Source organism: Thermobia domestica, chromosome 1, assembly GCF_964235325.1.
Source record: "Thermobia domestica chromosome 1, izTheDome1.hap1.1, whole genome shotgun sequence".
Classification (NCBI taxonomy): domain Eukaryota; kingdom Metazoa; phylum Arthropoda; class Insecta; order Zygentoma; family Lepismatidae; genus Thermobia; species Thermobia domestica.
The window spans coordinates 16,494,149-16,605,025 of NC_137454.1; the positions used below are offsets into that span (position 1 = coordinate 16,494,149).

At 34.9% G+C, this 110,877-nt stretch overlaps 1 protein-coding gene across 2 annotated transcripts; it reads left to right on the plus strand.

The window, feature by feature from the left end:
- Positions 1-44,256: 44,256 nt before the first annotated feature.
- On the plus strand, positions 44,257-103,402 carry LOC145683576 (uncharacterized). Of its 2 annotated transcripts, XM_081754929.1 has the most exons (3): positions 83,788-89,303; positions 90,039-90,821; positions 100,040-103,402. In XM_081754929.1, exons 2-3 carry the CDS (start codon positions 90,787-90,789, stop codon positions 101,421-101,423), a joined length of 1,419 nt encoding a protein of 472 aa, XP_081611055.1. In that variant the 5' UTR covers positions 83,788-89,303; positions 90,039-90,786; the 3' UTR covers positions 101,424-103,402. The 2 variants fall into 2 exon arrangements, with proteins under 2 accessions (XP_081611052.1, XP_081611055.1); XM_081754926.1 differs by lacking the exons at positions 83,788-89,303; positions 90,039-90,821 and adding an exon at positions 44,257-44,731 and having other exon boundaries at positions 100,040-103,395.
- The last annotated feature ends 7,475 nt before the right edge of the window (positions 103,403-110,877 follow it).

Sequence of the window (110,877 nt, forward strand, 5' to 3'; positions counted from 1 at the left end):
TATAGAATTATACGTGTACATCCGAAAAACGTATGCGAAGTGATGCATGTGAATGGGAAATGTCAGCCAAAGAAAGTTAATGTTGAACGAATGAAATTGTATTATCCAAGCTCTCTGGTTCCGAACCGGATCGATTTTAATCGATCATCTTCTATCGCAAAGTCCAATTAAAGTATATTATTTAATAAGTTATCGCGATAGGCGTAGAAACTTCTAACGTGAAATTCCATAATGAAGCAGGCTTTCTGAAAGAAATGATAGATTAATACAAAAAAAGAACAAAGGAAACATGAGTAATAAATAAATAATTGAGTCCATAAGAATACAAATGATTTATAGACAACGTTGTTCTACTAAGTAAAGTGTAAAGTCTAACTTAGGTTAAAAAAATCCATTAATGGTCGGAAACCCTGCAATTGAAGTAAAGAAATATATTAAACAACATGAATACATTAAATACAACTAAGGAAGTTAACCGCTTACGTTCGCAAGGTATTATTCCTGGTGTTGACAATAAGACAGATGGCCAGACAGACTGACAGACAAACTCATAACACCAAGTGAAAAAAGAGAGAGAAATTTTGAAAAAAAAGTTTAAAAAAGTTAAATTCAACTCTCTCCGTTAGAGAGAATAAATCGAAAAACAAATCAACGTTAAAAAATGTCATGAAAGAATACACTTAACACAAACTTGCAATAGCATACGCCTTTCGTATTTTGTAGGTCCATTTAAGGTCAATATTAACATCCGGCTACTCCAATACGGATGTCCAAGGATTCTTCATTTATTCGAAGTCCAGTCAGGACAAGAAGTAAGTGTTTTAACAAGTGTATAGAAACTCAATTTCCTTCTAATCCTCCCGTGAAGGAAAAAGTATTAAAAACAAAAGTGGAAACACAATCAGAAATGGTTGGTATAACTGTAAATAACAAACTGCCCTGCATCACAATTCCGCCCTTTTCTGGAAAATTAAATGAGGACATATCGCAATTTCTTGACGCGTATAAAACAATTTCAAATCTATATTCCTGGAGTGATACCGAGCAAAGAAAGTTTCTTCTCGCGTATTTGCAAGGAAGTGTCGCTGACTGGTATCATATGAAAAAAGATTCATTAGTAGCGTTGACAAAATTTGAAAATCTGGAGGTTCAGCTAAGAAAGGATTTCGCAGCCTCAGCTGAGCTTGGTGAACCTTTTGCATTATTGGCGAGACGAAATAAAACTCCCCATGAAAGTTTTTCTGAATATGTTTATGCAGTTTTAAGGCTGTGTAACAAAGTAGATCCTAGTATGAGTGAGACTGAACGCAAATGACATATATTAAAAGAATTGGATCCACGTGCATTAGAATTTGTCATTACTCGTGAGCCAGAGAGTGTGGATGAAGTTGATAGATTGCTTAAATTGTATGAATCGGCTAAAGTTCAAGCAGGTCTTACGTGCCTTTTCTGATGTACCCTTGGAACTCCCTAAGGTAGAAGTAACTCAACCGGAGTTCGAAATAAATCAACTGAGAGTACAAAATCGTGTAGGACAAAGGTTTTATAACAATAGAAGTCGTGGTACACAAGGCCCTCTTCCTAATCTGATTCGGAGATTTCAGAATATAAATATTAATAATATACAATGTTACACACGTGGTAAATATGGTCACTTTGCTCGCGAGTGCCGAATTCGACAAAATTAAAATCAGTATTAGGACCAATCTAATAGACCCCACCGCGGAAATCAATTTTCAAACAGAGGTCAGCCGATTAAAAGAGGACAATCTTTTGGAAGACGCCCAAAAAGAGGAAGACAAATTAACAATGATAGAACTGAAAATGTAGACAATTCAAATAACACTCAAAAATAAGTATGTATTGAAGTTTACTTTAAGTATATTATTTTTTCTGACACGTAAATTGTATAATACCAAGTAATGGAAGGAGATAACTAAAGAGATAAAGTACACTGACTACAGATTGGCACAATAATTTATATACCCTTATATTGTAGGATAACCAACTATGAACTACTATACGATTCACTCTCGAATAGGAGAATTAGGAACATTTCCGAATTCCATAAGATTATTAGTAGAGCATTGGTTGAAGGATATCTTACGGCTATGTTTCGAAGGTATCCCAGAAAGGTATGTCAAGTTCATAATACCCCTTGAATTTTCGTCAATCTTAGCCACTGAAGCTTCCTTAAGGTATCCACATTTTCGTTCTAGATGTCTATTTAGATTTTGGTTATATAAATAAAAAAAACGATTAGTTTCTATAATTCGTAAACTTCGGAAAAAGTATGGCATTGCCTTCAAATTAATATTCAGGATAGATAGGAGACTTCAGCAAGTAATATTGTTAGCAGTGTCTAGAAAAATAACAAGGCATGAATTTTAATTGGTAATTAACTCTGTTCTTTATAGATGGGATTTCTTGTAATAGGGTCTATTCTGATCAACTTAGGGTTATTAATAGATGTATCATCACCGACTTCAGGTAACCAATTCACTGTTTCAATCACAACAGGTGCATTCTGGAATAAGAGTCCAAAGGTAATTTCTTATGAGGCTACAACCATTAGTTTACCATCAACAGGTAACCACTATACCCCCTGATGAAGATCAATTGGCTTTAATTCATAAGATAACTCAGGAAGTATGTTCTCAGCCAGAAAACGTAACCTTTTCATTTTGTTCAGTAGTCCAGCACATTAATGAGCTTGCTACGCTAATTAATGAACATGATATAACACATCTTGATTATACAATATTAGATCAAAGAGTGAAACACGGTATAGATTTTCCCGGCTCTGCTCTTTCGTGGTGTTGTTCAGTAGCAACAGTGTCGTTGTTGGATAAAGTGGCTGTTCGAACCACGGAAATGGAGCGAGTCATTGAAGGAATTAAGACTGAGATATATCAAGACCATAGAAACATAGTACAGTTTGTGAAGGCTGGTCAAAATTTCAATTCGCAGTTAAAAGCTACCATATCTAAACTAGAAATCCAAATTAAGTTGACTCAGAAAGCATTAAACCGCGAATTAGAGGAAGGCATTCCAGAAAAACAATTGTTGTTAACCCTACAAGTCGCTGGGTTACACCGATTACTGATTCGAATGATCAAAAGAAACGAAGACCAGGCAATATTAGCTCATTGTATGTCACAGAGAATACCTCCTACTATGATCACCCCAGATCAGTTAAAAGCAAATTTGACAAAATTACAAGCTAAATTAGGACCATATTCATACATATTAGCTGTACCATTAACGGATCTGATGAAATACTATACATTACCTATTGAGTCCTGCCACTATGAGAATAATGATTTAAATATAATAATTAAGGTACCTATTATTCGAAATACAGGCAATGTCGAAGTATACGAATTGATAACAGTACCATATAAGTTCGGGAATGCTACTTGCTTAACTCATTTTCAGCCAACGTTGCGTAAACGCAACATTATTTCAAGATATTTTTTTACTGTAATAAAATTATTTAATTAGTAGCAAATAATTCTCATTCTTTTAAAATGGACCTAATCTGATCGAAAAAAGATTATTTCGTTTGAAACTGTTGTTGTTCCTTTGTCAGTGTTGCACCAAAAATTGGATTTTTAAGGTAAGAGAGAGATGTAATTTTGAATAATTGTTAAAAATATTTACAAATAATTTAAAGCACACAAAATACGTTATTTAGTAATTCTCTTTTATGCTTTGTAAAGTGCTATAAAGAGAAATTGTTGGACATTATATGTTAAATCAGTGTTTGTTTTTAATTTAATGTTGCGTTTACGCAACGTTGGCTCTTCGCGTTGTCTTTACAGTTTGGTCTGACCTGGTACAAATGCGCAAAGCACTTAGATTTATCATGCTCCGGGACGACTAACATGTACGTTGTAGTTGCAGTAAACTTATAGCAAAGAATATGTGCCTTTGTAACTACAGAAGAAGAAGAAGACGAAGCAAAAGAAGAAGAAGAAAAAGAAGATAATGATATTTCAGTGAATGGTTGTATGAATTGTTTACAGAACATAAGAATTATAGGTTGAGATGCAGGGTTGCCAACCGTACGATAATTTATCGTGATATACGATAATTTAAACCTTAATACGATATACCATAATGCCCTTGCGATAGTAGGTGAATATACGATAATTTTAGAACGTACACTTTTTAGCACTTTTTGAATGTGCAAATAAATTGTAGGTGTGCATTAAAGAATTATAAAACACACATTTTTAACAGTCATTCTCGCCAAAATAAATCAGTAACGATTTGAGAATTGGTAACCCTGCATACCTGCATCCATCACATTTACGTGGAGGTACTTTCTCTCAAATGGATAAAAAATCAAGCCGAGCTAGATTAAAACTCACATGGATAGCACGAAAAGCCAGTGCTTTGTCTACTTTTTTTTAACTGACTCACCGAACGTGTTTCAGTAACTTACTTATTGCTAATTTTACTTGCTTCACTCGTTTAACTTGATTTTTCTAATAACTTATAACGACAGGGACCCGAACAGGGACAGAAACATCGAGGACAGTTAAAAATCATAGATGCTCTCCCGCCGGGAATCGAACCCGGGACACCATACACCAAAGGCGCACGTGCTAATCACTAGACCAGGGGTAAGGGCACCACTCACTCTCTGTGTCGTTAGGAATTACGACCACTGTATTGCCAGCTATCCCTTCTGTGGGTTGACTATGATCACATGTTTATTCTTTGATGGAAGAGTTAAACCTACATTCTATATAATACATGAGGTATTTAGACCTACATGCTCTTCATATAATGTAATAAAAGGGTCATGCTGGGAATAAGAAAAAGAACATTCCTTGGACAAAACAGAAATTATTGGCATCAGAAATATTTATTTACGAGGCATGAGCAGTAGTATATTTCAGAATAGTTACTGTTTAGTTCAGCAAACGAAGAAAGGGGTATAAAAAAGCAAATATGTCGCGCCAACGAGATCGACCAGAGTTGACAGAGGCGGAAGCAGATGTGTAGTAATACAACAACTTGGTTAAATTGATAATTGGTTCTTTATTCTGTAGTAGAGCGTATCCCAACTTTACGGGAGAACAGAGAAAGACTTACTAACGCTATCATAATAAGCTTTAGTAACACGATCATACAGACACAAATGGATGTAACTGTGAGTACTACAACTTGGATTTAACGAAAGCCGATTAGATATTCAGTGGTTTGCAGGATTGTATAAGACACAATACAATTCTTCATACCTCAGCTTCCAGTTACTAGATACATGCAATTTCTGGATAGATACTGAAACTGCTGTCGGATTTTAATACATGACGTATTGCAGGATACAAAATGCTTCGCATTACTTGTTTGTTTTTAGACAGCTACTAGCTTAGTGTTCTGAAAGGTTGTGTATAAACTAGGGATAGTCAATTCCGGAATTATTACTTTTCGGACTCCCGAAAGTAAAACCGGACAAATTCCGGTATTCGGGAAATTCCAATAATAATAATAATAATAATAATATGAAATTATACTAGCTAACTCGTGTGTGTATTTCGAAAATACATTTTTATATTATTATGTGGAAATAAGTAAGGCTGGCGCCCACCCCCTAATTTTTTCGATGCGCATTATAGGTCCACGGTGTCCAATGTTGGTCCCATCTCACTATCATCTCCTGTTCTCTCGATATAAGTTATCGACATTTTGCCTAAAGAGGGCTCTGCCGTGGCCCCATGACTCCCTATGACAATGACTCTTCGTTCATTTTGCATTGAAATCGCTTATTTTTCTGAGTACTATGAGTGCATACTTTCCAATGTTGCTCCAGTCACTCTACAATTTCCCGTTCTCTCGATATAAATTGCTAATATTTTGTTTTTAAGGGAGATATGGCGTTACAATAATTATGTTTGAAGAAGAATTGAGGAAGATATTGCCTTGCCACAAAAAATACCTGTTATTATTATTATTATTATTATTATTATTATTATTATTATTATTATTATTATTATTATTATTATTATTATTATTGTTGTTGTTGTTGTTGTATTACTTACCACTAATGTTGCCTACCTTTATTTGCAATGCAATGTGTTACTAAAAAGCAAATGAAATAACACTCCTCGCCATTCACGCTCCCGAACTCGAAATACATGATTTACAATTTTCTGAAAGCACATTTATTATATTATTCTTTCAAATAACACGTTTCACAAGTTACTTCACTTTCAATGTTTGATTTTATATCAACACTAATAATCATCTTGTTCCGATAGGAAAATAACCCCCCTCCTGCAAAAAAAAAGCCTGACCGTAGCGAAAGGGCGTGAACCTTCTTTAGGCGATTAATCGGGTCCAATATTTCAATAAAAGAGGATAAGTCCCTGCAGACAAATATTTCAGCAAAAGAGGAAAAATTATTCAAACTTTCTGAATACCTATTTATGGGCGAAATATGGTTCCCTTGGAACTTTTTAAGAGTTTGAAGGGCCGCCATTTTGAACATTTTCATCTGATTATTCTGGTTAATGAACTCATCAAGATATTTCAAATATTAATGTTTGTGCTAAGTTTCGTCTCAATCCGCTGAAAATTAGGGTGGTTATGGCATTCACAAATAGCGTTATATATATATACAGATAGATAGATAAATAGACACACAGAGGGAGAGAGAAAGTGTTTTGCTCCCTTCTCGCACCTGTGGTGCGTCAGAGTGAAACCGGGCTCCTTTGCAAAACGTATTGACCAGCCTAACCTAAACACAAGCCTCTTACTTGCTAACGTAGAAACGTGGTCGGGAGGTGTAAGGCATGTAGAAATTGTATTTTTAATAACCATGAGTATTGATTCGAACCCCTCCACTTCCATGTTTTTCTTTTTACTTTTTGCAGCTACGTCGGAACGTTAAATTTTTATTTTTTACTAATTGCAAATGGCGTTTACATTCAAAATAAGAGGAATTTTGGTGGCATTTGTTCGGATTTTCTTCTCTTTCGGAATGAAGAAAAGAATAAAAGCAATACGCAAAGAAAAAAAGTATTATCAGTACTGAACATTACCAATAATAATTACTACGAAAGACTAAATACGACCTCTCTTTCCATCTCCCATGAGCTGTATGTATTATTAACAAAAAAATTAAAAATGTCCTTGCCGGGGATTCGAACTGTCGACCTTTGCATTTGTGAGCCAGCACGTTAACCACTACACCAAGATCATAGCATAGTGAACGTTTATTTGTCGGGGTATTTGTTGTATTTGTATTTTATGTTGCTACTTCGACAAGTTTTACTCTTTTCTCTTCGTTTAACAGCTGTTTCTGACTTTCTCTTTCGGTGTCGTCCTTTATTTACACTATGCACTATTCGTATTTACAGGTTGTACCTCTCTGCAATGCCTTATTCAGATTAAACTTTTCTTTTTGCCCCTCAGTAAACATTTGTTTGATTTAATTCTCATACTCTCCACGGATAGAGCGCAGGAATGCCAGACTCGAAAAATAAGTGTACATTTACTTTCCTGACAGATAATACTCATTTGTAGGTATACAACTACATGCAGTAGTTATTAAGTTGTTTGATTTTCAATATTCCTTAGTTTTTCAGTTTATTTTTAATTTTCAATATTCCAGTTATTTAAATTGTTTTAAGTTCAGTATTCAGTAAATAGATTATTTACTATTCAGTATTCAGTATTTTAGATTATTATATTCTTGTTTTTAGTTTTCAGTATTTCATATTTATTTAGATGTTTTAATTTTCAGCATTCAATAATTACTCAGTTTGTTTGAACTTTCAGTATCTCGTAGTTAATAGTTGTTTAAGTTTCAGTATTTAGTAGATATTTTAGTAGTTTACTAGATTATTATATTCTTGGAATTATAATTATATTTAGCACAATTTTATTATTTTTAGATTACTACTATGTATATATATTTGCACATTGGCATGATGTATCCTTGTAACATTTCATATAATCACATGATAAATCCTTATTAAAGTTAGTACATTATCCCGTATAGTCTACAGAATTATATAAAAATACCATGCTATCATTCAATAGAGAACTGTTAATTAGTGTCATTATATATATATATATATATATATATATATATATATATATATATATATATATAATCTTTAAATCTTTAAATACATCATTCAATATGTCTAGGTATCAACTAATTATAACTAACTATTATGTGTAATTTGTATATGCACTTTATTCTAGGTTACTAAATCTCTAACATAAGACAAAAACTCGATACGTACATGCATCATGCAAACACCCTTGTATAACATATTGTGAAAATAATTACACAAAGCGAGAAAAAGTGACAATGCCTTAAAGTAACAGTTGTGTTATTATGTTATGTTATATACCAATACTATATGCTACATTCCAATGTTCATGCTACATTCCATTTAGTTACCAGAACACGTATACCTCATCCCGCCTTAGTGCAATTAAGTCATGCTCCTATTATGTGTAGATCCACTGGTGAAAGTCTTCAATCCCTTCTTCATCCACTTGATCAAAAACATGCGAAGCAAATCAATGACACTCCACTAGGAGCCAACTTGCCATACGGTATGAATGAAAAACGTTAGGTCAGGTTGGTTCCTTACGGAGGTCATTGGTAGTCATGCAAATAGGTCAGGTTCCACAACCGAAGAAATCCTTCTAACTCATGCAGCATCAATGAGGATGAATCTCCCTACCCTCCATTACAGGTACCTGTGTACAATTGATATAGCTATCTACATTTGTTCCACGGGTATCTGGGATGGCCAGTAGTTTAGAATTAAATCTCCTTTTGTAAGATCAATAAGTGTTAGTGAGTGCCTTCTTTCTCCTTATGTGCTGTTGTGTCGACCTAGTTTTCTAAGACCTCATTAGTGATTTAATCTTAATGATTAACCCATCTTAATAACTAGGGTGGACCAACACCGTGTGTTTTCTCGAGGTTCTCCTGTTTCCTTATTTTATCATTTCATTTGTTATTTAATACACTGTCTTCGTTAGCCTAACTGGTATAATCATGGGACATACAAATCAAGAATTTAAATTTATTTTTCTTATCTAATAAAATTCATCACTAATTTCTAAATTCTGGTACAAAATAGCATTTAACAAAAAGAAATAAAGTGACTCTGAAATAATGCAGTTTTCTTTTTACAGACCAAAATGTTTGATTGCCCAAGCAGTGAGTATAATTAAATTATCTAAGATGCATTCTCATTTTCAGCTTACGATTGACCCCTATTACCTTTAACTTGTATGCTAAAAAGTTCAGGTATATTCTTGTTAAATAAATATCTAAAATAACATCGTAGATAATTAATCCTATGAATAAAGGCTTAAGTTCATTTAGGTTCATTATATTCATTCATGTTCAATTAATTCCTTTTTTTTTTTTGTTCATTTACACCGTGCGCAAAGGCATAGACAAGGTAATGTTTTAGGGATTTTTGCATCGCTATCAGGTTGAATGAAGACCTTTTATCGCAGGTAGACTAATCGAAGATCCTAATGCTTCTGCTAACCCTGCGACTGGGGTAGGTTTCTCATTCCAGGAAAGGTATGAAAAGGGAAAAGCATGAAGCCAATATAGGCAAGACACATACACCACACACTCTTCAAAACCAAAAACAGGGAAAGTCTATTCTTTTGCTTAGTAAAATAAAATAATATAAACTAAAAAAGACGTATAACTCTACCACTATGCTGCTAATTTAGCTAACAAGTAACATTTATTTTCTCCAGCTTAAACCACTATATAAACTTATGTCATAATGAATTATTTAAAGCTAAAACAAAACAAAAAAAGAACCGGACGAAGTTATCATCACAAGTTCAGCCAAAGCTGATATCGGAAGAACAAGGACATACAGACGAATGAACTTTATAGTTTTCAGATACATCACACCACTATTTTATGTTCATATAAAAAAATGAAATAATAATAAAAGAAAACAATATCTAGTTATTTATATAGATTATTGAATTTAGTTAATGATGATTAATACTTATTAAAATATATTAATAATTAGGATTTGTTAATTAGGGTTAATTAAGTGTATTATTTTTACTATATTTAATTACTAATATCGTTATTTATATTTGTTTCATGAGTAACTTTTGACTACGGCATGTAAGTCGTACATGAGACTGCGCTGGGAGAAGATGCTTCTAAACAATTGATAAAACCTTCAATTACTTAAGACAAGTGGATGACTGAACTTTCAAGGATACGTTCACCCCTCAAAAATAGTATTCTTGGAGCACCTGCAGTATCACTAATGTATTATGGTAGTATATATGATGTTGGTAGTATTAAAGAAAAGACATTAGATAAGTTGCCATTTACTTACTTGGTTAATGGAAACTATCCTTCTCTTGAGCTTGTTTTAATACTTTCGTTTATAACTCTACAATAATTATTTTTTTTCCTTTTTGCATTTAATTGTACACTTCCCTGAATAAAGGCGCTAAATGGTGCCGAATGGATACCTTGTTCCTTGTAACGCCGCCCAAACTTTACACTGTACACCATCTGCGTGGCACACCTTATGAATTTCTCGGATCGAATATTTGAAGAACAATAGTACACTTCGATACGAATCCAACGCCCTTCCTGTTGACGCCCAAACGAAAATCTACTAAAAAATTATACAACCAATAAAATACCAGATTTCCTATTTTCACAACATATTTGGTGATTGGATTCATTTCCTCCAATTCGTCAACCTTTCAATTATCCCAACTTTGCACCTATTCTCTAGAATATCGGTAACACTATAAAGGATTAACTGAATATCAGAAGTAGAATTTCTTAACTATCTTCCTTAGCTCAATATTAACAATCAAAATGGAAACAATGTTTTTGTTTTCGCAGTATTCATACAAGCTTCCTGTAATATTCTTTTAATATCATATCGGCGTCAAAAGGAAGTCCGTATCAGCGTCTTGCGGTTTTGTCCACTGCGTAGCTCCTCATAATAGTCAACAAAAATTTTCCTCTGCAAGCCGTCTATGCATGAAATGCACAATTAACTTTGCATTTTTTTAATGTATTTAATTCTATGTACCTTTTCTGTCGTTGTGATTTTGTGGAATCCCCTGGATTTTGTGAAAGCCCCCTACCCCGGAAACGTTGATTCCAGATTAACTCCATGCTAAATTAACAATTGTATTGTGGATACGGTCTAGTCCTTGAATAAGAGTACGCTGAGGTTCGATCCCACTTCGAAAGGAGAAACGATTGCTCCTCAATCGAAAAGTTACAAAACCGACTATTGCCCCCTGCCCCTAAGGTTGTGAATAATCGCCTGTGGCAATATTCTTTGATGCCGGCAAGAAATACATAATATGTAAATGATTCAACTTCTTTAATTGGCTAAATTCGGTATACTTGATACCTCGCCCATGACCAGGCGGAAGTAAGAACCACTAGGTGTGGAGTTTCCAAATCTAAACAAGTATTGGTTCAATTCTCCGAAGTCCCCAAATAATAAACAACAAGGGATCTTTTTCCTTCCTCGCTCCTTTTTGAATACACCTGTAAACCTTTAAAACGTACAAAGGAGGAGAAAGGAAAGGGAGAAACTCACCCTTTATATTGGGTATAAAAAGAGAGCATTCATAACGGAACAGGGTCTCATGCCATGTAGACTAAAGGCGTACCTAAGGGCCAGCACAATTTTACGTCTCTTTTTGTCTTGTCTATTTTGTTACTTTTTCAAAATTGTAGTGTAAATATCTTCCAAAATCTACTGCCCATAGTCCCCCTTGATTCTACATGTTAAGTCAATAATAATAACTCTCTCACGTCCCTCTTGGATAACTCAAGTCTGTAAATTTCTTATTGCAATCTACTTATGGAAACTGACTTCTAAATTATTATATTCCTGGTTATTCGCCTTCAATTGGGGTGACTATATTGTAAATATTCACTCATCCTTGTAAGCAACTAAATAAGGTTGATTGTCATGTAAGGCAAACAAAAATGTTATTTTTGTTTTATAAATTGTTAATGTCATTTAAATTGCTTATGTAATCGATCTATTAGCCATCAATCTCTAATCAATTGTTAATTCTTGGTCAACCACTTCATAAGCATGATGTTGATACTAACATATATGAAAACAATGGAATAATATTAGAATAACATTAACTAATTGTGTTCCTGAGTAGACAATAGTCGATAGTAATTATAACAATATTAATTCTTCTTTATTTGTGTATCGTTCAATCCTTATGGGACCCTATTTCGTTTAATTTGAACTAACACACATCTTATTAAGTTATACGCATTTAACGTACATAAAACCGTAGAACAATACTTATTTTAATTTTTTTGCTAAGTTTCAGACTCAACAGTCCTAACAGAACTGAGTTCGAATCTAAGCTAGCGTTATAACTTCATCGTTAGGACGATAGCCCTAACAGTCTACAATTAGTTCGTTATTTTTGCTCTATGCCCTCTCCCTGCACAGAACAATTCAAATAAGATAAAATGTTGATGTTTGTTGATTCACTGTTTTATGCTTGAATCAGTTGTAATGAATTTTGAAGGACATGAAACCTGTTAAATATACAGAACATCCAGGGCATTAATAGATTGTTATAATGTTAAATTTTGCTAATAATGCATGATTCAAAATATTAGTGATTTTCAATATATGTAATATTTCAGTTACGAAATTGTGTTTGCAAGGTTGCATATTCGACCTATAATTAACCTTTCAACTTAAATGTGGTAATTCATTCAGTAACTTATGCGAATGTAGCAAGCAAGTTAAAACTATTTTTTGTTTGTTAATGTAACCTTAATGTAGTAATTCAGTCACATTCAGTCACAGTAGCATGTTGAAATTATTATCAATTCTTCGTTATTTATGCAGCATTTTGTTCAGGAAATTAATTGCAGTTGTAGCAATTCAAAATGTTTTCAACACAATGTTCCAAAAGTTGTTGACATTTATCTTAATCTCATACTTCCATAACTTACTTCCTTAACCGCAATATATTATATTAATATGTTAATACAATATGCTGTATGTTATACTAATTTCTATGCTTAATCACTTGATGTTTCTCATACTTAAGTGTCTATTTAATTATTTTAATGAAGAGACGGAAAATATCATTTATATTACAAATGTTCTTTATCTTATTGTATAGGCAAGGTGAATTACGACTATGCCGACAAACTCATTATGTGCATGGCATATAATTTACTTCTCTATTTTTGCGAAAATCTTTATTCAATGCGAAGGCCATTCGAAAAGTAAGGTTACCCATGTTCTGGTTTCAGCGCTCGCTTCATGATGATTTTCGAGGTCGAAAATTATGAAGCAGTGGGAATGTGACGCCGATCTCTGGATTCAAAAATATGGTTACATTGCTCTTTATTGAAGGAATTGAAAAGGGCTATTTTGGATTAATGTGCATTTACAGGACAGTTTTCTCTTTTAGCTTGTCACAGGCTAGTAACAGAGAAAGGAAATACGCAAAACCTCGAAGGCAACTGTGGTTGCTTTACTACCCAAAAATGCGTAGGATGTTTACTTGTTGAAGGTTATGCTTGGTTACTAACAGGATAAACTATCACGATTTTGTCAACGTGACCCCGCAATTGCGGAAATTTTGGTTAATAGTTAAGAATCTCTGGACAAGTCATAGATAGATGTGGATAATTCTAGAAATCCTGTTATTGAAATCTTCCGGCGGTAACAGTCACGCCATCCACGTGTGTGCTGAATCACGCCACACAATTTCGGTGCGGTTCCTTGCTAATAGCCAATCAGACTGCAAAGAGCAACAAGTTTCCATATTTGTGAATCTGACGAATAGGATATGATAACTGATGTGAGGCCTGGGTGTGGCCCTCGTAAAATAATAAAAAGGGATCTCAAGGTCTAAATAAGTAATTCGGACGACCAACGAAGTAGTGATTAGGAGTATCGTAACTCAGACATTCGGGACGCCAAGTTGCAAGGTGTTAGAAGACTTCTATACAAGGTATGTACATACACAAATGCAATATTAACTTCAAGTAATGATATGTCATACAGCACTATAAAATGATTCATCAGCCTATAGTAAAACTTTCAAGGCTGAGAACTAAAAGTCGCATACTCGTAATTCATCTTCTATCTTACTAACTTAAATATTTGAATGTCCAATCAGTTAATCAATATATATTAATGTACCCAACTATCAATGAAGAAGCAGATATCATATTACTTTTGTGGAATAATTCAACTATATGATGTTGTATATTCAAAATTAATTGTGTAATAAACTAAATATCTTCAATTTTATGTTCTCATTTTCCCTAGGTTAATCACTTTTCCCCATGCAGATCTTGGTGTAATTTAATTATATTACTAACGTGACACCCGCTAACTTATAGCGCGAGCAAATCTCATCCTTATGGTAAAATAAAACGAGCTAAATAATTAAAAAGAGTCTGCAAATCGTCACAAGATTTTAGGAAGAAGTCTGATTCTAAAGTTATGCCCGAAATACAAATGAAATAAATTTGAAACTTCAACAATGGTAGGGTGATTGGGAAGGGTGTGGGTGGAACTTGAAGTGCAGCCACATCCTCGTGGTGAGTTCTGGGTTATTTCTAAGATCATAAATGAGCGAAGAGATGCACACTCAGATTGTAAACATAGAAAATGATTCCTTTCGTAAAAATTGTCTATTCCAATACATTAACTGAAGATACTATCAAATTTCTATTTTCTTTTTCTGAATAATCCCGCATGGTTGGGAAAAATATAACAGCCCTAATAGAGCTATAACAACACAAACTATTTTTTACAGGGTGTTCGAAAAAGTACCATTTTTTACAATTTCACGAGATTTTGACCTTAGAATAAGAACTGAAGATATTATTCGATGTTGATTTTCTTTTCTTCTATGTATTGTTACATGCCTACTTGAGAATTAACGCTCTCTTATAACTATCAGAAAAAAAATAAATCTTAAAGTTTTACGTACCACGTTTATGCCGGTTAGGCTACAGGAGATTGTAAATTGTGATTACTTATCCTTCTGTCATATATTTACTTAATCAAACGAAATTAGGAAGATAATGGCAAAGCAAGAACTCGTATACATTAGTTTATTACAATTTTATTCAGAAACTTATTTGGATATAATCCCAAGATATATGTTCATGTAGATTATTCCTAAAATGGAAACATTATAATTTGTATACATTTAATGGTTATTGAGTAACTTGGTCGAAGTATTTTACTTTCACTTTTGTTACTTGGAAGCTGATCTCTACTACGTATTTAGATAAAGTTACTTTTCCTCATTGATGACAGTTATGGTGTAGATAATTGTGTACGAAAATGATCATAAACGGTTACATTCTTGACGTTTGATGGAGAAATACTTGTTCAGATCACAAGGGATTCAAGTCCAAATACAAAGTTGAGAGAAAATAGGTCATAAAGTTTCTTTGCTGATTTTAAATATATGTAAAAGTGAGCATTGCTCTTATTGCAGTATAAGAGTTACAACATCTAGATATGAATCGTTTTAGCATTTAAAGAAGCCTCAGATAGAATCCTAAATATGAAAATTCACCAAAATTGTACTTGAATATCTTGTGAACCGAACTTCCTCATATTAGTATTAACCGCACTAACACTCATTTCCCATGCGAGATAGGGTGCAAGAATTGAGCACTACCATAAGATCCATGATGATCTCTGCATCAATCAATATTAGTGGTGTTGCTTGGACTATGTTGGGCAGCGATCTATCATGAATTGTCATACGTAGGTGAAATCATCGATGCAGATCGTTAAAATGATTATATATGATGATCAGCGACCAATCATTTATTTCTCAGACGAGGTGAAACCATCCATGCAGATCGTTACAATGATCTATGATGGTGAGTGACCAATCATGTCTTTCTCAAGCGAGATGAAACGATCAATGCAGATAGTTACAATGATGATTTATTGTGGTGATTGACCAATCATTTATTTCGCAGATGAGGTGAAACCATCCATACAGATCGTTACAATGATGGTCTATGATGGTGAGTGACCAATGATGTCTTTCTCAAGCGAGATGAAACTATCAATGCAGATAGTTACAACGCTCAACTTCATAAAATGTACTGCAAATCTGTACACAAGTATCATACAATGGACAACAGGCAATGTGTTTTCATATTGGATGATAACGCTTGCCCATATATTGTGCAAAGAACAGTGCTGACTCTCCATATGAAACCCTTAATCACATACCGTATTTCTTCCACTGACAGCAACCTCTTCTGAGAACTCGATCACTTGTTGCGAGGGAAGACCTTCTCTGATGATCTGGCAGTACAATGTATGGTTCTTGCTTCCCAGACTCCAGAATATATTTAGCCACAAAATTCAATTGTTGGCTGAGTAATAGCAAAAGTATTTGGTTCAAGCAGATTATATTGCTTAACCAGGAATTACAGTTGTATTACCATTTCTCTCCTTTTGGATTGACGTATTAAGCATTCATGTATTCGTATTGAAGAGACGACGCTAGAAACAAGAAAGCATTGTATTTCAACCTTGCAAGGATTCATGACTTTTGAGACTAAAAAAAGAGAAGAAATGTTGATCTTGCATTTTGCGAGGGAGCGGAAATACTAATGTATCGAAGTTGAACAATAGAATGAGATAAAATTTATAGTTGAAATAAAAAAGTGCGGATTTATGTCAGTGCATCTTTTTTTTTCTTCTGTTGTTGGTTCCTCTTCTGTTCTCGGTAAGTACTTGGAATTTTGTTAAATTCTTCTTCTTGGATTTGTGCCTCTTTCTCTACAATTTTGTATTCTCTCTGTTTGGTCCTTGTAAAATGGTTTTAAATGGTCCACCGCAATTTCTTGAATTATGTCCTTGTATATAAATTTGACTCGATATAAATTTGAATAAAGTTTCTCCAAGATTCGTGCCGGGCCTTCATACTGAACGGTAAAATGTTCAGGTAAACCAATTTTTCTTCTGGGATAATATACCAAAACAAGGTCACCTGGGTTATAAGTTGTTTGTCTATGACGCTTATCATAAAACTACTTTTGTCTGTTATACGTCTGTTCCAGGCTGTTTCGTACTTTCTTCCTGAAGGCCACTAGTTTATGTCTTTCAATTTGTATATGTTGTCTTGATTCGAGCGTACATTCTGTCGGGATCCTAGGTTCGTAACCAAACAATAAGAAACTTGTTGAATATTTGGTCCCTCCTTGTACGTAGGTCTCAATGGCAAAAATAGCATGTGGTAACCATCTTTCCCAATCCGTATGGTGTTCTTGTACGAAGAACTTGAGATAGTTCTGTATGATTTTATTCGTCTGTTCTACTAGTCCTATGGAAGCATGATTATATGCGGGTGAGTACTTATATACGAAATCGTACTTCTGTGCTAAATTTTGTAAATGAGTCGCACCATGTACTGGATGTCGGTCCCAATACAGCGTTGAAAAAGCTCCAAATTTGAGGTTAATATCATGTTCCAAGAATTTCTGTATATTTTCCGCGTTTATGGCGTTTATCGTCTTTGCAATCACATATCGTGTAGCTAGTTCCGTGGCTACTAGTATGTACTTATTTCTTCCTTCTCTGCTTGGGAAAGGTTCTAGCTCGTATTACATCCATGTTGCTGCTATCTCTCCTACCGGGTGTAGTAGTTCGGCTTGCTTCTTTCGTGGTAGTTTCTTTGGCAATCCTCGAATTTTTTGAGTAAGATAATTTTCGAGGTACGGCATACAAAATTTCTTGATGGCGGTTTTGTACGATTTTGAGAACCCAAAATCTGGATTGGTCGCCTGGCGGTGGAAGGTTGTCAACCAAAAATTGGCTGACAACTTCGGTATACATCGAAGGTATAGTAAGCCATAATCATGGTGGTCTTGTTATCTATATAATGTGCCGCTTTTAAGACAAAAGTATCTTGCTGATCTGAACATGGAGATCTGGTCCGGTTCCCTTCCCTCTTAAACAGAAATGATGTCTTTGCAATTGTCATCTTTACGCCGTTCTTTTGCGATGCTTGGTAAAAGCTTGTTATCCCCTGCTTCTACAGTATTAACTTAAATACTATTTGATTTAAAATCATGGTAGTCTTCACCCTTTTCTTCGTCATTTAGATTTAGTTGTTACTAATTGCTGCAAAGGTTCAATTTTTATCGTTAAGTCTTTGATGTGCGCCTTCAGATATGAGCATAGGCGAATAAAGCTTTTGAGAATCCGCTTAGTAGTCGGTCTCTGAAAATTTCGGATCTTCTTAGCCATTTTTGGAGATATTTTAATGTATTCCCCACTAACAACGTGTCCTAATATGTTAAGTTCCCGGTGGCCAATATGTGTCTTCCTGGGTGATGCCGGAAAATCGTGTTTCCTAAGCTTCTGAAATAATAATTCTAAATCCTGTAGCTGCTGTAGAAAATTATATGAACTGTGTGACAATGTCGTCGGCAAAATTTATAATTCTGTCTGGTAGTCCTTCCAAAACCATCCTAGTAGCAAGGAACAAACTTTGACTTGAGGTGGAATGGCACACCTCAAAAATTCGTATGATTTTCTACTACGATTGAATACGAAAGTCTTATATTTACGGCTATTAGGATGGAACAAAATTTGGATAGGAATTCGAAAGATCAACAGTTAGGTATGAAGATTTTCCCCTTTATAGAGTTTAGAACGTTCTCTGTTGATTGAAATGGTACTGATAAATACTTGGTATAACTGTTACATTTCTGCAGATGGAGAACTATTCGAAATTCCTTCGTATTAGGCTTCTTGAGCACAAGAAGTGAAGAAGAGAATTCATTATTGTCAGTAGGCATGATTATTTTTGCCTTGATAAGGTTTTGAATCTGTTTATCTATTTGACTCCTAATATTTAATGCGATAGGTGGGGAACGGTCGTGAAATACGGCAGATTTAGAAATCCTAATTTTATGAACATATCCCCTGAAATGTGCGATATCATCAGGGGAATATGTAAAAGCATCTCTATATTTAAATAAGAAGTCATACAGTGCGTGTTTTTGCTTTCTTTCCAGGTCGGGGTTAACGTCAAAGAAATCTTTATTGAAAAGTGTTTTTGTGTACTTTAGACGTTTCTCCGTTTCCTCTTTTGTCTTAAACTGATATGATTTTTTTAATAAAATCTGGTTCTTCTAGGGCGTTAAAAGAGATTTCGTGTCCTTCCTCAAGAGCCGCCACTGGTGTATTCCTTTTTTAGTGACGCTATTGCCGTTGGGATTTGAAATAAAAATTATCAGTTTGTTTGCTTCTATCTTCTAATCGAGGGCATTTAACTTATGCTTATCGCGTAGTCCAGGAAACAGTGATACATACAAATATTATTTATCAGCTATTGTTTTCTTTCCTGCTACTTCTATATATATATATATATATATATATATATATATATATATATATATATATATATATATGAGAACGAGAAGGAAAAGATATTTGCTGAAGCACGTATAAACAATTCTGGTCTCTCTGCGATACTATCTGAGTTATGAAAGCTGACAATGTATTTTCTCTGCTTTGAGCTGGTATGAGTGGCTTCCTCGGGCGTCTAAAGAAAGAGATTGCACTCTTGTTTAAGTCAATGGTGAAATGCGAACGTTGGAGAAAGTCAATTCCTATAATTATTGACATTGTCTTGTCAATTACTCTAAAGTATTGAGTAAGTGTTGTTTAACCTATCTTCAATTTTATCAATGCTATTTGTTTCAAACAAATATTTTTTCCTGAAATTCCTTTTATTATTGTCTGGAATGAAATGAGACTTGTCCCAAGGGGTACGGCGTCGGCTGGCCAGAAGGACACCGTACTTCCTGTATCAATTATCGCATTCTAAGGGCCTGATTTAGTTTTAATTGTTAAATGCAACCTGTTATTTTCGTCCTCTAATGTAATGTTTTCCCGTCTTTCTGCCAATTATGCTGATTGTTCTTTTATTACAAGAATTTCGTAATTTTTGACAGTTTCTCTTTGGTTCCCCGTTCCATGTGATTATGACTGTCAGCCCCCTTGTCAAGGGGCTGCTTTACACGTTTTTTTGACCCTTGTAGCAAACAGATGCACCATGCCTTGCTTCCTACATATTACGCACACCAAAATTTGATCTTCCGTGGGTGTAGCCCGCTGATTGTTCTGTGTTGATTCCCGCTTTTTCTTCCCGTTATTATTGTTATTTCTACTTCTGTTTCTCTGATTTTTATGCTTCGGTTGGTTTCTGTAACTCGTTGAGTTGATTTTAGTTTAGCGTCCCGTTCAGCAGCGAGGCTATATGAGACGTGGACCTACTGATTAACGTGGAATCCGAACCACATGAGCTCCCGCCGGGAATCGAACCCGGGTCTCCCACGCCAAAGGCGCGTACGCTAACCGCTTAGCCACGAAGGAGCTCTTTTCTGTAACTCGTCTGGGCTATCACCAGCAACAATTCTGCCATCTTATTGGCCAATGTAGAGAGGTCACTTTGTGAAGGATTATACTCTTGATGGGGAACAGTCGTAGGTTCTTCACTTCGGGTTTGAAATTCTTGAGGGTTTAGTTAAGAAATCGACATGGAAGTATTGATTTGTTGTTATGTAGGTATATAGTTGTTCATCGGTTGTTTAACAGGTTGCACTTGCAGAGGATAGGTATGGTGATATAGGTGTTCTCCGGGATACATTGTCTTTGTTTCGGTTGGTAAGCCATAGGATATATTCTGCGGGTTAGGGACCTAAGTCTGACCGTATAACATGTGTAATTTTTGTGATAGCTCTGCATGTTCTCCTTTCCTTGGGAGGTCATTCACAGCTTCCAAATGTTTAATTTAGTCTGTCGCGCTTCAGACTACTATTCTAGACTACTGCGCTTCTAGGCTTCTATTAAATTGTCATAGGTCATCGTATCAAATTGATTCTGGTTTTTAAGTTGTAACATGAGATCTAGTGCCGTGTCTTGTAAAAATATTGGTAGAATTTCCTTCTTCTTGGCCGGTGATGATGACTGCATGGTTGCCATATGGTCGAATAGCATAGAAAATCTGTCCGGATCTTCATGTACGTATCCCGCATACTTCGTTAAATGTGGCATGTTAAAGGATATATTAGATGCACCCTCTGTCATATTCATGTTATTCTCTTCTGGTCTGTATGTTTGTTTACCTGATGTAGTTTCTGGCATAAATCGCACTTAAAGAAGGTAAGAGAAGAAAGGGGGAGGGAAAGAATTTATATACATATATATTAGCTGAATTTTGATAGTAAAACTTGGTTAAACTGATTCTGATACTGACCTTTTGCCTGTTCAAAAGTTAATAAAAAGAGTGCCCGGTACAAACCCCGGGCCTATCACCATGTAATGATTTTATAGGTAGAGTCAAATGATGTATCGAGTGACTTATCCCCTTCACCAATTTATTATAAAATTTGTTAAATACAAAATGTCTTTGATTACAAAGAGTAAAGTAGTGTCTATCTTAATATATCGAGATAAGAAGAAATAGGTGTTTGCACGGTGCCCAAAAAGGCAGTCTCCAAAGCACTTGCCTGTTCTGGTGAATATTGAAGTATAGCCCCCTCAGCTCAAGGCAGCTTCGCGATGCTTGGTTGTAGAAAGGATCCCTAGTCCAGTACGACCTCGGGTAAGGATAGGTGTACCCTTAATCCAGTGTTACCTCAGGGTGGTGTAGGTGATTTGATCAGTTGGATAACTGATGCTGGGTCCCTCGGTGATCCCCTTTTATCTGTCCTCTTCGGGTGCTTCCATGAGGTCCGTCTTCTTTCGGCGATCCTCGGTGCCTTTCGTGTCGGTTTTTGTTCTGTTCTTATGTTTGTAATCAATAGCACGAGTTGTGTTGCCGTGTACTCTTGTCCTGATGTGAGGATCCTTACAATATATATCTCATGTTCATTTTCTTGCTGAATCACGTGTCTCACTCATACATTATATGTAAATGTTATGCGTATAATGATGTTCGGAAACTAGTAAGTATTCATAAGTTTTACAGCGTCAAATTTTCTTTTTCATTTTGATGAGTCGTTCTCTAGATTATCATATATTTTCCATATATATCTACGTTTCGTGAACTTTAACTTCCGAAGGATATTGCACTGCTTTATACAAAATTAGCATAAAGGAAATTGTCGACCAAATGAAGTTCACATTGGTAGCTGCAAAAAGCAAAAACTTAAATTATCCCCAAAAAAGTCTCAAAGTATAAAGGATGGCCAAATCACATGATACTGGAAGTGGACAAACAAAGTACTTTGTAATATACTAAAGGGAAGTGCAGAAACCACAACGAAGCTATTGAATTATCAAGATTAACTAAGGAAGCTACTATATTGCACAAACTAATTTGAAACTTAAATGAATATGCCTCTAACTCTTCTTAGCCAGTCGTTCGAACTGACATAGTCAGCATATAACGAATATTCCTTTAATGTTGAATCAAAACCTCTCCAGAACTTGTTTCACAGTAGCTTTGACTAGACTTTTTCCCACTTGTTTTTAAAAAATGAAATCTGGCGTTATTAGGTAAGTACTCTGAAACTTCAACCACTCTGTTTTCCGTTATTCTCAAAATGGCCTCTTTCTTTTGACGTGTTTAAGCGATAAGTTCAACAGCTTATTTTGTAAACTGACCATTTACATCCGCATATATTGTTTGCTTTTGCGAAATTAACCTTTAACGATTTTTCAATATTTGGAACGAAATCCAGTTTTATGATAGAAGTAAATAAATAAGATATATGTGTTTCTTTTCTATAGACCTGCTTGATTTTCTATTGTAATTTATATAAAAGAAATATTTCCGCTCTCATAAGCTCTATTATGTAATTCGATAGAATTCATCACATATATTGAGAAATTGTTAAATGTCAATTTTTAAGAAGAGAGAAAGCTTGAAAATTGGAGAAGGAACTGATACCTTTTAAAAGCAAACTCCTCAGTTGAATCTAAACAGCGATATAATATAAGATAGTGATAATAGTTTTTAATAATTATTTTTTAAAAGCTGGATGACTTTAAATATGATATGTTCTACAATATTATTTTTCTTTTTCAGAGAATAGATTCGATACAACAATGAATATATTGAAAACCAACACAACTCTACTTTTATCCGTCTGTTAAATAATGTCTTCTGTAGTCTACAAAACGATATCTCAACAATAATGTTGAAGCTAAAATCACTCCATAATACTTATCTCTCTCAAACAATATCAATAATATGTTCAATGTACTGCAAGAGAAACAGTCAACTAAGTTCTCTCCCTTCATCTGAGCAAGTTTACGAATCAACTATTGACATAAAAAATATCAGTCAATTGCCAAGTTCCTGTAAATATTGAGTATGCCAACTCAAATAATTCAAATTACTAAAGAGCTCGTGTATTACAAGTTGGTATAAGTCACTATTTTGTATTTTGGATAAACAATGGTCAATCAATCAACAGAGTACTCACAAGTGAACATCTTATATTGATAGTAGGGGAAGGTGGTCGAATTCTGCGCGGTGGATAATTCTGCGCACACGTGTTTCTTCAACTTGGAGATTCTTTACGACATATTGGTTGCTGCTGCCATGAAGCGACCGTTACTAGTAACTAACATTAAAGGAGGGAAGCCAATATGTCAAATGTTTAGGCTGTAAGTGGCAGTTGAATTATTTCTTCGCTGTTGATGTTAAATTGTCTTCAAGAGAATTAAGAAGTACGTTCTATGTTTTATATATATCTAGATCGTTACTTTTATATTCCATTTATATTGTAAATGGACATTATAATTACGGCAATCCGTAGTTCTAATCAAATTTTAATAGTTCGTAGTTTTGTGTTTTTTGTTAAATGGCGGAGTGGGGTTATTCTGCGCAAAATCGATGGGATATTCTGCGCAGTGCGCAGAATTGCACCTCAAGAAGTTTTATGTTAATAACAAGCATACGTAATAGATCTGCAAAATATCGTCACTCTCTGATTAAAGATGCCGGGAAGAATAGAAAGAGCAACAACGAGAGGTAGTTATGCAGAGGAACAACTAAGAGAAGCTATCAGTGCTGTTAAAAGTGAGTGTGCGATTCGAGAAGTTGGTAGACTGTACGGAGTAGCAGAATCTACTATTAGTCTACGGATGAAAACTGGAAATATGAAACATGCTACTCTCGGAAGTGTTCTCGCGAGAACAAAATACGAATTGGTGGACTATGTGATAAGCGTTGCAAATTTATTTTTTGGTATCACACCTATAGACCATCGGCGTTTGGCATACGAATTTGCTGAAGCAAGTCGAATTGCCCATAATTTTGATGGAACTACCAAACTTGCTGGAAAGGACTGGTTGAGGCTATTTCTTTAAAGTAATCCAAGAATAAGTCTAAGTAAACCTGAAGAAGTAAGTTTGAATAGAATAAATTGATTCAATGAAGAAGCGGTAACACTATTCTTCAATAACTTGGAAACAGTGATGAAAGAGCACCATTTTCCCCTAAGTAGAATTTTCAACGTGGACGAAAGGGGTATTTCGAACGCACAAAAACTTGTGAGAATTTTAGCACCTAAAGGTCAGAAACAGGTAGGAAGTGCTATGGTGTGCGAGCGTGGAAAGACAGTCACTGTTGTGTATGCTTGTAGTGCATTTGGAATCTTCGTCCCTCCCATGTTTGTATTCTCACGGCGTTGCATGTACGATCTCGCCAGTATTTTCGATGAAGCATACGTCAAAGTTCCAACTATGGACAAAGCCATAGCTGGATTTAGGGCTGTGGGAATAATACCATTAAACCCTGACAAATTTTCAAAATCATACTTTCACGATGTCACTATGGAGGAACCTAACATAGTCATTACTGCTGGAGATGATGAGGACAGGTTGATATAAAACGTCGAGGAAACTAGTCGTGATTGTGGAATTCATACTTCAACAGAACATAGTTTTAGTGTTGCATCTCAGAATGACATTGTTCTTTCTTATCATAGCACGCTAATGATTTCAATACACTAAAAAATATGTAATATTTTGTTCAGTTATAAAACAAGTAGAGAATAAAGTATATAGTAAAACCTGTAGCCAACCTTGTCGTTCTTTTTCTGAACCCATGCCATCCACATATCTAAGTATGTTATATGTTATGAAAATGTTTCCTTGCTTTAAACATATATATTTGCTTTGCGCAGAATTACCCCATATTACGCGCAGAATTACCCACCTAGTTGGGTAATTCTGCGCAAATGTATAGTTCAGGTTTTTTGTCTATTGTCGAGTACTGGTATGAGCTTTTACTCAAACTACGTCTTTAGCTTGTCTACTACACAGCAAACAATGGCTGTGCAAAGTTATGTCGTGATACTTACAAAAACAGCGGAGAAATAACGATTTTTCCTTAAGTGCGCAGAATTCGACCACTTTCCCCTAACATTGTGTTATCAAACAATGCGCATTCGATAGAGAAGTTTAAAAAGTGAGAAATCGAAAGTTTTACGGGCCGACACCCAGAAACACAGGAGATAGACAGAAAAGAAGAATCTAGAATCATATGAAGATATCAATGCAAAAGATACACTGACACAGAAAGAACTTAAAAATGATTAAAGTAATGAAAATTACATGTACACAGCAGTATAGTAAGCAAACATTGTACGCACAGACATGCTCAATAATATCATATGTAATGCAGTGTTACCAACTCAGCTCAAAATAAAGTTTTGTTAAATGGCACGGAACACAAATTATAACATCTTGAAAATCTAATCATGAATAGAACCATACCTATAAAGTCGTGCTGTACGGTGTTGCCAACGTTTAAATATAAACCTATGTGAATTCCTATATGAAGTTTTGTTTTGTGTTTCATACTATTCTGATTTTCCACTTGGGCACAACTGCTTCGACACTGTGCTTCGTCCCTTATTTTCGTACTTCAGTAATTATATTCTTGTTTGTGGCCTCACATTTTTGTTTTTACTAGTTCCAACCGTGTACTGTATGTTCTCTTCTACATCCAAGATTCATATGGGAATTCATATAGGTATATCCTCAAACTTTCGCAACACTGTACATCAAGACGTCACAGGTATGGTTCTACTCATAATTAGATTTTCTAGATGTTATAATTTGCGCCATTTAACAAAACTTTATTTTGTGCTCAGCTGGCAACACTGTATTACATATGATATTATTGAGTATGTCTGTGGGTACAATGTTTGCTTACTATACTGTTGTGTAAATGTCATTTTGATTACTTTAATGATTTTTAAGTTCTTTCTGTGTCAGTGTATCTTTTGCATTGATATCTTCACACGATTCTAGATCCTTCTTTTCTATCTATCTCCTGTGTTTCAAGGTGTCGGCCCGTAAAACTTTAGATATCTCACTTTTTAAACTTCTCTATCGATTGCGCATTGTTTGATTGGGAAATGCTACTATTAATATAAGACGTTCCCTTGTCAGTCACGTGAAAAATTTATCCTACTGGAACTAAAGAGAAAAACTTTTGATAGTATTGAATGAGTCAAGAAGGAAGAGTTCATATTTAAGTAACTTGTTCCAAAAACTGTGGAAGTTGAAAATCCTAAATGTTGAAATAGTTTTCGTAGTAACATGTAAAAGTCAACCAGACTCTAATAAGTGTGATTATCAAACGTTCTTCATGTATTCTCCATTCACAGAAAAATCTAGTAATTTAAAAAGCACATTTGATCAAGTTAAAACATCATCATCTAATGTGGAATTATTGTATCAAGATAAGACTGTAAGTGTGAAGAGGTACCCTGTTCTTGTTGTAAAGATTGGAAAAGGTAATAACTATCATGTTATCGAAAAAAGAGACGAAGGTGACATACGGAATGATTTATTTTTCAGAACTATAATAGCACAGATGAATTTGACACCTTCATTTATTGAGCAAAATCAAGCTGAAGAAATATTTGAAGCAGTCTTTTCAGAGGCTTATATGACTTCTTTTCTACTACCTCTCCTACCGGAATGGTACAAAAATGTATAATACATTAGCACAGGGATGCAAATAAACACTCGCCCAAAGCGAGTGGTTTATCGGTGCCGGCAAGTATTTAATATCTTACCGAAGGTAAGTAAATGATTTCTATTGTGGGATGTGGACTAGTAGCGTTTTTATTGGGCTAGAAAAATTTCGTTTCTTATTTGCATCCTTGCATTAGCAGCTTCTACCACCATCCAATAACATTTTTCACACCAAATTCCACTGTTTCACTTCAGTTTCACTTCTTCCTTCCATTCGATAAATATATTTGGTTACTTATTCTGATCTTCTTAATAATTGTAATATACATTGAGAAGTTCGTTCAGGAAAAGTTCCCGAAAACAAAGTACTAGAAAAGATATTGTGGTAACAGTGATGTATATTTTGCAACTAGCCCTGCAGATAGACAAACGAGGAATAAATTTGAGAAGACATTTTTTTATTTGTACTGTTGCATTACTTCTAATTTTACGTTCTCTGTATCAAAGTTCAATTTTAAGTTGTTTTTTTTTAATAAAGCCAAAATATTATCCAGCTCCGAATACAAGAGAAGAAATTGCGAATTCAAACCTTCTGGTTGAAGTGTATAAGTTGTATTATAATTTGTTAACAGATTCATCATATCCAATAATGAAACAAATTTGCTCACGGACAAAACGAATTGAAGACGGAATAAAATCTTTGAAATTACTGACATTCGGGCATGACAGAGTACTGATAGATGTCCGCAGTCTTACGGTAGTTGTATTCAATAAGTATACAAAAGATGATTGTCAACTCTTTCATGTTTCTAGTGACTCCATTACAATAGTGAACTATAGTCAAATTGTGCCAAAAAACTCTCCACATCTCCCGAGAATTAATAAATTAATAAGAAGGTTAATGGAAGCAGGGTTCACAAACAATTGGGTGACTTTATTAATGCAGGAAGGTAAGGGCGTTGAAACTTTACGTGACTTTGAAAAAAATGAAGTTCTATTATGTATTCACCACCTTGAAGTGTCATTTATACTGCTATTATCAGGTTTGTTTGTTAGTCAGATAAGCTTCATTAAAGAACTTAACATCGACCTTCATGGTATCTTGTTTAGAAAGAACGAATGACACTAAAAGGAACTTAATATGTTAATTTAATGTTATTATTGAGTATTTTAATATATTATTTTAAATATTTTAAGTATTTTAATATTTTATTATTGAGATTATTTACTTCTTTATACTAAAATAATTAATATTTTAACAAAATGTTGCCTTTACGAATCTTATATACTGACGGAACAATTATTATTGCAGATAAAGGCACTTATAGGATCAGATATCAAATAAGTGAACCAGAAATTATTCAGGGATATGTGCCCAGGCCCGTATCCACGGGGGGGGGGGCAAGAGGGGGCCGGACCTCCCATAATGTTTCTTGTCCCCCCCATAAATTTTCTTGGAAGGCCTGCAAGAAAATCTCGGTTAATTCTATGTGTAAACACTAAGAATAAAATGGAATATAAGAGAGATTATTCCAAGAATTTTTCCACTTTAACTATTTGATGAATACTTCTAAACATATTTTAAAGGAGATAAAGTAAAGTTTATCAGTCTTCTCGAATCTCGATATGAAATGACACAATACATAGGTCTTTTGAAGCAAGTTTTTACGAAAAGAAGGAATATGTTCATAATACTTCATGCCACAGTTGTAATAGCGATCTGGGAGGTAGGAGACGAAGTGTGAAGTGCTTGCTGCAGGCCAAATCATAAAAACAGGAGCAGGAATAAAGCGTTTATCTTTTGTCGATTGCAGTAACGGTGGTAGGTTATTGTTATTCTATTGTGTAGTTGTAGTACATACACGCATTACAAAATCCTCGTCAACAGCAAACCTTAGATTAACTGTGGAACAATTAGTTGGAACAATTGATTATGAATTGAATTAAGAGCTCCGAGTTCCGTTAAAGGCAATTGATTCTGGTAGGATCCAAATTATTATGGTGTGATATGTAAAACAAGAACTGTGGTGGAACATTCACCGAAAAAGTAATGGTTGCAAAAACTTTCGTATGTTTGTTCTCGTAGAAGAATAAAGTTAAGCTAAATTACCTTAATTAGATGAGTAACTGAGCAAGTGAACATATTTAACGTTTAAGGATTAAATTCCGGGTTTTGGAGCCAGGACTAGTAAAAATTTGCAAGATGTAGAGGAGAAATTAAGTAGCAAAATGTTTTGTATTGTACTTGAGGTGGAGGATCCCGTGGAAGTAGCTAGTTTTCATATAAGATCGTTATAACTTGGAACTATTTCTTAGTCGCGTACGCGTAATAATGTTGTAATTCAACATGAAAGAAGCAGTCATGCTTTTACTCGATACTAGATGGGTGTAGCGTTGTACTTACATTGAGAAGAATCCGTTCTCCGGACACTGGTATATTGTACAAATATACGGAATCCTCTTCCTAGAAATATCAGAACGGAGCATACGTTTTCTGTATGCTACATAGACACGGCCCTCCATGCCGTTGCAGGATGTCTGATGTCTAACAGTCTTCCTTATATTACATACATATATGTATGTTACCTTCGTCAGCTATATGTTATATACGTCCATTTGTATGTGAGATTCTGAACGCCTATATTGATTCATACGGAAAGTATGTATAGATGGAACATACAGAAGTATAAATACAGAAAGTACTATAAAACACGCGTTTTCTGTTATACGCTTACTGTACGTTAAGTCCAGAAACTACAGTATTTACAAATGTACCCTATGATATTACGTATGCCGCATACATTTTTTTCTCATTGTAGCTTTGAATAACATTATAGTATTTTTTTTTTAGCTGTTTTGGTATGTGTCTTCTTGGTATAGTGTGCAGGTGGTTCATTTATATAAAACGAGTTTAATTTAAGATTTTAATCAAGAACTTAGTATAAATATTTAAAAAAAAATACAACTGTAATTATAAACAAGGGAATTACTTCAAAGTCATCTGTCCACCTAATTTTCAATAAAAAACATAATAAAATCTACAATCATCAATTTTTACTTAAACTTTACTCATTTTATGTTCTGTTACGTTACCTCGAGGGTGTGAGTACCGGAGAGGAACCACAAATACATATGGAAATCCATTATTAACCTAAAGGGGAGACTGGCGGGCCGCGCGGAGCACGGTTGTGGGTAGTTAATGGGGAATGCGGAGTTGAGACGAAAGAACGAGCGAAGCGAGAAGCCGAAGTAAGGAGGGATAACGCACTACTAGGTTACTTAGGTTAGGTTATGTCTACTTCGCACTTACCTTAGTACGTACTTAGGTTTGTAGAGCTCTCCTATCTCAAGCAGAAACTCGTGAACGAATGTTGGTGGTCTTTGTTCTTTCATTCATTAAGGCATGAATATTCAAAAAATTAACCTCATTATCAACGTCATGTTTTACAAATGTTCGTGCTGTCAATTCACATTCAGCGCAAAGACCCCGCACACTTGCAGGCATGTTTACTGGAAAATTATCCACAATCCAACAGTCCTGAACCCAGAGACAAGTAGTTCCCTCTACTTGCGAATTAGTCTCGTCTTTATAACCGCTTATCAGAAGGTATTACACATAAATTACGCTTCACTTACATGTTAGCAATCCCGCAAGCAATCAAATTATCAATTTCTCCTAGGTAAATTTTCAAAATTTTGATGAAAACGAAAGGGAAACTTCGCAAGTTAACCCTAAACAAGAGCCTAAGTAAAGTTGAATTTCCTTATTTCACAATAGATCATCTCTCATTCTTGATCTTAATGTTAGTATTACATGTGGGACTATTAAAACATTTATATTTTAATTCTAATTTATGCAGTTAGTAATACGCATTTAATAAAATTCAAGTTTTTTTTATGTAGATTTCAGAATGTTAACTTAATGTGTGTGTGTGTAAGGGGGGATAATAGAATTAAGTAGAAGCAAAATACTTAAACTTTAAGAGCAGATACGATGAATTGCTGATTTGATTAACTATAATATGATTGACTTGGGCCCCCTAACTTCTACTGGCCCCCTCTACATTTTTGGGCTGGCTACGGACCTGTATATGCCTTTGCATAAAAATCGATTTTCTACATACGTACGTTTACAAGTAAATGCTGCAGACAAAATATAAACAACAGAAACTATGTCATCTACGTGGTCAATACTAATACTTTGAAAACAATATTTGAATAATCTTAAGTTGTAACCATTTAATGTTTAAGCATCCAAACATAATTTAAAATAAAGAAACTTAGATGGAAAGTTAAGTGGGTTATGACTTTTTCATATCTCATACCTCACGACAGAAAAATATAATATCAAGTAAGCTGTATGAAAATATTGTGTCTTCAAAGTGAAGAAATTTGCATTGGTTTAAGATAAAATTGATATTTTCACTATTAAGAATCGTGTTCTAAAGTTGTTTTAATTTCTCAATATCAATCTTTAGCAAAAAGTTATTTAATTGTTTATTGTTCACACTCGCAGAACGTATTATTGTTAATATGAATAATACTATTTTGAGGAAGCACATGCACCATTGTATGTAGAAATCAACTAGCTTGATCCGTAGCCCGCGCAAAACTCGGGAACACCTTTTGAATGTAACTGAAAGAAGCCAAAGTCTAGCTCGTTGTGGTAAGTATTGCATCTTAGAAATTTTCTGTGGACGATTGTCGGTTGTGTGGAAAACTTATTTGGACTCACATCTAATTGAAAATATTATTTGCTAGTTCCAACTATGAAATTATGGACAACTTTCAAGCTGCAAGCTATTTTAATATATTATTTATTTATTTATTTTTGTTTATGCTGCACTTCGCTGAACAACATTCATGTACTGAAATAAATTATGAAAAATAAACAATGAATGTTTCTTTTGATGATAACGTTGAAAATCCTTACATGTAATTTTTAAAATTCTGGGAATCATCAACTTGGCATTCTGAAAAGACAATCAGAAGAGTTAATTAAAAGAGAAAACATATAAAACACTATCCGGGATATATTCAATACAAGTTCGAGCAACCTACATATTTGTTTAAACACTTACTGTCGTGTTGCTCTGTGCGTACAGGACTACGGACTAACCATTTTCAAACCTTTTCCACATTTGTGTCTTTGTACATAGTACACGAAGTAAAAGCCAAGTTATACAAAATAATAGGTAGCCTCAGTCCGCGTTTATTGGCTCTCTGTCCGTGACGTCATATGGAAGGACTTTTGTCCATCTTGAAACAGTATACCTAATTGCTTATGCAGTATTTCACTTATTCTCTTTAACGAAACTCACAATACCTAAGGATATTATAAAATAGAAGTTCAGCTCATTAGTATCCTCATCGATTGGCTACTCTTGTTCCCGCCTAGTATGTTGGCTCAAAACACTCCAATCTTCATATGTAGACATGTAGTGTGTCTGTCATGTATTTTTATTTAAGTTGTTGCTTCAAATTTATATTATACAATGGTTACATGCTGCAAGCATGGGTGTACAAATAGGAGTGAGAAGAAATTACCCGGAATAATCTTTCACAGGTAAGAAAATCACAAATCATAGGATACGTATGGCTGTGACGTTGGCTTCACGATCTTGTGGTATGGGTAAATCCTCTATTTTATAACATCCTTGGCGATACTTTCACGTGAAGTCATCTACCGCAAAGTATCCTGGGAAAATGAGAACAGAAAGGCTGAATCGAGAGTCCCCGGTAAAAAGCATCTATTTTATGTAATTTTGTAGCAAATGTATCAAATTATAGCAATAGAAAAGTATTTTGTCATTCTATTTTATATCTCTTTCTATTGTAAAAATGATCATGATGTGGGGAAAATATAATTTAATTTATGCAATATTGTAGCACTTATACCCAACTATATCAATAACTGTCGAATTTATCTTAAAATAAAGTATTTAAAAAAGTATTTCGTATATCTAATTTTTTCACTACCTGTACATGTCTCTTAATCAGTATAGGTACTCTGCCATTGTTGGTAGGTCACTTACTGCAGCTTACACGCTTTCATACTTCACAGTCTTCCGCTAACATCTTCGTCTTCACGTACAATTTCTCTGTTTTGATATCATCCATTAATTGTAGTCTCCTTTTCCTCCTCCCTCTTTCCTACCACCGTAATGTCCGGCTCATCCCTCATGATACAGTACCTTCTTAACCAAAGTCCCAAGCCGTTTCTCTACCTCTTGTTAATAATATTTAAAATGGTTCTTTCCTCCTCCATAATTTATAACATCTCATTCGTTTTCCACTCTATCACGCTAATTCTTTCCATTCCTCTCCACACTTACATTTCGATAGCTTTCAGTTGTTTTTCATCATTTTTGAGTAATGTCCATATACAGCACAGTACTCCATACGAAGCATTTTATGAGTCTTTTTCTCAACTCTTTATTCAAGGTTCCATAAAATATTCTTCTTTTTCCTCTAAAGCATTATTTCGCCTTTTCTATCCTTGCTTTTATTTCACATTCACACTTCTTAACATCACTAATAATTCTACTCAAGTATCGAAAACTAGTCACCTGTTTTATTTGCTCCACTCCTGCTTCTATATATGAGCCGCTTCGTTCCAATCACCGTGGCTTTTGACTTCTTTTACATGTATTTTCATCTCTTTTAAGTCTTTTAAAAATTCACTAAAATTCCAGGCAGCTAGAATTTTCAGATCTACACAAGCACAGGAGAGAGAGTGTGTTAAGTTATACCGTAACAAAGTGAGAGGTGGGGTTCACCAAACGTTCTCTTGACAAGTCAGGGCATCTTAAATAAAGAGAGAGTAAGAGAGTTATTGAAAGGGTTTAATTTTAACAGAGCTATTTACTGAGGACAGTGTGGGTACCCTTAAGAATTTCGTGCTGTGACTCATTGTAATTAAGATTTATTAATACTTTTATCTTGTAAGAAATGCCTTTCATGACTAAAAGTTTTCTCTGTACTAACACAAAAACGTGTTTCACAGTAAAAGTTTACTTCGATCACGAGTAGTTTCATCCTATCCAGTAGAATGAGAAGAAAGTAATACGAATGTCTGGAGAAAAGAGTTTTGGTAACTGAAACAGAGGGCAAAAGTGAGGAATATTCAAATTAAGCTTCTAGTTAATTAAACATAGCAGACATATAATTTTTTCCTTTTCTAGTATAAAATTTTTAATCATGGTTCAAATTTTAAACGTTTAAATTTAGTATAAATGTCATAATTTAATATAACTCAATTATCTTTGCTAATCAAGACGCATCCAGATTTCAATTTGTTTGCTATGCAATATGTTTTGGATTAACAAACAACTAAAAGGTAAGAATTAATGTAAGTAAAAGGCTAACAGTCACCGCAAGAAACAAACCACATTACTTGCAAGTACTTTCGAAAAACACCGTCTTCATCTTCAGCCTAGGCACACCGCGAAAATGATTTAAACCACAGGAAAGAAATTACGGATAGTTAAAAATGGCTAAAAAGAATTTTAAAATTTGCGAACTAAAAATCTTCTTGTCACTACAAATAGACATATAATGTTAATAGACATATAACATATAATATACATATAATAGACATGTTAATATCTAGTGACAAGAAGATTATTGCTTCGCAAATTTTAAAATTCTTTCCAGCCATTTTTACCTATCCATAATTCTTCCCTATGGTTTAAATCATTTTCGAAGTATGAAGACGATGTTCTTCGAAAGTACTTCCTAGTTATGTCATTTGTGTCTTGCGGTGCTATTAGCTTCTTACTTACATTATTTCTAATTGCAATCACCGCTCGCAATAATAACTCAAAGGTAAGCCTCGCATTAAAACATAACAAAGTACACGAACATAAATAGTTTTACAGCATAATTTTTCCAATTTAAGCATTTTGAAAACAATTATTGCCATATGTAGAGCATTCAGCACATTTAGTTACAACAATTTAATAGTAAATGTAAGTTAAGTCTTCAACAGTAGCACATGCATTGATATATTAGAATAAGCGAGAAAGGATAGAGAGCTATTTGTATTGAAAGAAAATAATGTTCATAAAACCAGTAAGATATAGAATCCCACTAAGTTAAAAGATTATAATATTACAAATGGAGTTATGTATTCATCTTCCAATTAGCAAGTTTCTGTATTCAGACTTCTGAACAACCACTTGACAATAATATTACTAAGTCAGCCTTATTAACGCGTCATTATTCAAAATCTCAAGAGTTACTATAGTTTGGTTATTCATGATTTTGATCCAAATTATCTACAAGTATGGATTCAAATCAATATTATATCGTTACATATATCCTCTTCTTTAACTTAATGAACATCAATAGTATTTTGCTCCTACAAAAAGTGAGCAAGGTGGAACTTACCTCAGGAAATTTAAATCCTGATTCTTTGTACAGCAATTACTTTTCAATAGCAATTGCATCCAATTGTTCAACATATTGCTCAACGAACAATCAACTAAGTTTATTTATTACCTCTAACATATCATTCTATTGGCCTTTTGATGTAGAAAAAAGATAACTAGAAAATGCAAAATAGCCCTTACAATATACAATTGTGAACATTCGAATTTAAATGGTACGTCCTACAATCAACGAATAGATGAAAGTCAATGTTTCGTATTATTTGTCAACAACAAACAAGCAATAAGTAAATATACACATTTCATAACGCAACTAACTTTCTGGAACTCAAGGGCAACAGTGATTGTATTACTTAGTACTTCAATGGTTATTAAATCGGAATTGCGTCAACTTTTTAATATTTTCTGGAAGAGGAAGGTGTTAAATATTGAAGTAATTGTAAGACAAAATCGTTGCAGCGATGAAATAAACACCGTAAATTATGTATACCGTTGCCTTAATTTCGACGCATACAATCCATTTATATCGCATACAGATAAATAAATCAGTACGAAGTTATAGCAAATTTCATATAATAAGAAGGCAAGTACAAGATGCATCAATTCTCTTCCAAGACAAATGTAGGAATGTGATGGGGTATCCTCTTACAATGATACAGTTGGATGTTGGAAAAGAAATATCAATTATGAAGAACAATGATGGTAGAAGAGTTTTACTAGATAAACTTTTAAAGATCGTAACGAGTCACATGAATTTTAGACCAATTCTAGTCAAGCAGCAGCAAGGAACACTGAACCACACATATAAAATTTCAGAAGTGTTTACCGTCCTTAGAATCGAAGCTGATATTAGTTCTTCTCCCTTGCCAATTATACCAGATCTCTATGAGAATCTAGCGTTTATTAGCTTACCACTGTTCTCTCATTTCACGTTCATCACTCCGCAAGAGAAACCTATTCCTCAATGGATGAATGTGATTCTTCCGTTTAAAAGCCACAGGTGGGTAATAGTCGCTGTATTATTTATTTTCCTCGTAAGTGTTGAATACTTCTTTCACAAGGATAGTTTCACACAAACAAACGTAAGAAATATTGGAAACAAAGTACTGTATATGTTATCTATTGCTCTTTAAGTATCCGTTGACAGACAGCCAAATCGAAACTTTCCCAGAATAATGTTCATACTCTCTGTGGTGCTGTTTTTGATTTATGTTCCTTATATCAGAGCTCTATTAAGAGTTTCATGATTAATCCTCAATACTACCCTGCACTGAATACACGTGAGGAAGTTGCAAACTCGGATCTTCAAGTAGAGATATATATATAAACATCATACCAGTTTCATTACAAATTCTACGGACCCATTTCTGAGGAAGATTTCATTAAGAGCGAACATAGTAGCTGATGGAATAGAATCAATAAGACTTGTTGCTATTAGACAATAGATTTGTGATTTACGTACGAACAGTTGCGGATGTTATCAGCAGAGATTATACAACGGATTCTGGGATTCGAATTTATCATGTCTCTAATGATCATCTTGGAATAATTTTTATGTTACCCTCTTCCCAACAACTCTCCTTTTCTCCCCAGAATGAAAACTATTATTAACAGATTGTTAGAGGAAGGTCTCAAGAACAACTTGATGATACCAGCCGATAATGAATACAGTGAACCCCAGAAAATTAATCACACCGTCACTTAACCATTTGCTCTCAGTGTTTTATTTACTAGGATTTGGGTTATTTTTCGCTTCCGCTGTTTTTATTGCAGAAAGATTTTGCCTGAATTGTTGTGCTAGTGCCTGTGAAAAGTATAAACAGTGAATATTGTATTTTTGCTTATGTGACTCTCAATACGTTTGTTTATCATTTCTTCAGAAGATAGGGAAGATTTCACGTAATTCTTTAATGTAGCTCTTGGTACTTGAAATGTTTTCGCTGCAAATTTATAACCCATTTTCTTCTCTCTTACAGCATTTACTGCACAATTCATTGTGTCGGGATCCCATCTTTTATGTTTGGAGATCTGAAATTAGATGGAAAACGAATATCCAGACTTCATTATTTCAAAATCTAAACAGAGAAGAGAGAGAAACAGTTGTTCCAAATTTCGTCCCGGGGATTAAAATTGGGCATAACTGAGGGTTGAAATTAGGAACTCACCAATTCTCCAATATGGCGACGAGTGCGCGTAGCACTCGTGCTTGAAACAATTACAACTTTCCAATCTTAAAATAAACACTATAAACTGTTTGTGGACAGAAACTTGTGGTGTGTTTAATTACCTTTCTTGCTAAGAATGTGTTCACAACCAGGAAAACAAAACGTTCTTGCTTCTGACAATTATTAAACAATAGAATAATCACTACAAAACAAAGCGACTTCACGCACTGACACATGCAACTCACAACTACCTCGATTGCGGAAATTTCATTTAGGCGGCACCAGGCTGCAGCACTTATCAACGTAGATAAAGCGGGGGACGAAATTAGGCGCGGGACGAAATACGGTACTTTTCCCCTATATACGAGGACTGATAATAAAGTAATGAGAATTGTTGAAAAAACAACTTTACTTACATTTTTAACCAAACACAATATGATCACCTTCAAAGTACTCCCCGTCTGCCTGCACACATTTACTCCATCGGCCTTTGCATTGTTGGTAGCATCTCTGGAAGTCATCTTTTGAAATGTCTACCAAAGCCCGTGTTAGGCGAGTTTTAGACGAAAGCATTTATCGTAGCATTTCTCGTAGCAGATGTGCTGCCAAAAATCTCGTATAATATTCTATGGCATCAAAAGTATATTGTGCTTTTACACGGTAGCATTTTGATAAGCATTTCGTCGTGACGTAGCAAACAAATCACTGCAGAAGAGCGCAATTATGGCTCCAAACCTAAAAACAGATATTTCAGTCACTATTTATTCTAAAGCCCTTTTTCGCATATGGTTATTATAATACAAAGGACTTTTAACGGTGCAGTTATACTATACAAATCCATAGATTTTAAAATTTACAGAAGAAATTTCTAATGTTTTAATAGAGTAGTGTATAAGCAGGGGTGCCCACAAGGGGGGGCTATGACGCAAACTGCGTCATTGAAATGTTTGGGGGGGTTAAAAATCTATATAAAAATGTTTGATGGGGGGGGTAAAATTAATCGAAAAGATTTTTTTCACCTACCTACGGATAGACAATTGGGGGGGTGCGTCATGGACATAAGGGGGGGTGGGCACCACTGATATAAGTAATGGAAATATGGTGTGCACTTACATCTGAGATGCGTAGGTCCCCTATTTATGTGGAAATATAGAAATTAAAGTCGAACCAGAAATTCACGTAATTTTCAATAAGCTGCCATAAAATTTTGGCAAGTCTGTAATTTCCCCATTTTGTATCGAAAACAGAACCCAATCATCCCCTTCGGGCCTTCTAACCCATTCCCACTACTGCTGCTGCTACTACTACTACTACTACTACTACTACTACTACTACTACTACTACCACTACTACTCCTATTCCAACTACTACTGCTACCCGTTCTTACTCCTACTCCTACTACTACTACTCTTACTATTACTACATCTACTGCTTCTGTTACTATTACTGAGTTCTCCTACTACTACTCTTACTACTACTTACTCCTCCTCCTCCTCCTACTACTACTACTACTTAATTCTACTACTATTACTCTTACTACTACAACTACTACTACTTACTACTACTACTATTAATACACCTACTACTACTTACTTCTACTACTACTACTACTATTACTACTACTTATACTATGGATCCGTATAGTAAAACTACACGTTACCACCAGTTAAAGTGAACCTGCACCGGAGAATGCAAGAGCACACCAATAATTGAAACGAGAAAGTTTTTAATGAATTTATGTGTGTATCCGTATAGTGAAACTGCACGCTATTAACTTTGTACAAACAAGGATGTTCCTCATATTTTTTACTCAACATAATAATAGTATCCCTACTCCAACTAATTTTCTTTACTACAATTCAATTTCCCACACATCGCTTCCTTTTAACACACAACGGCGCTGCAATCGGACCAGAAATGCTGGGGAAAATGCTACGAAATAGAGCAGGTTCTATCAACAAGAAATGCCATAGGATATGCCATGGCATGGGAAATGCTATAGCATTTGCTACTTTACACGGTAGAATATCGATGATACGATTTTTGCTACGAGAAATGCTACGATAAATGCTTCCGTCTAAAACTAGCCTTACAGCGGTTTCAATGTGTTTCTGCTACAAAATGGCGTCCTTTAAGAAGTTCTTACACCTTAGAAAGAAATCACACGGGGAAAGGTCCGGTGAATAAGGAGAGTGTTGTGACACTGTAATGGATTTTGATGCCGAATACAATGCAGTATGGGCTGATGCATTATTGTGATGAAGGATACAGGTGTCAGCAATCTCTGGACGAACACGACGGACGCGTTCTCGAAGCCTTTCGAGAATATCTATGTACTAATGTTGATTTACCGGTACTGTCTGCCCGTGAGCTACAGATTATTTATGGGCATCTCCCCTGGAGTCGTAATAGCAGAGAAGCATGTATTTCACTTTGCACTTCCACATGCGGGCATTCTTTGGTCGTGGCGAATCTTTCGAACACCATTGCGCACGTTGACGTTTCGTTTCGGGGTAATATTGAAAATACCAACTTTCATCACCAGTGATAATTCTGTTCAGTAAATCAGGGTTAGATTCCATTTGGTCCAGCAAATCAGCTGTCACCGTTCCCCCGTCATCTTTTTGTTACTGTGTGAGATATTTCGAAACCAGTTTGGCACACTTTTCCCATTCCCAAATTTTCAGTTAACATCAGACGCACTGTATCTCGATTCATGTTCAGTTTATTCGCAATCAATTTCATGGTTAATTGTCTATCCGCTCGCATAAGTTAATTCACCTTGTCTGTCTTGTCTTCCGTTCGTGCTGTTGTGGGTCGATCACTGCAGTGTATTCAACTTTTGTTCTGTCTTCTGTCAAGACAGTGGATTTTCAAAAACAGGTATTGCTCCATTTAAAGCAGATACCATTTTAGTGATGCCGATTTTCTAGCTCAACAGTCGCAGAACGTTCAGAATATCCCGCACGAACAAGAAAGATTACATGAAGAGCTTTCTCCCGTGCGTACCTTGAACGACGTGGAACCTCAATTGAAGCTCGGTGTTAGTACTGAAGAACCTATCAATGAAGCCTCCGCATCAGCTAGGCCTATCATGAGCCCAAAAGATCTTCGGAAAATTCCTCTAATCACAATCTCTATTGGCGGCAAAAGAAATCAAGCATTCCTTGTCACATGATTTCCTCACATGAGAAACGTCGAGAAGGCAGGTGAGAAGAAAAATATTTCTAGCTGTTTATCTACTGATATAAATAAACCTTTAGAAAGGGGCACAGAAAGAAGACTTCTTCTGGAAAGTTCTGCAGAAAGTAGACATTAAACATCTATACCTACTAAATCAAGCACCTCTACGTTTTACCTTGAGTATTAGCAGGGAACCTCTAGACCTAGGAAAAGAGCAAATACTGTTTCTATGAAAAGCAAAAAGGCGAGAAGACAACTAAATGTTCCGTCATCAAGTTAGGAAGAAGAAGATGATGAAGATATTCCATATCTATCAACCGACAATGGAGACAAAGAGGACGAGGATGTTGGCAGTAACATTTGTGGGAAGCCCTTCTCCGCAGAGAAGAAAGGGGAAAAGTGGATACGATGTACAAAGTGCTTTGAATGGTGTCACGAATTATGTTCCCCTCCTAGTAAATCATTTACGTATGATGTATGCTTAGGCTAAATTCTTAAAAAGAAACGTCAATGAAGTTCAATGAACCATACTATTTCATTCTCTGAGTTTCTAATGTTGTCTTAGTTTTTTTTTAAGTGACGATTGAAGCTGCAGGCTATTACAAAGTGGACATTATTTTCAAAGAACCTACTAGGTCTAATTGTCATTTTTGTACACATTATATTTCATTTTCCGACTATTTCTTTTGTAATAAAGTTTTTCGTAAGTGACGTTGCATGCAGCAAGCTATTACAAAGTGGATATGATTTAAAAAAAAAAAACTCCTAGACCTGGTATTTTTAAACGCATTATATTTCATTTTCCGAGTATTTCTTTTGTATTGGCGTTTTTCTCTAGTACCTTTATAAATAAAATAATTTGTATATTTAAAGATAGACCCATAGAACTCACATATTATTTTCTCTCAAAATACTGGGGGACGAAATTAGGAAAACTTTTTTGAAAATCAAAAAATCGTACTTTTTTATTTTTCAGCAGTTCTTTTAATTAATTATTATCTTTTCAAACTCCAATATGGCATGTCTTAGCTAAGTGTCCAAACTACAATAGTACGTTATTTCTATGTGTCTAAACCTATTGTTGTTCCAACATGAGGAAAAAAACGAATGGGGGACGAAATTTGGGTACTCTCCCTTATATATATAATAGACTAAGGAGCAGGTTGGATACAAGAAACTTTCTTCAATTTTAAGAGTGAAATTTGGGTTTCACAGTGTGCAAAAGTGTTATTTTCTAAATGAAATTTAAGCCACAGTTTTGCAACTGGTCTCAACAAAAGCAGTCTTGTACAAGCAACTGGGATTTTTTGATATTAATTTTTCAGAATAGGATAAAGGGAATTTTCGTCATTTAGACAGCATGTATGAGATTTTTCAATATATGTATAATCCATGCCAACAAAATTCTCTATGAGCGAGAAGCAGACATAATAAGCATGTCAGTTTTGTCAACTTTTAGTATAAAGTTTCTTATTTGTTAATCGGCAAACCCCATGCTAGTGAGGAGCAACTTAATTATATGAGGTGATTCTTGAAATTCAAGTACCGAGAAACGAAATTTGTACTCTGGTATTGATGAAAAAGAAAAAAACAATGAACGAATGAAAGAAAAAAGTAAAATATCAAACAAGAACCAATTATTTCCAAACGTTCCACATGAAAGTTATGGAGAACAAGACTTTTCTACTACTGTGACATGGGGATACTTTAAATCCTGGGGATACTTTGATCAAAGCTTCCGAAGTGAATAGAGGGTTACCTAGCGGCACCAATACAAAATATATCATAGTTATTTCTGCGAATAAGGAAGCCCTGAGAATTATGTCACGTACTTTCAACACGGTCAGTTAGCACGTGTCCCTACGAGAAAGTGCTTTATCTGCACTAAAAACACGTATAAATGTGTAAGCGTAACTAACGTCTGCAAAACTTCTCACCTACAAAGGTAAGTGTAAAATATATATCAATTGAACTGAGTATAACTTGTATTTGGTACCTCTGCTAGTACAGAAAAAAAACTTGAATGCAAAATGTGTGTGCTCATATATGTTGTAGAAAAGATTAAAATTGAAGGGATAACTTTGATCACACAATCGGGGTAATATTGATCAAGCGATGGGATGGATAGATGGAGCTACATTCCGTGACTGGTTCAAAACCACCTTTCTACCACACGCGAAACGTTTAGAAGGTGGAAAGATCCTAATTGGTAACAATTTGTCATCGCATTTGTATGTTGAGGTGTTGTCACTGTGCGCTGAAAATCCCATTGATTTTATTTGCTTGGTTCCTAACTCCACATATCTGCCCCAGCCGCTGAATGTTCCATTTTTCAGATCCATGAAGGAAGCCTGGCTCGTGATTGAACGTGTTGTGGTGGCCGAAGAAAGAAAGAAACGCTAGTTTGTCAATTTTAAGACTATTCAGTTATTAGTGAATTCCTGCATAAGCAACGTTTTAGGCACACTCAAATGAAACCCAGTTATGAGCAGTATAGCAGTTGGATGCATTTTCTTCTTTCGTATGTCAAATAAACTACTGTATTGGAGTTGGCACCCAGATTTTTTAGAAGAGGATAGCCCAGAAAAGGAAACTGCGGCTAACGTGTTCCCCACCCTTCTTGTGCAGTGCAGTGTTTTCGCGAAACGCGAGTGTTATATAGTTATCCCTTATCCCATTCCTTGCCGCTGGCGCCAACTGTAAGTAGAATTGAGAAATATTAATTCTTATAAATCAAAGAGGCCATCTGATTAAATTAAATGGGTTTAAGAAAACTAAAATTAAAATTAAAGATTGTTTTTTAGCGCTCAGGTTGTTAAATATATAATTTGCTTGTAGTTTATTTATTGTATATTGTTTGCTTAATCACAATATATAGTACTCGCAATTTTAATCTCACGTTTAATTCTTAGTCGTAAACACTCGAAACTTTACAGTGTGTTGTAACGGTTCATAGATTATTTGTTTTAGTTTATTTTATTCAGTAAATTTTACGGCAAGCACTCTTCTCTTCCCCGATATCTTTCCAGCCGTCGGTAGAGACAGACTTCTTGTATGGTTTATGATAACCTTTGTGGGTGCTGCAAGGCACGAAGCCAGAGTTTGTCGTCTATAGAGAAAAACACAGAAAGAGAAATGTCGTCTATAGCAATTCAAAGAGAGAATAAGTCGTTCTATTCGCGATAAACCCACAAAGGTCGGTCATAAAACCTTCACTTTTGCAGTAGTATATTAGTAGACAGTCTATTAAAGTATATGTATTCTTGGGAGGGCAATTGCCCTCTCCTGCCCCCTAAATGGCGCTCCCGATGAAATTTATTGAAATTTCGCTCTGAAATTGAACAAAACATAACAGATCTTATACATAAGTTTGATGACTATACTATTATTATTATCATTTGTATACCTTCCGGGAGAGTGATCTTCGATAAATCAAGAGGTGTCTGCAGAAGAAGAAGAAAAATATAACATATTCTGTGTTTTATTAAAACTGACAGTATTATTGATTGCAAGTGTTAAGTTACATCTGTGATCGTACTTGTAAGTCATTTTATTAACACTAGCAGTATAAAATAAACTGAAAGTATCAAGATCAATTCCAAATTGATATTAAATTTGTAGTCATCATGGCTGGTGAGGCATCTATTAAGTTGGAATTGATGTGCAAAGAAGAAATCGACAGTCTCTCTCCTCAGGAAGATCCACTCGAAGGGAAAGGGTGGACATACCAACTGATGACAGAGAACAAAGAATTAATATTTTCTACATCGGAAGGAGAGCAAACAATGAAGAAGGATGTAGCAATGTATTCTTTGGATGTGAAATTGAACATCGATACGGTGAAATCAGAATTTCCAGTAGATCATGCATTTGAAAGTAATAAAAAAATGCTAACAAAAATAGCGGTTGAGGAGACTTGCTCCTCGAACTCTAATGATTACAAACAATTAACAACAAAAAGTTTAGTTGAGCGAGAAAGGTAATGTTATATTTTCTATATATTAACTGGTTTAGATTGATAATGCAGTTACATGGGTTCGGAAATTTTATAGGTATAAAAAGCATTACCAATACTTCGCGAGAAATAGTGAAGTATGGGAGATACCTCGATCGTAAATTAATAATCTATAGTTTGGGAGTGTCGCGGCACACACGAAGAAGGTGTACACAAAAACACAAGTGATCGATAGCATACATACAAATCTTTGGATGGCATTTAGTATCTCCCCCAACTTTTTCATGGTTTCAGAACCGGGTACCTTTTTTTTTTCTAAATTGTGATAAAGGTAGAAGTACAAGTGCCTTGGGGCCTTCTAACTCCCTTCGCTCGCTGTCCCTAGCTCAGCTATATTTTGTAAAGTATGTAACATTGTTGTAAATATTATATGTGCAAGATTGGGGGAGATAGTAACACCAGCCAAAGCTTTCAGAGGCGCCTTCCATTCAGGCAAAAAAAAAAAAAAAAAAATTGTACTATCACCATCTTAGATATTCATGAAACTTTTCTATAGCAACTAGACATGTTTCTAAGAGACCCATTTTTTTGCCGAAAAAAGTCCCCCCCCCAAGTAATGGGCCATCAAAGACTGGGAGTACAATTTATGAATTGTAGAAGACATGGAAAATGGTCAGCTTCCGAGCCCCAGCATTCGCCTATGGAGACAGATAGAGTTATAATTTTTGTGGTACGTACACTGATGTCCAAAATTATTGTCGCATGTCTATAAATATGTTGTTGTGAGAATGTAATTTGATAACGAATTTGCGCGGTATTTCTTATAATGTTAGTATGTGTATAATCGGCAAAGACATGTATGTGGCAAATCCCATGTCAAAAGAACAGTAAAACAAAAATAAAACTTCCTTGTGTCTTTCTGAGTTTCGTATTTGTAAATTTTTCGTATGAAATTTACCACTAATACACATTTCCCGATTATACACATAGTGTCAGTATGAAAAGTACACTGCAAAATCATTGTCAAATTGTATTCTTACAAGAAAACAACTGTAGATATGCGACAATCATTTTGGACATGAGTGTACATTGGGATATAAATAAACTGTATTTTATTCTAGCTTGCTTTACGCATGCGTATTTTTCAGAGCGCCTTTTTCATCAAAATAAAAAACCGTCAAGAAAACCTTTTATTCTTCATTTAATGAATGAGAGCCATATAAATCATCAAATCATTGCACTTATATTGTTTCCAGTGTTGCTAGCTGACATCAAAGTTAACGAAACTTAGCTAACTTTAAAATACTGTAGTTAATTCATGAAGCATTTGTCGAAAATGGGATTTGGAGTGTTTATTATTCATGTAAAGTTGGGTCCATCTGACAAAATTTCAGAATTTTAAAAGTTTGTGTTTTCGAGAAAATGGCGCCCACAAATGGCGATTTTGAAAATTTTACAATTTTTTGAATTTTTTGCGACAAAACGGTTGCATACAGAAGCGATACCATTTTTTTTAAATCGGGTAATTAGGTCTTACCAATAGTAAAAAACAGAATTTTAAAATTCGAACCGAAAGTGCTCGAAAAAAAATTTGCAAACTTCGACTTTTCAGATAAATTTGCTTTTATTTGTTAAATTATGTACAAAAAGATACACATGCGCAAACCAAACTATAATATAATGTAGTTTATTTATATCCCTATGCACATACCACAACAAGAATTATAACTGTATCTGTCCCCATAGCCGAATGGTGAAGCTTAGAAGTTGACCATTTTCCATGTCTTCTACAGTTCATAAATTGTATTCCCCGTCTTTGATTACCCATTACTTCGGGGAAAAATTTTTTTCGACACAACGAAAATTATGGGTTTCTTAAAAACATGTCTAGTTGCTATAAAAAAATTTCAGCAATATCTGAGATGGTGATGGTACATGCTCTGCCTGAATTGAAATGGAAGGCACCCATAGCTTCTATCTCGATGGAGTAGCGATTAGTTTATTATTTATTACACATTTGTTACTAATTCTTTTACATATATACAATTTGGGTGCCCAACGATAGTGTTCCATATATAGAGTGTTCTGTAAACAACGGGTAGCTTGTCTGAAGGCGTCCAAAATTCAAACGTGAAATGTGTTGTACTGAAATATATACAGGGTGGGCCATTTTAATCAATCCACGGAAATATCTGAAAAATGATAAAACACAGAACAAATGTTTGAATGACACGTTATATATTGCTAAGGGGGAAAACCAATTCCACCAAAAGTACCCCTCTCCGCCGCCCGTAAATGGGGGTAACTCTGAAATGTCAAATAGGAGCATGGGTCGAGTAATACCTCGTTCGAAAGGTCTTGGAAAACTAAGCAACGCTGTACCAAAAGATGTTTCATATGGAGCACCAGTTTCAAAATGGCCGCCATGATATAGTTCGGAAACTCCAGTACCCGTAATATGAAAACCATGGAAGGTAAATGAATGGAACAAAATTGAAATACGTAAATATCATAGGGCATATCGAATGGTGTGATCCCTGTGATCCCAGTGGCCTCCCTGAAGGGGTCTTGTGGGCTAACTTCAAAATTTCAATGTCCGACCAGACCACGGTTCGGGCGTACGCTTGACCTACCCAATGCTGGTTGGAAGGCAGACTTCATGGATAGAGAATTGGTGCACTGAGTTAATGCGGATGGCCACATTTACATTTTGATTAACTATTAGCACTCATGTTATATTGTGAGCTTGAGGGACGAAACAGTGTGTATCTATATCCCCGAAATGCTTTCCGAATAACCAGCACGCATTGCATAAACGTTTCTGTGGCGACGGAGATTAGCAACTTCACACATTTGTAAGTTCCAGCAACTGCATTATTCGACAACTTCTTTCGTATAACGTTCCTTCTGTTTTCGCATCAAATCATACTCAGCGATAGAGATATCCGTTGCCATTCAAATAAACTTTCACCTATTTTAGTCACTACAGCGTCATCCTTAGAAACAAATGTTACAACCGCACCATACCTATTTTTAGGGTAGCCTTAATTTGCGAATTAAAGTAGAGTTCTCATTTGAACTTTCACAGTTACTTTCCACCCCACTCACATAGAGCGCAGGAAGAGATTGTTTTGCAGGACTTGGATTTCTGTCTATACATTATGGCAATTTTACTCTAAAATTTTTATCTCTGTTGTATCATTCTCGAGCCTTGAAACGCCTCCGTGGTTTTCCTATTTAATTTTCGTTATTTTCATTTATCTCTAACAGTATTCATACTATGGGCACTAGATGTTTTCTTAGACACAGTCACCATGTCTTGCTGATCATTTTGAAAACGGTGTCTCATGTCGAAAATATTCTTACAGAAGCTGTTTGACATTGATTTGTCTATGTAACATGATGTTACTCGCTTCAAGTTGCTATTTGAAATTTTCAAGCTGGCCCCGGATACCTTTCAGTTGGCCCTTGGAGTCACCCCGACAACACATTTTGATGTGCCTTACGTCAGTTACCTACACCAGTTTTTCTTCTGTTGATTTATCTCCAATCGCTTTCATACTACGGGTACTAAACCTTTTCTCTGACACGGATACTATGTTTCGGCGGCCCTGTGAGAAAACTGCCATTTGATCAATCGTTTTCTCCTGCAAGATGTTTGATTTTGCAAGATTTATCGAAGGAGGTACCACTCGACTCATGTTACTATTTGAAATTTTGAAGTTAGCCCCCAAGACCCCTTCAGGGAGGCCACAGGGATCACACCATTCGATATACCCTATGATATTTACGTATTTCAATTTTGTTCCATTCATTTACCTTCCATGGTTTTCATACTGCGGGCACTGGAGTTTCCGAACTATATCATGGCGGCCATTTTTTAGCTGGTGCTCCATATGAAACATCTTTTGGTACACCGTTACTTAGTTTTCCAAGACCTTTCGAACGAGGTATTACTCGACCCATGTTCCCATTTTACATTTCAGAGTTACCCCCATTTACGGGATGGCGGAGAGGGGTACTTTTGGCGGAATTGGTTTTCCCCCTTAGCAATATATAACGTGTCATTCAAACATTTCTTCTATGTTTTATCATTTTTCAGATATATACGTGGATTGATTAAAATGGCCAACCCTGTATATCGACATTTGTAATTCTTCCCGCGATTTATGTGAAATTCGCCCAGCATCAATTTGCAGAATGTTTCTAAAGACGAACAAAACAAAAGATAAGAGATAATTCTAACCAAAAAAGGGTGCTGGTTTATTGTAAAGGCTAGTGCATAAACTCCATGCATATCTGCTTCTTTTTCAGGAATGCGGCTTTATGTATTTTCATGGCCACGGTGGCTCAGTGGTAGAGCGTTCACCTCTGGTGCATACGGTCCTTGGTTAGATCCGAGCTCGCGCCAAGCGAATTTTACAGTGGTAGACAAACACTGCGTGCATGGCTTCTCATGGTTCTCCCACTTTCTTCATCCCCATTTCATTGATTTCTCAATATCACCGTCTACAATAACCTAGTGGGCATTAAAGGTTTTGTTTTAATTTTTCTGTATAGCATTACGTGAGCATACAGTTCTACCAAATTTTGAAACATTTTTTATATTATCAGGTTAGGTTTGAGCTTTTAATTTGTTTTAGCAAAGCATGCACTAAATGAGGAACTCCATTACTGCTTGAGGCTTTACTGCTGTACTGCCGGACCAGGGAAATATCGAAGAAAGATAAAAAAGAAATATTATTTAGTTCTTCCTCCCAGCTAGGCTGTGACCCCAGCTCACTTGATTATTATTTGAAATTGTGTGGACGTATCGCATAAAGACAAGTGCATTAGACACAGACCAACTTGTGCTACGTGGGTACTAAAAAGCATCAATGCTATCTAACCGAATCAGTAACCTTAACTATCCTTCTCACCTGATTTGACTCATTCTTCCTCACAAACCAAACTAAATTCTCCAACTCCGCTGGTAAATTTTCCAAAATTACTTCGGCGATTTAGCAGTTAAGCTCAACTTGCACACTGTCTTCAGGAGAGCTCAGCATAAAGACGGTGTAGACTAATAGCATGAACACTACACTGTCTAAAACACGAATCAATTTGTGTTAGGTAGCCACTAAAAAGCACAAATACTATCTAAGCGATTCATGGGGATCGGGCGGTACCGAGGGTTTGCAACGACGGGGGTTATACTCATAAACGGTAATAGTGGAAAAGAACACAGCCCTATATATGCAATACTTTGACCGTTACCCAGAATTCATTTCAGTGTACTGTGTACTGACAGTAATCACTTATATTCAAACTCTCATTCCTTCACGAAGGATATTTTGAATCGCAATATACCTATAAATTTCGTATTTCGTAGGACCGCCTGTTCGAGGAACCCGAAAGTAATAAACGAACGCTAAAAAAAAATAGTGATTGAGGAGACTTGCGCGTCCTACTTTAATGACTACAAACAATTAACAAAAAATAGTTTAGTTGAACGACAAAGTTTATGCTATATATTCTGTATAGTAACTCGTTCAGATTGATAATGCAGTTACATAGTTTCAGAAATTTTACAGGTAAAAAGCGATACCGGTACTTCGCGAGAAACAGTTAGGTTGGAACATACGTCGAACGTAAATTAGTAATCTACACTTTGGTAATGGCACGGCACACATTGTTTAGCTGTACACAGAAACACACGTGATCGATACCATACAGAACATAGAAATCTTATAAAGGTACCACACATACTTCCTCAGACTATCGGGATGAAGTAGTGATTACTTTATTATTGATTAGATATTTGCCACTAATTCTTATAGATATATACAATTTGGGTGCTCAACGATAGTGTTCCACATATAGGGCATTTTATAAAAGAACAATTAGCGTGACTCAAGGCATCCGAAAATTTTCGAAATTCAAACGTGAAATATGGGGGAAAAAATATGAATGTTTGTGATTTTATGCGCGATTCATATTGAATTCGCCCAGCCACACTTTTCCGGAGAGCTTGCAAAGACATTACCAAATCAGAAGATTAAAGGTAATTCTTATTAAAAAAAAAAAAAGGTTGCACATTCATGCTAAGGATTCGTGCATAAATTCTAAGAGATAATTCTAACCAAAAAACGGTGCAGGTTTATTGTAAAGGGTAGTGCATAAACTCCATGCATATCTGCTTCTTTTTCAAGAATTCGGCTTGATGTATTTTTGGGGCCACGGTGGCTCACCGGTAGAGCGTTTACATCTAATGCATATGATCTTTGGTTCAATCCCAGCTCTCGCCAAGCGAACTACCTAGTGGAAAAAATCGAGATCGTGGGTTTCTTCCTGGTTCTGTCGTTTCCTTCCACTGTTTTCGTTCCCATTTCATTCATTTCTCAGCATCACTATCTCTTTTAACCTAGCCGACATAAGCGTCGTAGGTAAAATTTAAATATTTTTTTCTTTTTCCTGTATATTCAATAATCATTTTTGGGATGCAGTCTGCATTCGTCTATATATCTTCATCCAAGAGGGCTGCAGTGTATGTACACAATAAGAGCTATTATGCAAATGACAAACCAACTTGTGCTATGTTGCCACTAAAAGCACAAATGCTATCTACGTCAGTCAGGGCAGGAGCGCAGCATATTGACCCAAGCGTAAGGAAGGGATGTGTCGGTTGGAAACAGATGCGTCACCGAAGATGAGCATACCTGTAAATGAGGGTAGCACCAAACAATGTAAATGACATGATATTAACTTTCTTTACGTGTTGAATTATGCATTTGTATACCACTAAAGAGGTATAGGTAACATCCTGACAACTTTTCACTCCTTACGTACATGTGTTTCACAATAACACACTACTAACGTAAATTTCGCAATCTTGTTGAACCCATAACTCTCGGATATTTCTATAGTTTCCCGTCAAGAGTTACCAGTTTTCCTTCAGAAACTTCATTTCACTTATAATCGCTACCAACATTTTTGTGAACGAATCCGTGTATAACAGGTTCGACACTCATTAATTTATTTCGACGTAGATAGGCATCTCGCGGACAAGAACAAAACATATTTAGGATCTTTACACACTAGTCTAATATTATTATGAATTTGCTATGTAAATTTACAATTCTCTAATTTTTACAGTAAATCTGAACTAATGAATGTATTCGTGTTGGTTGCTCTGCTATGGAAATTTGCACCTTAGGGTTCAAATACTTTTATCGAAGACTCCATAATTTAAAACAAATCATAGGCTCTACGTAATATATTTGGTTTATCTTAAGTGGGGAGAAGGAAGTGACAAAGAAGTGCTTACCGAGGAATACACATATGACCTGACACTCTGGAAAATGGTACTATGCAGGTAAGGTGATTGAAAGGGGAGAGATGTAAAAATATAGATAAGATACACTATCAGTGTAGAATTCGTGGTCTTAGGGGTCACTAATCTATTTTGTGGCAGATCCAATAACATTAAGTCAAAGGTAAGTCAGGAACACTCGTCAGCTTCCTCGTAGTAGCTCATTAATTTTTAATTTACGTAGTTGTAGTAAAAAAAGATTATTATTATTATTATTATTATTAGGCCATGGTAGTTGTACCGGATTGGACGAAAAACGCAAAAACGTTGCTCATCTTTGTTTATTGTGATCGGTTTTCACTTCAAAATGTTGTGTTTAAACCTTTAACTTTCCGCGCAACTACTGGTGTTTGAATTGGTACATCATTAAATAACAGTTTGTGCAATAGTGTAATAATTTTTAGCGAAACAAGTGCATTACAAGTTCATTATTTTGAGTCACTCTTTGAACAAGGCATACAAGAAATATAGCTGCAAAATATGTGTTCATAATTGTACTCTTTTGAGTAATCCAGGAAAATACAACATATAGTTTATTTGACTGGTATAATAAAAAGCTAAACAATCCTAGAAATACTCTCTTTCTTCAACATTTACATTGGCACCAATAATCCACACAATTTTGAAATATAATTTAAACAGAAAAAGTAGGAAATAATTCGAGAATTACATCTAGGTCCATACTTACAGTCTTTTACATTTTATAAATAATAACTCATTTTACTTGTTTTATAGGGATAACGTGATTGAATATATTACCCTCTATTCTTAGAGAATATCCGCCATTAGTAGGTCAAAATTTATTACTTTACAAATAGAACGATTGGGATTTTTTAATTCATCATACCTAGAGCATTCTTACACTTTTCTAAATTCTAGAAAATAATTTAAGTTATTTAACTCATCATGTATCGATAACATGATTTGAAATGAAACACTTCCACGGTAGCTTCTCAGAACAGCGTAAATAAGAGGCCCAATTTAAAATAAGTGAAAAATAGAAGGAATTGATAGTTTTTTGGTGCTGGTATCTACGGATCCATTAGGCCATAGAAAATAAATACAAATAATTTATTCCGGCCAGCTAATAGAAATAACAAAATTTCAAATTATATCCTTTGCGTTGAGAAGGAGAAAATATACAATTACTAATTTCAAGTTCAATAATACTTCAGATAGAACGATTGGAGTTTTTTTTTTTTCTTTTTGTAACATGTTTCTGACTTTCACCTTCTACTTCCAACTGCGAAATGTAAGGTCTTGTCTTTTTTATTGAATAAGTGTAAATGATTACTAGTTTTACCTTCCTAAAGTTTAGAAAAGGGTAAAAAGGTCCCTGTTTACGAGCCACGAAAGAAGTACTATTCGTTCTATTTGAAAAATTTTCCGAATTTGAACTTCTTGTGTGCGCCGCTCTAGATGCTATCGTAATAATGTGTATTTGACTTCATGCTATCCCTAGTAGCAAAGTGAAGTAAATCTTGTCTTATCCTTCTAGAATAAAAAGAGATGTAGGATATTCTCTACTGTCAAAGTCTCGATCGTTGTCCCTAAACTTGTTTCAAACTTTGGCATCTGAACTTCTCCTTTTCTACTTCTGGCTGGTTATGGTATAATTTGAGATTGTATCATTTCTTTTATGCGAGTGAAATTAAGATTTTATCATAATAATTTAAAGTAATGTAAGAATATCCCTAGGTACAGGTCGTCAAAACTTTTCCAATCGTGCTACTTGAAATATATTTCGAACTTGGAGCAGCTTTCGTGAATTATTTTGCTTAAAACTCCAGAGCGTTTAATCTGAGATCAGGTCTATCTTACTAGATCACTAAAATAAATTATGAGTTACTTTCTTTTTAGATTTTAGGTAGACGTGGAAATGGTGTAGATACAAACCACGCAATATACTTTTATTGATTTCGTTTCAAAATTTTGCTGAAGTTGTTCGTATTGTTTGCGACAGTGTCGCTTCTCACTGAGGGTGAAGTCTTGACCTTATCATAGTCTTATTATATGAGTGAAATAAATGTTTTTGTTATCTCTTGAGGGTATTACAATACAATAAAATCCATTAGGTTGAGTTGATTTTAAGTTTAACGTGTCGTTTAGCAGCAAGGCTATATGAGACGGGCGTACTGATTAACGTGAAATCTGAACCACATGAGCTTCCGCTGGGAATCGAACCCGGGTCTCCCACAGTAAAACTTCATTTTGTGGCTATCCCAGTATTGCATTTATATCATACGGTTTTCTGGAGTTAATTGTTACTGACTGTAACCACCGCTTGAAGATGCCATCGCGTTCCCACTCGTATCGGTATTTCTGAGAATATTATTTAAAACTTTTTTATTTGAAACATTAGCCACTATATTTTTCAAAGGAATTTCCCATGTGAAATAGAAAAAAAAACTTTTTCTCGTGAAATAATAGTTCCCGCGACGCAGCAATCCACGATTTGAGAACAAACTTAAATACTAAAGACCTAATTCGTCTGATATTTATCTTGTACCGGTTTTTATTATTATTATTTTTGGATTTGAATGTTTATGCAGAAATCGAGTTTATTCGCATCATGACACTGATTTAGGACAAGAACAGTTTGCAAAAAGGTAAGATAAAGTCCAAATTGCAAAGAAGATGCTCAAAAGCTTTTCTGCAAACGAGATGTCTGTGCTCTTTACGTGTGCAGCCACATCTAGACTGTGGTCAATAAGGAAGTATATTTCTTTCCGTCGTTGCCACTGGCGAACATCAAATGCATGAAGCATCCTTGATACCGGAAAAGAGGTCTACGTCAGTTCTTTATATTTTATTCACCTGCATGTTCCGGCTACATTTCCTCATTGCCAATCACCGGTGACTTTAGAAGATGGGTTACGACCTCCTTGGGTAAACGACAGTGTGCAATTTCAAAGAATTAAGACTTTCTAATTAAACAATTTTATTGTGTTAAAATATCATTACGGTAATACAAGCGTTTAATAATAAGAAATTCTACCATTAAAATTGCTTTGTGTTGTAATAACCCCAAAATAAGCAAAATCAGTGAAAAAAGAAAATTCAAAAAGTGTTGCGTAACAAAGGGGGAAGGGGTTGGTCCTTGTATTACGAAATGTGACAAGAGGGAATGAGGGGTTAACAATTGATTACAAGTAACGTTACGTAAAATGTGGACAGCCCCTATGTACTTATCTACAGCTATAAAAAATCAGATTACACAGGTATACAAAAAAATGAAGTTTTTGTCACAAAAAAATGTTTCTGGAAGATAATTTGACCCAGAATTCTGATCAAATTGCAGAATTTCTTCGTCGTTTTCAGTTTTCATATTAAAGTGTTTTTTGTCAGGGTTTGAAAAAACCTGGCCTTCTTTGGGAAAGCCCAACCCACCTGAACCCATATAAGTTTTCTCGGGTTTAATTCGGTTTTTCAGATTTAATCGTTTTTTTTGAAATATTTCAATGTCTTTGGGGTAAAAGTGTTAAAATGTGATTTATATTTCAAGATTGTCATTGTCACAACTTGCAACAATTTTCTATTTAGTGCTGTTTTGAAAAAAAAAATGGCCGACTATTTAGTGCTGTTTTGAAAAAAAAATGATTCCACCGTCAAAATTAAACTTAAAAACTGAAAATTGCGCTTCGTAGCGTGGATACTCGCTGTTTTATTAAAATGGCTGCAATTTTAATATTTTACGTTGGTATGCCGCCAAAATCTAAAGTAAATTTAGTGTGTCTCGTACTTGTACTCTGTAAAATTTTAAGTTAATTGGACGAAACTTGTACCCTGTAGTGTGTGTGGTAGAGGCAGACAAACGAGTTGAGTTGATTTTGTGTTTAACGTCCCTTTCAGCAGCGAGGCTATATGAGACGGGACCTACTGATTAACGTGGAATCCGAACCATATGAACACCCTCCAGGAAGCAAACCCGGGTCCCATGCCGAAAACGCGTACACTAACCACATAGCCATGAAGGAGATCGGCAGAGAAACGTAGATAAGTCATCCTAAAATCCTTAAAATAAGAAAACCACATGAGTATGAAGGTCAGACAGGCTGCTTCCTTCGTTACACTTTCTCTCACAATACCACATAACGTGCAACAACAGAACTCTCGATGGAGGAATGTTTTGGGGAAAAGTAGCGAAAGGTGTGATGGAACAACGTGCAGGACAGTGTTCACTTATATAAAGGCTTAAGCGAATCAGTTTATTTAGCACTTATCAATTGCGGTACTATACTTCTTATTAATTTGAGTGATTTATCCTTAGATCTAATATTCCTATAATATGTTCCTCGTGCCACATTTTATATCTACGAGCAATTTTATGAGTTAATATGTGTGGTGACTACTGGATCGGACTGTACTTATTTGTGCTAGGGTTCACTACACCTAACGACTACTGAATCATACTTTGTAAATAAAATGAACCAGTAGTTCTCACGGCGATAAACACTGTCAACACAATTTTCTCCCGCTTATTTAAAACTTTGGATCTTGCTCTCTAGCAAGTTACACCCAGAGTTTGAAATCCTAGGGAGGACAGAGGCAATTCTCCACTAAATGTTTTTAGAAGAAATTTCCTCGCATTAGAAATCTACTAGAAAGGAGACTAAAGTGAAGTAATGTCAGAAATTTGCAATATATTGACAGTAATTCATATGTAATTAATGGGTGAGCGGTAGTTTTTTTTCCTCTCCAGCCACTCTTGTTACACTCCGATTGTAACGATTTCACACTGTGATTACACCCCGATGTTGCGAATCTTGAGCTGGGACGTAGCCAAGAGTTTCTTCATGGGTTCTAGTCCCCCGAAAAAATACTACTTACAGAAGATTAGTTAGCAATTTTCTCATTAATTTAAAAGTGGCAAGAGTTAAAACGCTGTGAGATATTTCGATCGAACGATTGATATTTTCAAATATCAAAAGATCGATATCGAAACTTTTGAACTATATTTTTTACATTTCTGTATTTTCGATTTTCTTTATGTTTTCATTTCGATGTATTGAACAGGTTTCAATACTTTGTCGATATCGATTATTGATATCTTAATTCGCATATCGAAATGCCCTATCGATATTTTTTCTTCAATATATAGTTTGTTGGTTAAGAGAAAATCATCGTTATCCTATGTGCAGGAACATTTTAAGAGTAAATAGTGATAATTTTACGGTTGATGAAATAGGCAGAAACCATAGTGATGATGATATACGAGAGACCTTATAGATGTAGTAGAGAAATAAAATGAACAAAGGGAAAAATGAATAAGTTTTATATAAAATAATTTGTGAACTTTTTGAGATATTCCCATTAGAGCTGAATTTGTAACATATCATTCTAATAAACGTAAGGATTTTGGCAGGTAGTGTGAATATTAGCTGTATAAGAGAAGTATCATAGTACTGTAAGTATAATGTAACAAAGTGAGATCAAATCAACTGGCTAAAGAACAAAAGTAGAAAATGAAGTATAGTAAGCATACTGTAGTGGAATTAAGGAAAATATGCAAAGGAAGAAGTTTAAAAAGAAATTTCAGCCAAGAGGAATAGAACTTATTTATTTGTTTATTTATGAGCCAAAGTTGATATTAAAACATTTAAAGAAACCAAAAGATTCAGAACATATTCCCATTTAATGAAGAGAGCTTTGAAGAACCTAAATCTAAAAGATTAAATAAAAGGAAAGTTATAAAAATGTTTCCATTAAACAAAAAGGAAAGTAAAAACTGAATCAGTAACTTTTAATATAAATTCCAAGATTTAGCATTTAAATCAAGATTAGGAAAATGGAAATTTAAAACACATTATTAACCCCATGATGATCAACGTCAAAACCTTTAGTAAATACACCAAATATATGAGCTTAAAGAAACATGATTCGTTAAAGGTAATATTTTAATAAACTGCAAATATAACAAAGGAAGAGAAATGAAAAAGTTACTTTCACAAAAACTATACAAATCAACCAATTTAAAGAAATACAAAGGGCAAGAATGAATGAGTTACAAGCTAGACTTTCTGGTTGGGTGTTATGAATATTAAGTATAGAGAATTAGCACTTAATAAATATGCACCATATACAGGCTCATCATACATAGAACTACCAAGTAAAATGCTTTTTAAAAAACAAGCTATTACTTATGTAAAAACTAAAGGTGAAAAAGTTTCTTATATTCAGTTTCTACTGCATTACATCCTGTTGAAAAAGATCCACAACGACTATCAAAATATATGCATGTTCTTATATACTTGAAAGAAAAATTAAAAGATATTGTTTTTCGGTAAAAGTAAAGCATTGCAAAAGTAGAAAGAAGACTTGATGTATCCATCAATATACAACAAAAAATATATGTGTATATTTTATATCATAGTCAAAGCAAAAAATAAAATAAAGTAAAACACATTATTGTTGGATTAAAAACTTAAGAAGATTTATTAGACAAATGACTAAATGGAGAGCTTGAAAATATTTCTGATAGATGTTTTTTATACTTTTACTCACAATATGCATTAGATAAACGAGAAAAATTGATCTAGTTCCGAAGCTGTTAAAATAGAAATGCCAAAACAAGACACATGTGTTGAATTAAATAACTATCAATACACAATCAAAATATCATTTGTTATTTATGCTGATTTTGGAAATTTACCGCGTAAAGTTATGGGTTGTAAAGAGTGTTATCCAAAAAAACAGATCCTATACGACAATATATCAACAGCATAAGCCATTCGGATTCGGTTATTATGTTGTAAAAAGTGATGGGACTATAATAAATTCTATTGCATATAGTGGTAAAGATGCCACTAAGAAATTTATGATTAAGCTAACGATAGAAGCCAAACAAATATTAAACATATATTAAAATATAACAAATTACTTTTAATACGTTAACATATAAAATAATTAAATAAATCGAAACACACTTATTACTGCAAAGTAGAATATACTGATAAAATCATGTAGTTAAACGTCAAGATCAGATAACTGAAAAATTTCTAGTTGCATTTTTAATAATAGTAATTTAAAACTACCTGAGTTTGTGTCAGTAATTATATATAACAGGATATGGTTTCCGCTTACTTATAATGAGCTAGGATGTAATAAATAAAAATAATACCTGATAATGAACAGCGTTATATATCATTCAGTACAATAGTTTCAACTATCAAATTAAAATTTACAGATTCATTTAAATTTATGACATGCAGTTTAGGCAAAGTGTCATCAAACCTAACAAGAGAACAAATGATTCGTACAGAATGCTCATATCATGATGAAGGACAATTTAAACTTCAATAAGAAAATACGAGATGTTTATTTCAGAGCAACATTGCCATAAAATAGGTCTTATGTGTAGCTACTGAGCAGCATTGCCCTATTATGGTCAAATAATGTAAGAATACTTTAAGTAATTAGCAGTAGTTTTGTTCAAATATTTTCCTAGAGCAAGAAACTACAAATAAAAACAAAAAATAATTTTCGGCGAAACGTAGGAGATAGAGCTTTTACAATACTAAATTTGACTGCCCCTGTTGACGAAGAAAAATATCTAAACAAGCGACTCGTGAAGCATGTATATGAATATTGAATAAAAGATACCAATAAAATGATCACTGAAATTATAATTCGTGCGGATAACGCAATAGAATGGAATGCTGCTTGAGAGCAATAGTGCCAAATGAAGGGTTAAAATTGGAATAAGTTTTGAAATGGAAAATTTCCACCAAAAGAAGCATTCTTCAAAATGTTTACGAACTCAGATATTAGCGATGAATAACATGAGCACCCAAAGAAAGTATGGGAAACATTTAAAATTGTTAATCTACGAAAATATCATGATTTATGTGTAAAATCTGATGTGTTGTTACAAGATGTGTTTGTGAATTTTAGAGAAACATGTGACCTATTTTTGAACTCAAATAATTGACGAAAAGAAAGGGAATTGATTTATTATTTTATTCAGTATATTCTACGAACATTGCTGTTGTGCAAACGGAATATGGTCTCTACTGCGTAATGAGATTTACCCTCTCTCCTTCGCGATACCTAGTTCTTGATAATCTAAAATTGTTCAACTAATACCAAGGACTATTGTTTCATTCCATGAGAACAGTAGAGGTACTCACGCTCCAAATGGAGACGAGTAGCCACCTTCCATGTCACTTGAAAACCTCAGCCAATCACGGATGAGTATAGTTAACAGACCAAGATGGCTAAAACTATGACTTCGGAGTCGCACGATGATAATCTAGTGTTGGATGTCACAGCACCTTTATCCTCAGGCTTCAGGGCAGCGTGCCTTTACCCCGGGACCAGACTTAATGAACGGTGCGATATTTTATTAACCAGGTGTATAATTTAATTTCATACATTATCAAACGATGGACAAGTTCCTTTCTTCTGAATCTATTCGGCCCTCAACAAACAGGGGTGTATCCTTAGGAATGAAACCACAGCCATGTGCTTCCACGAACACGAAGAACCACGATGTTTAGGTTTCGACCTAAATTACTTTTACCGTGACAGGACGAACGTAATCTTCCAATAATTACTTTATCGGTGCTCGAACATTTAACTGTTAATATTTTATAGTATTCAGAATAGACATTTCAGTGTCTGCATATAGAACCTAGAACTTCAGTAACGTAGTACACGCAGCAGACGACTTAAAATAATTTTCGGCAAATAGTTAAATTCGTGAAAATAGAGAGAAATTCAGGTTTGCGTGGAAAAATGATCAGTTATAGAAATATTGCGAGTATAATTTTTCTTTTCAAGAAGTAAAGGGTTACGTTTTAGTAAGAACGCGAAAATTTAACCCACCAAAGTAACGCGCACACGAACAAGCATCAACCAGCTGTGTACAAACAAAAGAAGTACGAGGAGCACCTTTATGCTTATTTGTAAAGGGAGGTACCGTATAATTATAGAAATAATAGTCAAGAAGGTTAATAAAAATAAGTTTATTAAGTTATATTAAGTGCTATTTTTATTAGGATCAAGCAAGATGGTATTATAACTAGTGGTTTATTATCATTCAAAAATTTGCTTATTTAAAATTCATATGTCAAAATTACTTGTTTACATTTCATACTTTGAGTTAGTATCTTTATATCAATATGGAACCACTTACTATTAAACAATAAAAGAATTGTTAGGAAAGCAAACTATAAACGTAGAAAAAATGTTAGTAGAAAAGCTAAATGCTAACAACGAACGCTTAGGATATTCAGTAGGCGAATTTAAACAGTCCAGAGCAGAACTAGCTAGGGAATGTAAGAAAAATCGGTTTAAACTAGAAACCAGGCAAGATACTCCGAGTAGTGATATTACGGCAACCATTAATACGATTCCGGAAATTTGTCTTGAATTAGCTATCTTGACAGAACGTGTCGATTACCACAGAATGTGGTACCACAGAGTGTCGATTACCACAGAATATGGTACCACAGAATGTCGAATGATATAGTTGATGTACGTGAATTCATTTAGATGATAGAGATTAAGTTTAAGCAGGCCAAGGAAATTTAACAACGCGAGGTTGACCTAATTAGGCAAGAGGTTCAAGGAGTAAAAAAATCAATTTAGAGGAAATAAAAGAACAAGTGCGCACAGATAAGAAATGCGAAACTAAGTTTGCGAATGAATGGGCAAGGAAGTGTCACACATAAGTTAGATTTATATATAAAAAAAACTTCTGAAATAAGTTAGATTTATATATAAAAAAAGACAGCTGATGTAGGCTACGAAGTACAGACGCATAGGCAAATAATGATTTGAACAACGAATGTTCAGACGGGATTGAGCAAACGTTGGAAATGAAGAAATTAGAAAGAATGAATCGCGAATTGTTTGCGCGTCAAGAACGCATTGAACACAAAATTGAACAGTTACAGGTAAATACGCGTTCACTCCCGCGTAGGGAGAACAAGTTCAATACAGAGTATCAAAATATATTTCACTCAGATTATGAAAGTAAGGGAACTGAATCCGATGGATCAGATTCCACCATTCAACAAATTCACTTGCTGAAACTCGGGGGGCGCGGTGGCTCAGTGGTAGGGCGTTCACCTCTGGTGCTTGGGGTCCCGGGTTCGATCCCGGCCCCCGCCAAGTGAACTTTGTGGTGGACAAACACCGTGCTCGTGGGTTTTCTCGAGGTTCTCCCGTTTCCTCCCACTTTATTCATTCCACCATTTCACTTATCTCTCATCATCACCGTCTCCTTTAGCCTAACCGGCATAACCGTGGGACGTAAAACTTAAAGATTTCATTTTTCATTTTCACTTGCTGAAACATTCTAAGCCTAAGCATATTATTGAAATAATGGAATTCCAGTATCTCCCTAAGTACGCAGGGCTCCCTGATAGTATAACTGCACGCTTGCACATTCAGGATTTAAAACAGAAAGTTGAGGTAGCTGGAATATATGAAGATGATTTAGTTCATATTATTCCATGTCTCGTTGAACAAGTACCTGAAGAATGGGTTGCTAATTACCCGGTGAAATTTCAAACGTTCAGTCAGTTCGAAAATGCATTAATCAATACCTTCGATTGACACACCGTTCTAGCTAATCAGATTGCTTCGTGCAGAAGCAGGTTTATTGACCCAAAAACCGACGAAAAAGTTCGTAGTTTACCCACGCAACAATATCAGTAGTTAAAGGATTTAAATCAGGGAATCTCACCCGCTAAAATTATCACAAGCATTATTGATACATTACCGTGAAGGTACGTCTTGTCTCATAAAGCTTAGCCGCACTCTTTTTTGCTATTTTGAGGCAAACCTTTTCTATATCCAACATCGGGTATCTTTGGGAAAAAGCAAACCAGGTTCCAACCTCCAAGCCAACCTTTGCAATCGGGAAAATTTTTGCTTATGTGTTGTTCTTCTTTTAAATATAATAAGACAAAGAATCAACATTGAAATACTTAATAACACAATATTTCGAATCGTTGTATTAATGTCAGCACATGCGTGTTTGTCATCTAGCTCTCCATACGTAATGGAACATATCTGTAAAGGAATCTTTCCATATGTAAAAGAATGCTGTAAGCTAAGACATAGAACATAATTCTCGCCTGAGTACTAAAATAAATCTCAACCTTTAACTAACTCTTTGTCCTATGGAACCCAGAGGTTCAATGCCGCGTTCACAAAAGCTCTCCACTAACTTCTATCCTTAGATAACTGCATCCAGTTTCCACTTTGTATTCCAATCTCTGCGAGATCCATCTTAATATTGTCCTCCCACCTGCGCCTAGGTCTTCCTAATAGTCGTTTTCGATTCGTCTTCCAGTCAAGAGTTTGAAAGCGTTTCTACTTTCTTCTATTCTAGCTACATGACCCGCCCACCTAAGCCTCCTAGACTTGACGACCCTAACAATGTTGGGTAAACCATATAAATTATGTAGTTCCTCGTTATGAAGTTTCCGCCATTCCCCATTTCCGTTCCTCTTTTGTTCGAATAAACATTCATGTACATTGGTATTTCTTACGTGAATGTTGAATCCAAATTATGAAAATAATATCATAGCAATAAATAAGTTTTATGGTGTATTTATTTAGAGTTATTTGTTATACGGAGGTTACTTCTCAATATTCTCATTACAGCAAGTGATTTACGTTCTCGAAAGGTAAAGAGAATACGCGAGCATAAACAGAAATTATTCAAACTCGAATCTTCATTTTAGCCACAAAACTCACGAACCCCAAAACTCTGTAAACAGGAAATCTACGAACACGAAGTTATGCCTAAGAGACTTATTTATACTTTAAAAAGAGAGAATAGAATTTCTTTTCGAAGGATTTCAGTTCAATCCTCTGCAATGCTTTTGTATATGGAAGTGGTCTCACTCTCTCCGCCTCTTGTGAATGTGTATTGTGAATGTGTATGTATGTATGTTCCATCACAATCCTAGAATGCCTGGAGTAATTTTGAACAAACTTGCTACTATATAATTCTTCCAGTCTAAAGAGGGGTTCTGTTGAAGTAAGTTATTAGAACTTGGAGGGATATATATATATATATATATATATATATATATATATATATATATATATATATATATATAAAGTAAAAGTGATAGATATTAGTGTCGAATCCATAGTTCTCGTGGCAGATATTAATAATTACAACTTTGATAGCGTTAAAGTCCAAATTACACTTCCATCGTAAAACTCCTTTGTCCATCGTATAGTGCACACGTTTCGACGTGGGAGACCGAGGTGGGCACCAGCGGGAGCTCATGTGGTTCAGATTCTACGTTAATTATTAGGTCCACGTCTCATATAGCCTCACTGCAGAACGGGACATAAAACTCAAATTCAACTCAATCGATTCAAACCCCATCGTCATTGCGGGCGATAAAGGATGATCAAGTGTGTGAGATTAGTGTCAAATCCATAGTTTGGGTTCGTCAAGCTATTACAATCGCAATGGCATTTAATGCCACGTATTGGCATCACCCACTATGTCACCTGGGTTTTGAATTTACAAGGGCAACATCGAAGGCGTTACTTACAGAGCTCTTGATATTTTAATGTATGTGTGATTGTATATTCCAGCGAAACTGGAATGTGTGGAGCAACTTTTACCAAACAACAACATTACTTTCAATCTAACATTACTTTCAATCTAAAAAATATTGTGGAAGTCAGATACCCCAAGACATGGAAGTTGGGAGGTGTGACATGTAAAAATAGTGTAAAACTACTGATTGTAGAATGTTATCCATAGTTTTCTGGGTTGTTAAGATAGTGTAGCACTCAATGGCGTTATATCCCAATTCATTGCCACCTTCACAGGATGAGGGGCTCTAAGATATGACATTAAAATGTCAAAACTTACTGAAATATTTGTGGAATTGGTAGTTTTCGGGATCGCGAAAGCGTTTCTAATACCTTTGGGATGTAGTTTGTACCCATTTCAAGATGATTTTTTTAATCGTATCAATTTCTCACCTTAAGAAGAAATGACCGTTTCAACTAGTATGAGTGTCCATCCACCTTGGCAATCGAGGAAAAAATTGTGTGGATGTATGATCCGTCCTTTAGATGAAATAAAGCATGTTAAAATCAAGTGGAGTGGGTCAATGGGTCAGTTGTTAAGTGGGTGAAATAGGTCAAAGTTTGTGAGTGGGTCAGTGGATCGTGGGTGAAAGCACGTGCCTACTGCGAAACCACTCACCGTGACTCACACTGACCCTCTGTCCGACCGACCCATTCTCCTCATTGCCTTGTAGATAGCATTTTCTTAACATTGGTGAGTTTGTCTACATTTTATTTTCAAGACCTCCATTATACTTCATTTTTTCATTTCGTTCTAATGAAAAAAGTAGTCCAGGCTCTTTTGGATTTTCAAATTTGCAATTGTAACAAAATTAATAGGCCTTACTACTTGGCTTTTGAGACGCAGGATGAGTTTTTAGAAAAGCTAACTACTGAAAAGAATTGCTTTCTTACAAATATGACCTCTTTAGTCAGTAGAGAGGATGGCGTGGATCATGGGTCAAAGTTAATGACGATATATTTTAGTGGGTCCGAGTTGGTCACAACGGTTCAGAGTTGTTAATGGTGAGTTATGGGTCAGAGGGTTACGGTGGGTGGTTGGTCAAAGTGGGTCAATGGATCATTTGAATGGGGTATGATAGTGGGTCACGGTGAATCGTTGATCAAGTTTTCATTGATCAACACAATCTCTGGTTACAATTGTACTAAAGAGAAGAGCAACCAAAGGTGGACTTCGGCGATTATGCGCAAATTTTACGCATAGATAGTAACCCACGAGAAAGCACTAAAACAAACGGTTCACAATACCCCCTTCTAGAACTAGAGATATAAGTTTTGTTTGATTTGCTAAATTTAAACCTCAATGATTTATCCTTCAACAAGCGAGCTTTTTATCATCGTTTTCGTGGCGAAGTCAGAAAAACATGTGCTTAGTAACCGTAATTTGATGGTTCGCGTCCACCTTGGGGTATATCGGTAGTTTTGAATCATCGTATATGTTACTCTCTTCGACACTCGTTATTAGATGTGCAGGGGATCTTACTTCTACTTAAAGTTGAACTTCATGGTCATCAGAACTGCTCCCAACGAACTTGGGGACCCCGAAAGATATGGATTCGACACTAACATTGGTCATTTTGAATTACTTCTACGCGCCACAATTTGACACGCTCCTTCAAGGTGCTAGGTGGTCTTAACTTACGTGCCACTCTTGAACTAAGCAACCCCAACACTAATGTCGGTCTCTTTTTCGACCCTCATTATTTTTTTATAATTTCGCTGTCATCCACTTTCATTCCCCCTAGAAGAGCAAACGGATATTGCCACGCTAGTACTGAATTTGATCTTAAATGACATTAAAATTTCTACCTATTAATTTAGCGACCAGTGCTGCATTTAGAAGCTCGGCGTCCTACTCACTTTTGCTCTCGGCGCCCACAATAACTACATATTTCTCCGCTTCTGCATCTCTAACTTGAAAATAAAACTTAATTCGAATATGTTTAATTACTGAATTAACAATTTATTAGAGTTAATACCACTCACGAGATTCTACAGCTACAACTACGTAAATAAAAACAGCAAATGGGAAACATATTGTGAATTATTTTTAGATTCCTTATGCTATCGTTAAACATATTAGATTAGTAAAATAGGATTGTTCATGAAATAGTATATTTTCTCTTGATTTGTTAACTTTTTCATACGAAAAATGTTAAAATATTATTTAATTTTTAAACTTTGCGCTCTTCAAGGCCTAGTTGGCTAATGGGAAATATGGCACTATTAGCGGCGCTGAAAACTTACGATTCGACGCTAATATCGTTGATTTCGATATTTTTGCTTTGCTACCAAACCATCCTTTGTGCTAATGGGAGCCTATTGGACTTAAGCGGAATTGACAATAGAACTACTTACCTAAGCAACCACGAAACTATGGATTCGATACTAATATTGATCCATTTCTAGCATTTATGTGTATCCCGATAGTACTTTTTTCCAGACTGTAAGAAATATGGTCATAATTGCTCTAGACATATCAGAATCATGATAAACCACACACTTAAATCCACTTTTATATACAGAAATACACATATAAACACAGAATGAGCGAGCAAGAGAGAGAGCGACTTAAGGCAATCACCACTTCCACATTGCAAAAGTATACGAGGCCTGTCTAAAAAGTATCCGACCTTAATTTTTTCCACGCAAAGTAGTGATTCTCTGGCGGCGCCACCGTGCACGGTGGAAGGGGGAACCTTAATGCGCATGCTTCAATTTTTTCACCACTTTCGCGTGTGCCAGTCTTGAGCTGGTGGTCGCGAAGTGAGGTGCTGTTGGTAGTGTTCGTCGGATTTAGTGTTTCTTGCAAGATGACTGAACGAATTGAGCAAAGATACTGCATCAAATTCTGTCAAAGGCTGGGTAATTCTCAAAGCCAAACAATTCGTAAGATTCAGCAGGTGTTTGGAGAAGATGCGATGGGTGTAACACAAATTAAACAATGGTTCAACCGATTCAAAGATGGCCGCACATCAGTCGAGAGTGAGCAGCGTAGCGGCAGGCCCCAAGCTGTTGTTGAGCGGGTGCGAAATTTGGTGATGGCAGATCGCCGTTTGACAGTGCGGGAGATTGCAGAAGATGTTGGAGTGAGTAAAGATTCTGCACATGCAATTTTGCGTGACGATTTTAACATGAAACGAGTGGCTGCTAAATTTGTACCCAAGTTGTTGTCTCAGGAACAAAAAGACACCCGTTTTGACGTTGCACAGGACCTTCTGGACACCACCAACACTGATCCTGGGTATCTGAATACCGTGGTAACTGGAGATGAGTGATGGGTGTACGGATACGACCCAGAAACAAAACAACAATCGTCTCAATGGAAACATCCCGATTCTCCAAGGCCGAAGAAAGCGCGGCAGTTGCGAAGCAAAATCAAGATGTTGCTGACTGTTTTCTTCGATGCCCGTGGAATTGTGCATCACGAGTACGCACCGGAAGGACATTCAGTGACAAAGGAGTACTATCAAGATGTTCTCAGGCGACTCCGTGACGCAGTCCGGCGCAAAAGACCAGACATGTGGACAGCGAAGAACTGGCACGTCCATCATGACAACGCCCTAGCACATTCATCCCAATTGATCCACACGTTCTTAGCCAAACATGGAATTACAACCATTCACCAACCTCCCTATTCTCCAGACCTGGCTCCTTGTGACTTCTGGTTGTTTCCAAAATTGAAGACGCCTCTGAAGGGATCCCATTTTGAGAGTAGAGAAGACATAATGCGGAACACGACGACGGAGCTGAACAACATTCCAAAAGAAGACTTCCAGCGGTGTTTCCAGCAGTGGAAGGATCGGTGGGCTAAGTGTGTGGAAGCACAAGGGGCCTACTTTGAAGGGGATTAGGGTCCCAAATCTGTCAGGTATTCGCAACTATTTTTCTGGCCAAAGGTCGGATACTTTTTAGACAGCCCTCGTATATCAGGTATTGAATTGAAAATCTATGTAAAGACTTTCCGCTGTAACATGCTTCATAAGGATAATTCCAGTCTACTCGCGTGACCATTGTGGTTCAGGAATTTCTTAATGCCTTGGATAATTTTTCAAGAACATAAGTGACATGCTGTAATAAGAATGTTGAGAAGTAACTTCTATATCACAAATAGCTGCAAATAAATATACTACAGAATTTATTTTATGCTATCAAATGATTCTCTTAATTTGTATTCAACATTCTCATATATAATACCGACGTACTGCGAACACATACCTCAGTTGTTGTATTTCAAACATAATAACTACTTAAGTTCTGCAATGATTATATATATATATATATATATATATATATATATATGTGTGTGTGTGTGTGTGTGTGTGTGTGTAACTGATGTATTTTAATGTAATTATTTTATATACAGTACTCTTTCAAGCATTGCAGAAAATATAATTACATAAAAAAGCATTGACCTAAATGGGAATCGAACTCATAAATTTACGATTTAGATCCAACGGCTTACCACTGAGTTAACACAAGCACTCTTCGTAACATTCTTCTAGCGATGTACGAGTACAACGGGCTCTCAAGACAATGACATTCCTATCCACTGCAAACGCTATTTTAGTTCTACTTTGAGTTTTATTTTAGTACTCAGGCGAGGATTGTGTCCTGTGTCTTAACTTAGAGCATTCTTTTACATATGAAAAGATTCCTTTACATATCTAAATGTATCTAAATGACAAACAAGCATATGCTGACATTAATACAAGGTTTCGAAATATTGTATCATTAAGTATTACAATCAGTATTGCTTTCTTTCAATATTTGCTAACAAGTCTTATTATATTTAAAAGAAGAAAAAACATATCTGCAAAACTTTTCTCAATTGCAAAGGTTGGTTGAAGGTTCGAACGTGGTTTACTTTTTCCCGAAGATACCCGAAGTTGGATTTAGAAAATTTTTGCCTCAAAATAGCAATAGAGTGCAGTCAAGTTTTATGAGAAAAGGTGTACCTGGAAGAGTTAACACTGCACCCATGCACTTAGTTCAACAATTTTTGGCTATTACTGCTAGGATCAAATCTTTGAGGTTGACTGAAAATAATAACGCACGACGCGGTTAGAGTTCGTTTAATAGTAATAAATATACAACGAAGGACGGTTCTTTAGAGTACAGCAAGCTAAAATAACCGGCGCATCTCGTGACAATAAACACAAAAATGGCACAAATAGTAACCAACGAAGCCGAAGTAATGCAGGAAATAATGATAATGAAAATGTACAGTTAAATAGCGAGCAGGGCTATCAGAAAAATTTCGTAACGAAAAAAGATAATAATTCGAAAAGTCATAATGGTAAGTTGGTACAATTTAGAGGAATCAATCGGAGTCGACAAACTGACCGTCGAAAGTGCAGCAATCGAAGTGATGAAAGATCAAATCAGAATCGAATTCATGACCAGCCAGGTGAGAGTCGGGAAAACTAAATGTAAACAAATTTATAGGGGGGACATTAGTCGAAATAGAAAATAGTGAAATCCCCAATAATGTATTTCGCGTTCGGAATATTACGTTTGAATCCAATTCGAACCTGGATCAGGATGCAAGAAGTGACACAGGAAATGATAAAATTGATGAAGCTGTTGTCAGAGCTTACGGCCGGCAATACTCTGCATATATTAATATTCGTGTGAATTGGATTGAAGTAAAAACATCGTGCGATACTGCGCAGAAACGTCCCTAGCTTCCTATGATCTTTGGAAATAAAGTTCAGAAAATATTTTATTCCCTAAGCTACAATTGGCTTAAGATGTTCTGATCATAGACTATAGTAGAAAATTTAAGGGGAAATGTAGGGGTAGAAGAGATATACCTGTCGAGATGGACTCACTTCCATTCACATTAGAAGTTTTTTTATTGTTGTTGACCTTAACGACAAATTTATAATGGGTTTGAATGCATTGGAGCAACTACAGAGTACTTTTAACCTTAGTCAAGGTAATATCTCGTTAGAGTATGATAATATTAGAATAGTTGTTTCTCTCCTTCCCATTAAACCGTGACGATACCGATGACACATCCGATGAATCAGCTCAGGAGAAAAATGTTGACACAGTGCAGCTACATGTCAGCAATATTACTTGTAAAGGTTAACTTATGTTCGCTAAACGACTTGCGTAAGCAGAGCAATTAAAGCCAGCTGTTAATCGTGCAAGTACTTTAAATCGTATTTAACAAAAATAATTATTGGACTTATCGTTTCAGTAAAGAGAAACATTTAGAAACAGCTCCAGTAGATGTAAAGGGTTTCAATATGAAATGGAAATTGATACCACTGACCTACTAGTTCGAAAACAATGTCCGATAGTTTACAAATTTTGAAATTTGTACTAAGTGAGAATAAAATGTTTTTGCAGCTATAAGTTATTACTTGTAGCCAATCAATTCATGATACTCATGTTCTAGTTGTCCCCAAGAAGAAGAATAAGTCACGCTTATGTATTGATCTAAGATCAATCAATAATCATTCAGTGCTACAATAGATTAAAGCTGAAATGATATAATATTTATTAGCTAAATTGCAGGGTAAACCATTCACTACCGTGTTAGATCTTCACTCATCCTATCATCAGTGTTCTTGCATCCTAAATCTCAACCACTACAACATTCAATTTTGAATGGCCATGTTACCAATACCAGAGAGTACAGTTTGGATACCGCAACGGTAGACAGGATTTAAACGCGATGGTGACTCATGTATTAGGTCAATTTACATAGTAGGATCATTTGTTAATTTGATGACAATTTGGTCACAAATGACACGTTCGAAGAACATTTACAGCTGTTAAAACAAGTCCTTACCAAGTAAACGGAGCATAACATCACTTTCAACCAGGGTTGGCTGGTTTAAACCAACGTGGTTTAAACCATGGTTTAAACCAAGGTTTAAACCAGCTGCTCTTTTCAAAAAAAAAACAACTGGTTTAAACCAAAAAACAAAAAATGTTCGCAAAAGTGTAAGTGTTTGCAAAATGTTGATGAACACACATTTGTGGGTTATCACGTTTCACTCCCGTATATTATTCGTATTATATTCAGACCTAAATTCCCCATTCATTACTCAAAAAGATTATACTACAAAAGCAACTTTTTTTAAAAAGTTTATAAATGTTTATTTTGTGATTTTTTGTAGTTGTTGTTATTGTTATGTAATTACAATCGAAGAAAAATTCTAAATATTGTTTCGTTTCAATGTTTATTATTGATAAAATACATCGAAAATGCCGTACTTTTGTGTTTTGGGGGGGATCATACAGACCCCACGAGAGGCATTTAGTGAAATACGTATCTTTGGTATCTATTTATGTATAAATGAGTCTGAGCCAAAGTGGACTCAAATAATTCGTATCTTTATTCACTTTTCTTATTGATATGCAGATTAAGTCGGTGTATTTCTTTAATTTGGACCAATAAAAGTCGTTGTTAACTAACTTGAACTAAATTAGTTCTTCTGTACTCCGTAGTACTTTGAAATTGTTCATATGTAATTCTGTGTAATGGTTTCACTTGTGCAACTGTTTATCTTTTTGTCCTTCTGAAACGACTCTTGACAGTTATATTAAGAAGCATGTAAAGATCAGTACAACGTATTTTTATCAGGATTCCTTCGTGAGTGAGTCGGCAGACATATCGCATTTGTGGCCAATTAGTCCTGATTCCGAGTTCAAATAGAGGACAATTTCTCTCGGATGTAACTCGAGAAGCGGTTTTTATTCCCCTTTAAGCTTATGTAACCCCTTCCAGCATAACCCGGTTGTTGCATAATAACATCAAGGCCAAACAAACTTATTTCTGTCCATATATGATATGAATATATAGAGCAAATTATTTAAACCATAAAAACCTGGTTTAAACCAAAAAAACCGTTTTTTTTGTTTGTTTTTTTAATAAAAACCATGGTTTTTGCCAACCCTGCTTTCAACATTGATAAATGCATGTTTTGCGCACCAGAAGTGCCTTTTTTGTGATATATTGTCAGCTCAATAAAATGAAGAAAGGTGAAAAAAGTATTAAGGCAGTTAAGGAATTACCAGCCCTCACCAACTATGAATCAGTATCTACCACATAAGAGCCTTAGGTGGTTAAGTGAGGAAGAAATAAAGAAGTAGCTTTTACATATATGTTCGATAATGGTGATACCAGTTACATATTAGATCTTGAATATTCAAAAGAATTATTTGATTATCGCAAAGACCATCCATTACCTCCTCAAAATATATGTTCACCTGGCTCGAAACAATCAAGGCTATTAACACATTATTACTTGGCTTTATATTTAAAAAAAATACATCGAATAATAGGATTTAGACAATTGCATTGGTTGAGGAATTATGTAGGTTTAAACACGCAAATGAAAAATAAAGTAAGAAATCATGTCAGAAAGACTTCTATAAGATGGTGGATAAGAGTGTATTCAGAATAACAATGGAATATAATAGGAAAATATGTAAGCCTGTTGAATTAGAATCTGTCCCAGCAAGAGTTAAAAAAAAAAAACTAGCCGGTCAACCAAATTTTAAAAACGTAATTATTTATACAGAGAATCTATGTCTAATACTATTAAATAAAGCCAAATTTTAATAAACCGATATCAGTTGGAAGGAGTATATTAGATCTATTCAAGTATGACATCCATTATAATAAGATGAAAATAAAATATAAGGATAAAATAAAAATATGCTATATAGATACAAATAGCTACATTCATCATATTCAATAAAAAGGTTTATACAAAGGTATAGGGAACTATATTGATTTCTTCGATACAAGTTAATATGCAGGAAATAATAGATATAAAATACAACAAATAAATAAGAGGATAATTGTGAACGTGAAAGATGGAGTTAAGGATATAATTAGAGAAGAGATTGTTGATTTAATATTGGAAATGTACTCAAGTACCATAAATCGATTTAACAGGTAACTACTTCAAAAGTACGGTAAAGAAAAGTGTAAAAAGAAGAGAAAGGTGTTGTATATAAAGATAAGTGTTGTATACAAACAACACATTTAATATTTTTCCGGTTTCAATACTTGTTTCTATAAGGCAAGAACAGTAAGATATCGAGGTGCTGTTTTCCAATCAATTCATGTTCTAAGAAACTGTTCTAAATTTTCCGCTAACTCTTATTGAAACCGAAGCAATTGAAATTAGCCATTTCCAGTTTTAGTATTTGTCACCATCGAAACGGAACGGTAACAGGAAAAAGACAAATGGTTTCTGCAGTTCACCAGATTGAAGGTCTGGATAGAACAAATCACAACCCGAAGCAGTCTACCAAGATTGGAAGTAGTTGAAATTTAATACTACAGTTAGTTTCAATACTGATTTCTATAGATTAATGGCGGTAAGAGATATTGAGATATGGTTCCTTACAATTAATTCACCTTCCCAACAATGGGCTCTATCTTCGACGTTAACCCTATACTCAAACCGTAAGTTGTTCAAATTAGCCATTTCCCGCTATAGTACGAAAATGGAAGCAAGTAGCGAAAAGCAGCTTTGTAAAAAAAAATTCAACGTTAAAATACTACGTATTGTGATTATACGCAGCACGTTACGAGAGTTGAACATTTCTCAAATTTACTCTTACTTCCGGTTTCAATATTTTTCAACTTCTATTGCTATAGAACAAGAACGGTAACGTATGAGGAGGAGTATTCTGCAGATTATTCAGCGTCTCAATGACTATCAACGACACTTGCTCAAAATTGGAAGCAGTTCATATTTACTATTATGTCCTATTTCAATACTGATTTTGTTTGAGCAAAAATGCTAAAAAGCTGACAGGTTGTGGTTTCTTGTGATTGATTCAGCTTTCAAAAAACATGGAACGAAACCGGTAACAAATAGCTGTTGTTTTGGTAACGGTTCAGTGTATCAAAACAAGACAGCGCAACTATCTTCAACTATTTTACCAAATTACAAAGTGGTTCAAACTTGGTATTATTATCACTTTCAATACTTACTTTTATAGAGAAAAACTGTAAAACATATTTAAATGCGTTTTTTAATTGATTTAATTTGCCAAGAATAGGTTACATGTCTTGCGTTAGCCCTCTGTTAAAACCGGAAATGGTTCAAATTATCCACTCTGGTTTCAAAATTTACCATCATAGAACACAAACAGTAATAGATAGCGACAAATAGTATTTGAAATGGATGCAACTTTCGAATCGCATATATCGCATCATAATCCGCATCGCTATGTCGGAACCGAAAGTGGTTGAATTTATTAGTACTTCTGATTTCAGATTTTGATATAGAAAAACTATAAAAGATAAGAAGTTGTTTCTTGTGATTACTTCAACTTCCCAAGCATAGGTCCCGTCTCCTCCCTATACTTTCTGTTCAAATTGAAAGTGCTTCAAATTAACAATTTCCTAAACAATTATCTCGAAAGAAGAAAAACAATAATGATAGCTAGCTATAGCTTTCTGATTTGGATTCAGCGTCCAAGGAACAGGTTCTATCTTTGATGTTACTCTATGGCAGTCAAATGTTACAGATATACAGTTTCAAATTTGAATATTGAATTCGCATAATTTGGAAGTACTAGTTTAACACTGTGAAATCGTATTCATTTGTTTAACTTTAATATTGTTCTTGATATCTTACGTAATACATGCCACCAGGTTGAAACTGTTAAGTCATAGATTAGGGAAGTCTGTAACGGATAGTTGGCAGAAGTTGTGTTAATTGTTAACCCAATTATGTTGCCTTCACCCTTTGTGCTTTAGTGCCAGCAATTTAATTTTTTATCCTGATTTAAATAATTTTCCAAGTACTAAAGCAATGCTGTCATTAGTTCGTCGTTGAGACCATGATGTGTTTTGACCATGCCAGGTTCGTACCATTCCAACATTTACCTTGAGTATTTCAATCGCTAACATCCCATCACTTGTTCATAAATGCAAATATTTTCCCATTTTTTAACAATTTTAATTTGATCATAATTGATCTCTTACTGTAAACAAAATTTTCGGTAAATTTTTAAACACTTTTCATATCCATATTTTCCTATGTATGCATTACTTTGTCTGCCTCGATCCCTGTGATAACTAGCTGTTAAATAAAAGCTAAAGATTTTACAGTTCGATTCCGGTCTAGGTCAAGCTTTTTTGTCATATAATGATATACTCCTTAGTGCATGAATAATTGTCAATGAAGTTTTGTCCTGTTCATTAAACTTTTATTAATATGTGTGAGTAGTGAATAATTCACTTGGGAAGCGTGGGAAAATTTTGACCATAAAACCGTTATCAGGGGCCCTAAACCGGTCTAAGCCAGTATGCTTCTATGCTAGAATAAGGAAGTATACTCTTGGACCCCTACCGGCTGTAGAACCAATATAAAACATAAGTGTTGTCGTCGTGTATTGGCTAGTTATTTGAACCCCCGCCCCCCACTTCTCCTGGAAAACCAAAGAGCATAAGCGATTTAGCCCCTTTGTCCTATTCCCACGAACTGCCTGTAGGTTATGAACTGAAGGCGTGATATTGATGATCGAGGCTTCTCAGCAGATTGTATGAAATTGGTCTTAGTTGCTAAGGTAAATATTGTATTTCATGATTTTTTTAAAACATGGGATGAGAAACAATATATGAGTCTCATAACGAAACAGATACCCATACAAAATCGTGTTGCTAAGTGTTAGGATCACGTGTGAGAAAATGTTTGCCCTGGGAACGTTCCCTGGGTTGCTAAGATGAATATGATTGTTTTAAAACGTATTGGATTCCATTGATTGAACATAATCTAATAACAGAAGCTTCCCATATCATTTGATAATGTTTTCGCAACGTACGATGAAATCTGTATACTCATACTCGACAGGGGGTAGTTGTATTGGATGTAAAAATATGAAGAATCACATGAACAAAATGACTAATACTTAAAATCACTTATCTCAACGAATTTGCTGCTTATGTTGAACCCATGATGAGATATAACTTTGAAACACATTCTCATAGAGATACCTGCATAAACAAAATGAAACATGACTTTCCCAAGTCCTGATGTGAAAAGTATTATCTTATGTCTGTATTAAAACCGTGACAAAATATGTTTTCGATTACTAGTGTGCGACCCCGATTATTGAAGACGTGTGTGAACGTGTTATGACATGTTTGGCAAAGGTAATCAGGTATGTGTGTGTGTGTAGACCTGAAAAAAGAATAGTTGTAAGTTAGAATTAGCAGAGAGAAGCTGTAAGTAGTATTCATTGATTTTTACTTCATACTTGTAATACTGTGTGTGTGTTTGTGTGTGCTTGATCCGTTGGATGTCTAAAGCTGTGAATAAGTGTTATCATCAGACGTTTTTATTAAAATAGGTACGTAAAAAATATATTATTAAAAATATTACGGTCTATGATTATCCCTAAAATAATAAAACAGTATGTTATGTCTTCATTTAACTATAAATGTACTCCTGACAGTGTATTTGTTTGCGTCTCCGTATTTGATAATGATATGAAATTCTAACATTCAAAAACACATACATACAAGCGAACCTGAACTGTTTGATGCTTCTGCTCGTTGCACGTTGAATTCTGAGAAAATGATAAGATGAAATTCTTGAATGTTTTCTGACTCGCATTGCAAGTAGATTACGGCTGACGAAAGAAATGTCTGGAGACTTGTATAAAGCAGATAGTGAACGAAAAGTCGTATCACTTATATCGTAACGTTAAAGTAATAATATAAAAAGATGTATATTATGTGTTTTAATTTTGATAATATGCCTACATGTCTGTGTATCTGTCTGTAGTATGTGCTCGGAGACAGCAAACATTAAAGGGGCGAACAATGAAATGAATTCTTTGAGTTTTACGTCCCACGATTATGCCAGCTAGGCTAATATGAAATCCTTGAGGTTTACGTCCCACGTTTGGAAATCTGAATTTTACGTCCCACAGCTACGCCTGCTAGGTTAATGAAGACGGTGATGATGACAAATGAATGAAATGATGGAATGAAGAAAGTGGAAAGAAACGGGAGAACTCCGAGGAAATCCACGCATATGGTGTTTCTCCACAACAAAGTTCACTTGATGGAAACAGGATTTTGAACATGGGACCCCATGCACCATAGGTAAACACTCTACCACTGAGCCACCGAGGCCCCCTGCAGAAAACGTATCAAAATTTGGCCATGGTCTCAGAACAAGACGAAGCGAAGATATGTGTGTATTAGCCATTTATAATAATGATATGTATATGTATAATATCTAATATATGATATGTATATTTAAATTAATTGTATATTTGTCTGTCTGTGATCTGGGGGTCAGACAAGGGAGCCAAAAAGTTATCAAAATTTGGTCATGGTATTAGACAAAGACGAAGCGTTTTGGAGAGTTTAACCCGGGACCCATGCACCATAGGTAAACGCTCTTCCACTGAGCCACCGACACCCCTGATGAAAGGTATCAAAATATGATCAGAAACGCCCGCCCCCCGAGCTAAGATCGAACGAGTAAAACAATGAAATGAAATCTTTAAGTTTTACGTTCCACAGTTATGCCGTCTACGCTAATGGAGACGGTGATGATGACAAATAAATGAAATGTTGGAATGAAGAAAGTGGGAGGAAACGGGTGAACCCAGAGGAAATCCACGTACACGGTGTTTGTCCACCACAAAGTTCACTTGGCGGGAACAGGATTTTGAACCTGGGACCTTCCACGTACACGGTGTTTATCCACCACAAAGTTCACTTGGTGGGAACAGGGCCTGTCTGTCTGTAGTATGTGCTCGGGGCCAGCAAACACTAAAGGCGCAAACAATGAAATGCAATCTTTGAGTTTTACGTCCCACGCTTATGCCAGCTAGGCTAACGGAGACGGTGATGATAAATGAAATGTTGGAACTGAGAAAGTGGGAGGAAATTCACGTACACGGTGTTTGTCCGCCACAAAGTTCGCTTGATTGGAACATGATTTTGAACCTGTGACCCCACGCATCAGAAGTGAACGTCTACCACTGAGCAACCGACTCATAGAACGAGAGAGAGAGGTCAAACCACATCACTCATGCAATAATTGTTTTGGCACTCCATGAATGTTTTAACAATGAACATTCGTTCCTATACGTATGAAATATAAATAAAAGTGTATATCTGTTTGTCTGTGTGTATGTGGTCTGCGATCAGAGAAGTGAGAATTCGACTTTTCGTATTTTTTAGGGAATGAGGACATCATAGTTAGTTAAGTGATAATTTTCGCAATCATTCAGATATATCCTCTTAAGAGAAAGAGAGATGAAATTTTTTAGTTTAACGTCCCACATATATGCTCCTTACGCTGTAAAACGGACGATATTAGTGTCAAATACATATTTTTCGTGGTCGCTGAAACTGAAAGAATAAGTATAAAATTCACGTACAGAACGTTTATACATTAGAAAACACACTTGAAGCAAACTGTGAACATACATTTGTTTCACTTTCATGGAATACAAAAAAAAAGTTACAAATCATTATAACTACTTAAAAGGTATGCTATTTTCTCCTTGAAATTTCTGCTTCTTCCGTATAACGAATTGAAATCTCTGTGTATATATACTGTTTATATTTATAGATGCAATTCTTTTTATTTTAGGTTGAATACAAATAAAGATACGTGTATATTCCTTTCCTTATCATTACTATCCTTATTATTCCTTTGTTAATTACTTATATATAGCCCTTTTTATTTATTCGTATATTATTTTAAAGCACTTTTATTTATATTTTATTTTAAATAATACTTATATACCCTCTATTTACTATCTTCATATACATATTGGAAAATATATATATTTTTTGCATTACGTATATACATCTGGGGGGTAAAAATGGAAAACAAGTGTACACAAGATTTATTAAAAGAGATTACCGCATTTATTAATGACAGAAGAAGAAGAAAAGATCGGAATATATCATCATGAAAGGAAGAAAGAAACACAAAAAGAAGACGTAGAAGAAATAAAAATAGAAGAGATGATCATCAATACCGAAGAAGAAGAAAGAAATACAGCTAATGAAATTCAAATTGCAGAAGAAAAAGAAGAATATGAAGGACTATTAGAAATATTGGAAAGTGCAGGTAATAGAATGATAATGGAAGAAGAAGACAAAGCATCCGACCGTATTAAACAAATTAAAAAATGGTTACAAGGAGCAAAAGAAGACGACGTCGAAGAAAGAACAAATGAAGAAGAAGCAGTTGCCAAATCTAACGTTCTCCCAAATAACAGGAGAGATTTACAACGAGGAAGAGAAGAAGACAAAAGAAGTTGAGTTCTACGAAGCTGAACTAGAAAAATGGATTAACAATTTATTTCCTAATCCTGAAAAAGAAAAAGAACAAGAAGTAATATATCCATCAATTATGAAAATATTAGCAGAGGATAATACAGAACATACAGAAATAGAAATCGATTTAGAAGAAATAGAAAAGAGAATGGATGAATTGCTATTCGTATTTGAAGCAGAACGAGAACGAAACACAAATTTACCAGTCGGATTTCTAAATAACAGGCGTAACTATGGAAACAATAGATTTCATATAATAGAGGAAGGTAGAAGACAATATAGAAGATACAATATGGCGGGTACAATGTTAAGAATCCGTTTAGCCCCCGTGCGTTAAGATGAAAATCCTTTTACTGCAATTGAAACAAGTCTACGAGCTCTAATAAATTATTTGCTACGTAATGTGGACCAGCATGATTACGTAGGAATAACAATCACAAATGAAAGAAAAGGACTTCGCCCTTTTTGTTTATTGTTCAGAGAAACAAGAAATCTCTCAGCAGAAGTTCTATGGACAAGTTATGAGAAAATAATGCAAAGCAATGCGGCTTTTCTTATAAATATAGATTGTATCGTGAATTTTCATCGTGTACGCATGCCGAGAGGTCAAGTCGTTTGAAGCAACATATTATGAATACTGAGGAATACGTAAAGGCAAAACGTGGTATTATCACAATTAAGAACAAAGGTACAAGATGTTTAGCGCATGCAATCGTCGTTCCCATAGGACTGAAAAAAACACAAGGGGAGAAATCAAACCGAATACAGAAGATATAAAAATCAATATAAATATATAATAGAAGAAGAAGCAGAAGACCTGTGTGAAGCAGCGGACGTGGATCTCAGTCATGGTGGTGGAATTCCTGGAATTCGTAAGGATTATAAAATCACAGTGTATAGGGGATTTTCATGAAGTGATGTCATGTTCGAAACACCACCAAGTGATAACGAGAGAACATCTTACTCTCTTAAATTTACTTTACATAGATAATCATTACAATGTCATTGAAAGCTCAACAGCTTGTTTTAGCTGTGTATATTATTGCAAAAGTTGTCATAAGAAATATATAACAAAGCATGAACATTTGAAACATTGTACAGCTGTATGCTATCGTTGTCATCAGAAGCCACCATGTGACTTTAAAGAAGCCCATATTACATGCAATGATTGTAATCGAGAATTTTATGGCCAGTCATGCTATGATTATCACAAGTCAGCTCCTTATCAAAATGAAAAGCCTTTGTTCCACTGTGAAATGTTGTGCCCAGTGTTTGAAAATTTATGTAGTGAAAGAAAAAGGATCTCACGTATGTGGAGAAACGTATTGTAATATTTGCTATACTAAGGTACCACCTAATCACGAATGTTACATGAAAGTGAATGAAAGAAGAAAATCAAAAAAAGACAATGAAAAATTATCATGGAGAAAAAAGCTATGATTGTATTTTATGATATTGAATGTGCACAAGATAAGAAAATAGAAGATGAGAGTGCAAACATATATGAGCATATACATAATGTCTTGGTTAGTCAGCATAAAAGTTACCGATGTTATGAAGACAACAACATAAAAAATGATTGTATCGTTTGTGGAAAACGAGAAAATATATTTGACGGAGAAAATGTAATAGAAGACTTTCTAAAACATCTCCAACAACGTCGTCCAAACATTAAATCAGTAACAGGTGTGGCCCATAATTCTAAGGGATATGATGCACATTTCATCATTAAGACCATGGTTGAGATGAAGAATTGGACTCCAGAAGTAATCATGAATGGGGCGAAAATTCTATCTCTTAAAGTAGTTTTCTTCCTATGCCCTTAAATGAATTAAGTGGTGCGTTTGGTCTTCAATCGTGCAAAGGATATTTCCCACACTTTTTTAATCGACGTGAGAAACAAACATATGAAGGCACACTTCCAGACATTAGATATTATGGCGCAGATACCATGAAAATAGACGAAAGACGCAAGTATCGCAATGGTATACTGAACATCGAAACGACATCTTTAAAATGAAAGAACTCATCAAATATTGTGTACAGGATGTTGAAGTTTTACGACAAGCATGTATTTCCTTTATGAATACATTTGAATCTGAAACAAATGTAAACCCCTTACTTGAATGCATTTCTTAAAGGAAAATACGATTGGTATCATACCAAAGAACGGGTATCAATGGAGAGATGTCCAATCAGTTGAAGCAGTACAATGAATAGCTTGGGAAGAAAAAAACAAATTACCAATGCTGCTCGTAGTAAGGAAAAACCATTGCATCGATGAAAGTAGGTGACGAATGGACAGATCCCAACACAGGAAGAATTCATGTATGGGAATATGAGGGATGTTGGGTACATCCTTGTATTTTTCTGTTACACTAACGACAGAGAAAAAACCCATCTATAACAATGCTACAGATACCATGGAATTTCGATATGAAGCAACAAAGAACAAAATTCAAAAATTAAGATTTTGGCTGTGAAGTGCACAAAATATGGGGCTGTGAATTTAAAAAACAATTGGCAGGAAATGAAGAGATGAAGAAGTATGTTAGTAATTATCCATACACAAAGAAAACACTACCAAAACCTCGTGACGCTTTTTATGGAGGAGGCGTGAATGCCATAGGTTTGTATCATAAAGCACGAGAATCTGAAGGAGAAACAATCGAATACAAGGATGTTATTTCGTTATACCCAAATATATTTCTAAGAAATTTTCAATTCGCCATCCTACTATCTATCTGCCTAGAGATTCAAATATTCCCACCATTGAAGAAGTAGAAGGATTAGTTAAACTAAGTATTCTACCTCCAAAAAATCTCTTACATCCAGTACTCCCGTACAAATCAAATGATAGGTTGATGTTTCTACTTTGTCGTACATGTTGTGATGAATTAAATCAGTCATCTTGTAATCACAGCGATGAAGACCAAGTTCTACATGGTACATGGGTAGCAGATGAAGTAAGAAAAGCATTAGAAAAAAGATACAAAATAATAGATATTCATGAAATCTGGGCATATGATGATGTTCAATATGATGAAGAAACAAAAAGTGGCGGCTTAGTTGCAGAGTACATAAACACCTTCCTGAAAGCAAAAACGGAAGTTAGTGGATGGTCATCATGGTGTGAGACAGAAGAGTTAAAGGAGAAGTACATTCAGCATTTTTATGAAAAGGAAGGAATACGTCTAGATGAAAATAAATTCAACATAATAAAGCACTTAGAAGTTTAGCTAAATTAATGCTAAATTCGTTTTAGGGAAAATTTGGAAAACGTGAGAACATGGGTCATGTAAGCATTATTAATGACCCCAAGGAATTATATGAGAAATTAACATCTCATCATATAGACGTTCATCAAATATTTCCAGTAAACGATGATATGATATAGGTATACTGGCAATACACAGATGAAGTTCGTGTCTCACTACGAACAGTAAACGTCGTCATAGCTGCACACATAACTGCACAAGCAAGATTAGAAATTTACAAGTATTTAGATCAACTACAAGAAAGAGTATTGTATTTTGATACTGATTCAGTCATTTATACGCAAAAACCTGGTGAAGGTACAATTCCAACTGGTCACTTTTTAGGCGATTTAACAAATGAAGTACTCGAGTATGGTAAAGAGGCCTATATTTCAGAATACGTCTCGGCTAGATCCAAGAGCTATGGGTTACGTATTTTTGATCCCAGTACGAAGAAGTTTCAAGTATGCAAGATACGGGGCTTTTCATTAAACTATGAATCTTCAAAACACCTAAATTTTGATGTAATGAAGAAATTGATAGTAGATAACGAAGAGGAGGCAGAAGCAGAAGAATCACGTCCCACTGAAGTCGAAATTACAAATGAGAAAAAAATTTGCCGCAGGGAAGACCCTACTATCGTCAGCATGCTCGAAACAAAAGTTTATAAGATAAATTATATAAAACGACGTAGAATACCAAATTCATATGATACTCTTCCATATGGCTACACTACTTCCAATGAAAGAAGAATGTAATACAGCCTTTTATAAATATACGTATGAAGAAAGAATGATCATACTCTTTAATATGGATACGACGTGGAAACATCCCTTTTCATGTATTGTTGCCGGACCAAGTGGATGTGGAAAAACTTCCTTTGTAATACGATTCCTGTCCAATTTATCACGTATGGTTAATACATCGTTTCGTCATATTTATTGGTACTATGCAGAGTGGCAAAATGCATACAGAGAAATTTCGACAAAAGTACAATTTATTGAAGGACTACCTCGAACAAAACTTTTTACCTGAAACTGGCCCCATATTATTATTAATGATCAAATGTGTGAAGTGAACCGCAATATAGTTGATTTCTTTACAAAGGGTTTTCATCATAGAAATCTTAGTGACCTCTTTGTTACACAAAACATATTTTATCAAGGAAAAGGTAGCAGAGATATGAGTTTGAATTGTTCTTATCTCGTATGATTTAAAAATCCAAGAGATAAATCACAAATTAAACATTTGAGTTATCAACTAACTCCTGAGAACCCAAAATTTTTTCACGAAAGTTTCAACGACGCAACAAAGTTACCATATGGATATTTATTTATTGATTTAAAACAGGATACGCCAGATGAACTTCGTTTTCAATCAAATATCTTTCCTGATGATACGTTTATGTTCCAACGAAATAGAAGATGATGTGTTTATAATAAAAGTTTGAAACTGTGTTTCTTCATTCTGGCAATATGTCTCCAAGAGTAAAACACGGAGATCTTCTTCGTACGCTGAGCAAAGCAAATCCTAAATTACGTAAACGTATAGTAACCAATGCAGACTCTTCAGTGATTCGTAGTATTTGCGAATGTTGTTATAATGTATTAAAAGGGAATGTACCTCTTACAAAGACACACAAAGCAAGACTAAAGCAATACAAGAGGATGCTTCGATATTTTGTGAAGAAAGAAAACTCCATCCAGAAGAAGAAGCATCTATTAGTGCAGCAGCAGGGTGGATTCCTCCCGGATTATTAGCTCCTATTTTAACTGGTGATTTATCAGGTTTACTTTTCCGTTAGTGCAATGGAACACGCAAAGATGATTATTTTAGTTCCACCTGAAGTTCTTAATCGTATACAAACACCGACATCATCATCATCAACCCTGGAGAAACGTGAATCTAATTTGGATCAAGAAATGCAATATATTTTGCAGTTATAATCGCTTAGTGATGAAGAAAAATGGAATCAATATAATAATATTCTTCAAAAATACTTACGTTTAATACGGAAAGAAGAACCTGTGACACTTTCGATTACGTCAACTAAATCAGAGAAGCCTAAGGTAGAAAAAGAAATACTATTATCTATACCCAAAATGTTTCGTAAAAGAGCTGAACTACTACTACATAGAGTGAAACATGATCACAATATCACGTGGGATATTAAAGGAACTGTTTACATCAGAGGTGATAAACTAGAAGGATCTCACATTCTAGATTTAATTTCTGATGTGTCGCGATCCCGAAAACACAAATCCAGCGGCATGGGAGAAATTTTGTAATTATTTATCTTCTAATAACACACCTCAAGAACTTATTGGAAATCCAAAACGTTTGTCATATATTTTACAACGAACTGAAGCATCATCGTCAAGGTAAAAATACCTCTGAAATCGTTTCCAGAAGACTGCGAAGAAGAAAAGGAACATGTAGTATCTCATATAAAGAAAAGTAAAAGTCCAGTATGGTCAAGATGGAAACCATAAACAAACAGTTAAGCAAGATTTCCTACATCCCTTCACGTCCTTCATCGTTTCCAACTGTTAAAAAGTTGTGGATAGCTATAAAGAAGAAAATTCCTATACATTCTATAAGAAAATGGTTACTGCAACAAACAACATATACGTTACACAAACCTGTACGTCGTCGTTTTAAAAGAGATTTCTATGTAGTGAAAAACATTGATGATGAGTGGGAAAGTAATATTATTGATCTTCAATTTCTTCATAAATTTAATGATGGATATCGTTTTATTCTTACAGTGATAGATTTGTTCATTCGATATGCCTGCGCTCTGCCATTAACATCTAAAAGTACAAATGATGTTTTAAGAGCATTGAAAATTGTGTTCAAAGATAGAAAACCAATTACATTCCGAACATAAAAGAAGTGAGTGTAATAATAAAATAATACAGAAGTACTTAAAGGACAAAAAAGTAAAACATATTACAACTAAAAATCCTGATATAAAAGCTAGTATTGTAGAACATTTTAACAGAACTCTAAAAGAAAAATGTCCAAGCATTTTACAAAGTATCAAACGTATAATTATTTAAATGTATTACCTCTTGTGAAATCATACAATGAAGGATATCATTCAAGCATAAATATGTCACCTGCAAATGTTTCTCAAAATAACCTATTACAAGTATGGCATAATCAGTATGATAATAAAATAAAGAAGAAGAATATTCCAAATTTCTCAAAACATCTTAGGATTGGTGATACAGTACGAATTAGTAAAACTAAACGTACATTTGATAAAGGATACATGCAAAACTGGACTTGGGAAATATTTAAAGTGAAGAAGATAATACCAAGTGTTCCACCTGTTTATGAAATTGAAGATTTAAACAAGGAACCACTGGATGGATTATTTTATAAAGAGGACTTACAACCTGTGGCGTTATCAAAGACGTTTTACATAGATAAAACCATACGTACAAGAAGAAAAGGCAGCAGAAAAGAATATATTGTTCATTGGAAAGGATATCCTTCTTCTTTCGATTCCTGGATACCTGCATCATCCGTAAAGAAGATTGAGAAGAACAATGAAGCCTGACGGAGATTTTTACGTTACGCTTCCCAGTAATAGTTCTATGGAATATTTTCTTGACAACACCTTAACATTATACACTACTAAACTTTATCAAAGAATGGAATTCCATGAAAAGTGGGAAGTGGCTATTGTTGAAATTCATTATCCTCATTCAATATTAAATATTAATAAAGAAAATAAAATTTTTTACAAACCTGCAAAAGTGAAGAATGGAAATTTGTAACTATTCCTGTACGTTATTACACTGACATATCAGAATTGATAAAGATAATTAATATATACAACAGATTCACAAATTTACATATTTCCTACACTCGTGAGAGTAATACCTGTTTTATACGACGTCTTCATAAAGACATAGCTGTAGACGTTGCATTATCACCAAGTGTTAGTGCAGTGTTGGGATTTGATCCAAACGTTGATTAAAAGGATATGCAAAAAGGCCAAAGCATTCCAAATTAACGTTTAGGACTTCCATCTACAATGTATGTGTATTATGATATAATTCAATCCGTATTTGTTGGAGATACAGTAGCACCATTATTACGTATCATAAATATGAATCCTGTTAATCATACATTTGGAAGTAGTGTTATAGAAATTTTTAATCCTCCACATTATGTGCTTATAGAGAAGATGCATTTTGAACACATCAAAATAGATATGAGAGTTAGTACAGGCTCTCCACTGGCACTCACTTTTGGAACTGTATGCGTTAAAATACATTTTCGACCAGTGCGTCAACATCAACAAATATGAATAATCCATATTTACAATATTATCAAAAACAAGCTCTTTCCGGAATTGGAAACGTTTATGTTGGATCCCCTTATCAAGTTGGACATGGTATTGGAAGTTTCCTTGGAGGATTATTTCGTTCTGTCATGCCATTAGTAAAGCAAGGAGCTAAAACAGTAGGAAAGGAATTATTAAAATCTGGAGCAAACGTTATTACTGATGACATCGTCGATAAACAACCTATTAACGAATACTTTCATCAACGAATGGTGGAAGCGAGATTCGTCTTGCAAGACAAAGCAACGAATAAACTGAAATTTATGCTAGGATCTGGATATCAACGAAGGAAAAGAAGAATTACACATCATTGCATCTTTAACCCTTCATCATTACGCATCAAGCGCAAGAAGAAGGGCAAGAGGAAATGTACGCAGAAAACAAAAAAAATCAGCCGTATAAGAAGAGGAAAGTATCACACGATATCTTTGATTAAATCATCACCATCATGGCTTTCTTACATCATCAATCCTGCGAGTGTGTAAAAAGTGAACTATATATTTTTTCTACAAAACCAACGCAAATCAGTATATTGGTAATCATGTTGTTACATACAAACCAATCAGTTCACTAGCTGATAATACTCCTATAGAATTTGTCATCCCAGGAACAAGTGATGAATACATAGATCTACCACATAATCTTCTTTACATTGAAGCTCAAATCGTTAAGCCTGAGGGATCAGCATTTGGTTAAAGTGATAAGGCTGTGGCTCCTATTAATGACTTTTCAAATTCTATGTTCCGTGAAGTGGAAGTGTATTTAATTAACAGATTTCATTTCCATCTCATAATCATCCATATCGATCATACAACGAAAAACTGTTAAATTATGATGATTCTGCTAAATATACTGATCTTCAATGTGCATTCTGGTTTCAAGATACTGCTGGACATATGGATGGAACATCTAGTGGTATTAGAGGATTTCAACAACGTTATGAATTAACAAAATAAAGTCCAAAATTCGACATGCTTGGACACCTTCATTGTGATATTGTTAATCGGGATAAATCTTTAATCCAAGAAGTAGAATTACACCTCAAGTTAATTCCTGCAAAGCTAAACTTTTTTCTCTACGCTAGTGATTCATCTATTGAGGTTAAAGTGAAAATTTTAGACGCTGCTTTACATATTAAAAAGATTAATGTTAGTCCTATAATAAAACTAGCACATAACAAGCTTCTACAATCAACAATAGCCAAATATCCTCTCACAAGAGTGCAAATGAAGTCATTCGTCATTCCAAAGGATCTTCAATCAAAAACAATCGATAATGTATTTATCGGGGTATTACCAATTCGAGTGATTGTAACGTTTACTCAAGTTGATGCCTATACAGGAACAATAACTTCAAATCCATTTCATTTCAATCATTTTGACATCAATTTTTTCTCTTTATACATTGATGGAAAACCTGTACCTTCAAAACCTTTACAACCAAATTTCGAAACCAACCTCTATGTTTCTTCATATCATACCTTATTCTGTGGATCAGGTATTCACTTTTCCAATCATGGCAACAATATTCCTCCCTTGCCTTTCCTTAAGGATACACTATCTTTGTTTTCGACATTACGCAAGATGGAGAAGCCAGCGCTGTTCAGCATTGCAATCTTATCAAACATGGATGTTTTCGTCCCGAAGTTCATTTTAAGAATCCTCTACCAGCACCTGTCTCATGCATCACACATGGCGAGTTCCAATCTCTGTTAGAAGTGAATCATCAGAGGAACATCATGGGTTTTTTAGGTATGTTATTTAAATACCGTATCATATATGTACATGTCTGCATTTTTATACATGATGTCCTTTACACTAGATTTATTGAATGCTTTGCAAACAAATTCTTTATTTCACAATCATTTCGTTGGCATATATGCAGCCAATCAATTACCAACACATGTTCCACTACCTGCAGCTATCATCATAAATACAGATCCCTCCAACAAATTTGGCACACACTGGATTTCCGTATATATTCATACTGATGGACGTGCCCACTCCTTCGACACATTTGGATTTCCTCCATATGTAATGCAACATATTCAATTTCTACGTAGAAATTCCATTTCTTATACATTTAATAATAAACAAATTCGAAGTGTGAAATCGTCCCTATGTGGACATTATTCATACCTTTTTCTTTGCTTCAAAGCTAAAGGTAAGTCCTTAAATAAATTTCATTACACTTTCTCATCAACTCCAGAAAAAAAATTATCGCCGCTTGCTGATTTACTTTTACATGTAATCGTTTCTCTTGGATACATATCATCATGTCTTCATTATTATTCTTCTTCTTTGTTTGTTTTGAATATTTTTTATTATAGATAAAATTCTAGCTATAATTATTGCAATTAGTCATTTCTTCTTTTTCCTCTTTATTATAATCTGTTTATACATATATTACCATTTGTTGTTTTTTATTTGTTCATGTATATATATAAAATAAATTTTAAGTTATGTTTTTCATTTTTTTCATTTCAGAGAATAAAAGATCGTGAACGTGTGTATGGATAGCATAATTGTACATAATATCGTTTATCTACGTTTCATCATTAACAGCAGTAGTATCATCTGTGACGTTCTCATTAATTAAACATTGAATTGTGTATGTGTAAAAACAATAGTGTACGTGTGTATGGAGAGCATCAGTGAACAGTATATGGCAACTGTGAAGTTATCTTCAACTGGACAATGAAAACAATCTAACGTACTGTCTTTAAAAATGTACTATACTGTAAAGGTTGTGGGGGGAGAAAAAATGAAAGGAATCTCCACCTACGCACAAGTCGTCGGAAGAGTGAAAGTGGGGAATTCAGCTCTAAATGCGGGTACTGGGTTCGGACGGCTGTCCTTTGAAGTATAAGATCATTGGGGATACAAAAGAAATCTACGAGGAATTTCTATAAAAAGAAGAGAGACAAGGTTTGGGATAGGAATATTGGGTAAGGAAAGGAGTACCTTCATTATGACGTCCGGGCGTGCGTTAGATTCTCCTTGGTGTCCTGGTCTCCGGCGTTTCGCTCTCTCCTTCTAGATCAGGTTCTGTCTACTGGCAAGGTGCAACGATCATCCACTGGATCGCAGTAGGAGTCCAAAGCAACTTCTATTCCAACTCGAGTCCACAATCCAACTCCAATCTGAATCCAACTACGATTCCAACTGCGACTCCTCGAGGCGGAAGTAACGTGGCCTATTTAAGGAAAGCCCCCGGGCTCGGCGACTATTCTCGATGACCTCAGAAGCGAGTCCCAGACGTCACGAAAGGTGTGGTTTGGGTGTTGAGAGGAGTCAGGATGATGTCTCTCGTAACTTTATTACAAAACAGTGAAGACAATTACATAAAACACATTACATCCACAAAATGCTGATACAGAAAACATCAATCAGTAGGTGATACAGATCAGTAGTGATACAGAAAATCATCAATCAAGTTCGTAACACACTTATTTGTCATTTGTAATTATAATCATATAATAAAAGGTCTCTGTCCTTTTTCAGAAACACATCGAAACACAATAGGTTATTGGCTCTTCAGAGCGCAAGTTCGTAACACACTTATTTCTCGTATGTAATTATAATCGTATAAAAAAGGTCTCTGTCCTCTTTCAGAAACACAAACAAAAATAATCAAGAACACACAGTTCACATCATTGTCCGCTGAAAAAGGACATACGCACAAAATCAATAAATCAACAATAACAGTCTTCGATGTGAACCCCGACACATACACACTGATTCCTTTACACTTCCCAGTCTGGAACTGAAGATATATAAAAAACAAGTTTATTTTATATCATCGTTCATTAAAAATAATTCACCACTAAATTGATAACCATATGTATATATACTTATCACCGAATAAAAGAAATAAACGAAAATGACACAGAAAAAAGAATGTTAATAATTCAATAGTTCAGGTTAGAAGTACCAATCTTCTCCATTTTTCTTCTCCATCTTTTATTTTTCTGTATTTTTTTATCTTCACTCCACGTAAAGAAGAACGCTCTTTAAAGCACAAGTACATGTAAACGAAAAAAAACACGTAGATTTGTTTGTAACCACAAGAGATGTTTAGAAAAATTCGCTGACTAAATGCCCTTGAAAATATATCGGTCAGTAAGTATTTGACGATAGTACTTCCAACAATGCAAGTGCCCTTGCAGGCCGTAGATCCAAAAGTTTCCACTAGAGCGGCGCTGAAGTCTGAGTAAGTGCAAGCATCTATCCGTCAAGATGAGGAAAACTGTGGTGCGTCAAATAAAGGTTGTTTATTTCATGAGAATGGTGATCGTGAACGAATGTGGCTGCAAGCAGATGAAAAAAGGGCAATAAAGGTATAACTAATAGTAAAGGGGGTATAAAATAGCAAAAAAAAGTGGTCTAATGATTGCCACTCAGAGCAGGTGAGGATAAAGAAAGATGAAAGTGAAGGTGGCGGAAAGGTACATTTGACTAGTGAAATTAAGTAGGATAAAACGTTAAGATTCGTATAGTAAATGGTATTATGTGACTCTTTACGAGTCGAGGGGAAAAATGAAGTTTTTAATTGCAGCTCGAAAATGATATGTACCAGGCACGGAGATCAGTCTCTGAAGAAAATTCAATATGGCATCGGGGAACGGTATCCTCATAACGGTTTATCCGGAGCTTCTATCAACACAAAAAGCACTGCATCTTGAAGAGGAAAAGTTGGTGGAAATTAGAACAGTGGTCCAAAATCAGATCATAGTTACTCGATGTAGCATTCCTGGAGGGGGTGGCCTCTTGAAGGTCTACGATGTGTGATAACCTCTTCTTCACTCACTGGTTAATGAAGGCATGGGAGCGGGAAAGAAACGGGTTTTAGATATACATTAAAGTAAGGTAAAATAGACTGGGAAGAACTGAGAATGAGTAGAGTGACAATGTGGTAGGAAAGAAGAAAAAAGGATTTCAGAAATATAGTTGCGGAAAGAAATTGAAAGGGTACATGTAGGTGGAACGTAAGTGCAAGGCTAATCTCAGTACGGTAGAAAAACAAAAAGTACAGGTTAACTGGGGAAGAGAAGTAGAGGGAAACCAAGACAAAACAAACAAAAAGAATTAAGCATTAATATGACTTGCAATTGGTGCCCAACCATAAAATAATACTAAACCATACAGAATCATAACACAAGGCAGGCAACCTTTGGAGGGTGGGGTGGGACCAAAATTACCGTCGTTTCAATTGTGTAAATATCATCATCAACATCAATAAATACTTTGTATTCTTCTTTTTTCTCTTTGAAAACGAATGTTTTATTTCTTATTTTTTCCATTTCCTAATAAATATGTTTTATGATCAATTATGTCATTAAATACATATATCATAAGACGTATTTTTAACTCATTGAATTAAAGAATTTCATACTGTTTGTTTAAAAAAGAATCTAAAACTGATTTTTAATTCAATGATGTAATCACATATAATAATAATAATAATAATAATAATAATAATAATAATAATAATAATAATAATAATAACTTTATTTTAAGTGCTATGAACAGCTCATAAGCAAAAATACAGCACTATGTTAAAATCATTATATAATCATTTTAAACAGACCAGAAATTATATAACATAAAATTACTATTAGAGCAGGATAAAGCCTTTGTCAGAAGAGTAATATATTAAAATTATAAGGTTCAAACTGATATATAAAACAAAAAATAAAAGAAAGCTGTCAGTCTCAAAATATACGATTAAAAGAACTATGCAAATTAAAGTTTCATTTAACTACCATTTAAAATAATGAAACGACCTTACTTAAAATTTGACCTTGACATGCAGAAATCTCTGTCACTTATTGTCATATTTTAACGTAAAAGACTGGTTCTTTGAGTAAAAGATTATAACATAAAAATACACTGAATATACACAATAACAATAAAATAAAGATAAGCAGCTAGAACCCTTGTCATATAGAACCCTTGTCATAAAGTTAAAACAGTTTAATTTTGTAAGAAATGCTCTGATATTTCTCCTAACATTTGTTCATTTTAAATTGTAGGACATTGTCATCCTTTTTAGTATTTCACGTTTTAAGTTTAATGCAACCAATGTCGATTAATTCCTAACACTATAAGTCGGCACTCTTATTCCTATATTTTCTAAGCAATATTCGCTACTATATTTATTTTCCAACACCATTTGAATAAATAATTTATCAATAACTTTCATCCTTTCCGATAGTTCTTGAAGCCCCCAAAATGTTAACCAATATCCATATTCATGTGCATAGTAATCTTTTTTCATTTTATAACACAGTAGCCTTACGAAACATTTCTGTACAGCTTCGATTTTGTTAACAAGTGTGTTGGATAGACTATTCCAGACAACTGAACCAAATTCCAATTTAGATCTAACAAGTGTCTTATACAAGTATACACACGAACCACCATTTATAAAATCAGGCCATTGATAAAATATAAAACCTATTTTTCTCCTTGCTGATTGCACAACGTCATTTATGTGATTAGCAAATTTTAATTGTCTGTCATACAAAATACCGAGATCTTTAATTTGCTGAACTTTGTCTATTGTTACTCCATTGATTTTATACTTGCTAACAAAATATTGAGTTTTGTTAGTGAATGTCATATGTTTAGTTTTCTCAGAGTTGATCATTAATAAATTATTTTCACACCAATGATTTACTGTATCTAAATCTTTCTGCAGCAGATAATTATCATACTCGTTATTAACTACTCTAAAAAGCTTTATGTCATCTGCGTATAAAAGTATTTTTGAGTATTCGACTTTTGCTGGTAAATCATTGATAAATATAGAAAAAAGAAGTGGCCCCAGGGGAGATCCCTGAGGTATCCCCTTCCCTATTTGACCTTGACTAGATTTTACATTCCCTATCTTTACTTTAAAAGTTCTATTTGATAAGTAACTTTCAAACCAATTAATATATAACAATGATAGGCCAATGTTTGATAACTTACTTAGAAGTAATTTGTGATCAATGGAATCAAAAGCCTTTGACATATCGATATATATAACATCTACCTGTAGATTACTTTTTAGTGCAAAGTATGTATAATCAGTAAAATGGATAAGATTTGTTGCAATTGATCTACCTTTATAGAAACCATGTTGCATTCACTTAATATATTCTTTACATTAAAATATAAATGTTTGTGCACAATTATTTCAAAAATCTTAGAGAAAACACTTACTAAACTTATAGGCCTATAATTTTTAACGTCGTTTTGATCACCATGTTTGTATATTGGCACTAGGTATGACTGCTTCCATTTTGAAGGAAATATTCCGGTTTTTAACGATGCGTTATATATGTTTACTAAATTTGACGCTACTTCATTGCTACAGCCTTTAATTACATAATATGGAACGTTATCAGGTCCAGGTGTAGTACTTCCTTTAATTTTACTAATTGTTTCAATTACATCTTTTTGCGTAATGGATGGAATACAAATCGACATATAATTATCATTATTTTCTGTCAGTTTCGTAACCTTACATCTTTTACTTTGGTTGGAGTCAAAATTAAAAGAATTATAAAATACGACTTTAAAACATTCTGCTATGTCAGTAATTTCTAACAATGATGTATCATTATACTTCATCTGTTTTGGTATTTGCTTATTGTGTGATTTTTTGAAAGATCTCCAGAAGTACACACTGTCTTTACAAATACTGTTCTCCAATGATAAGAAGTAAACCTTTTTAGCCTCTAGATATTTCTTTCTGACCACCTTTCTTAAGTCGGAGTACCTCTGATACAAAATTTTATTATTTGATTGTCTAGCCTTTACAAAATATTTTGTTTTCTTATTTATCAATGATTTAAGATCTCTAGTCATCCACGGGTCCCTATATTTTGTATTATTATTATACAGCTTCTTCGGTACGTAAGAATCAAAAACTTCATATATATTGTCATACAAGGTTTCAGACATTTTATCGACATTGTTGGTAGGATCATTAATTTCTTTTATATTCTTTATTCCGTAATAAACCTGTAAGAAATCCGCTTTCTTAAAGTCATAATTGCTGGTTTGTTTTGTATTCTTTTGAAAGTTATTATTTCTTATAATATTCCATGAGTACACAAATGGTGGGTGAAAACGATCAATTTTATGTAATTGGTTCAACATTAAAATTTATTGCACTATTTTCTATATTCGTAAGTAACAGGTCCAATACTTTATCCTTATTCATGACATCGTATGACTTATTTAGCTGATTCAATTGAAGAAGGTTGCTTATCTAAATAATAATAATAATGAATTCAAACACTTAATCAGTTATTCTTTCGTAAATTAAACCAAGTATGTGAATTTAATTTTTATTATGATAAGACTTTTTCTAAAAATTTGATATTAATTATTTTAGTTCCTTTTTTTAAAAAAAAAAATAAAGTCCTATCATACTTAAGACAGAGTTGTATAATAATAATTTCAAATACTATCTTTTATTTTAACATTCATTTCAAGAGTTTGAATTCATTATTATACATATCACTTATAGTATACGAGGAAAAATATGTTAGGATTTTTTTCTTATCACAAAAAATTAGTACACTAATTAAAAATCCTATCTTAATGAGTTGTATGAAACGAACACAAAACACACACACAAATAAAACATTTCATTTTCACTATATATTTTTATTACATTTGTTATTACGTTGTTTAGTATACATGAAAAAACAAAGCAATTCTCTTCTTCTTTATGAAGAGACGTTCACTTCATTGATACCCTCCGAAGGTTGAGTATCGCTTTTCCCCCACCATGGCTGTGTCTGTACACTATCAAATAAATCAGCCATAGTTGAATCTATGAGTTTTTGTTTGCAAAATACTTTCATTTCCAATTTTAATCTTTCACCATCAATGTTCACATCACTGTTCTTATCAAGAGAGACACTTAAAAAACTGATGTTCATAGCATTATTAATACCCTGTTCATCTACATAGGTATGGATTCCGGCAAGTCCTCTGCATGTAAGACACTGCGACTGTACATGATTGCGAATAGTATCTGTACACAAGTCTAAATATTCGCGTAGCACAATACTGCACTTTACTGTTTTTCACAGCATGTTCAATACACGGTAATACTTCCAAGAAATAAAGCCAATCACTTGAAGTTAAGTACACACTGTTTCGAGGAGCATGAAGTGTTCCTTTCTTCTCTAACATCACTAATATTTCACCCATTAGTTTTCGCACCACTAGTTCGTTTTTGCGGCCAAGAGATTTTATAAATGTAATTTCCACTTGAGAATTCAAATACTCCGTAACAAACGGGGTCAAATGTAAAAGTTTCTCCCACTCTGCCAAATTTAACATCACTCCAAACACAAGTCCTTTACCAACACGAATTGCTGGCTCAAATGAATTACTATCCAGTCCAATACAAATTAATTTGATTTTCATTGAATTAAGTCCATATTCCAAAGTTAACAAGTACTCTTTCTTGGTATCCATAGTTGATGCACAAGCACTCAAAGATATGTTACTCCAGTAGCTGGTCAAAACAGAATAACGACACTATGCATACAGATGACTGCGAATGCATGAAGAGGAGGGGCCGAAGAGGAAAAATTCATGTTTCATCTTGTTTGTACATGCCACCATACACTTACGGTGAATATACCAGTTCAATAAATTCAAGATCGTGCATGTTACGCCCAGTTATATTAATCTTCATTCCTTTATATATTAAACAGACATTTCCACATTGTAAATACGTTAATAATGCATCATTATCTGCTTCCAATTTTTCAGTACAACGTCCTGGTAAAATCACTTTTTCGCCTCCTTCAAATGTCACACACGCCTTCCAACCATATACCGCTGTAATTATCTCACAGTTTACAATCCGAAATGGTACTCCAATCTCCAAATCTCGCATTTTTGTAAAGGTTACCATTGATGGCCTATTAAGCTTATCTAATAAACTCATTGACGATGACATCTTTAAATTTGACGATTCTTTCTTTGCAAAAGCTGCTAACAGAATGATCTACACAAGCACATACGTTCCGCTTACGCTCTTCGCAGGAGGGGTGGGGGTTTGGGGATTCAAGTAACTAGCCAATACACGACAAGAACACGAGAAAGGCATGTTTCAACTTGTTTCTACATCTGGTAGGCGTCCAAGAGTATACTTCCTTATTCTAGCATATCAACATACTGGTTTAGACCGGTTTAGGGCCCCCTGATAATGGTTTTAGGGTCAAAATTTTCCCACGATTCCCAAGTGAATTATTCACTACTTGTGTGGCACCAAAGTTTACTAGTTTGTAAAACTCTAAAGCTTAACATCACTGATGCCACGTTGTAGGAGAAATTTGCTTTGGATGTATAATAATTTATGTGAGTGAGAATTCTTGGTGTAAACATGAGTGTAAATGTAGTTGTTGGAACAGACCTATCACGCTACAGTTTTATTTTTTAAGGTACGAGATCTCAACATTATCTGCAATCGAGAAGGAAGCTAAAATTATCTCTCGATTTTAATTGGAAGATATAATTTCAACTTTAAATATTCACAAAGAAGATTATGTTGAGAAAAGGTTGGTTTTCCTTCCTGTGTAACCCTCAATGAAGCTGCGCAACATAACGTTGTAAGAGGTCTATGCTATCGAATTATGTAACACAGGATTGGTTGTTAACACGCATGAAATAAAGGCTGATGAATTCAAAAACAAAATTTTGTGTCAGGTGAACTTAAACCAAGTTTACGTTGCTGTAATTGATCTTTACAATAGGAAGAAATCATATGAGGATGCACAAGTAATGAAGTCGAAATCTCTAAGATAAGAGGGTCACATCGCTTGCGGCAGTAATATGCATGATGAATCGTAAAATTCTTATCAAAGAAAAACATCTATAGATAGGTAGGTCTGAGACAATAACAAGATATGATGCAACAGGGCCCTATGAAAGTGGGTCCTCGGAAACCAGGGTGGCTTGGTTTGAATAAAGATGATATACGGCAGAGAAGGTTTATTTCTGAGGGTATCAATCTTCGCATTCGGTGAATCACAGGCTGACTGAGTTTCGTATATTACCGAATGTATACGAAAGTATAGCGGTTAAAACACAATTCGTTATCTTCAGTTTTTAACATTTGCTGCTAAAATTACACAATAAAAATCACTATCAAAACTTCAAGTGAAGGTCAGGTCTGTTGCAAATATTGATCTCTTTTCGTCCTTTATTCATACTTTCGCGAATGTAAGCACAATAAGCCCATTACCTGCTTGTAACCAGCGAAGCATACACCTAATCACGAAGATGCGACTTTTGCGACTGTATGCTCAGAAAACAACTGCTTAATTTCAACTTCTGAATTTCACATATTGATTTAAAAAAGCTGGAAGTATGCTTACGCGTAATTTCCCCCAATTCAGGATCTGTCCAAGTTCTCAATCGTACTTGCTACTGAAATCAAATGTTGACCAGTTTCAGGATTTTAAAACGTAGAAAGATTTTAACTTGTAATCTAAAAAATGTACTTTTTTCAGAATGCGTTCGTAAAGACCGGAAAAGAGGATATTTCTTAAAGCTTTATCATTATATGTGTAACATCTAACCACGTAGATATATATACCAACAGGGTCAAAAATCGTAATGTGCTTTAAAATTTAATATATTGAAGGATTCAGACGATAGTAAAACCACTAGTAGAGTTTGGTATACTGCTGGAAATGACGTACTTGGTGGAAAATATTAAAAGGTCTTATAACTCTTCCTCCTTTTTTCTTTGTCACTATTGGCAACTGTAACTGTATCAGCTTTTGTAACTGTAATTACAAAAGTTTGTTAGAATTACTCATCTGGCACAAAACTTATTAATATAATACATAAACATCCTCAGTCACATTGTATCTCTATTTTCATCTTTAATAAGTTGCTTATTCCATACTGTAACCGGGGACGCGATGGCTCAGTGGTAGAACGTTTACCTGGTTCGATCCCTGCTCGTGCCGTGTGAACTTTGTGGTAGACAAACACCGTGCTCATGGGTTTTATCGGGTTTCTTCTACTTTCTTCATTCCACCATTACACTCAACCCTCATCATCACCCTCTCCTTTAGCCTAACCGGCATATCCGTGGGACGTAAAGCTTAGATTTCATTTCATTTTCCATACTGTATCATATACACCTTGTTAAGTTCTTGAGTTAAGTCTGATATCGTATATATAAATATAGCTACAATTTGAAATAAATAACGATGTCCTCTTGAGAGATATGGAAACCCCAGATAAATTTCGGTTCCGTACTTTTATAAGGTTTCATGTAATAGTACAATAACATCAACCAGTTTATCATGAAATATAATGTATGAATGTCTAGGAAAGCCTCACTCTTTAGATACAATATATTTGTTGTTATAGTTCATATGCAAACTTTTGTATTTCTTACGTGTTTCATATTAGTTACCTCATTTTGCATTTCCAAATTTTTGAATTTTTTACAGAGGCCGAAACCATACTCTTCCCACAGAAGTGAATACACCAAAACAGATGTTCGTACATACAGGTAAAAAAACTCACACATGCAAGGAATGTGAAAAGTGGTTTAAAAGATCCGACTTATCAAGACACATGTTAATTCATACGGGTGTAAAAACTTACGCGTGCCAAGAATGCGGAAAGGGGTTTAGTCAAAGGTCTTTTTTGGAAACTCACATGACAATACATACAGGTGAAAAACTTCATACGTGCCAAGAATGTGGTGAAGGATTTAGAGAAAAATCAAATTTGGTAACACACATCTTAATACATACAGGTAAAGCTACTTACACCTGCCAGGAATGTGAAAAGGGGTTTAAAAGAAGATCCTATTTAGTAAGACACATGTTAATACATACAGGTAAAACTGCTTACACCTGCCAGGAATGTGAAAAGGGATTTAGAAGAAGGTCCATCTTAGCAAGACACATGTTAATACATACAGGTGAAAAACCTCACACATGCCAAGTATGTGGGCGAGGTTTTTCACGAAAATCATATTTGGCAACACACATGTTAATACATACAGATCAAACACCTCACACATGTCAAGAGTGTGGAAAGGGGTTTAGAGTTAAATCTAATATGACAGCACACATGTCAACCCATACAGGAAAAAAACCCCATGCATGCCACGAATGTGGAAAGGGGTTTAGAGACAAATCCAGATTGGCAATACACATGTTAATACATACAGGCCAAAGACCTCACTTGTGCCAGGAATGTGGAAAGGGGTTTAGAGGAAGGTCGCATTTGGTAGCACACATGTTAACACATAGTAGTGAAAAACCTCACAACGGCGAGCAATGTGTAACACATAGAGGTAGAAAAACTCACAACTGCCAGGAATGTGGAAAAACGTATTTTCGAACTTCAGATTTAGCAAAACACACTTTAAAACATACAAGTCCAAAGTTCTTCAACTGCAATAACTGCGGAAAGCGATTCTCAAGAAGTACGAACTTTAAACTACATATGTTGTTACATACTGGTGAAAGAAGTCATAAGTGTCAACAGTGTGGAAAGAGCTTTAGTCTAAGTTCAACTTTGGCAACACACATGTTAATACATACGGGTAATTGTCCTTATACATGCCAAGAATGTGGAAAGGGATTTACAGACAAATCAAACTTGCGAAGACACGTTTTAACACATACTGATGAGAAACAGTATATTTGTCAACAATGCGAAAAACCATTTACTCATAAATCATACCTTGTAGCACACATGTTAATCCACACAGGAGAAAATTCGCATACATGTCAACATTGTGGAAGAGGATTTAGTCGAACTTCATATTTGGTAAAACACATGTTAATACACACAAGCGGTAAAACTCATACGTGTTAAGTGTGAGCAAGAAGATTTGGAGAAAAGTCAAAATCAGCTACACGTTAATACATGGAGATAAAATGTTACACGTGCCATGAATGTGGAAACACGAGTTTAAAAAAAGATCAAATTTAGCAAGAGACACGTCAATATATACAGGTAAAAGCACACATGCCAAGTATGTCGAAAACAAGTCAGTCCATCCTTAGACTTGTAAAACCAATAATAGAGTTGAAAAGACACATCTGCAAAGTACGCAAATAGCAATTTCGTTTAAGTGCTAAAACATTGCGAGCAAAACCTATTTAATACATAGAGACGAAAAAACTTGTAAGTTCTGAAGCGTGGAAAAGGAATTCGATTAAAAAATTACATCACAAAGATGTTAGTTCATATAAGTTGAAAACCTCACAGGTGGCAAGAGTGTGGAAAGGTATTTAGTCAACTTTGGCAACAGCCATGTTGATACATACATGTAAAGAAAAAAACTAATACATTTCAAGGATGTAGAAAAAGGAGTTCATATTCCTCAAAATACATCTCAACATAAAGTGGTGAAAAACTTCACAAATGTTGAGACAATTTGATTTATTGCGAAATCGTATATAGTAAATTACATTTTATTACACAACGCTAGAAAACAAAACACGTTCAGTAAGCAACAAATGATATCAGTTTGCAGCAAATAAACATTTTTCTGTTCTCCAAAGAGAATAATGTAGTATTAAATAAGCAGAAAAGCTAAATGCATTCACGAAACCACTAAATCCAAAATGTCCCATAACGTCACGTTTTTGTTGGTCAGACCACAAGTTACACGAAATGTACGTATTTACAATTATTTTCTATCTAATTTAAGCTAGGAATATGTAATACTAAGTTTTGTTGACTTACCTTTAACCCCTAAGAATTATTAACCATCTGTCAGACTGCTGTGACCTTTTGTATCATTATATTTTCTACATCCCTACCAATACAAGTGGATCTTCTCGCCTACCTTCTTTTCTAGCAAATGGTTACACATTGTGAAGATTGCGTTATAATTGATCCCCTGTGCTCGGCGCTGGAGGGGTCGCGCGGTCTCACAGACGTACTAAAGTACTTACGTAAGTATTTTACGATTTAGCAGTCCTTTGTTATCTGCCAATTATTAGCAGGTTGTGCCTTACCGACTGGCTCGTCTGACACCACATGCCAAATAATGAGCCAGAGACTGGAAAACCTGAAATAATATTATCTTACAACATGACTAAAGCTGAAGTGGATAATCTAGACTAAAAGTGTACAAATTACACGTCGTCGTTGAAAAAGACTATGGCCACTCAATTTTCTTTATGCTGCGTATGCTCGATGTTACGTATGGTGTCAATGCGTATGTTTTGCATGAAGCCTACGCTAAGTCCGCAGTAATGACAAGACTTGATTTCATAAAAATGTTGGCAAAAGGACTTCTTAGGTACCAAATGGAACGTAGTTTTATTCATCAGACATCTGCCACAACGGCTGAGTTTTCAATCAAGAGCATACTGCAGATCGAAAGTGAGCTTTCCACCATCCCGCACGAATGAGAAGTTCGAGAAGACGAAATCGTGGCCTTCTGTCCACTGCGTCCTAAGCGGAAAGCAAGTTATTCATGTCAGCGGTATGGGATAGAGATGTGGTTTCAGTGCAACAATAAAAAGTTCCAAGTGCCTACCCAAAGTGCATGAAGTCAGAAAAGCTAACACAGTGCTTTCTTTAACGGTAAAATGAATTTTCTTCAGTTTAGTTACCACATTAGAACAAAAAATTAGTTTTATTCTTTACTTTTTCACTAAAAAAAATATAACAATACTTTCTTTGAAAACAGCTACAATTCCGTGTTTTTTCTTCCATTTTACTGTATTTTTATTCTCAGTCCATCTATAAGAATAATATATCTTGGATTACTGTTATTTTGATTATATACAAACAGAAAAATACATTGAATATTTCAACAAATAAATAAATTAAAATTTTAGAATAACAATGAAAGCATTGTTGCAACTTTAGACTATGTTTTCTTAAAAATTTGAAACTTTTTTCTACATAGTGAAATTAATGTGTTTTATTTTTCTATAAAGAACTAAAATATGTAGGATAGCATTTCTAAAATTATATAATAAAACTACTCTTCAGAAAATGTGAAACAACAATGCGGTATACAGACCGCTCCATAGTAGTTATTTGATTATTTTCGTCCATAGTACTTAAGGGTTAAAACAATTTATATGCCCGCTTACCTTTTAGACATTTTCTAGAGTAACTCTGATGATACATCACCAAAACTCAGCAAACATGCTTTCAGCCTATTTGCGTTATAGAGCTTTTCAAATTTGGCAACGTCCTGATCAAACCGATATCCGTTTTCTTCAGTTACAGCTCAAAGTTTGTGGTGAAAAAATCGAGATATAGTGGCAAAACGTGTAATCATAATAATCTATTGCATCCCCTAAGTTGGAAACTGCGCACTATATGACCAACAATAGCTTCGCATTTTTCAAAAAGTTTAGTTTCGAAGACTTTGTAAATCAACAAATACTACTCCTTTGCCTCACTTAAGTTTGAGGATCTCTCCGTAATGTGCGTAAATCAGTACCTCTATCTACTCCTTTAAAAAGAATCTTTACCAACCCAAGCTTGAAATGTAATGGTCACAAAATACATCTTTGAAGGTTGAAATTGGTTTACGAAATTTGTTGTTCGTTCAAGGAATGAAAACATTTTTTTTTCTTTGTGCCCAGTAGTTACTGTCGTAGAGGTTTCCTTTGTCGTGTCCGTCATACTCATGTAGAAAACAAAGGCACTTTTGCAGTATCGTTGTTACATTTCTGTGAGAATACCAATAAGTTTCAAGTCCTAACACAAATGTGCTATTTCAGCTTCTTACGTCTTCCTTGTATGAGCCGTATATGCTACAGGAACAGATGGGCAAACATTTCAAATATGAAAAAGTACTGTCTTTCGTCTTAGTTTCGAGCTGTCAAGAAACTTTCGACACTCGGTGAGATTATATGACCAAAGTTTGAAATAACTCATCTATAACTTCACACTAAACAATGCTTCGCTGTTACATGGAACGCCTGAGGTATCTTCTTCTGAGTCAATAGAGTAATATTCGGGAGCTTTAGTCACTAGAATATCTTCAGTGCGGGCAATTACTCGAGTAGCTGATTTTAAATTAAGGTACTAAATCTCATGCTTAGTTTTAGAGAAAGAGATCTTTACATATGTCAAACAAAAGTAGCAGTGAGTTAGATGATCTGTTTGTCCGCACCAAATCATAGTTGCAAATTTCATAGAACTACGTTTTCCTAGTAAACTGCTTCTTAAATTCCTACAAGAAGTGCAAGATATGTGTTGAGTCGAAGACTTCTGCTGATCTCAATCCTATAAAAAAGTACAGCTCATAATCCGTTCTAACTGAAAGTGAAATGCTGCACTTTTGAGTTTTCAATGTAAGTTGACTACACATATAACAAAAATAAGTCAGATTTATTTTTAAATTCATAGGGACATTAGATTTCGCTGCTCGTACCTTAACGCTTATTCAGCAATTTCTTGAAACAGCCGCACAATCTACGACAGAACAACACAACGCGGAAAATCCGACCATTCCTAACGAAACACCACCCAGCAAATAATAATACAACCGAACCAAAAATTACTAAAATGCTAAAACACATGGGAGAAAAGTTGGGCAACTCAAATCGGAACTCGCTGATCACTAGGTGTTAAAAGGCTCCTACCTGAAATGAATATAAACAGTGAGGAGAAATATGACAAACACGTGTTTCGTATTATAACAAAAAAATAAAAAGACTTATGCAGTAGGAGAAAAAAGCCTGAAACGAGAACCCCTCTTTAATCAACATATTCCTTCTGTAAAGAAGGAAAATAGTGTATTATATATGCAACATGTAACTTTTTTTTGCCTTAAGCACATCTAGCCGCCGGCCTAGTGGTTAGCACGCACATTTTCGGTTTACAGTATCTCGGGTTCGATTTCAAGTAGAACAACATCGAACGACACGCTGGCTCGGATTGCACCATAAACTATAGGCCCACGACCCATATAGCCTTACTGCTCAAAAGATACTCTGATTTCCAATAACCAAACCAAACATTAATCATATTGCATCACAATCCGTAAAAATATAGTACTTCACAGAACAACATTTCAAACTTAAATTTTTACAAAATTGGTATGGGATACATAAAAAGTAACCGCAGATTTTATTTTCTCATGCAAAAATACATAAGAAAAGCTCTTCTATGTAAAGGACAGATTTCGTTTTGCACAGTTAAGCTGAAGATTTACGTCCGGGAGACACATGTCAATACACAACTGAAGAATATCAAATATGTTGAAACTGGTGTTGAAAAATAGCGTGGAGAACGGGCGTACTACTACATATGAATGAAAAATCCAATAAATATCAACTGTGTAGAAAGGAATTTAATGGAAGTTCACTTTTGGTAATATACATTAATACATAAGATCAGAAATATTACGTTCCATGAGTATGGAGGAGGGTTCATCAATGTTCAATTTCAGGAATACACTTCTAAATCCATACAGATGAAAAATATGTTTGCCTAGTGTGAAAAACAGTTTAGTCGAAGTTTATATTTCCCAAGGAGAGACATTGTAAGACATAGGAAAAGATTTATTGAAAAATCATATTTGGTAGCACAGATATTAATACATACAAAAAAAAATCACAGTTACCAAGAATGGGAAAGAACTGGTGAAAGCATCATATCTGCCATAAGTATGAAAAGATTAAGTGAAACTTCACATTTCCCAAGAAAAAAAATGTTACAACACTGAAAGTCCCATTTCGCTGAACAGATGTTAATACATTCTGGGGAAAAACGTACATTAGCCAACAGTGTGAAAAGTGATTTAGTCAAAGTTCAACCTTGGCAAGGCGTATGTTGAGGCACACACGAGAAATTCAATGTGTATGCCAGAAGCTTCGAGACGAATTTATTCGAAGTTCATATTTGTTAAGACGCATTAAGACATGCAGAAAAGAAACCTGTTAAGTATGAGGAATGTGGTTGTTATTTAATTGAAAATCACGTTTGGGAACATACGATATTCATACAGGTGAGACCTCATATGTCCCAAGAGTGCTAGAAAGGATTTAATCAAAGTTACATTATTGCAAGACATTGTTACACAATGAGAAACACCATAAGCGCCAAGGGAAAGGATGTAGTCGAGTTTCACACGTGGCAACACATGAAATTTGGAAACATCTTAGTTGTCGAAAGTGTTGGAAAAGATCTCGTTTAAGTAAGACAGGTGTGAACATACAAGTCATAAATATTCTATGTGCCAAGAGTGTGGAAATGAATTTAGTCGAAGTTCACATGTAGCACCATACAGGTAAATACGGATAATACTTCTGTCTGGCAAGAATGAGGAAAAGGATATAGTTAGGATTTTTTTTTTTTTTTGCAACATATATTGGTGTAACATGTTAGATGCATCATAGACTTCCCAATAGGTATGGAAATGGTGTAGTCAAATGTCAAATTTGGCAGTATAGTTGTATAGTTAAAGAAAGGTTTTAGACAAAGGTCAACTTTCGCAGTTTAGTATTAATACATGCAGCTGATAAACTTCATATGCAAAGTGTGAGAGAGTATTTAGTCTAATAATTTATTATATGAATAATTTAATTATTAGATTAATCATATAATTTGACAAAACATATGTTGACACAATTGGTACACATAATTTGTGTCAAGAGTACAAATAGTATGTAGAAAATTGTATAGGTAGGGAATTAGTGAAGGCTCAGAAGTAGGTATACACATGGTCCATACAGGTAACAGGCATTTTAAATGTGAGTTTTGCTGAAAGGATTTTATTGAAAAATCAGGTTGTCAAGATCCAATTTAAAGCCTAGGGTGAGAATTCTGTGATCCAATACAATTACCACAATTAAGACTACACATATTTACCCATACAGAAGAGGGTTCTTATCCGTCTTACTTGTGGAAAGAAATGCTGTTGGAAATCATATTTTCAAGATACATTTAAAACCAAATGTAAGAGAGCGGATTTTACAATAGACTAAATTTCACAAAGCACTTGTATTCATATACCCTTATATATACACATACGACTAAATATCTATATATACCTTATATAGTGAATTTTATCTGGAGAACATTTCTTTCTAACATCAGAATAATCGGTCAGAAGTTACCGTTGGATACTTTCTCCTTGAAAAATAAAATGAAATGAAATCTTTGAGTTTTCCGTCCCACGGTTATGCCGGTTAGGCTAAAGGAGACTGCGATGATGAGTAATGAATGAAATGGTTAAATAAAGAAACTGGGAGGAAACGGGAGAACTCCGAGGAAACTCACGCACACGGCGTTTGTCTATCACAAAGTTCACTTGGCGGGGGCCGAAAACCCGGAACCCCAAGCACCGGAGGTGAACGCTCTACCACTGATCCACCGCGGCCCCACTTTCTCCTTGAATGTCGTTTAACACATCCTCAACTGTTTCTAGACCCCGCCAAGTGAACCTTGCGGTGGACAAACACCGTGTACGTGGGTTTTCTCCGGGTTCTCCCGTTTCCTCCCACTTTCTTCATTCCACCATTTCATTCATTTCTCATCATCACCGTCTCCTTTAGCCTAACCGGCAGAACAGTGGGACATAAAACTCAAAGATTTCATTTCATTTCTAAACTCTTTCCATATATATATTGATTTAATTCTCCTGTCTATATTTTCTGCAAGCACATACTGATTTTTCTAAGGTTTGGGGCACTTACTACTTCCCTCTATCCCTTAGCAAATTTTATCATTTCTCTCTATCGAATAAACAAGGGACAAGGCCGTCTGGGGAGGGGTAGAAGGCAATTGTCCCCTGAAGTATGCTTTTATTAAATTTCGTATTAGTATACTAACAAAAATCGAAATTTATGTCAATGGACAATCTTACTAGTTGTGGAAAAATTTGAAATCATGCAACTGTTCTGTAGCTAAGGGCCACATATTAGATTGGGCTATTTGGATATTGCGGAATAAATTCATGTGCGCTGAAATTTCCCGTATGGGAATTTCAATATTATATATTACATTTTTATCATTACGAGTCATGCTGCTTATAAACGCGCAATGAGATTTTGTGTAACCGCGGTAGAGCACTGAATCCAATGTCAACGACAATTTGATCATTACAATTTACATTTTTTGCAGCGGAGAATCCTGAAGTATAGCTTTGGGCCCCAGAACATATTGATTTCAACGTATACGTGGTCAGCTTTTGGCCTCAAACGCTATACTTCTGACTTTTTCAGACCACATCTAAGATCTCTATAATGCTTTGCTATATATTGTGGGGAGAACTCGAAATTTTAGGTCTGAATCCAGTAGCCAGATCAGAGAGTTTGATCGTCATTTTATCATGCAGAGTTGTAATTTACGCAATGGCTTTTGCATAAACGAAAATCAAATGACCATTAGCAACTGGCAATCGAAAAGTTCCGATTTGCAACCAATTCGATACATAGAAGTACTTGTTTTGGGCTTATGTTCAGTAGGCGCCGGATCGTATTTGCAGTCGGCACTTTTATATATATACTAAGCCCTTTCATAATAAGGTTCTGGCTACGCCACTAAAATCAGATACTGTACTCGTGGATTAGTCACCATTGTGCAGTGCTATTTCGTCTTTAGAATAAGGATACATTTACAATGTAAACTATCACGTGATCTGAGGTGCAATTCGAGAGTGAACCAACGCTTCAACAATCTGATCTTATTATCAATTAACTACACTAGCATTTAATTATAATTTTACTTTTACATCTCATGACAGTTTTCCAGTTGCATTCCAACAAACAGTACTAATTCGGCAACTCAACGATAAGAAGCGTTTTGCTTGGTGAAAAAATGTGCAATAACGTAGTCGGTAAAGTAATAGCGTGTGGCGATTTTTGTAATTCCACTGTTCCATTGTGACTGTGAGACTCACCCAGCCGCTTTAAAAGGAACAAATTACACTTTACGGAATTAAAGGTGCCCAAGAAGATTTTAATCAAATAAGTTTGGAAGTCTACAATTGTTGTGTCAAATTATCCTAGGTATGACGCGCTGTTTTCGTAACCAGTACAGAGTAAACAAGTTGCACAAAGAAGTAGGGGAGCGAGATATAAGAAATTAAATAGAAACTGATGTTGTCAGAGTACTACGGATTATCCTGAAAACTTTATAAGTAAATACAAAATATTTTGACGTTCAAAATTCTGCCACCTTAACTAAGCTTAAACAGGGAGGTCAACGCTTTGTACGAAACTTCAAAATTTACAGTTATTCTGCCATTGTACATAGTAGGGATGGCCAAAAATTTTCGAATCCGGATATCCCGGATTCAGTGAGATCCGGATCTTGCCGGATCCGGACCTAGATCCGGATCTCGGATTCGAACCTCAGATCCGGATCCGAAATACGGATCTCGGATCTGGATCCGAAACTCAAATCTTGGATCTGGATCCGAAACTCGGATCTCGGATCTGGGTCCGGATCTCGGATCTGGATCCGAAATTCGAATCTCAGATCTTGATTCGTATCCAAACCTGCATCTGAAATTGTGATGATAAAATTGAATATCTAAAATTCGTCAAAAATTTTTTCAGATTCGCTAATATTGTAGGTTGCTGTGCTTTTAAATGTTTTCATAACACGTTTGTGCTACCTTTGTTCTTTATTTTATTTTAACCTTGCAATATTTACATCGAAGTCTCTTTAGTAAAATGTTTCCAACTTTGACTTCTTCCCATTCCAGAGTATACTGAATTGTCTGAAAACTGATGTAAATGGTAACAGATTCTTCTGTTCAGCTCCTCTTCGAAACTTGATGTTAGCTTCACATTGAAAATATTTATTTTATTCTTAAAAAATAAACTTTCTTATTTTCTCATTTACAAATGAAATATCTTTCAGATAAGACCCTTCTAATCGCAAGAATACTGGACAAAACAAACTCTTTATTAATAGTAGTTTCTGACTCACTAGAGTCCAACCATCAACAAATGTAATAATGAATATCTTTCCCTTCGAAGGTACAACAAAAAATATAGACTGGTTGGCGTGGAACAACAGTAGATTTGTAAACATACACACGAGAATTTCAGAAGAGCGATATGGTTGTGTAGTATTATTAATATTAATAAAAGTGTTCGTTGTATGACTTTATTACCTAACTTATGGCTTGCCCTTCTGAGGTCAGGAGTTTGTTGAAGGAGTAAATATAAAAGAGATTTGTTATTTTTTCTTTACCCCCCAGGTTTCTTTAATCACACATTGCAGGACGTAACTAAAACATATCCATGCATCGTATCATTGAAGCGTTTTGTGTTTTGTATATTAAAGTGTTCGAGAATATTTAACATATTCGCATTTGTTCATGTGATCTCAG

Bases quoted from the DNA above. Each gene is read 5' to 3' on its own strand.
- LOC145683576 (XM_081754926.1), top strand. From the start codon at position 44,379: ATGGCTGGTGAGGCATCTATTAAGTTGGAATTGATGTGCAAAGAAGAA. The intron at 44,732-100,039 runs GTAATGTTATAT...AATTTTTTACAG, and splicing joins AGTTTAGTTGAGCGAGAAAG to AGGCCGAAACCATACTCTTC.